We start from the raw sequence: 144,179 nt of genomic DNA, 5'->3' as shown, positions 1-144,179 counted from the left end.
TCTATGGGACCAACAGGGTACTTGTAAAGAGAAATGGATTCAAGTGGATAAAAGGCAATGGGGATAGCCAGGAACCCTCTAGATCATGATGGAGTGAATGAAACAATCACTTAAAACCTTGGGGACACTGAATAACACTTGACAGAGCAAAAGAACTTCTGAATGCTGGAGTTTTTAATCTTTATTTTCTCTGTTCATGACCTTGAGTTTTTTGCTTTTGTTCGTCTTTGTTGAACTATAAAGAATGTTTTATATTGAGGGGAAAAAAACCAACAAAAAGCTGTTTTCAGCTACACATGCTGTTTTTCACCACCAGGAAAAAAGCAATCAAAAAATAACTCAAATTCATCTATTGCCTAATGCATCAAGCCACTGATGGTAATAGAGATCCTGCAAGGGATATGACATATGACACACTATGCTGTTCACAGTTTGGTTTTAACCTGTAAACTGAAAACTCTGAAATGGTAATGATTTGCCAAATGATATATCAAATAAACTGCTTCATTCTAAGAGAAAGAACCATAGAGAATGATAAAGCCATAGGTTCAGGTGATAGGGTAGACTTTCAAATTGCAAATTAACAACTTCTACCTCTAAAGCAAACAAACAAATAAGCATAGCCAACAGACAGACACAGGCAGGAAATAAGAGGAGCTAAAGCAAGAGAGTGTCTTAAGACTCCATGGAAATTTCATGCATTTGTCCTGCTATACCATGATTCCAGCCTTCTTTAGGAGTTTTTTCACCAACAAAGATTTTCATAGAATCATAGAATCATAGAATGGATTGGGTGGGAAGGGACCTTATGATCATCTAGTTCCAACCCCCCTGTCATGGGCAGGGATACCTTCCACCAGGTCAGGTTTCTCAAAGCCCCATCCAACCTGGCCTTGAACACTTCCAGGGTGGGGGCATCCACAACTTCTCTGGGCAGCATGTTCCAGTGCCTCACCACCCTCACAGTGAAGAACTTCTTCCTTACATCTAATCTAAATCTACCCTCTTTCAGTTTAAAGCCATTAGCCCTTGTCCTGTCACTGCATGCCCTTGTAAAATGTCCCTCTCCATCTTTCTTGCAGGTCCCCTTTAGGTACTGGAAGGCTACTATAAGGTCTCCCCAGAGCCTTCTCTTCTCCAGGCTGAACAACCCCAACTCTCTCAGCCTGTCTTCATAGGGGAGGTGCCCCAGCTCTCTGATCATCTTCGTGGCCCTCCTTTTGTTCAATGAAGATATACTGTCTAAAATACTAACGAAATATGAGCAAACACAGTGGGAGAAAGAATTACCTCCAAAATACTCCATTTTTTACAGAAATCAATCACAAAGTTTTAGTTGGAATCCTGACAGTACCAAAAAACTTACGCTAAAACTTCAGAGCAGCTAGAAAGAAACCAAAATAACAATCAGTGTACCAGAAAAAATAATTGTATGAAATTTCAGAAGTTAATATTGTTCAGCCAAGAATTATTGTAGTAAGTAAAAATATAAATGGCAGAGTGCAACAGAGTATTAAATGACCTTGAGAAGGTAGAAGGCAAGTATCTACCTATCTTCTTTTTCTCGTTTTCCCCATCTGCAGATCTGTAACTGCAGAATATCTTTAGTGCCCTCATAGCAGGCCAGAAGGAGAAAACCATGTCTGAGAAAGTGTCAGAGCCAGCAGAACCTGACACACACATCTGCACCATGAGAAAGTAGTGAGTGCTAGTAGAGGGAGACTCCTGTGGGGACAGAGGGGACCCATCTGCCAACCTGACTTACTGTCCTGGCTGGTTTGCTGCTTGCTAGGGGCTCAGATCTGGGATGTCCCCTGTCCAGGGATTGTGGTGAAGCTGACCAGTTTGTAGTTTCCTGGATTCTTCTTTTTGCCTTCCTGAAGATAGCAGTGTCATTTGCTTTCTTCCGGTATTCATGAACCTCTCCACAGTCACCATGACCTTTCAAAGATAATTGAGAGTGGTCTTGCAACAACATTGGCCAGCTCCCTTGGCACTCATGGGTGCATCTCATCAAGTTGCCATGGTTTTGTGTACATCAAATAATTAACTTAAATATTCCCTCCAAGTAAGTCTTCCTTGCTGCAGACTTTCACACAGGTCTCAGGAGCCTGTGATTCCTGAAAGCAAATCCTATCAGTAAAGACAGAGATGAAGAAGGCATTGAGTACCCTGGCTTTTTCCATGTCTGTTGTCATCAGCTCCTGTGCCTCATTCAGCAGTGGGCCCGCATGTTCCCCAGGCTTACTTTTGCTACTGATATATGTATAGAAGCCCTTCTTGCTGCCCTTCACAGGGGGGCTGCCCACCTCACCATATTCAACACCAAGTGGGCTTTGGGTTTCCTAACTACTTTCTGATCACTTGCACATTGCCTCTAAATTCCTCCTGGTCCACCTGTTCCTGCTTCCACCTCTTGAATGATCTTTTTAGTATCTGAGTTTAATCAGGAACTTCTTATTCATCCATGCTGGTGTCCTGCCACCTCTGCTTGATTTGCTGGTCATTGGGATGGACCATTCTTGAGCTTGGAGGAGATGATCCTTGGAAATCAACAAGCTCTCCCGGACCCCGCTTCTCCCCTGAACTGTCTTCTATGGGATTCCTGCAAGCAGACTCCTAAACAAACCAGATTCTGCTCTTTTCAAGTCCAGGATTGTGGTCCTTCTTTTTGCTTTGTTCCACACTCTCAGGACCCTGAATTCCACCATCTCATGATGACTACAGCCAAGGGTGACCCCAATCTTCACTTCCCTGACCAGTTCTTCCTTGTTTGAAAGTATGAGGTCCAACAGCACAAGTCCCTTCATTCGTTCCTCAAACATCTGTATCAGGAAGCTGTCATCACATTTCTTCACCACGAGGGCAGTGAGGAACAAGCTGCCTAGAGAGGTTGTGCGGTCTCTCTCCATCACTGGAGGTTTTCAAGATCCAGCTGGATAAAACCACTTGGTCTGACCTCAGAGTTCATCTTTCTTTGAGTAGAAAGTTGGACTAGAGACATTTTGAGGTCCTGAATTATTCTATAATCTTATTATACAAGAATGAAGGAACTTTCCATAAAATTAAAAAAATGAAAAATTCAAAACTGATAGAAGGAAATGTTATAGGTTAGTTATAAAATATAGTAAGAGAAAAATTTTAACAGAGAACATTTCTGAATCCACAGTTCTATTGTAACTATATGGATGCTTCGATAGATATCAGAATAGCTAGCATAGAATTTAGCTACAGTACAGGAGAAAATTGAAAAGACTAAACTGACTTATTTTTAGTTGTTAAGACAATCTCTAACTGTTTTTCACAGTTCTGTGTGAAGCACAGACTGTTCTATAGATCCTCACACATACCTATATGCCTCCCTTGAAATGAGGTTGCATTAAAAGTTATATATTGGTTTAGATTAATTACTGGTAAATTCCGATGTTATTTAGTCACTGTAGAGTTTAGACACCAAAGATTTGTGAAGAAAAAGTGATTCAAAGGTTACCCAGTTGAAGCTACTGTAAAAGTGAAATGTGAGACTTCAGAATGTGAAAAAGATAAAATGGTTTGCCAGAGCAAATTGGATGACAGAATCAGTTTCACCATGTTGTATCAGGTTCTTGTATTGGGCATCTGCAAAAGATGTTGCAAGAATTTCTAGAATGATCATGTATGTGACAGCTTACCTGTTCCCCAGCTGTTGACTGTGGACATATGCCCTAGAAAATAGGGCTTGCATACCATCAAAAACATTTTTTCAATTAGTTCAAATTGCCATTTAAGTTTCAACAATTGCATTTGTATTTTTGTGCTAAATGCTTGGACATTCACAGGTGATGATACATAATCCTAGGCTTTATATGTTCTGTCGCAGCAGTTACTGTGACAAAACACCACTCCTAACCGAGCACATTTCTATTACTAATTCCAACAGGTAAGGGTAGTTAGTGGTCAGAAGTTTTCTATGAAACTTTTTTAGGTATAATCCTCATAGTTACATTTCCTACAACTTGAAAATGGCTGGCTAAAGTATTAAGGGAGAAAGAAATGGTTAGTTTTCCCACTGTAAGTTTTCCATTGCAGATTCAGAGGTCTGTGCAACAATCCATGTGGAAACCTTTATCATACTCAGAAATAATCTGAAAAAGATATTAAACAGTGATGTGATAAAAGTTTCTGCTGACAAAATTTATTCATGCCAGTAAAAATTAAATCTGTCTCTGAAGAGATGCAGGATATACCAAGTGATTAGGCATAATGGCAAATGGCATCCAACATCTACAAATGCAAGGTCATGCAAATGGGAAAAAAGATAACACAAAGTTTACATATGGGTTAATGGTCTCTAAATTAACTTTTACAACAGAAAGAGGTGTCAAACTCACAATAGATAGTTCTCTGAAAATACCTCTCAGTGTCAAAATGTAAGCAAACTTTAGCAACCATGTCTGGAAGACCGAGTAACATGTTTATCTCCATGTTACATAATTCTACCTTTGATAACCAAAAGGGTGTTTTAACAAGAGATTATTTATACAATGTCAGTAAAGAAATGCATTGCTGAGAAATTCTGTGTTCCTAGTGTTAGACGCATCAAATCTGTCTTTAAAAACCTTGGATTCTTCCAAAATACATCCGGAACTCAGGGTTTTAATAGAACTCCAGAATATTTTGTGCTTTTTCATGCATTCTGAGGCTATTTCTTTCATTCAAGGATTTTACTGTCTTGGCTGTTCCCAGTGCTTCGCCCAGTATGAAACTGTTTTGAAACAGTATTTTCCCCAGGGAAAAATGCATATCACCAACCTTTAGCTGTATCTCTTATACTCAGTGGGCCGGTCTCCCAGGGATGTGCAGCCCAGAGGTGATTTGTATGTTTGTATGGGTTCTTTGCTGCAGGGGTGTATATTGCACAGAAATCCAGGAGGATTTGTTACCTCTGCAGTAGTTCAGTGTGCCCTTTTTAATTTTTTTCAGGCTTATTCTACCATTGCTTTTCCTTGAGCAAACTCAGGGACTTCATTTTAAGGGTGAGCAGGACATATGAATTTGATAGCAATGGTAAAAAGTACTAAATTAATTAAAATTCAAAGGTCAATGTGCATTTTTGTCTTTAATGAGTCAATGAATTTGCTTCAACCATTTTTACTTAATTATTCTCTGCTGCTCTGAACTAGCAAATAATACTCCCTCTCTTTTGCGACTAATGGGTAAAGAAAGGGGATAGAGAAAATAAAGGCAACTTTCTGATCACTTCGATGGTTACTTCATTGCAGTATGAAGGAAGATTTTACTATATAGCTACCTGAGAACTGTACTTTATTTTTCATCAAATCTTACGGCTTATTCAGGACCTGGACTTGTTGCAGTATGGCACAAATCATCTCATGCGGTTTTATATGTCAAACACAGCAAGACCTAATCAAAGAGAATGAGTTTGACACCTGAAGAGGAACTGTTAAAGTGTGATAAGAACTCTAACAGGCAGTGGGATGAGATTCCTAGTACAGCCCACTTATTGGATAAGCTGACATCTTCCTATGGCCAAGAATTGCCCCTCAATGAAAGAGTTCATCATGAATCATCTCTAACCAGAGCACAGAAATTATTTCAAAGAGGCAAAGATGGAATTTGGACTTCCTTCCACATGAAAAAGTGATAAAATGGCTCTGACAGCAACTGCTATCTAAATCATTCCATAATCTTGAAATGTTTAAAGTGCAATCCTTTTGAAAAGCTTCGTATGGTGAATGTGGTGGGAAGAAAGGGACAAAGATCTGGCAGAGGATGCTAAGAGTTGTGCAAGGGACTATGTACACCCTTGAAAGCGCCAGCCTGAAACCCCTCGTGCTGAGAAGCAGTCGCTGATCTAGTCCTTGCTGCCTGGATTTTTGCCTAGCTGGATGGCTCCTTTCCTCTTATCTGTATTATCTCCTCACACATTCAGCAGTCCAGGGAGCACTGAGAGCACAGCTAGATTGGAAATACCCCACAGGTAGGAAAGAAGGAGGGAGGAGAGAATTCTAAGGCTCAACACAATAAAGGAAAAGGATTTAGGGGAAAAGAAACAAGTAAAACATATACATGATAGGGAGAAATTCAAAGAAAAAAATTACATACACAGGGACTATAGAGCAGGAAGTAAGATATTCCGAATTTTTTTAATAGAAATATACAGAGAGCTCTTTGTTAAAAATAAAATATTGGAAGGCTGAAGCCCAGAAGGACAATGCAAAATGTGAGATTGTCATGTAATCTGAATCGGTTCTGGTCGTACAAATACAAATGCAATCCATACCTTCATCTCTCAATTTTTAAATAAAATTTTTGCTTACATGCTTGAGTTTTTGTGAGGTTTTTTCTTCCCTGTAGCACTTGTGATGGTGGAGAAGATTTAAAAAGGCAAAATTTGTAGGTCTTCTGTACCATGTATACAGAATGAGGAAGAGAACTGCTGTGAAAGGAAAAGCCTCTCTGTATATTAGGCCCATACTAATTGCCTTGCACTGCATCCTCACACTGTTTGCTGCTTCTCCTTCTGAAAATCCACATCCTGTCTGTCAGTCTTTTCAGCTTTGCTCTTTATCCTGCAAAAGAGGACAGGCAATTTTTTTCTTCTTCTTTTTACCACCTGTGTGTCAATCATCAATCTAGAACAGATACTTTTCCTGTTCTCAGTCCTTGTTCCTGACACTCAAGCTACTCTACCTGCTGTAAAAAGGAATTGCAAAGACAGACCAGTCTAGTTTCTGCAGGCTCATGATCCATGTGTCCTCAGTTCCTTTATAAGAGGAGGATGTGTGCACACTGGCTATAACAAAGCTGTTTGTGTCTGGAGCATCCCAAGTACAGATGGCTTCTGAATAATTAATATTCCAAACTCCAAATCTCAACATGAGTCATTTGAAATTTTCATAGGCTGAAATCTTGGCTAAGTTTTGGTTGAGTTTTACAGCAAGGGCAGAAAATGGTTATTCAAATAATCCTTTAGCACAATTTCACAAATTCTGTTTTCATATATCCAAAGATATCATGAAGCCTCAGGCCATTCTCTCAGTGACATGAAGTCTCAGGCCATTGTTTCTAGTTAATATTTACTTCCTTTCTAGAACGTTCTTGTTTCCAAAACTACCTTATTATTACGCTGGGCACCTCACATTATGTCGTATGGTTGAAGAGTGAAAGCCAGTATACTGCCGTGAGTGAAAGTGTAAATGCATTTATTTTACTGAAATGTCTTGCTGCTGCTTGGCTTCAAAATTATTCAGTACTCCGTGTTATTAGCAGACTCTCAAACCCAGACAGCTTCTATGATAATTTACTGGAACTGAAAACTAATCCTAAGGATGTGTCTACATTAGTTTTATAGTAGTTATGATCAGGGGTTTGCTTTTCAGGCAAATTGTCTAGTCATCAAATTTACCACAGTAAACTCTGTACTCCAAAAAGCACTCCACCATTGCACTCAGTGAGTACTGAGGAACTAAGCATAGCCAACGAATTCTCAAAATATCCTGTAATGTAATTAATATTTTTTTCTGTATTAAAAAGGAGAAGAAATGAGGAGACATCTGGGACAGAATAGGAGAAGTTTGATTCAAAGCTACCAAGAAATTAGTGCTAAAAAGGAGTAAAAATCAAGGTTTTTCTGACCTCAGAGTTATTCTTATACTTTGTTCTTTTTCATACATATATAGGCAACCCAAAATACATTCCAGTTTGTTTTTGTAAGTGAACACGACTGGTAGTGGGATGTGCACAATTAGTTTCTTCATAAATATTGCTATAATGCCAGGGAACTATTTCCATCCTTATAATTAAGTTAAATTACAATTCAATTGATTTGAAAACATTTTCTTAATTCTAAAATGGAGCCCATAAAAAGGAATACTGCTTGACAAAATAAATATGTACATATTACAAGTCAGGAGATATTTCTAAGTAGTAGAACATGGCCTGATAAAAGACATCAAAGCTCAGTGAAGACTTGTCACTTAAAAGAATTGCTCCAAACAGAATCAAGAACAGAGAGAGATTCTGAACTTTTCTCAGAGTCTGGATATTATCATGTTCGTAGAATGTAACAGTCACATATCTATAGACTCTGAAAGGATGACATGGTATAACATTAGCAATTCTATGGCAAACATCTGTACTACTTTGTTGTTACTTTTAATTTTCACATTTGGTCATCAAGAACGGCATGGCTAGTGATTCTTTTCTTAGGTATTTGCATACCAACAGCTAGGGAGAAAAGCAAACAGCATCAACCTGGTCAATCTCCAAAAGCCCAGTTTCCCAAGGAATTAAAAAATGTCCAGGCTCTTGCTTCTACACTAGCAAAAAGTACCACAAATTATAAAATATCCTATTGATAGAAAACTTGTGTAACTCTCTTTGGAAAAGCAAAAATTATTTGTACTACTTTTCTTTCAGAAAGCTTTGGGAACTGGTATCATTCCTCCTGTCTCACAGTGGAGAGTCAGAAAAGCCTGGAAGTGGGAAAAGGTCTATCAGCAACAGGAATGCTCCCTACTTCATACAAGGGAACTAGAATGGGCTTTTTAGTCCATCTTCTGAAAAGAGGGGGATGAAGTCGTTGTGAAGCTTAGTCACAAGTCAGGCTTTCAGACTGTCTGCATGGACTTGAGAGTGTAGAAAGGTTGGTTTCAGCCAGAATTCATTGGTTGAAAGACCTCTTTTATAGTTTTCTAGGTAGGTATATTAGCAACATGAGATCAGATTTCCTAAATAAAATGTCTGGATTCTCTTGAAATATTCAGGCAAACCAACATTCCTGTGAAATACTACTGTTTTGCTAGACTAGTATATTTCCAGAAAACAAAAATTTTCTCTTCATTATCTTTCTATCAGATATCTTACCTCTCTTACTGTCTTCCAAGTATCCTGTTTTATTAGTCCAAATAAATTTCACTTAAGCTGGAATTCAGCTGCCTGCATTCCAGCTGCTGCTCTGACAACTGTCCAATCCCCGTATGTGCTGGCATTGCCTAATCCTGCAGGTGCTAAAATCCCTTTGCACTTTGCTGTTTAGCTTGCAAACTTTCTGATTATATGAAAAAGCATGGTTCCAAAAACATGTAGATATGCCCAGTGGTGGGGAGATAGGCATCTATCCTAAGATCCAGTGTATTATTTCTGGCTTTGGTGAAACCACCTACCTTTATCATAGATGAAGTAAAAGTCAGTAAAAGTCAAACCAAAAATCCAAGTTTTCCACTTTCTGTTGAAATATTATAATCATTTAGATTTAAAGAAAAATTATGTACACACACGTACATATACATGTGTGTATACATGTGTGTCTATGTGTATGTATATGCATATGCAGGGCTATTACCCTTGTCCTCAGGAGAAGAACTGGCAGTCTGGATGCCAAGCGAAGGAAGATTTTCATTGCCCAATATTTTTCTACACAGCTAGTGGAAGCAGACCCCTAACTTCTGTGATCTGGATTGCAATGTCAGAAAACATATCTCCCTGGTTTGCTTTTATTTCCTAGTCCTCTGATTTTGACAATGAATATTAATATCTCCTAGAGGTTTTGTTTGTTTGATTGTTTGTTTAATTATATGAACCAATTTATTCTCTTTCCAATAAAAAAACCTGGGATTTTTTGTGGGAAAAGTTTGTTTCAGAGACCAGTCTTTAGAGTCAGTTGGAAAAGATTGCATCAGCCTTGGCTCCCTCTATTCTGCACTGTTGTCCTTCAACATTTTCATAGGGTTTGTACCCCCAAATACCACCTGCAAACACTTCAAGCACTCTCACGAGTCGTGCAGTGTCCCACAACATTGTAATATAACCCGTGTGCTGTAAAACATCAATTTAACATCACATGGCATATTAGTTGAGCCACTTGGAACTTTAAACAAAAACAGAACATAAAACAACATACCTACAGAAATTCCACGTGGGGGCTCAGAGGAAACCTGAACCAAATACTACTCCAGGCTGATGTCACTAGTCCTTTCTATAGAGGATCTATCTGAGTATGTGATATGAACCATACTGTGAGCAAGTACAGGAAGGAGAACGCTTAACAGCACAGACACTGCTAAGGCACCTTAAGCAAATAAACCAAAGGCATTTATCAAATATGGCTAGTCAGCACCCTTTATAATGGAAAGAAATAAGTGACTGAAGAACCCAGAGGTTGTTAATCTCATTCTAAACTAGGTGTCCGAGATGTAAATTGTTTCATGGACCTGCCTATTTCTAGGTTTCTTTTTTCCTCCACTAACAATAGAGGATGAGTAGCCTAACTCAGTCTTTTCTTTAACTATTAAGGATCCTCAGTAACCTGCCTATCAGCCCTGCTACCAATAGAAAGCTTCCCCCATATTCTGGTCTTACGAAATACTCTAAACATATTCTGTAAATTATTAAATGCCACCAGACCAGTCATTAAACAGCAGACAAATACTCAATTTATTTGTCCTCAAGGAGCGATTACTTGTTTCTTCCTTATTAATGGCAAGTTCCACGAAAACTACACAGTTAGTTAGCTGTCACAGGAGATCGTCCTCATCTTTGCTATTATTTTTAATTAATAAGATTATATATATCACTTACCTTGTCTCCCAGTAAGCATTATCTTTCAAGAGTTGTTATTATTGCTATTATTATTACTAACTTGTCGCATATGAAGAAAATAAATAGTCCTACCAAACAACAACAGAAAAAAGAAATGAGGCAAAGTCAGCTTTAGCATCATGCAAGGAAAACAAACCAACTAAAAGCAGAATTCCTTTATCTGTGTTGTCATTAGTTTCTGTTTTGATAGTTACAGACTCCCGTTTTGGAATTTATTTTAGTATAGTCATCAAGATGCAATGAGAGGAACATGGCACAGAGAGTGCCAGTGTCATCACAGCATAGACAGAATGCCTTTGATTTAGTGGTAGTTCAATAACTGAAACCAAACTCATAATTTTTTTAATAACCGGACCCCCAGAAGCCCCTCTGAAAAGACACTAAAGAGACAGAGATATATATTCCTATATAACAGTATATTTCATATCTCAAGTTGAACTGAAATCCCGTTTTTATGTATTGTGCACAAACCAAAGAAAACAGGAGGGTAACAAAAACAAAGACAAAAAAGACCTCACACCAAAGAATTCCTCACAGTGCAGTAACCACTAAAAAAATGATAGATGTGCTTTCTTTCCTGGTAATGAGCCTACTGCAAATATGAAACTAATATGTGAGTATGAGGACAGGTTTTTAGCAAAGAAATAAAGAAAATAATTAACATCTCACCTTGCTTACAAGTTCAAATTTGAACATTTTTGCTGGAAGCTTTTTGTACTGAGGGACAGTTTCCTTTTTCTTTCCCCCCCCCCCCCCGAAGTTTTGGATTTTCAGCTTAAATAAAGATCTACAAGAAGAAAAAATAATCATACTCAGGAAAATGTGTTGTTATTATCATAGCTTATGTCTTCTGTGGTTCTCTTCTTCCAGTATCTCTATTTTCTTATGTTTGCCTACTGTATAAGCCCTTAGATCTCTTCAGATTTGCACAACTATACATAGCATTTACTTTCCCTAAATCATGCATAAAAAAATCAATCACCACATGTTCTGTTTAATTAAAAAAAAAACAGAAAAAGAAGTAACGTCTTCAAAAAAAGATCATTGCAACCTCAGAAGGTTCTCCAGACAGGTGAGGTAAGTCACCTGCTGGACATACAACTCTTCATTGACTATGAACTGACAGCAGGCTTACTAGCTTACTGATGTAAGTACAAGTAGCATATATTTAAGACTAACTTTCAGCCAGCATTCACTGATATAAAGACCTCTCTTTCAGTTCACCATGTAGGTAAATGAGCAGGAAAGCCTACCGCTAGGTGTGAAATACTCTACCCTATAAAGAAAAAAAGGGATGAGCATAGTCATAGGAAACCAAGCAGAAGCATTTGCAAATAATTAGTTCTACCTACCATTTTCAGCAATAGTAAATACAAATATACTGAAAAAATAGAGCAACTTGGTGTCCTTGGAAGACAATTACATCTCAGAAGAGGAGTTATTCTTCAGGCAATCATCATATCAACTCTGGAAAATACTAAGGCATTGAAGACACTTAGATGACAAAAACAAAAAGAAAAGAGGGGAAAAGAAATCAGCTAGAATGCGTGCAGCTTTGAAATCTACATAACTTCATAAAAGTTCTCTTAGTAGTCACAAAATATTGTAAAGGGCCAGTGAGATTGACTCATACAGGACCTTGCACAGATGTCCAATATAGTAGAAACCCATTAATTTTTTAGGATTTCTGTGAAGATATATTGTAATGACCATGGTGCTATCTACTCTTATTAGATCTTTAGTGTAGTTGCATTACTTTGTAGTCAGCTGTACTGATAACTGTTGATTGATGCAACAGGAATAGACAGCTATGTTTACCCTGTTTATCTATAGTCTAACTAGGTAGTTTCCAATTTCTATCTTCCCTGCTACTCTCCCTCTGCCTTGCTGCTCTCAAACACCTCAGGTTCTATCTCTTACTGGCAAGACCTGTAGATATGATTCCCAGCGCAAGCAATAGCATGAAAATTCAGGGAGGTTTGTTTTTTTTTTTTTGGCTTTACATCTGCAATGTGTTTGTATTTACCACTGAAAGGAAACAGTGAGCAAAGTTAATCACTTTCACATGCTTCCACTATATAGAACAAAACCACAAGTTCCTTAATGCTCTAGCAAATCATCCTGCTTTTTATTAGTGTTGGAGAATTTGTTTCTTCTATTTTCTCAATAACACTGTCAGCACATTAGAACAGTTGAAATTGAAGACTGGATACTCTGTCCTAGGGAGCTTGTGCATATGCTACTGTTTCTTTTTCTTTTTGTCTTTTTCTTTTCTTTGTCTTTTTTTGTTTGCTTGTTTTTCTTTTCATTAAGCACTTGATTGCTAAAGACAAATTTGTGACTTACTGCCTTGGAATTCCTCTGAGCAGATGCTTGGCCTTTGTTAGGAGGCATCCATGTGGACTGAAATATATCCATTTAAAAGTTGTGACATTTTTATCCTCAAAAATAATTCTCCACAGTTGGTCAGGCTAATTAAAATACTTATTTAGGCTCCAAAGAAGGAATTGGAAATACTTTCATCCAAGAAACATCCAAATTATTGTTGCAATATTTCTGTTGTAACATTTCAATACTCATGTTATCCATGTAGAAGAACAGGTTATGCAGTTGGGTATTCTCTGAATTTGGCTAATGGATATAAAACTTAATGTTCTGTACTGTATAAATATATATACATATATATAATCATGATATGGAACTAAAAACTCCGTACTTCATTTCTCAAGACACTATAAGACATCAAGCATCATGAGTTCATAAATAGTTGTAGTTCCTCAGTGGAAAAAATAAATGAGGAGAGAAACAAAGTAACACCATATTAAGCAGCATAAGCTTGCCGAGTGCATGATGATCAAGGGCCCCATTGCTTGGACTCTTTAATGAGTTGTGCAAACATTTTGGTTCATTACAGTTTCTGTGGGTTTAAAATGAAGCACATGTTTAAGTACCTTTTTGAATGAATCCCTGATGAAGCCATCTGACTGCAGAAGACACAAAGAATTGGTAGCAGTTTATATTTTCTTACTACTACAGAAATAATATCATAAATATGCTTTGATAAAATTAATATTATATGAGGTGTGCTGTTATTGTTTTGTCTTAGGTTGCTGGTTTTATTTCAGTACCTAATTTTACCTGTTGAGAATTCCTGCAGTGTTTACAATGACAATTGACACACACATCCAGAGAATGTTTCATCCTGCCTCTCCTAGAACTTAGTTCTCATTTTAGGATCTAATACACTGTCATAAGAGATGGGGAAGGGCTGTTTCTGTTCGTTGACTCTGAAGATAATTAGAATTCTGTTCTGCTCTGTTCTGCTCTGTTCTGCTCTGTTCTGTTTTGTTCTAACCAACTGTTTTAATTTAGACCAGCCTCAAGAGAAATCTGTTTGGTCCAATATATTGGCCTGATCTGAAAATCACCCATACAATATAAAGCAAATTTGTCTTTAACTCACTAAACAGGTACAGACTGTGCCTCCTGCAATCTTTCCCCTTTCTTCTCTCAGAAAAAATAACAGAATGCAAAAAAAAGTTTATTATAATAAAATAAAAATAAAAATTAAAATTGAGCACTCCATTTGAAAGTTTGAATAGTATTTATTTCTCTAGTCAACATAGATGTCCAGCTGACACTTTTCATCTGTTGACTTGTGAAATGGGCATTATTGTATCCTATACAAAGTGAGTATATAATGTTCCACAAACGAAAGTGACATTTAACCAAATTCCACACTGCTGTACTATAGGAAATTCAGCACAACTTCCCACAGACTTCAGAGTTTAAATTAATGAATTTGTTGTTGTTCAGGAATCATGAGAGTAAAGTTTTTAAAGACCATTTTGCAAACTTTTTTTTTTCCAAACCACAATTTGATTGTCATTTCAGGTTTGTTTAGTAATTACCTTGTTATGTCAATTTTTAATTAGCCAATCCTGATTACTTAAGATGTTGAACGAAGACAAGGTGGTTCTTCATATTAATTTTCCTTGTCTGGCAAATTTGTAAATTACTTACAACAGCCCATGAATTGGTATGAATTAGTCAACAATAAAGGAAGTTTTGACTTACAAAAACATAACAAAATATAAGAAATTATATTGAAAAAAGTTAAATTGTTATTAATTCATTAACTTGATCAGAACTGTTCATTTATTAAATCACAGGAGTCTAAAATTAAGAGGATCTTCACTGCTTTGACACAGAAGAATTTTGATCTATGTAGACTTTTGAGTAAATTTTTTCTTCTTCATGAAATTCAGTTATGGGGTTGAAAAAAAAAAAACCCAAACAACCCTACCAACTCTTCAACAGCTATTCAAAAGCTGTCTGGACATTGTCCTTGGGCAGCCTGCTATGGTTGACACTGCTAGAGCAGGGGGATTGGACCAGATGACCTCTAAATGTCCCTTCCAACCTCAACCATTCTGTGATTCTGTGAACCTTTCTGGTGATGTATGTACATGTATACATACACACACACAAAGAATATAAAAAAAAAAACCCAGTTACATAATTTTTAAAAATTAATAGATGACATTAATAAATGAAAAACTAGAGAATTAAGTTGGAGAGAACGGTGAAATGGTGGAAGCTCAGAACATCCATATGTGCAAAGTTAAAATATTATTAGATCAGAAAGAAATAGCTATAAAGGTAACAAGCTTACTCTGAAGAACAGCTTTCCACACAAACACTTAGCAATGCTAGGTTAATGCTTCAATAGAAAACAAAGATAAAATTTATGGGTAGTACTCTCTTATACACTTTTAAAACTCAGAAATCCTCTCTTGTGTTCTGTGTAAAGGTTTGATCACAAACGCACAATACGCATCCTGGCATCTTGGGCTGTATATAATGGCACTGGAGCTTGGGTTTTTTTTGGACTCCTGAATTTCTTTGGTAGCGAATGAAGGAATTAGTCAGTCTATATTTCATTATTTTCTATAGATTCCTAAGAACAACATAACAGACATTAGCAGCTGCAGTCTGCCATGATCTTTGTTGAGATTATGTACAAATGATGCTAAGTATTCATGGAGGTGTTTAACTAGTGAGAAAAAGGAGAGGATGACTAGAAAAACTATATAAGATTAACCTCAATCTATCTTCAGCCAACATTTGCATGAGGAAGTGGAGGAGAATTGAAAGTGGAAGTGTAAAATACAAGTCCACCACTACTAGAAAATTTTCATATTTTCAAGCTTCCCTCCTCCAAAAGGCCATTTATCCAAAAAAAGTTGCATTAATAGCTGGTGTAGTTTCCTGGCTCTTTTATGCTTTCTAATAGTTTCTCTATAGGCAGAAGTTTTATCATTTTAGATTGTTAAGAAACAATCTGGAAAGGCTGTACTGGAAAGAAGTAAAATGCACTGGGGTATTTTAATGCTGGCTCTCAGTATGGCAATGAGAAGCATAATAGGAAAAATAATAAACAAAGCAAATGTTTGGGGTTTTTTATATCTTCTGTTAAAGTCATGTTTAAAGATCATAATTTTGGGGAAAAAAAGTCTGTGGAGCTATCAGAATAATTTTGGAATCTACACCTTAGTACAACAGATTCAACACAGGGTAATCAAGTATAGAAAAATTATCATTATCTTACACATGTTCATAAACCCCTTATTTCTGTTTGTTCACCATCGAGTGTGATGGTAATGCTTTGCACTTCTTCAGTACCTTTCATCTTTGGATCTCAAAGCACTTTATGAACATTAATGAAAGTTCTCACTACCATAACTCAGTGCTGAAAATCATTTTCCATCAGCTCTGCACATCTGTTAAATATGATCCCTTTCCATCTGGCAAAGCAGAAATGCTTTTAAAGATAGTATAAGTGTACAAGAAAAAAATATAAGTAGTTTCCAATTAATTTTTCTTTCATGGTACCTGCTCAGAGAAAGTACATCCCCAGTTTGTGGTTTCCCAAAACAGATTTTTTGTAATAGTGCATTAGTAATAAGTTAATTATTATTTTAATTTTTTTTAGTGCTGGGATGATACCAGTGAACAATTTCAAAAGATTTAGGTGGTGTTTTTCTCAGGAAAGCGGTGTGCTTAATTCAGAGCTTTAAAGAAGGCATCTCTTTTTGCTTTGGACTCATATAGACCTCAGATCTCTCCTGATTTCAACAGTGTGATGCAATCCTTCTATCAGAGAGAAGATAAAGACACACACACACACACACACACAGATAACCATATGAAAAGAAAATTATTACAGAACCTTTTATAGCCACCCATTTTCAGTAGAGGTCTCACCAGGGATGAAGTATATAAAGAATTAATAGTTCTGGATCTGATGAGATTTGGACCCGTCTTCCATATTTCAATAAAATGACATAACCAGCATTTTCTATAAAATTATCCTTAGGGTTTGGTGTTTGCCTATTTTATTGAGACACATCTTCTCTACTTAAACATTCATTTGAACAGTGACAAGGGATTTCTCACATGCAAGCTGCTCTGATGGCTAATGTATTAGGCTGAATATTAAAGGAAATAAAAAGCACAGTAGTCATGCCTGCAGGAAAAAAAATCATGATTTCTATTATACTTGTCTCAGAAAATATTTTGGCTTATATTTAGAAAGTACAGGCCAAAGTTTGTATTCACTGAAAATGATACAAATATGTTGAGCTCAGTGGGGTGGCACAGTCTTGCTGTGAGCAGAATTAGGTCTTGTGACTACTGTGCCTCATAAAAGATAAAATATACTATTCATAACACAGTGCTGTTGTACTTGGTTAGCAATGTCTAAGTTATAAGAATTAAGATTAGGATTTTTAAAACACCAAAGTCATCAAACTTTCAGGGTAAAATTAGTGGATGCAGGATAACCAATTCCTATATAGGTTTTCATGTTATAATTGTTCGTATGCATTTGCTGGTACCTTCTTTGCTTGTATATTTAATTATCATATTCAGAATAAAAAGGATGTGGGCACACCTATCTGACTTCTGACTTCTATTAGTATCCTTTTTCAGGATGATAGTATTTGAAAACATAGTTAACAGTCTATCAGTAAATATGACTATTTTGATGACTCCTGCTTAACAATGAAACATTGTAATGTTGAAAAGTCAGTTCTGGACACAATGTTAAGGTGACAATGGAAGGGTGATACTAGGTGGCTGAGGGGTATTTTGTTAATATCATCCAAACACCTAAATCAGTACGTAATGCAATGTACAACCCAAAATAGCCAATATTACCCAAGTTGTAAAAATGAGTAGCGGCAGCTTTGAGTTGCATTGGCTGCAAACAGTTAATTTACAAAGATTCATCAAGTGAATTACATACTTGCTTTAATAATTAATAAGTTCTGTCTTATGCTCTCTGTAATGCATTTAATTTCATTAAATGTCCTTGTATAAATTTTAACTTAGAAGATATTGCATATTATTATATCTCCTGCTAAAATAATTATTTCCTCCCTTTCTCTCTTTTTGTTTCCTATTGATTTTATGCTACGTTTAAAACAAATATTTTGCTTTCAACCTCTAAAACAAACTGAGTTGGGACATTTACATTGGTTTTCCATTTGGAAACAATGAAGGCTTGAATAAGACAATTTATACTTAGGAAATTTTGAAATAAATGCCTAGTTACAGGAATTAAACGTGAGCTCATTCAACATTATCCCATACCAATTATGTATAGTTAGCTTCACAGAATCACAGAATCACAAAATCACAGAATGGTTGAGGTTGGAAGGGACCTCAGGTGATCATCTGGTCCAACCCCCCTGCTCAAGAACATTCACCTAGAACAGGCTGCCTAGAACCATGTCCAGACAGCTTTTGAATATCTCCAAGGATGGAAACTCCACAACATCCCTGGGCAACCTGTGCCAGTGCTTGGGCAACCTGTGCCAGTGCTTGGTCACCCTCACAGTGAAAAAGTGTTTCCTGATGTTCAGGCAGAACCTCCTGTGTTTCAGTTTGTGCCCATTGCTTCTTGTTCTGTCACTGGGCACCACTGAAAAGAGCCTGGCTCTGTCCTCTTTGCACACTTCCTTCAGGTATTCACATACATCAATGAGATCCCCCCTGAGTCTTCTCTTTTCTAGGCTGAATAGTCCCAGCTCTTTCAGCATCTCCTCATAGGAGAGATACTCCAGTCCCTTAATCATCTTCATGCACTTTGGATGGAGTCTCTCCAGTACGTCCATCTGTCTCTCTTGTAGTGGGGAGCCCAGAACTGGTCACAGTACTCTAGGTGTGGCCTCATCAGAGCTGAGTAGAGGGAAAGGATCACCCTCCTTGAACTGCTGGCAATACTTTGCCTAATGCAGCCCAGGATACCATTTGTCGTCTTTGCTGCAACGGTACTTTGCTGGCTCCTGTTCAACTTGGTGTCCACCAGAATCCCTAGGTCCTTCTCTGCAAAGCTGCTTTCCAGCTCAGTGGCCCCCAGCTTGTACTGGTTCCTGGCACTGTTCCTTCCCAGGTGCAGGACTTTGCACTTCTGCTTGTTGAACTTCCTTATTGAGATTTCTATCGTCCCATTTCTCCAGCATGTTGAGGTCCCTCTGGATGGCAGCAGGACCCTCTGGTGTATCAGCCACTCCTCCCAGTTTTGCATCACCAGCACACTCGTTGAGTGCACTCTGCCCTATCTGTCCCTTCCTGGGGATCAAGATGAGGTGAAAAGAGAACAAAGGAAAGGAAAGGGAAAGGGAAAGGGAAAGGGAAAGGGAAAGGGAAAAGAAAAAGGGAAAAGAAAAAGGAAAAGCAAAAGCAAAAGAAAAAGAAAAAGAAAAAGAAAAAGAAAAAGCAAAAGAAAAAGAAAAAGAAAAAGAACAAAGAAAAAGAAAAAGAAAAAGAATCTTTTCCACTTTTAAGTAGGATGATTTAAATATGTTTATTTCTGGAGAAGGAAGAGAGAAGCAGAAGAAGAGGAAAAGAACCATTTGAAATTCTGCATATATAACAGATTAAATGAGCCACATCTTACCTGTGTGTAAATGACCAGAACAGCAACCAAGAACCTCTTCTTGAAAGAAAAGGTTTTCTGGGCATGGAGCATAAAAAATTTAAACACTTGCTTGTGGCATTGGCTAGGTTTTCAATTCTTTTGAAATAGTATGAACATTTTCCAGACAGCTGAAATGGGAACTACATCAAGACATAGAAGAAGAGAAGAAAGAGCTCTTACATGGTCAATTCAAGTTATAAAGCAGTAATACTTCCAGAATTTTATGCTCCCAGGAATTATGTTTTGAAGGATCAAACTGTGCTGTTTTGTGTAAATGTTTAAGAATGAGAGATCACCAGTGCTTCTGCACCTGCAGCAGTCCATTATGCTTAAGCACATGACAATTTTCAAAAGGGGATATTCTGATCTGATATTAGGGAAAAAAAATCCATAGTGAGTGTAGTCAAATTTTGAAACAGATTGCCCAGAAAGGTTGTGGAATCTCCACTGTTGGAGATATTTGAAACTCAACTGGACAAAGCCCAGAGCGACCTCACCTAAACTGGTCCTGCTTTGAGCAGCCAGTTTAACCAGATGACCTCCAGTCACTCCCACTATATTATTCCAAGACTCTATGTTTAACTAGCAACTATTTCAGCATCCATGGACTTTTCAGTTCCTAAGTTTAAACATAATCCTTTTAATTCAGTTTCACTATTACACACTAAAATTCTTCGTAAGATGGACCAGTTTTAAAGAGTGTGTATGCTTTAGAATGGCTAAATAATTGCAGTGTGAAATTTATTACAGCATTTTTGGTACTTCCCCTAATTATCACTTCTGGACTGTATTCGTAAAAAATCACTCATATATTATTAACGTAACTCCTCTAATTGCATTCATACATAAGTAATTATAAATTTTAACTTTTATTCATTAAATTGAAAAGGTTGAGAGAATTGCTGACATTCAAAGAAGTTTCACAAGAGTTTTAGCAGCAGGTTAGGCAAAAAAAGTATATAAAAATCTACAAAAATTACTGCTATGTAATTGTTATGGTTATTTCTTGAGATACCTTCAGCATAAAATATGTATAAAGCTTTCTTGTTATATTAAGAAATCTTCTCTTACAAAACTCCCTACTGTATTGCTAGAATAGTTGATATGTTTTCTTTTATGGGCTGACAATTTTCATACTTTTGGTAATATTTTTTCCTACTGATTAATTAAATACAATTTTAGAAATCTTAACCACAAAATAAGAGGCTGAAATTGAAGAGAAAAAAAAAATCATAGTCAAGGACAAAAATGAAGGAAGCATAGGACCACTATAGTTCTCTAGGCTCTTCCATACAGACAAGGAAAATAATCTCAGCTAGATCTGTGACTGAGAAAAATATTTAATACAGAATTAGTTTCCTTGGGTTTAGTTCAAAGGCGTAAACAAAGAAGGCAACTACTTAGTGCAGTAGACTTCTCCCTTTTTTAATGTCAGAGGAGATGGTGATTAGCCTTTCCATCAAGGGCATTTTCCTCTTATTTGACCATCTTTTTTTTGTTGTTGCCACAGACTCAGCTGCATGGTATATAAAATGACATTCCTTGTTGTCCCTTCACCTCTGACAACAGCAACAATAGCTGTCAAGAATCCATCACTTTTGACTGGTTCTACCCTTTCCCTCTTTCCTGTAGCTGGTGTATGCCATGAGACTTCTGTTTCCTCTTCCAGGAACAGGAAGGAGGATTTTTTAAAAAAAAGGGGTGTGAGAACTGGATTACAGAATAGAGCCTTGGAATACAAATTTAGTGAAAAGAAAGGAAAAAGAAAGAACAAGGCCCCCTCCCAGGGGTTGTCTTCCCCATTTCCTCTTGCTCCCCTCATCCCATTGTCCTATTCCAGCTCTCCTCCTGGAAATCTTGAAAGTCTGATTTCAGCTTCCTAAAACATACACTGGCCCGCTGTCCAAGTCCCTTTTCTATGACAGCCTTCCCTTTGCTAACATGCTTAGTGGATGTATTGCTCTAATACTTTGAATTAGAGCCTGTGGAACTTGCTCTGACAGAGCCATCAAACCATATTTTACTCCCTCCAAATATTCTCTTTCTCACTTACTTCTACTATTCATAGACCTAACTCAGCAAAGGATCTCAATTTCAGTGTACACTTTAGCACATGTTTAAATTTAAGAATACTAAATACTTACATAAAAATTACATAACAATTGGTGCTTTAACTAAATACCTGCTAACCTCCTTTGCTGAACATCAGCCTAAGACTGAAGTTTTGTCAGGGAAAAACTCCGCTGAATTTCAGAAGAGTTTCACTGTGTTGTAAATGAAGTTAGTATTTGACTTTGATGAAAGACTGCAAAGATGTCAGAGAAATAAATGAAATGTCTGACTCCAAAAAAGTCAGAGAAATAAATATATAATGGATGAAATTCTGGTTTCATTGAAGTCAAAGACAAAATTCTTATAGAATGCAATAGAGTAAGGGTTTCATGTCACATCTTTAGACTCACTGACCTGGACAGAGCATCAGGCATCTCACTCCTCTGTTCTCCCTTGTGCTGAATAGTACTTTATAAATAGACCCTATGAAGTCAATAGCACCATTTGAAGGATGGCATTAGTCAGCATGAATAAAGGTAATCGAAATGTAGCTATTCTTACTAATGAACATATTTTAACTGCCAGATACAGAGCTAGGGAAATCACAGCAGATAGAGGATATTTTTGCAAGGGGAAGTATTCTTATTTATTTATTTATTTATTGCTGAAAGTAACTGAAAATAAAGACAAATTACTTTTTTTTTTTCACCTTGCAAAACTGGAAATAATAAGATTTTATATTTTGCTCCACTTCATGAAAAACTATAATTATTGTCCCTATAGAAATTGTTACATGCTTGCACGTCTGAGAACCCATCCTCTATTTGTAACATATGCTCTAACAAAGCTTGTTTCAAACAGCACATGACATTTTGATGGATATGTTTTTATACCCATCATCAGATACGGAGGTTCAGTTCTAAGATACAGAGTTCATCAGATACAGAGGTTCATAATCTAAAGAATATTCTGATTATTATTAAACAAACAACTGATGCTATTATATAGGCAGGCCCTATCATATAAGATATTATATATAGAATATATAAATATACTAATATTTCAAGAATGTTAGATACACTTAGAAAATACTTATATATACAATATCTCATAAATCAAAAATAAATGTTCCATGAGGACAAGAGTCCATGTTGACAACTCTGTTTGGAACTACTTCAGCTGTTAGTAGGTGTCATGGAGGCTCACACAATCAAATTAAACAGGTGTTAAACTCAATGAAATTTATTCTTTAATCAAAATCGTTTAGAACTCCGACAACATTAGTAAACCACAGGTTCAATGATGTAAGGGGAAATTAATACTACACAACCGACTTAAGAATTCTTAAGCTTTAGAAATGATAACCCAAAATGCGCATATCACTCACCTGAAAGATGAGGGCTCTCAACCTGCAGGAGTTACCTTAGGTGGCATCCTGACCCAGGGGGAGAGTCCCCAACTGCAGACCCACTGCTCCAAGGAGGACTGACTCAATTTGCCCTCCAGCGGGGCTCTGTTTATACCCTAGTCTAATCTGGTCTGTGGTCAAATAAGGTCATGTTAGTCCTCATTGGCCGAGGGCAATATTCCTTATTCCTTGACCGAAGTGGTACGTAGTGGTTGTAACTCAACTCCACCATGCGGGCGGGGCGGCTCGGCTCAACCCCCAAACTGCAGCTTCTAGGGTTTTTTTCTCTTTTCAATGGCCGAGAAGTTTCGCTCTCTATCAGAGCGAGTGTACCTGCCACAGTAGGTTCCATGGCCTCCATCAACATTTTGTGCAATATTTTGCACATTTCACTATAACTGAACATTTAAGCTATATACACAGTATAGTTGTTGACTTGAAATGTGAACCTGACATCATTGTCTAAAGCATGGAGGCCAGTAACTGGTGGTGTACCCCAGGTGTCAATACCAGCTCCAATCCTGTTCAACATCTTCATGAATGATCTGAATGATAGGGCAGAGTGCCCTCAACGAGTATGCTGGTGATGCAAAACTGGGAGGAGTGGCTGATACACCAGAGGGTCCTGCTGCCATCCAGAGGGACCTCAACATGCTGGAGAAATGGGACGATAGAAATCTCAATAAGGAAGTTCAACAAGCAGAAGTGCAAAGTCCTGCACCTGGGAAGGAACAGTGCCAGGAACCAGTACAAGCTGGGGGCCACTGAGCTGGAAAGCAGCTTTGCAGAGAAGGACCTAGGGATTCTGGTGGACACCAAGTTGAACAGGAGCCAGCAAAGTACCGTTGCAGCAAAGCAGACGAATGGTATCCTGGATTGCAGTAGGAAGAGTGTTGCCAGCAGCATTCAAAAACTGTCTGGACACAGTCCTGGGCAGCTTCTATAGCTGGCCTTGCTTGAGCAGGGAAGTTGGACCAGATGACCTTTTGAGGCCCCTTCCAACCTCAACCATTCTGTGATTCTATGATTCTGTGATTCCATTTCTGGGAATATACAAAATTAATATTTATATATATCATGCATTACATATTATACATTACATATTACATATTGCATTATATACTATATAGTATATAGTATATACTATATTACATTATACATTCTATAATATATATTATGTATATTATTTTAAATACTACTAAAATTATTATATATTATTATTAGATATTTAAATGATAAACTTATATATTAAAAAAAAATAAAATTCAAAGGTTCTTTTGTTGCCTTGACCAAGAAATACAATTAGATCTAGTTTTGGAACTATTCTTCAGTTTCTTAGTAAAGAAATGGAAGGAAAGAAACATCCTTTAATGTCACAAACTTGTTGCAGGAATTAAAATCCACACCAGTTCTTTGCTGGTTTTGTTCCTATTCTGGAAAATCTGTACCATATTTTCTTCAACAAATAAATGCATATATGCCAAATTTGCTTTCTTCTAAATTCACACAGCAACAAACAAACAAGAAATGGTGATTTTGATCTGAGCATTAAAAACAGGAAAAGTTTTAAAGGAAGTGTGAATAGGAGTCAGAGGCATGAAGAAAATAATAGAAACAGAGAAAATACTTTGTTATCTTCTCTAACACTTCGAAAATTGGAAGGGAATTGCAAAGAGTAGGAGGAATATTCCCTTAATAGTACTCCATTAAAGTCTTATGAATGATTTTCTGTCTTGATACACTGATATTCAAGCACTTTAGCTAGTGTTGGGAAAAGTAAGAGAGACGTTTCCTTAATGAGAAAGCTGTATACTGTTATGTAAGAAGGAATATTAACAGAATATGAAAATATCAAGTGATGGGAAAAAATAAAAATAAAAGTTCTTGATAATTTTATTTTTCAGTAGAAACGCCAGTGAACTGTAAACATTGCATAGCAATAAATCTGCTTGAGCTGCATGAGTGCATACAGGTATAACAGAGATGCGATGTCTCATTAGAAACCCCAGCACAAAAATGGTTAGGATTTAACTCATCTCACTGAAACTGTCAACAGTATAGAAATCCCAGGTTTAGATTACTGAGTTATTTATTTATTTATAATTACTAATGAAAATATTTACTTTTATGCGGTTATTCATAGGGCCTATATTTTGGACATATACCTTATGAGATGAGTCACTATCATTTTGATGGTACTTCCTGGAGCTACCTGTCACAAAATCCAGTGCTGGTTGTACTGAGTGTTTGGCAGAGATTGTAGCAGAAAAAATGAAACCGGTTTTCCTTTCCATCTTCACTACTGTTTTCTGCCTCAACCTTTACATGCCTTTGTAGCCCAGCACTTTTGCCTCTCAGCTTCTTGGACCCTGGTGAAGTTGAACTTTCCATAGCCTGAATATGTTTCTGGGGAAGATACAAAGAGTTAAAGACAACACAGTTGATATTATTGTCAAGAACTGATAGGTATTTGCCAGCTTGTTTGGAAAACAAAGCAACGCTCTAAGTCTGTTTCAGATGTTAGAAATGACAGTGGTACCAGCCTGAAAGAGAAATAAATCTCAGAGAACATAATGACCAAGATGCTAGTTATTTGTTGCTTGTTTTTTTTTTCATAAAGAAGCTCTGTATCCACATCTTTTTTGCACTTCCAGAAAAGTTCTGCATTCTGCCCCCAAGGGTATGCCTTGAAATGGTAAAACAATGTGGTTAGAAAAATATCTCTCTGCCTGTCCTTCAAGTGATACGGTCCACAGATCTGTTACAATGAATACTTCAGCTTGCTTGCAGACTTTGGGCAAAACTAGACCTGCCAATCACCTGTCATAAAATACATCCTAAAGCACAGAATAATTCATATCTACTTTCCTAAATTACAAAGACTTTTTTAGTATATGCTGAGAAAAATGCATAGTAACTGCTTCTACTCTAAAGCATGGTAAATTCCACCTAAATATGTTCATAAATCTAAATATTTCAAGAACATTTTCTATCTTTATGTTGCATTAACTATTTATATGGAGAGTATGCCGTATCTGTAGTTATTCTTACTTAAAGAGAAAGAAATGTTTAGGTAAGCACACCTGTATTATCCTATACTTTATGATAAAATCCACAGATGCATTACAGTGCAATTTTTATGACAATGATGTCATATCTTTATGTGGAGTCTTAATCTTTAAATATAGACATCTAAATTACTTAAATAACATAAATCTCTCTTCTACTTTCTCATGAGCACTAATGTACGTGGAAGAAATCCGTTAAAGGACAATAAACAGAATAGGTTAAGATCAGAAGATCAATATACACATACTGCTGAATTAATAGATATTTGCTAGCTCTCAAAAGAGGGCACGTAATTACTCTGCTTTAAAGAATGACTTTAAAGTTCAACTGAAGGAGAAACTGAATGTGCTGACGTAATCAATGCTATAATACTTGTTAAGGACTACTTGTCTAAATTAAAAGTACAATATCAGATCTCACTAAAAAAGGTTCCCAACTCTCAATTTAAATAAATAGACAAAAGTTTCATTTATACTGGTGCATAGAGTGGATAAGATGCCATTCTCCATCCCTAAGACTATCTGGCACAGTATGACTCATGCTCATGAAGCCAAATTTTCTTACCTCACTAAGACGTGTGTGCATAGCACATTCAACCTACCCAGTAGGGATGATCTCTGATCTGCACTAATTTCCAAACTTTTCCTGTGGAATTTTTGGGACATAGCTAGTTGGCCAAGGTCAAACTTATAACAGAGACCAAGCTAAGAATTAAACAGTGTGAATGATCCACACCAGCAATTCATCCTGTTTAGCTTACAGTTAAAGGTATAGATGCACACATACAAATCTATTAGGATGCCTGTCATAGATAAGTATGCAAATGCATGCTGTAGAGATTTCATAAGGTGCAGAATGACTGCCCAAGCACATACTTTTTAAGCTTAGAGGTTTGGAAAGTACATATTCCCAAATGCATGTGTTTGTAAGGATTGTGTATAATTTCCTTTCTTTTCTAAGCTGAAAACATTATATCACAGAGATGATTTTTTTGCTTCGACACTTCTGTGTAATCACAATGATGTCTTTCTGGAGAAACTTGAGTTCATTTCTTTACTCATTTAACAAGGTTCTGCATCAGCCAGTGGGATATGTTCTTCTTATTGAATTATCTTTTGGGATCATCAAAGGCAGGAATTACCTCATACACTCATAAAGGAACAGTATAACCCTACTGTGATGCTTCGACATATAAAGCTGTAGTGTTAAGTTAATAAAGCTTGAAAACAATAGCTTTTAGTGTTAGAAAGACGGACAGTAACAGTCTGACTTTCTATTCCAATCTTTCATATTGTCCAGCTGTTCTGGTACAGTCAGATCCTGCCCTGAAGGATAAACAAATCCTTTATAGACAGTGCTGTGTCTTAATGAAATCAGGAGGTGAGATGTTGTACCTCCCCAACCTGGTTCTAGGCTCATGTCTCTCACACCTGTGCTGGACCTAACTGGGAAGGCTAGGCGGAGGAGGTATCATCTGGAAGTCCCTCTAGTCATTTGAACCTAGAGCAGCAAACTGAGGCTTTTTTAAGAAGTGCATATTAAATATGTCAGAATGGGAACAGAGAATCCTAACAGATAAATTCTGTAAAAGTGAAGAATGTGGTCCAAAAAGGAAAGGAATCTTGATAAAGAAGAAAGCTACAAAGGGCTTCTCAATATAATCATTATTCTACATTCTTTTTAGTCCAAAATCACATAATTCTCAAGTATGAATTCTGTATATTCAAGCCCAACCTATAATATCATCACATAATCAGAAAAAATCCAGAAATTCTGGAATTTACATGTATAGTTAGTTGACATCACCAACTCACCTACAGGAATGAGGGTCTGCCTGCAGGGACTGTCTATCTGAGCCTGTTTTCATTAACCATGATCCCTAGGCAGACTACCTTTGTTGGTACGCCATTCTCTGACCATACAAGTACAGACCTCCTTCGCCACTACTCTTTGGAGATGCAACCATGGATCACCACAGAACAGCCACTCTCCAGCTTCTCCTCTGAACGATTTTCCCACAGCTACTAACCATGATAGTTAGAAGGTCTAATTATACGGCATTTGTAAGTGGTTCCTATTTAGCATTTACAGACACATACAGAATTCAGGGAAGATAAAGTAATTTTTTTTTCCAAAAATGCATGATTTATTTCACCAGGAAGTGCACAGTAGTCAAAAACTGCTTTAAAATAACAGGGAATAGATCTGGGAGACATTGGTAGGGATATACTCTAATGCGCCTCATCTTCTGGAGTTGGTTTACAGCTAGATTTCTACATTAACTGCACTGACTAGTTTATATGTCCTTCCGCGTCCCTCACTTTAGGTGTAGCCGAGAAGACATATATCACACCTGTGCATGAATGTCTTCTCAAATCTGTAGGAAAATCTCATTTAGCCTAATTCTTAATGCACTGTTACAACTCGCTTTCTATAGTCTGTGTCACCCTACAATGACTGATCACAGTCTTTTCTAGCTCTCTTTACTAATGAACTTTCCACACACCTGCATTCCTTAAAGTCATTTTTCATCACTTTTGGCAATACCCATGTTCGCAGGACTAGCTGATGTGATGTTTCCTCGTCATGTTTGTGTCTGGGTGCTGCAGGAATGTTATGTGAGCTCCAGACTCATCCTTCCTGCCTTATTTCTATAGCTAGTTTTAATCTAATAGTACACATTTCTGCACAACAATATCAGAGTAATACTAAGGGACATTACTTAAAAAAATATACAGCAAGTATATTTTCAGTTGTCTACGTGAATTCAAAGTATTTGCTGAAGTTGTACCTTCTTACAGGTTAGGACTTAGAACTATTCCATTCTAGGTCTCTGCAGAATTATTTTTTAGTTCTTATCAGAAAGCAAACCACCTTTTTTAAAAAAAAAATAACATTTTATGGTGTTATGGGAGCACTGACAGAGCCTTAACAATAGCACTGTGACTGTGAACTGTAATTATTGATAATTGCTACTGCTACATGTAAAGTTGTCTGTTCATATGACACAGCAAAATCTACAGAAACAGCTCTGATATGTATGGAGTCATTGAATATTTTTTCCTTTTCTTTGGATCAGTAAGAAAAGTTGTTGAGGTTTTTTTTAAAAGAGATAAGTAAAATTTAACCCTAAGTAATGGTACTTTCTTGCAAGATACCAGTGAGTTCATGTGCAACAGTGTTTTTAAAAGGAGGCTTTTGTATCAAGATTGTCTTTAAAATGTGTCAGAAAGTATGTATCCATTAAAGTTATATAGATATTTCACCTTCTTTCCACAGTGTTTCCTGACAGCTCAGCTCAGCTCTCACAGCTACTTCTGCAGCCAGGCAAGGTTGACTAGGTCTGAAGTCAGTATAAATGAAATAAGGAGCTCCAGCCCACTGCTGAGAAAAACATTGGTCTGATTGGAAGTCTGTACCACCATCCTTCCTTGTAAGGAAGATCAGATAACTAAAGCTGATATAAAAAGCTGGCTAATATCCTCTAGTCACGAATATTAATATTTGCAGAAAAGGGGAGGACAAGGAAAGAAGAACTCTTTGAAGCTCTTCCCTTCCCCCTCCCATTTTTCTTTCTTTTTCCCTTTTCTTTCTTTCTCTTGATCCTCATCCTTTTGCTCCTTTAAAGCCAGAGGAGTACTTCGTATTTCTCTCTCCTCTGTTGCCACCTAGAGGAGAGCAGAGCGAAGAGCTGATGCCAGAATAGACATGAGGATAAACCAGGACAGGGTCCAAAAGGGCTGGAACTGACAGAAGTTGGGTGGGCAAACTCATGTAGGGATGTGGGAGGACATGCCCTGGTGGACACACAGAAGGGAAACAGCCCCCGCAGCAGAGGCTTTGTCTGTATAAATTCTCCTAAAAGTCCAGGCAGGAAGAGCTCAGATATTAATTCTTCACCCATTCATTAATAATGGTATTGTTCCTGAGAAAAGTCTAATCTATATACTTACAAAACAAGGGATTTACATGCATATGTACTATAGTTTTAATCTAAGATATAGACTTACATGCTGATATATCTGAGGAGTTCAAAGAAGCTGTACAACAAAGGCTTCTGCTGCTAGCAGCCTGTATTATAGGTTAATACTGCTAAGCAAAGGGAGTAGATTAATTTATAATGAAAAAGGCTCAAGATAATCCGTAAGCAACTCAAGAATCGTATCAGAAATAAACAATCCTATCCAATTTTTACAGTAACTGGAAATAAATCTTCTCAATTAATCAGTTTCTTACCACAAGACAAGAAAATTTAAAATACCTTAAAAATTTGAAGTATCCACCAAAGAAGGCATTCAACTTCTGTTCAGATTTCAAAGGCAGAAAAATCAATGAATGCAGATACCAACAAGAGTTGGTAGGATGCTTTTACAATACCAAAAACATTAGAAACAAAAAATTAAAGGAATGTTGAACAACTAAGGAAATGCTGTGTTCTACGCAACAGATATAAGAAATATCTCATGCTATCAATGGATGAAACTGAATCATGTGCTTATACATAAATTCAGAAAACTAGTGTGTTGCAATCACTGACTTGAATATTGAAAAATAAGCTTCTGCTTGATTTCACATCTCAACGCTTTCCACTCTTGTAGTGGCAGAGAAAGTCTCAGTGTATCTGCTATTATTGTTGTTGTTGCTGCTGTTGTTATTTTAATTATCATGATCTACTGGAATCAGATTTTAACCTGTAAGCTTTAAACTTCAAATATTCTATAACTTCCACAAATATTTTTTAAAAAAGGTTTTCTACTTTCAAATTTCAATTTATACCCATGACTTAATCTTTCATTGAAAACAAAGTAAAAATTAGACATAAGCCTAAGTAAATTTATTACTCTTTAAAAATTTTGGATATGCCTTTCAGATTAAAAGAGAACATTCATTACTATAGAAACAACATTTTCTGTTTCTTCATAAGAAACATAAAATTGATAATTTGCCATGTAAAGACAAAAAGTATCCTAAGAAAAAATCCATAAGACAAAAGCAAGGAGGTCAGTCAGAAATGTGTCCTTTCTGCATCCAGTCTTCCCTTTTCTTGATGTATTCAAGCAATCCTAAGGGCCTGATCCAAAACTTACTGAAGTCAATAGAAAACCTTCACTGCCTTTGGAACTGGCCTCAAATGTAGAATTTGGATTCTTAAACAAGGTTTTCTAAGCTTCTGTGTATGGAATTAAGAACCTATTTTAAAAAAACCTTTACAAAGTACTCTATATTTAATAAAAGTGTGTTCTGTTTTTTAGGGGTGTCAAACACTTTAAATTCAAATGTCTGACAGGAGCGTTAATGGGTTGAATGCCATCAGTTTTGCAGTTTATGGTAGAGGAACGAGTTTGACTTCTTTTTTTAAACAAATTGATATTTAACCTTTACAGCTATTCAAGGCCTCCTATTGCTGACAGTTGCACTTGTTCCACGTTGCCTGAATTTTAAGCAAGTCAGTAATACTTCAGGTTTTATCGCAGCTATTTACTAGAGTGCAAACAGTGACCTCCACATGACAGCGGCAGAAAGACGCCTTTTTGAGCCATTGATGCTAGATTGCATGCACTAAGCTCAGCTCCTTAGAAGCACTTTGGCAGTGCAATATCTAACTTTTTCTGTGCTTTTTCCTCAGTGGAATTCTCAGACTCAGATCAGAAGCTCAGACTCCCTATGAGATTTGGATGTCTAATAACAAGATTTGTAAATGACTGATCAGCTATGTGTATTACCAAGGACAAATTAAAAAAATAGGTTCAGTTTATGAAACTACGAAGTTGACTGGTGCCTAAACTTATAGCAGTGTTGACCTTGTTCCAATACCTCAGATAACTCTAAGCAAGCTACAATATTTGCACAGCACGATGTAATGCAGACATGCAACCTTGGTCCTTCATTTGTCAAGAACCAGCTTCAGGCTTGTTAGACCTTCCTCAGCTGAAGTTTGTTTCTGGTGTCGTGGTTTAGTCCCAGCCGGCAACAAAGCACCACGCGGCCACTCGCTCACTCCTCCCCCCTGGTGGGATGGGGAGGAGAAAATAGAATAAAAGGCTTATGAGTCGAGACATGGACAGGGAGGGATCACTCACCAATTATGGTCACAGGCAAAACAGACTCCACTTGGGGAAAAAGAAATCAATTTAATTTGTTACCAATCAAATCAGAGTAGGATAATGAGAAATAGAACCATATATTAAAAACACACCTTCTCCCACCCCTCCCTTCTTCCCAGGCTCAGCTTTGCTCCCGATTCTTCTACCTCCTCCCCCACCAGCAGCGCAGGGGGATGGGGAATGGTGGTCGTGGTCAGTTCATCACACATTGTCTCTGCCGCTCCTTCCTCCTCAGGGGGAGGACTTCTCACACTCTTCCCCTGCTCCAGCGTGGGGTCCCTCCCACGGGGGTCAGCCTTCCACAAGCTTCTCCAATGCAAGCCGTTGCCACAGGCTGCAGTCCTCCATGAACTGCTCCAGCATGGGCTTTATCACAGAGTCGTGGCCTTTTCTGGGCCCAGCCACCTGCTCCAGCATGGGGTCCTCCACGGGCTGCAGGGGAATCTCTGCTCTGCCATTAACCTCCATGGGCTGCAGGGGGACAGCCTGCCGTCTCACCACGGGCTGCAGGGGAATCTCTGCTCCAGCGCATCTCCTCCCTCTCCTTCTTCACTGACCTTGGTGTCTGCATGGTTGTTTCTCTCATGTCCTACTCCTCTCTCTGTTGCAGGCTTTCTTTTCAGCAGTCTTTTTGCCCTTCTTAAATATGCTATCACAGAGGCGCTTCCGCCGTCACTGATGGGCTCGGCCTTGGCCAGAGGCGGATCCGACTTGGAGCCGGGGAAGCTTCTAGCAGCTTCTCACAGGAGCCACCCCTGTAGCCCCTTCCCCACTACCAAAACCCCGCCACACAAACCCAACATACTGGAATAACTTCCTAAAAGGTCAAATAGAGTAAATACTGTTTTAGAAAGGAAGCCACTAAATTTATGAAAGGAATTCTATGTAGTTGTGTCTGATAATGAGAATGGACAGTATTCGATTGTCTAAGATCTAGTTTCCTTGAGAACACATCTGCCCTGTGTTAGCGAATGTTCATATCACTTAGGTAGTCCAGATTAAGGCATTACTATATTTTTGAGATGGCTTAAATTGGCCTGTAAATGCCTTAGAATTAGGACCTGCTGACATGATAGAGGAATAAGAAGTTCTTGTGTGTGCTTTGCCTAGGTACACCACTTGAAACTTACCTTCTGACTGGATTGTAGTAGCTAAACAGTAGTACAAGTATATAATTTGTGACATATTGTTTCATAAGAATATATGATGATCTGATTCTACAAGTAAGCTCACTAAAATGAATGCCCAATTTCTGTATCTCAAAGGCAAAAACCTGTTGCAGGGTCCAAGATGGGTTTTTCAGGGGATCAAACACCAAGTCTTCTGTCAAGAGAGACAGGTCTCCAAAGAATTACTCATGGCTTCTACGTGCTGACCAAGGGATTATCCATGGCTAATAGGAAATACATGGTGGAAAAGTATATTTCCAGCTATACTTAAGCCTTAGGAGTCTTTTTTTTGTCAGTTGTGAGTAACTTTGCAAGATGAAGGGAAGGACAGAAATCCTAATTAAATGATTAGCCTTTTTTAAAAGCTTAAGAACTTGCCTCAGACTTCTTTATTAGTGATCTCTAGCCAAGTATGATCTGGTTAGTGGAGTCCTTTCCCAAGGGCAAGGACTTAACTAAACATAGCCCACTTTTTAATCCATCACTACTGCTGCAGAGCTACTCCTCTTTCGAACGGTTTAATAGTTAGAACACTTGCTCAGGAAATAGGAGATGTGTTCAATTTCCTTTTCAGCTTCATGTCCTACTTCACAAGGTCATGATCACTCTGGTGGATTATAGAACAAGAGAGAGTGAAAAGGTAAAAGAGAAAATGGAAAGCCGCTCTTGGGTTGGGTCACTGTGCAGGCAGAAATGCAGGATTTATGAAGACAAGAGAAGATCAAATAAATGGAAGCCTAAACATCTGGTGGTTATTGTTCTGAAACCCTTCAGGTTGAACCTTGGTCTCTCTTCTTCTCTTACTTATGAAGTGAGTGCTTTAATAACCAGGCTAGCGTATAAAAAATATGTGTGACCCTTGTCATGTGTTATCAGGTGTTACTAATGTGAGTAGACTTTTACAACTTGGGATGTAACTAGAATCAAACCTAAATAGCTCTGTGAAGTTTTGGTACATGATGGAAATCACTTCGACTGCTTGCAAGTAAGCCTGCTTAGAACAATAGATCAACCATACAGTAAAGAGACCTTTTTCTGCAAACAGCTGTGTAAATTGACTGTCCCATTAATAAAGCAGCATCTCCACATCAAAGGTGGCCACCAGTTCTTAAGGAAGGATAGGTGGTTGCTAAAATGCATGCACTTTGGGGGTTTGTCCATTGCTTTCAATTCTATATTCAAAGGGCAGCAGCATTTTGAATGCCAATGCAGATTGATGTCATCACTAACAGGATAAGCATTTAGAGTGGCACTCAGTGAATGATTGACATTGGGTATACAGCAAGTTCTTATTCTGTCAGAATTTGGCATGTTTCTAGGTGTCAAAGTTAATCCACTGCCAGCTATTTGACAGGATTGTACTTAGTGCCTGATGCCAGTCTCCAAAATGTTCATGATTAAGGCTGCATACAAATGCTGCTTATTCAATTGAATAAATAACAGTTCCACTCACACAAGAAAAGGTGGACTCTCCATACATATTATTTCCGCACAAAGTAGTAAATCGTGGCATGGGATACCAAGGTGTTTGTGCTGAGTGTGTGATTTGGTAATCACCCTTCCAGGGCTGGCAGTGGTGAGAAATATTCTGCTTATGTGAGGTGTAATGTCAGCAGGAGAGCTCTGGGATCATAATAAGCAGCAGTACCTGCCCTGGCTGTACAAAAGGAAAAGCACATTGACTTAACATTTTGACCAGCACATAGAGGGTTAGGACCCTAGAAGTTCTCTTTGGGATTTGTAATACTTCCAGTAGTTCAACAGCTGAAAGCTTTTCTTCCAACTAGCTCTTAAGCTCACGAAATGTAAGAAGTCTGCTAAAGAGATGTACACAGGAGAGAGGTAGAGATTGCATGCCTTCCCTCCCCAGGGTTCAGGCTGCCTGGATTTATGCATTGTCCTGGACAAACACCTCTTTCATACTTCCATAGTACACCTACAGCTGGCATGACTAAAACAAATCAGTGTAAGAACAGCAGAGCTGTGAGTAAAAAGAAGTATGAAATTACTATCCTCTTCTTCCTTCTCTCTCCTTTATTCTTCAGTCTTATAACCTGCTTTCTGTATAAGCACACACTGCTTTTTTATGGTAACAGAAGTAGAAATTTTTGTTAATGATTCCCAAGATAGTAAAGCAGAGAAGGCAAACTACAACAGACGCAAGGACACCAGCCAAAAAGATGGGAATATAAAAGGACAAGAAAGGAAAAGCTGGGGTATGTAAAATGATCATTAAAGACTAGAAAATGGATAGGATGAGAGGATGAAAGAAAAGGCAGTGATGATACTGATGGAAACTTCTGACAGTACAGATAGAACCTTCTAACTGGACGTTTTGTACTCTACAACCAGATATTTTAAAAATCTCAGACTTTCACCTTCTCCTATCATATGCTTTTCGCATTTCTTTGTTTTTATCATCTCTCACGTAAAAAGTTATAAGCTTTTTGGGACAGAGATTTCTTTTCAGCTGAGGAACTCCAACTACTGACTGGGCCTAGTAAATATTTCCATACATTATAAGAGTGGTTCAGGTATTCTCTATCTATATCATCTGGAGAAATTTATTTTTCTTGGATAAAAACTGTAGATTTCTTGAAAGTTCTTTTCAAATTACCTACAGGAAAAGAGATACAGAGTAACTTATTTTGGGTTCTATAACCTAATTAAAAATATTTCCTTTTTTGAACTGACCTCTACAGGCTGCTACAAGTTCTGTTCTAGCTCATGGGATTAATCCTCATGGTTTTCAATGACATCCATTTTTCCTCCTCAACTTACATCCATTTTCCTCCTAAATTTACCTTTGATCTAACTTATTTTCACCTCTAACTTGTGCCATGCTTTCTGGCAACCATGTAAGAATCGAGTTAATACTGGTGTCAAAATGGGAAATAGAGGTAGCACTAAGAAATGCAGAACTGAAAAAAAAGTAGTTATTTTACCTAAGAATTGTCTGAAAATTATTTCATTAAACTGGATTATTTTTTTTATTTTATTATGCATAAATTTTCAATATTTCAACTCTTCATTCCTCTTCTGTGGTGAAAATAATACTAAAATGTTGTCTATTTTCTTGGCTTTAATACTACCCCATTGGTCTGGTACATGTGATGCCATTTCATATCTGGATATTCTCAGACAGGTTTATTTTCCTATGACATAAATCGAGTTGGCTTTTGGGTGTTTTTTATATTTGTCTAAGCTTACCAGATGACTGCCAGCTATATCAGTTTGGTTGGGACTACACAGTAGCTCAGAACAGGCAGCTTGTAGACCCAGAGGTACCAGGTATGTCCACAGTCAATAAGCATCAGTTTGTTCAATAGGTGCAATACTTACTAAGGTAGAAGTATTTCTTCTTCAGAAAGATCTTTTCACACACAGTCAATCTCCCCATTTGAACAGGTCTGGGAAGTCTGGCCTATCCTGTGCACTCTGGAGAGGTGATATGGGCATATACACTCAAACTCACATAACTTGAAAATACTAGATACATTGAACCTCCACAGTTTAAATGGATTTCAGCACACAGTGATATTTTTCTCTTCAGGAAATCTCAGACAAGTGAATGATAGCCACTGTCACCATCCTGTAAAACAGTAAGTATTTTACCCGATAATAAGTTCCAATATGTTTCCCACATAAAAGAATTTAATTACTCCGTACATTCATAGGTATAAAGTTTGGTTCAAATCATACAACTTGCTTATACGTGGGTTGTTACCCTACACAAAGCAGTCAGTTTACCTTAATCTGCAGGAAAATAAACATTACTTTACTCTCTGGCTTCTTACTTCCTCATAAAGTAATGCAGTCTCATTTGTCACAGGTCATTGCTTGTAGTACTTCCTAATCTTAGCACCAGGAGTGAGGTAAAATGATAAGAGTGAAGATGTAGATCTGTTTACTGATGGTCTCTAGTGGCAGTTACACTTTTACCCTTTAGCAAGCAGCACTTGATCCTCTTAGTTGCTACACACACTCAGTAATTTTTTAGTAGATTTCTGGTCACAAACAGCATAGCAAAGTGTTGGAAAACCATACCCAGAACATGTCCGTTGATTATCATTGTTTGCCTTTTTCCTTTCTCTTGTTTGTTCCTCAGCTGGGTGATTTTTTACTTGTACAATATTTCTTAAAAAAGCAGTTTAATTTCCTGCAGGAAAAGGATGAGTTTTAAGGTCAAGTTAGTCAAATATTGTTTTTACATGTAGCAATGGCCCACATACAGAGCTGAATGAAATTCTTTTTGGTATATGCATTTTCAGTATGCTAGCCCTGTATTATAGTTGCTATAGGCAAAAGGGAGCACACTATATATATGCAGCCAAAAATTTATTGTTAATATCTTACTAATGTTTTAACAGCCTAATAATCAAAATTAACATAGAAAGTTCTCACTAAAATACAGCTAAAATTGTTATACATAAACTTCCAGGTACCTCTGTCTTTTCAACAGTGTTATGTCTACCCTTCTAATGTCCCTCTAGGTGCTAAGATAGATAGACTCAGTCTTCCTGAAGAAGAACAAGTGATGGTTACAATAAGCCATCAGCATCCTGAGGACTTCACTGTAAGGAGTTTAATGTTTCAAAGTGGGGTCTACTGCCTCCTAGTCTTGAGTTGTGTGGGTTTGTTTTTATAATTTCTTACTACTAGTTGATCCCCTCTGGCTGCTCGCAACTGAGTGTGAGGGCAGTCCCACAGCCTCCCCCAGGCTCAGCCTCCCCATGGCCTCTTGTTTCTTAGACAGCAACTAAGAAACTGTGCTTCCAGACCCTTCCCACGGAGGCAGTGGCAGAGCTCAAGCTCAGGCAGGGGAAGCAACAGGCACTTGTCTACGTGGCAGGCATGAAACCAGCTCAGCCCAGCTCCAGCCAAGGTGAGCCCAGGCCAGCCCTGAGACCTGTGCTCTCAGCTCAGGGCAGAGCCTTTCATTAGTTGTTAGGGGCAGCCTAATTTGGTGGGTTTCATGACACTGATGGATTCGTCCTTTCCCCTGCCTGATAGGTGTGACCTGCAGCAGGTCAGTGTGGGGCTGCGCACTTACTGCGAATAGATGTGTGCATACGCATGCACACATGCATAATACACAAGATATACATGGATTGGCTGCACAGATCAACACAGAGTGATGTCTTTACCAGCACCCACATAATCACACAAAGTACTCACATACATACAAAGAAAGCTTTATACATACTAAAAAGTTTTCCATCTCCATCCGATGAAACTCCTAGCCCCCTTTAGGCAATAACTCCCTTTATTTTGCAAGGCATTCTGGAGAGAATTCCTTTGGTTGGCCCGTCTTGGTGTGAAACCTTAAAAGCAGTCAATTCAGTGTGCTTCGTTTTCACTGATAAGATGATAACCAGGGTTTGGTCACCTATTGTTCTACCTCTGATTCTTGGTGCTCATTGTGTTTACTGCAATTATCTTTGAATCAGATAATCTAACACTAGCAATGGCAAAATCGTATTTACTGATCTACTCCAGAGGCAAGAGTCACAAACTGAAATATGGGATGTTTCATTCAGACATAAGAAGAAAAAGAAAAAAAATAGTGTGAGGGTGTTCAAACACTGGCACAGGTTGCCCAGAGAGGTAGTGGAATCTCCAGCCTTGGAGATATTCAAAATCTGATTGGGCACTGCTCTGAGGAACCTGCTGTAGTGGACACCACTGAGCAGAGAGGTTGGACTAGATGAGCTCCAGAGGTCCCTTCTGACCTCAGCCACTGTGTGAAAATGCAGAAGTGCCACAGAGAAGTGAAAACTGAAAATCTCTGTGCCCACCTTTTCACCTGAAGAAAGACATTGATGTCACCATTTCTAATACTTTGAATCTTCTGCTACCAGGAAATTAGTTTTGAAACCTAAATTAAGAATGCCTTGTTTCCTTCGTCATTCTTTCTGCAAGACTGCATTCCTTTGTACTCGCTACAGGTCTGATTCTCTCACAGCTCATGATGAGCACATGACTCTTTTATGACATCACATTTGTATTTTGAATTTTCTTTACTTTCTTATACAGTCGGGGGATCCATTTATTATCTACTGCTTTAGCAGTGGAAGTATGCAGATCTCAGACATTTGACTCTAAGAACTCTTTCTAGCTTGCAGAAACATCCTCCGTATTTAAAGCAAAGAACCACTGTATTCAGCACATTCATTAAATAAAATACAGAAACAATCCCTCTTCTGAGACATTACATGCTTAGCTGGACAACTGAGTGATATTGACAAGAAACATACTCAACAGGTGTGTTAGAAATAGTTCCATAAAGTTGCAAACTCTGTATTTTGTGCTAAACATGCCCAAACTTGCCTAAGGACAGGCTGTTGTAATGATGGGGAGGAACTTTTTCTGCTAGGAAATATGCTTTATAGGTCATGTAAGGTCTTTAATTTAGAAGTCATCAGGATGTCAAGCTGGGGTGATCTGACCTGTCCCACTTCTTAGAACACTCATTTTCTACACACAGGTTTGCTGGAGTGTGGCTTGTTTGAAAGAGAGTGACCAGAGCATGACAGTTCGGGTGCATGCCAGAGTGACCATACCTGAGAAAGTTCTTTTTAGAAACATTTGAGATCCTACTGAAGAAGAGGGTTCTGTTATTTGCAAGTGTGATAACCATTGTTACTTGGAAAAAAACATAAAATAAATAGGCAAATCTGCTTCAAAGGAAATTCTGGTAAATCTTAGATTTTAGGGGAAATTAAATCACTGAAGAAGACACTAAAACTTGCTTTTGTAGAATTCCATACTATTCAAGAGTTTACTCAGCTATGTATATCTTCCTCATGTACATATTAATTGTCTTTGGGCCAACCATTTATGTGAGCAATAAGATTACCATAACTAAATGACTAGAGAGATGTAGGAAGAACCATGTTTTTTGGTGTGTAAAGGTGAATCAGTGACATACCTGATCCTCTAAAGAAGTTCAGATCAAAGTTTTGATCTGAGGTCTGTAGATAATGGAGCTAGAACTAAATAAATGCTGCCAGTTGACTTGAAACCAAGATGATCTGGTTGTTGAATCCACTTGTACTCAAGTATAGATCACTCATTGAGGTCCAAACAGTTTTATGTTGGAACACTTTGATATCTCCCACATATAAATCTACTTTTAAAAAGGTTTATGTTCAGTGGTGACCATGTGTGGAACTTGCTATACCTGGTTTTTATGAACATTAAAATTAAAAAGATTTTTTTGTCTAATACATTTATTCCCCTGTAGGCTCCTTCTTCTTCAGCCTTTGCTATGGACTCAAATCATGTTCTAAGAAAAGGTATAAATGGTACAGATGATGCTTGACACTCTTAGTTTTCTTGATTTTTTTTTAATTTTTCTTACTATCTGTTTTCCAAGTGTTTTTCGACTTTTCACTCCTACGTATACTCCTGCAAGAACAAAAGATTTCTTATAAATAAACATCTTATGAGGTATCTAGCCTTTATCATACAATCAAAAAAATTTCAAAGCACTAATCAATCCTGTATAAATCAGACATGCTATGAGATAAACCCTTAGGGAATTGCTTCCTCATTTTATTTTGGTGTCCTGAAGTCATGTGGTATTAGAATGAAATGCAAAGTCTTTACAATGTAAATCTGTTCTGTAGGGTGTTCACTGGTATCACTCCCACACTATGATAAGAACAGGAGGAAAGGGAAATGAAATAAAGAGGGAGTACACTGCAGTTTGGTTATTCTTGGTAACCTCTTGTCAGAAATAGTAAAATCTAAGTAAAATCAGCCTTTCGCTGTTCAAGCTTTGTTCAGAAGCAAGATAGGCTCCCAAAGAATATGGAAATAGGGGGGTACCATAATAAGGTAAAGATCTGAATATTTCACGAAACCAAGAGCAAAAAACCATCACGGAATTGCTGCGTGTTGCTTTCTTTCAGACACTAAAGGTTCAAGGACTCTGCATAGGAGAAGAGACCTACCCTCCTCATGAATCCTTTTCCATAGGCAATTCAACCTGGCTGGAAGCAAAAGGAAGAAGACTCCATGTTGAAGGCTGCACCTCAAAGGACTCTTGACATCTTCCCATCTCTGAGGTTATGGGTTTCCTGAACTTAATGCAGACTTCTTAATCCCATCTTATGTTTCTCATCCCGTCCTCCAAAAGGAGTAGGTCTAACTTTGCACCTTTTCGGGGGGAAAGAAACAGAAAAAAAGATAACTACTAGGCAGGATTGGACAAGAGGCAGAGAAATAAGGTCCATTGTCAGCACTAACACATTCTCACCACTGGACAGAAGAAAGCATGAAATAGATGGCAATGGCTGAGTGTAGAAGACTATTATCATCAGTGATGTACATGAAAGAAAAGAAAATTAGTCACAGCATCACAGAACAAGTTAGATTGGAAAACACCTCTGGAGGTGACCTGATCCAACTCCCCACTCAGAGCAGGACCAGCTTGAAAATAAAATCCAACTTCAAAGTCAGGTTATTCAGGGCCTTGTTCAGTCAAATTTTGGCTTTCTGGAGTACTGGAGATTCTTCAACCCCTCTTGGAAATTTCTTTCCAGTGTTTGATGACCTCACTGTAAATTTTGTTTTCCTAATGTCTAATTCAAATTTCACTTCCAACAACTGGTGTCTGTTGCCTTTTACCATTTCATTATTCACCTCCAGGAAGAGTCTGGTTTCATCTTCTTTATAATTTTCCATTAGGTAATCAAATACAGCAATAAAAACCATATAGCTTTGCCTTCTCCAGACTGAACAAACTTTCCAAGCTTCTTTTTACATGTGCTCCAGCCCCCTAATTATCTCAGTGACCCTTTGCTGGACTTGCTCCAATATATCAGTTCCCCTTTTGTATTGCGGAGCCTAAAACTATGTACATTCTCCAGATGCAGTCTCTTAAGTACCAAATAGAAATAAATACTTTGAGGGAAATCCTTCAGACTCTTGGCTACACTCTTAGTAATGCAGCCCTGTATGTGGTTAGCTTTCATCACTCCAAGGACATACCACTGACTCAACTTCATGTAACATTTTTTTGAAAATTCACTGTAAGTGTGTTTCAAAAAGAAACTGAATAAAACCCTAAAATTTAAATTCTGTAATATTTCTCCTTGTCTCCCCACTCCAGAAAAGGTTTGCAAAATAAATGCTTGTGAATATTTAGAAACCTCAAACATAATATAGTAAAACAGAGATAAAACACATCTGAATATTTTCATTTGTTTCCAAAGTGACAAATGTTTTAAGAAAGGTTTGTCTACTCCCTTTCAGATTTGTTCAAATTCAAGAAAAAAAATCTTTTATGCAAAAAACCCCACAACCTTCAGATTGAATACTCTCTTTGAGGTATCTCTTCTGAGTGTTAGACAAAATATGTAACATTAAAACACTTGGATAAAGATTAATTCACTTTGTCCTTTAAATAGCATCATGGGATTTTGATTAAGCTACATCTCTAACACCTAACATCCATTTTTTAATCCATTGTTGTAAATTAAACTTTCAATTTAAATTCACTAGAGGAAAAGGTGAGTTAATATAATCAGAACCTTTAAACATCCTTTTTTGCTTATCTTTAGTATTATAGTAATAGGTGTGCAAATTTCTAACTGGCAATTCTTTGATGCTGGCAAGGGGGAGAACTGATTCGGCTTTGTTCTGCTAGGGTTTTTTTATTTTGTTTCTCTGAAAATTTGAAAAGATGCTGATGAGATCTGTAGGCCAAGTTATTTGCATGACTAATAAGTTTAAATTTGACGCCATAGCATTGACAGATGCTCATTTTCAAACGTCTATCATGTATGTAAAGGTAAATGTCAAGCAGTACTTATTAAGAAAAGACCTTACTCCTGAGAATTATTATGAATTTGAGAAGAAGAAAAACAAAATAAAGTATAGCAGACGTGTCAGCAATGAAAAATTACTCTGTTTCTGGAGACACATGTAAGAAAAGGCTCACATTTTGCATTTTATGACTATGTTCTCCAGGAGACATTTACATTTCTTCCAGTTGCTATCAGAATTTATTGACAGTCACATTTGATATATAAAATGGAACTTCATGTAGTTTATAAATAATTAATACATGAATAAAACATCTATAATAAGCATTCATTCCGTTCATATTTTTTATAATCTGACAAGAAAATAGGTGCTCATACTATGCCTTATAATAATGCAACTTTGACATTATTAGTAAACCTATACCTCTTCTGTTTGTAGTATCTTTTTTAACTTCTATTCATAAATAGAATATAAAACAAAATACTGCCTAATTATATGTATTACAGATTAATTTAAATGTTTCAAGATTAGTATTCCACTGTATGAGGTATTGCACAAATCCAGACATCCATTCTCCACCCAGAGTGTTGGTATTTTTCCCCACCTATTTTAATATCTATTTAATGTTTTTGATGAAGTCACATCATGAAATCCAATGTTTATTAAATCCGGTACTGATTTAAGAAGCATTATATGTGTATATAGCTTTGCATAAACCTTTGCAAGAGAGATATATAAAATGAGACTGGACAGAAGTGCAAGCTGGGTGTTGATATATTTGGGAGAGTGTGACCTTAGAGCAGATACGGGAATTCCCCAACTGTTTTATTATGTTCAGTACAGTTCAGATTCCAGTGGTATAACTATGATATTTAGATTACCTAAATCAGATAGACAGGTTATGAATCCCGTAGAATTAGTTGTACCAAAAAGCTCCCTTAGGAGATGTTAAAAGTTACTGCAGTAGGTGCCAACTTTATTTAAACAGATGTCAATATGATTTAAAGCATAAAGACACGGTGAAGAAAATGAGAAAACTCACTTCTGAGATGATAGTACTTGATCACTCTAACTTCAGAAGAATAAAAATAATAAAAGAAGTTATGATACCTTATTAAGAAAGGTGAAAAAAACTCTGAAACTTAGCTAATTTCCAGCTGATTTTTCAGGAGCTTACAATTAAGCAGCTGTGGATGTTAGTCATTATTGTACTTATGGTATCTAAATGAGATTGTTCTTGTAACCAGCTGGATACCACCACCCCTGGACCATGCCTCAGACAGAGATGGGATGAGTCCTGACACTTCATCTAATCTAATCCATTTTACTTTGAATGAAATGGAGAAAATTTATGAAAGTTATTTTGTGAACACTAATTACTGTTTTAGCATTATGGCAATTAGAAAGGAAAAGGATAAACATTAAAAACTAACAACTTGTTCAAAAGATATGTCAAGGAACACACTTTATACCTGGCATATTGCCTGCATCTCAGACAGTCTTTGGAACCAGATGGCATTTGTTCCTCATGGTGTATCATCTCCCCCCAGAGATTAAAACTCCATTGTTCTCTTAATCCCGACACCTTCACCTCGCAATGATAACTGGAATATGAGCAAGACCCAAAGAGGTGGCTGAGGGCTTTGAATCTTTCAGTCAGATAAGGTTTTGATAAACAGCAGGGAGAAGAGGGGAGCTTGTAATCCAGTTTGCCCTTAGTTTATATTGGCTCAGAGACAAGGTGGTTGGAAACAAAATATCAGAGCAATTATATGTTCTTTTGAAAGAGAAATTGAGCTGGATAAAATTACCATAATTATCTTCACTGACTCAACTTATTTTTTTTTCATTACTTTTTTCTGTTTATCATACAAGTTCAAATGTGTCATGTCATTATCATTAACTGAACATTATTGAGGTTAATGATAGAAATTTGTTATTTTCTTTAATCTCACATTGTTTGATCAGTTATTAAAGGTACCTCTCTCTCAAAGTGTTTATAAATGACTTGTAATCAAAAGCCTTATTAAAAAAGGAGAAAGAAACAAAAGGACAATTTTAAAATAGAATTCTCTCCATCAGTTTCTTAATTCAAAACACCAATAGGTGTAAACACACAATACACACATGCACGCTTGCTTAATATTGAATCCAGTCCTATATTTTTGTACAATCTCTTATGCTGCCCTTGCAAAAAAAGACATCACCAAAATGATGCTAACAGAAATCAGACCATTATGCTTTAAAATACACAAGACCTGTTATACCTCATAACTCATAAGAAATTAACTTTATTCTTCGAAATGCGTTATTCCTCCTTTCTTTGCTGCGTATTATCTCACAAGTTTTTGTGTGGAAGAGACAGGTAGAGATAGGGGTGTGAGCATGAAAGGTGAGGAAGGGGGAAATCTACTTAGTCTTATAAATGCCAGTTTTTAACTTTTTTTCTAAATAACAGTAGGGACAACAAAAAAAAAGAAACAACAAACAAGCCCAAACAAACCCCAAACAGGTAATGTCAGCAATTCCCCTTAGTGTTATTATTTTACCATCTTTCTGTGGCAATCACTGTGCTGAAGTGCACTTTTTTTAATTGCTTTTTAAATTTAAAATGAAATCCTGTGAAATTCTATTTGCAGTACATTAGCTGCCGTTTTGAACCTGGGAGATGCATAACTTAATCATTTGCATTTGTGTAAATAAGGTATCCACGTACCTGTGGTTTCCCGGTGGTGAATGTGTTATGTTCCTGCCAGTTTTGAGGTTACATATCCCTTTGTCACTGTGATCTGGCAGTAATGAGAAGTTGTAACTTATAAAGGCAATTAGAAATGACCAAGAGACCTATCCAGTTGCCATGTTGCACTGAATATGTTACTCAACATGAGTAGTTGATCTAACAGGACCACAAGACTGTAATAAACATTTGCAGACACTGTTATTTTTTCTTGCCCCCACAAATCTAATTTGAAAGCTGTTTTATCAGCCTTACAGGCCTAATGATTAGGAGACACTTAGTCCTGGAATTGTGGACTATTGCTAAGGAGGGATTCAGCTGAACAAATATACTGTATGTATATAACCATCCTAACCTTCCATTATGGTTGAAGGAAACAGTCACTCTTAAGTCATGATTCATCTCAAGGATAAAGATAGACGTTCAAAATTTGCTAGGTGAACTAAATACTCAAGTGCTTGCATTTTCCCACAGACTGAAAATTGAATCCAGATGCCTAAACTCAGACACAGGTGTTGGTATGGCAGACATCTCAAGTAGCTTAGCAGGACCTTTACTTCTTGTTATCTTTACAAGACAAACTGTTCTTTCTAACACTGAATATCCTTGGTCTGCCTCTATCCCTAGGGAATCCTGCTGTAAATTAATGGTTTTTAAGATTCTCATCTGTAGAGTAACTCTGATAGGCCACATTCCCTGGTGGTGAAGTATATTCAGTTGTACTGATTTCAGTACTTTGCCACATTTGTCAAAAAATAATTCTGGCCTATGGTCAAAAGAAGCCACATCCATATTCCCTATTTCAGCATATTGGGTGAATAACAACATAGTGTATCTGCACTATCTAACCTGGGGCATCTAGCATCATCACTCTGAACTGCTCCCTGCAACATCCTAGAACTCTTCCTGGGCCAAACATGGAGTCTGGCCTCCTGAACATGGGCACTCTAAGACCTATGTGAGATGTTTAAAGTGAACCTGAAGTAGAAGTGAGTCTCCCCACATATGAAGAATAATTAATTATCTCTTTGGCAATTCATGGAAAATGCATCCTTAGGAATCAGATTCAATTAATTGAGCACAAAAAGCTATATCTTAAAGCAGTTTGAGATTGTTCTATGCAATCTAGTTAAGCATTTTAATTTCTTATATAAGTATTCCAGACATTCACTCATTAGTACACAGTCCCAATCATTTGATACCTGTTTTAGAGATGATGAGGGGGAGTGTTTTACTGATAAAATATTTGGACTTATTTATATCCTTTAATGAAAAATATTACAAAAGGGGCAAATCCAGCCCATTCATTTTCAGGAATGTCCTGGTTTAGGCTGGGATAGAGTTAACTCTCTTCTTAGTAGCTGGTACAGTGCTGGGTTTTGGATTTAGTGTGAGAACAATGTTGATAACACACTGATGGTTTAGTTGTTGCTAAGTAGCGCTTGTCCTAAGTTAAGGATTTTTCAGTTTCCCATGCTCTGCCAGCAAGCAGGTGTGCAAGAAGCTGGGAGGGAGCATGGCCAGGACAGCTGACCTGAACTAGCCAAAGGGGTATTCCATACCATGGAACGTCATGCCCAGGATATAAACTGGAGGGAGGTGGCCAGGAGTGGCGGATCGCTGCTGGGGCATTGGTCAGCAGGTGGTGAGCAATTGCATTGTGCATCACTTGTCTTTTCTTGGGTTTTCTTTATCTTTTTTGTTGTTGTTGCTACATTCCTTTTCATTATTATTATTATTATTATTACTATTGTTAGCATTATATTTTATTTTACTTTAGTTATTAAACTGTTCTTATCTCAACCTATGAGTTTTACTTTTTTTTTCCTGATCCTCCTCCCCATCCCACCGGGAGGGGGGAGAGGTGCGTGGCTGCGTGGTGCTGAGTTGCTGGCTGGGGTTAAACCACGACAAGGAAAAAGGCATTAACCAATGCATAGCCTTGCAGTTTGATAACAGGGAACCTGAGAATCAGCAAGTGCCAGTTGAGTAACGCTGGATATATTTCAATCCTATTTCAAGTGCAACAATTGTTGCCCTACAGTACTCTGGTAACCTCATTATATATTAAGGTTTTGTATATAACATTTACCCTGACTCAGTTTCCTAAGAAAGAAAAGAAAAAAAAAACTGTAATTTTTTTGTTGTTGTTGTTTCAGCTTTTTCTTGGTTTGTTGGGTCTGAACATTTTTACTGGCCATATAGGGCAAATATTCACTCTGAGAGATTTTTTTTTTTCGTCGTCTATTGTGAGGGACTGAAAGAGTTAATGTCTGTCAATGTCTCAAACATTGTAGCAACCAAGGTACGGTCTGCATAACAAAGGGGGCCATTAGCAAGAAGTTGGCTGGCATGGGCACAGGGGGGGTGCCGGAGGGTGTGCAGTCCTGTGTTCTGGCAGAACCAGCCCGGTAACCCACCACATATGGCCAGAGGTCACACAAAGTTTATCTGAGGCGGGGGCTTGTAGCTCCTTGGAAAGTCCCTAAGACCACCACCCCAATAAGCTGCACATGCTCAGTAGATAAAGAACCCTCTGGAACACTACTATATATGTTGAGAACTGTCTAGAATGAACCCATATAAGTCTTTAAGAGGCGTGACTGTGGACGAAGATTTAGACTATAAAGGACACAACTGCAAAAAGCCACGTTGCACGCACCCATCGCCGGAGGATTACCACGCTCGTCGCCGACGCCGCGGGATCCAAGGGTGGTGACTATCTCTCTTGTCTTCCCCCCCTCTTTCTTTTTTTCTCTCTCTTTTCTCTCTTCTTGTGAACGTTTTACTGCAACCCACGCTGCCCACCGTTACGCCTTCCACAGTTTGGATTGTTCAAATAAAGCGTTCAAAGTGATCGTTTGGTGTCGTTTCAGCTTAATTTAGCCCGGGGGGATCCCAGAACCTCTGCGACCCCTCTGGTCTGTCCGGTCTGGGTCGTAACATCTATACACACTAGATTAAGTGGGTCGTACTCAAGTCATATAAACTACTGTCTGAGCTGGTAAATAAGTGGTATCAAAAAGTATAGATATTTCTCTCTCTGAATTAAACTGAAAATAATCTCTGCATGAATACTCTAGGCCAAGTTGTGGTAACTGGATACCAGAGGGCCATTATTTTTGTCTTGGAAGGGCCACTCCTTTCAAAATTGAAATTCTGAAGCCTGGAGGCTGAAATAGCTTCCAGGTACAATGGCTTCTGCTGAAGTCAAAACTGAGGAAAGTACATGATATAAGTGACTCTGGTATTCAGAACAGTCTATACATAACTAAATGATCAAAAATTGATTTTAAATGTGATACCATTTAATGAATTATTCTACTATGAGAAGTTGATGTACCGATATGGTGTAATCCTGGATTTCTACTGAAATACAGTAGCAAGCCAAAGGAGGTGATACCCTACTCAGCACTGGTGAGACACAGCTGGAGTACTGTGTCCAGTGCTGGGCTCCCTGGTATGACAGAGACCAGTAATAGAGAATTCAAAATTTTATATGAAACATTAAACTTATATTCAATGACAAACTAAAATTTTAGATAATCAGTTTTTCAACTTTTCTAAACATAATTGTAACAAATTGTTTAGACATTATCATAAAACACACAATTGTAATTATTTATAGAAATAAGGAGTAGGAGAATTAGGTCAAATCAGTAAATTCATATACAAAAGAAAGTTATTTTAGAAATTAAATATATTTAAGTAACATAAAATTTTAATTTATCAAAAACCTGTTATACATATTGCCAAACAGACATTTTGTTAGCATAGAGCAGGCTGTCATTTGCACAACATAAACAGAAACCTGCACTGGCATTTCACCAAGCTGAACTGAAACATGTTGTGTGATATATGGCATAACTTTCTACAAATGTCATCTAATTTTCTTTTCTGATGCCCTTCTCTAAACATAAGAACACATTTGGGTTGACTTTCTAATTTCTGTTTTTAAGAAACTATAGATACCATCTTTGTAAATCTCATATTTAAGAGAAAATGGGAGTTTCTAATCTGACTACTTGGATGTTTTTGCTTTTTATTAAACTGAATTAGAACTAGGGAGGAAAAAAAAATCAAGAGACTCAAAGGATAGGAGTAAGTTAGGGTAATCATCAACTTTCCAAGGATGGAAGAAAATTAGATTTTTATAATAAAGAACAGGGAAAACTAATCAAAACCTGGAAATATTTTCCAGCATATTTTCCAGCATGGGTTAAAGACTAATCTCTGCATAATACAACCAGTGTATTATGCACACAGTACACCAACTACTGCCTTTGAAAAACATGTATCACATAAGTAGAAAAGAATGAATTTGAAGACTGTCATATTATGTCTGGTGGCCACAACTCTGAAAGCAGAATGAAAAATTTTACATTAGTAGATTATTCTATGACAAGATAGATGAGTTACTTCATATACCTTTCTTCCAAATTTATCTTTAGTACACAACAAGAGAATTTTTGTTTCCAGAAAGTACCATGCAATTGAACAGTAGTTAAATGAATTCATTAATTAGCCAAATGCCCCATCATTGTCTTGGTTAGTTATACTGTAGGGATACCCTCCCACCAACACTCCCCACCCTCTGAAAGCATGAAAAAGGGATAATAGTTCCTCAAAAAAAAAAAAAAAAACAACCCAAAACATTTATATTGCACATATGGTCAAAGCACTGGGCTTTTATCTGGTGAATCTTTAAGCTGAATCCATTTCTGTCTAAATGACATGGCATGTGCTAGTGTTATACAGTCAAATAGAAGAGATATGTAGTAAATTCAGTGTGGATATTTAGTAATTCACTTACAGATACATAGCAATACATAATTATGTACAAAGAGCAAAAATAGTAAAAATCAACAGCAGGAAATTTGTGGATTGTATGGTATTGTCTCTTGGTGTGATGCCCCTTCCCGCCACCCCAGATCACTAACAACTACCAATTTAATGTGTCTATCTGTTTGTCAAGAATAGTCAGTATTTTATATGTATATTCATTTGCATTACCAAAGGTAATCTTCAGCAAACTTCTACTAAAAATCATTTAAATGTTTTTCTAAGATTTTGCAGAATTGCATTACACTGCTTGAGTAAGTCACTTTGCAGCTCATAAGGTGGAACCTGAGTATGAGCAAGTTTGAAAAATCTTAGTGTCTGAAGACAAAAAATGGGTATCAGCAACAGGTAATCCAAACCACTTCAATGTGTGTCTGTAAGATCCAAGAATCCAAGTACCTGGTACGGACAGACATTAGACTGACCCATTTGAGAACATGTGTATTATCGATAGATCTGAAGCAGATTTGCAGTAAGTTGAGTTTTTAACAAGGAAGCAAGATGGAGCTAAAATTAAGAGTCCTGTTCAGGGCCTAACATCACAATATCATAAATTAACCCATAGGAGCATGAGTCCACAGGCTATCACCACGGAACTGAAGGTATACATGACATAGATCAGTTTCCTCATGTATTGACAGATATTGCAAAATTTAAATCGAGCGAGTAGGAAGTTTTGAAGACATCTTTTCTCTTTCTGGAGAGCAAATTCCATATACAACAGCAAATGAAGTGAAGCATCAGAGATACTGAAGATGCTCAGGGCACCCAAAGGATCTCCTGATAATATATTAATTACTAAATCCTCTGTTTACTCTGCAGAGTAAGTGGGAAAAAGTGATTCATTCCTTCTCCCAAGAAATAGTAGTGAATCATTTCTGGTTTATTTATTTTTTAGAAGACATAAAATAGACCCTTAAAGTAAATATCCCAGCAAAACCAGCAGAAAACTCTATTATTATGTTTATATCCCTGAAATATTCTGACCTCCCACTGGTTTCAGTGACTGGCTTTGACTGCGGAAAACTAGCATATGTAATTATGACACAAGTGAAGTCAAAGAAAATACTCCCACTAGTGCCAGTGGGTAAAGATTTCCCATTTAAACCACTCACATTCCTTCAACTTACCCTGTAACTAAAATTTAATATCTGCTTATCATATGCATATCTTTTTTATTTTTAAAAGTGTTTAATGTTTCTTGATTTATATAGTGCCAAAAAGTTGGAGATTTAAATGTTTAAGTAAAATTAATTGTTATTCCTTACTGCTATAGAATATTAATGTTCTGAGATAGTCACTTAGAAAAAAAAATACCTCTTTTGAGCTACTTAGGGCTTCTCCTGCAATGTGTGTTAATATCTTATAGAAATGTTTCTGAAACTGAGTGTTTTCCATACTCAAATACAGCTTCAAAGTCTTGTTATGCTCTAAAATATGGAAATCACAATTTACTTTCAGAGATTCTTTTGATTTCCATTGGTGCAGTGTTGTTGATGTAAACAAGACTGTCCCATTGGACTGGAGACTAGAATTAGGCTCTCTGTAAAGAGACAATGAAGTATAGAGCCATGATTTGTACAAATTAATAGCAGTAGTAATAATAGCACTACTAGTAGTAGTAGCAGTCATAGTAGTTGTAGTAGTAGTCGTGATATTTTCATTCATGATTAAAAAATGAAAAACTCTGGAATAATAAAACAAATACAACTAGTTCCAATGGAAATGACATTAAATTTATAGCATAGAAGGATGAAATAATTCACTTGATAACACATGTTGCCCTCAGTCTTCTGCTCTGGCAATAAAAACAGCTTTGAAATTTTTTCTCTCTGTGGAGCAATATTTTATTTCTACTGTCCCCACAGTCTTTGTGAGAATAGTATAATTCTTAATCTGTAGCCCATAAGTAACAATATTCTGTAGGAGAACATTTGCTAACAATTGTTTATACACTGTAGCATGTTTGAAATGGAAACAATTTAAAACATAGCCTCTCTGAGTAACTACAATTTTTGGTCTCATAAACAACAATGCTAAAATGCTATATACTATTAAAAAGAAGTATGACATTGCTGGATAACTGCTAACATTGTAATAAGAAGGGAGTGGAAAAAAAGGGAAGCATCTTTGGGATGGGGAAACGTATATATTGTTTTCCATCTAGTTTGGCCTTCACACACAGCCAACCATTTTATGTAAAAGTTGCATGTACTGTATGGCAATATATAATGAAAGATCAAAGAATAGACAAACTGATGCATTTTAATCTGCTTTTATGCAGGAAATGTTGTGGAACAGCACCATCTGCAGGTGTGCTATTGTAAATTTAATGTTCTTGGTGTAGTTAGACTTCGTTAATGTCATCTGTTCTTTTTTGGTACAGATTTGGTCTTTGCTTTTGGGGAAAATCCAGCAGGCAGTAAGGTATGGATTATTTTGCAGACAAAATGCTAGTCATAACGGACAGTTAAAAATAATAAGTATAGAACCAAATCTTTTTTTAGCAAACATTTAGTTTGAAAGATTTCTTCTCTCATTTGAGAGTCCTTTTGTTTTTAAGAACAGAACAGACCTACCTGTTTAGTTACATGTTTTGCGTAATTGTGTCTTATATGCAGTTACATAATCTATACTTTTTCTGTGTGTGTTGCAAATACTTATTTTTATATTTGTAAAATATTAGACATGGTTCTGAGACAGAAAAGAAAAAGAGAAGTCAGTATGATGCTGTATAACATGCTCAGGAATTGCATCAAACTGCTTTATAATGTATCAATAAAAAGTATCGTTGCTACTTAAAAGAAAATAATCTTGTGCTACTCCCACCAGAAAGCTGGATATTCTTAAAGACCATATTTTTGCCTCCCTTTCTTCCACCTCCACACCCTCTAACCCATTGTAGGTGTTTGGAGTTGAAATACTGTATACTTTGAAAAATGGCCAGATGATTATGTGGAAAATTTTGGAGAGGAAGGAATTGGATAGTATGCCATCCATTTGTGTTAGGATTTATGTTTATTTACATTTTTAAGGAACTCTGATCAATAATTTGGTCCAAGGGAATATATTTAGCAGTAATAAACCCTGAATACTACTTATATATATTCAAAGGATGTGAATAATTATCTCTTTAATTGTTATAATGCAGAGCTTTCCATGACAATACAAAGCCCTTCAGAAAAAATACAGTGATGTCCCTAGATCCTAGATGGGTGTACTTACACATAGATTTAAAGCTCCAAAACCATCTGAGCTGGTCATGGTGCAATATATACAGAAAGAATAGGGGAAGAAAATGTTACCCATTCATGTGTGTTCTCTTTTGAGCTTAATTCAATGCAGGGCTTAACCAGTCCCTAGCACAATGCAGAGGAAGAAATTAGTTACTCTTAGACACTGAAGTAAAACTTAAGGGCTTTAATCCTTCAGTTCTTTATGCCTTTGTAAACCAAATGCAGAGCAGAGGTAAAGATTATAGCATAGCCCAAGGGATATTCCACACCATGGAACGTCATGCCCAGTATACAAACCGGGGGGGGAGTTGGCTGGGAGGGGTGGATCGCTGCTGGGGCATCGGTCAGCAGGTGGTGAGCAATTGCATTGTGCATCACTGGGGTTTTTTTCTTGGGTTTTATTTTTTTTTCTTTTCTTTTGTTATATTCCTTTTCATTACTATTACTATTACTATTATTATTATTATTATATTTTTAGTAGTAGTATATTTTATTTTACTTTAGTTATTAAACTGCTCTTATCTCAACCCACGAGTTTTACTTTTTTTTGATTCTTCTTCCCATCCCACTGGGAGGAGGGAGGAGTGAGCGAGCGGCTGCGTGGTGCTTAGTTGCTGGCTGGGGTTAAACCATGACACTTAGTTACTCTAGATTGTGTATCATGGTGTTTGGAAACACACGACTGTTTTCCAGCGTATTTGTCTAAGACTTCCAGGAAGAAAAAAACCACTGCCATGAACAGGTGTAGACAGGAAACATGCAGCTGGGCATTTTTCAGGGAAGTTGATTTTTGCTGGAAAATATTGACCCATTAAAATGGAAACCACGGCTATAAATACATAGGGTGGGAGACAGTTCAACTGGGGAAGCTCATTACTGATGTCATCTCTAATACATATCACTGTAGTTCTGAAGCATAAAAAGTCTCTTTCTTTCTCTGTCAGCATTCTATTTCTCCAGGTGTCTCCTCTCCATTTCTTTCTCTTAATCACCTTGTTGGCAGGATTTCCTATCATCTGCCATTCTGTCCACCATACTGCCTGTTTTAATATTTAAAAAAAAACCCTACACCAAACCCCCAAAATGGTTGATTTCAAAAACAGAAGCAGGCAGATAGACAGAAAGGGAAAGAGAATAATACTTGGGTAGTTTGAGCATTCTGTAATTATTTAAAGAGAAATGGTTCCAGAGAGTGAGGGAAAGCGGAAATTCAGGTTCTTTCAGTTCAATAAATTCAAGTCTTTTCCATGATTAATTCAGCCCAGTAACATGAAAATTTTGTCTCTATATCCCGTGTGGACATACAGCTGATCATGTCTTAAGTGTCCATGTGCAATGTGCAACACTTGAAATCAGGAAGAGATTCATGGGAAGGGAAAAACCTCTTCCCTCCCAGCTCTGCTAGGAAACAAAACATTCAATTTTTATTTTCTTATTTTATATTTGTTAAAACTGCCAAAACATGGCCAATATGATCAGGTTAGTGTCAGAGTTTCAAGGTTCAAATAATCTTAAAACTTGAAAGTAGTTTGCATTTTTTGAGCTATTACATTGTAGTAGGTCCTCATTTTTTTTCTGGTATTTTAGCTTTTCTCCTATATGAAGTAATTTGTCCAAAGATATAAATCCGAAGTTGTTACTGTATGGTGCTTTCAAAGGCCCCTGATAGAAACTTAAAAACATTTCTCAGCTGTTTTATAAGTTATGAAGCAATTTGAATAAAACAGTTTATTTCGGAAGTATTCTTGTGCATCATACACTTTCTTTCTTATTTTCAAAATTAGAATAATTAAATTCTTGTGATCTTGAGCTGTATTTAATTAGAAAACAAAGTGAGGTGCTACAAATGTCCCAGGCTTCTAGAGAGAAAAAAAAAAGAGACAAAAAATGTTTCAAGTAATGACAATCAGTGCTTGAGGATTTATTTTCATTCACTGTTTTTGCCAATTTCAAATTGGAAGAATATTAGCACATTTCAATACTTTTCAGTTTTAAATTTCATTCATTTATTTTTATTCCATTTTTATACTTTTAATTTTAAAACTATGCTTTACAAACTGCCTTTTGTGGTTTATTATTTGCTTGGTCACTTGTAACTTCTTTTTAATAGCCACTCAGGTTTCAAAGCAGGAAAAACTGTTACATTAGAACGCATCATACGATATCAGAACACTTACTGTATGCAAGATCCCTTGCATACGTGGCACAGAATTGATAGACTCCATGATAGTCTGGGTGTATTAGACTTCTCTATGCCTTTTGAAGTCAAAGGCAGAGTACAGGTAGCCAAGTGGGCCTGGCATGTCTGTGCTGCACCAGATTAATTTAATATCCAGTGTCATGAGAGTATTTCCACAAATTTCAAATGGAAATGTGGGACCTGAAACTATACATTTTCCAGCGTGTATAATGCGGTCACAATTACTTGGCTTCGCAGACTCTCTGTTGGTGAGGGAAGGAGGATAATGCATTTGTGTCCCTCTCCACTATTTGTCAGAGGCCAGGATAAGCCTTTATGTATGAGTGTTCCACCAGTCCTTAGACCTGGTTCCTGACTCACTGCACACACAGCATAAAATCCCATAGAAAGCAGAAGGTAGAAGGACAAAGCACAGAATTTAAGTCATGAGAGTTAATGGCTGTCAAAGTGCAGGTAAATCATCATTCTTAGTAGGGAGGGAGTATTTGGTTTGTATGTTTGTTTTTAATTAATATATTACAACAGACAGTGGGGAGAACGGGATGGTAGAAGAGATAAGGTAATGCTATCAACAAAGAAATTAAAACCAGGTAATGGAGGAGACATTGAGAAAAGCAGAAGGGTAATGGGGGAAAAAAAGGGACATTTTATGCTTCAGAACTACAGCAGTGTATCAGAGGCTGTATCAGTAATGAGTTTAGAACACCTTGCTGAAGCAACTGAAATTTTGTAGGCTAAAATAAAAATTAGAAATTACTCTTGCAGACATGTTTATCACATCGTGAATCCCTAGCACACAACTTTACGAGGTCTTCCCCTCCATTGACGTCTAATGATATTATTTGTATCAGTCTTCATACAGCATTGCACCAGTGTCTTCACAAATTTGCATGTACACTGCTTGACTAGTTTGACATCTTAACATCATTCTCTGTTTTAGACGACAGTGCTTTGATAATTTTATGGCAATAATTAAATCAAAACAATTTTGCTCTGAGCCTGACAAGAGAAAATGTCAACAGTTTAGTTAAAGTTACTGGAATAAGGGCTAGAGAGGAGTAGTTAATTGTTTGAAGGTTAAAACCAAAAAAGTACATTGGGGAAGGATGGGAAGATGGTGAGGAAAGATAAGAATATCATACACCTATCTTTGTGTATAGATAAACAAATAGAAAATGTCTTCCGCAAAAATACACGTGTATAGATATGCTCACACACATGTATTTATATATGCATATTGGTGGTTGCTTTCATGGCTCACCCTTGGCAAAAGTCCTGTGTAACAACATTCTTCAAGAGAAGAATATGGGTGTAGACCCCGAGTGAATCAAATACACCAGGCTGTCTGGAGGGGCATCTGCCCCAAAACTGGGCACGTTAAAGACGAAGATGACCATCAACAGGATTAAGCACTTACCAAGGGATTACCAAGAGACTCTGAAACAAAGAAAGGGTCACCTTGAGAAGCAATATAGGAAGAAACAAGAAGGTCTGTGAGGGGGGAGAGACCCCGGGGGGGGAAGGGGGCGGGCAGGTGGGCGCCGCGCCGGGGACCCGCACCGGGGTGCGCCCGGCACCGCCGGGGCTGCCGGGGCGCCCCTGGAGCCGGAGCGCCCGCCGCTGCCCGGGGGGGCGAGGGGGCACCCGCGGGCTGGGGAGGGGATGGGGAGAGCGCAGTCCATGCGGCCAGGGAGAGCACGGGTGCGTGTGTGCGATTAGAGGTTTTGGGGACTAGTTATAGAAGGATATTTTAAAAAATTAAAATGTTTATTAACATTTTGTAACTGTCTAGTATTGTAGTTTATCTGTTGACATAGATCCTGACTTTATAGTTCACTGATTGGCCGTTACACAGACGTCATTAAGAAATCAATAAACCCTTTTGATCCTGACTTTGTTTAAACTACATGAAATAGACAATGCAACACCATTTGGACTGAAAGGCATTCAAAAAACAAACCCCAAACCAAACAAACCATCCAATACTCAACTGTAAGTTTCATCTCTGTGGCACTCTTGTTAGGAAAGATATTAAACCTGGAAAATCATTACATACAATAGAAAAGTCAAGTCGACTGTAGTACTATCGCTGTCACAGTGGTGCTTGTGATGGAAGCTCAGGCTTTAATTCTAAGTCACACATTGCTTCCTTTTTTACTACAGCTAATCCTGCATGCAACCTACACGGGCTGTGCACCTGGATGTGCTATGAAGAGGAATGTACTTCCAGGGATACTGACAGAATGATACTTGTGCATGAACATCAAGGGTAAGATTATAAACAGTCTCAGTTTAATGAGTCCTCTTGAGACTTGGACATTGCAGCTCCAGTCTCCCTGACACTTGTCATTTACATAAAGAATCAGTTTTAAAATCCAGGTATGTGCCAAACACTGAAAAATATGCAGTATCCAGAATTTCTTTCTCTGGGAGAATACACTTGAGAGGACACCTCTCAACACATTTACATACAGGGAAAAATTACAACTTTCACAAATAAGTAAACTCTGGATGAAATATGGATAGAACTGCTTTGACATTGGCACTAAGCCATTTTAATTTTCTATAGAGACCTTTATTCATTTGCAGCATCAAATTTATAATTAAACATTATTTTCAATAACTTGCAAGTATGCTTAAATATTTTTATTACCTTTCAGCTGGGAAGCTAATGCTGTAATATATCTGGCTATAAGCAAAACTAGAACAGATGATAATCTTACTTTTTTATAAGGTTCCAAATCCATTTCCAGAGCTCTCAAATAATCATATTTGGAAGCAGGCCAATGCATGAAAATCTAAAAACCAGATTACATACACTGGAAAAGCAAATAAAATTAAGTCCATTTTCATAAATGTTTTGATAATGGTTGATTTTTATAATTGTAACCATTTATACTAAAGTATTTGAAGTTCGAGATTTTATCTACACAGACTTTTTGGCAATTTGTTGTGTGTGAGAAAAATTCTTGCCCTGCCTGGTCCAGACAACTGAAGCACTATAATCCACTGGAAATGCAGTGGATAAACAACACAGATGAACATTCTTAAACCAGAATGTAATTCAGTCCTTATACTGCATCTAGCTACTTGGGAATCCTTCCTCTGACATCAGATAGTTTTCCATCAGGCCTGTAAAATCTGTCTTGTAGTTTTCAGTTCTCCCTGATTTTTGTTGCAAACAGACCTAGATTTCTGAGGGTGCTTTGACATTATGAGCCATGCTATCTCTTCCACTGTATATTTTAGGCCATTTTCTATAGGGTAGCTGAAGAGGCTGTTTCAAGCTTCATTTTCTATTTAAATACGTAAGTGTATGTGAGTGTATGTATATATGTACACCTTTTCTTTTTACAAAATAATGCTTAGATTCCTACTACAAGGTGAAATGTTCCAAATAAATAATAAATTGAAGAATTACAATAGTGACTATTAATTATATCTGGTATTATCTGAAGTAAATTATTACTGAATTCAATTACAGTTAATTATTTTTCCCTACTTAATTACCTAACCATTATTTTTTTATTGAGTGTTTAATACTTACCTCAGCTATCATATTTTTCAGCTGCTTTCTTATAATTTGCTGTGAGGTTTTTTCCTCCGTTTTTTAGACAGACCTAATCTTTGGCCTTACAATACTAAAGGCAACGTGAGCTTTGACACTGACTTCAGTAGATGACTGATGCCCTGAATGCTCTAACAGAAAACAGATCTCATTTGAATCTTGCTGGATTTGATTCTGTATTGTGCTCTGCTAATTTGTGGTTTCTAATTAATTTTCTGAATATTAACATTTCTGAGTATAAAGACAAAAATCAAACTTAAGTTCATTTAATGACAAAGTTACTTGGTTCTCAGGGCTCTGCTTTCAGCCACTGCTTGTGTAAATGCATCATAAAACATATCTCTAGAGTTATGTATTTATATAGAAATATGTATGTGTGTGTATATATACATATATGCACATGGGTGTGTATGTATATGTAAGTGTATATTCATACATTTTCTCTAATATAAAAAAGGGTGAATGTAGTTGGTTAATAGTGTATCCATTTGCTTTGCAATTACCAGCCTGCAATTTTGCAAAACCGGTAAACAATACATAGAAATATTGAAAGTATTTTTTTAAGTGTCTGTTAAAGTCTGTTGTTACCCAAACACTATAGATATAAATATATCCTGTACAGTAATAACAATATTCTTGTATCTTCATTTTATAATGTAGTTGCACTTATAACTGGTTAACTGATTTCGTAAATGAGTTGCAATGATTCTACAATTAAGTTGGGGGTTTTTTTTAGGTTACTGTATTACTGAACTGGAACAAAAAATCTGATAAACATTATTGTGCTTAGATAACAATAAATAAAATTTAAAAGTAATCTCATTAAAAGTGTATTTTTCTATTTCCAAAAGACACAGTGGGAAACAGAAACCTGTTGGAAAAGATGACTACCTGTTGTGGTAATAAGATAGTTACTGGGTTTTTTTGGTTGGGTTGTTTTGGTTTGGGGTTTTTTGTTTCTTTTTTTTTGTGTTCTGTTTTGTTTTCTTTTGTTTTTAATGTCTTGCAGTGGTGAATGTGAACCAGGAAAGCATCCTTCAGTAAATCAGTTTCTTCTGCCTACTTTCCTCTGGACTGGAATGCTCTACTCTCTTTCAAAGGTGCCTCTCTGTTATGTTTCATTAATTGATTTTGCTACAAGAGAGCTCTTCAAACCTCTCTCCAATGGTCTTTGCATTTAGCTCTCTGCCTTTTGTTTCTGTCAGAGCAGTATTGTTGTTTCATAGAAGCATTTCATTTTCTCCTTGTATCTCCTTTTTTTGTCTTGCTCATGTCTTTTATTTTTCCTGAAGTTCCTTTTTAATGCATCCAATATACAAAGGAAATATTTAGTAATACACTTCTGTAGACCAATTAAAATGTTTTTAATAGACTTGGTTTTGCCCAGAAAAAGCCTGATTTCACTCATGAATAGGCTATGAGTAGCTGTCATGTGGCTGGTTGGAGAGAAACAGATAGCAGCTAATCAGAGCGCTGTGAACAAATACTATAAATTGGGAAAACAAGCCTGTTATTTCACCTGGGCTGATAGAATCCTACAGAATGTTGTTTTGTAGTAGTTGGTGTAAGCAGGACCACACTGAGAAGTTCTAAGCAAGTACTGGTACGCTTCTTCCACACTGGTCCTCCGAAGAGAGTGACAAACTTTGGGCTGATATTCTTGCAAAGGTGGGCAAAAAAAAAGCAACTGTGTTTTCCAAAAATTATTTTTGTGTAACCATAGTAACAACATTTTACTACATCTTTAGCACTGGAAATTGTAAATGGAGAGCCACTCAGGGATGGAAGTGAAAAAGCCTCATTGCTGGGAAACCTGCAATCATGCCATTGGAGTACCAGAGGGACTGAAGAGTGACAAAGTGGTGGCTGCTTATAGTGTACCAAATTTTAGTCACTGATGCATTTTACTTCAGATTTACAAGAAACATGAGAGAACATAGCAAGGGGAGAGTGTCAAGAAAAAAGAAAATCTTAACTACTCCCTTATTTTCTTTCCTGCATTTATACAGCCTTCTCCGATTCATGCAATTAGCATATGGGTTATTTTACGGAAGTTTATATACACAGCTGTGCATAACTCACACAAAAGTGTGGCAGATTGTATTTGCTATCAAATCAGCCAGCAATCAACTTTTCAGAGGGATTGCCTAAAAATGTTCAGGCAGAGAGAGTGAATGTGTTAGCATATCACATCCATTGGGAGTACATTTTTTTATATGCCTTGCCTAGAGGGTTATAGGTATATTTTCAAGAAAGTCTTATCTATTTCTCTCAATTCTTTTGAAATTTTTGTATTATACATAAGTGTTTTTTACACAAAAAGAGCCATCAGCAGTAGTGACAATGTGTTCTTAAGAGTATGTTGAAAGAAAAGCAAAATAGAATAAAAATGTGAAGTGCTGCTAGAGTTAAAAACACCTGATTATTCTGTTTAAGGCAACACAAAAAAGTCTTCTAGACATCTACACATGTTTTTTAAGGAACCATCTCTTTAGCAGTATATCTCTTCATAGCGAAACCTTCCTACACTTTGGCTTAATTGGAAAGGCCTACTGATTTGCTTAAAGCTGAGCACAGTAGTCTGATTTCAGTTAGATACTAATAAATATCTTTTTTTATCAAAGCCAGGGACAACTATAACCAATTATTCAACATATACTTTCCATATACATTCCATTTTTCACCATCCAGGTATGGTCAAAATATGCTTAGGGCTTAAGACTTCCTATAAGTGTGGCAAAATACGAGACTCATATATCCCACCTTTGAGACAATATAGTGAAATTTTGCTTAAAGCTATAGGCAAAGAACCAATGTTGATTCAGTCAGATTTATCAGCCCTTCATGCAGACAAATCTGCTGTCAGTCATACAGAACAGCAGGGAATCGTACCGTGTGAGTTGCCTAAATTGGACTTCATTGTTTAATAAACTCATATTGATCCAAACAGCAATTTTTATTTGCTCAATGCTTACAAAGATGCAACTGAATTTTTAAAGAGTTTCACTCCTGAGATGATGTGGAACACGCAGTGCAAGTATTGAGCATCTCCAAGGGTATCTAACTTGTTATCTTTGAGGCTGAGGTGCAACCGAAGGCAGGTCTTGGGGAAGCATATCATGGCACCTTCTTTATTTACTGTTCCTGTAAGAACTTTCGTACAGTTCTTTAAAAGATGTAAAGTGTCTTAAACGAGACACTTAGATTTCCATCTCTATTTCAATTACTTTAGGCCAAGTATTTAACTGCATAATTTGACTTCTGGGAGATGATGTATGGGTTGTGGGTTATCACAGTGTAGTGAGCAGGAAATAGTAAGATATGACTAAAATCATCCTTCTAGAAGACTATGTCATGCATTTGTGAGTTACACCATCAACTGGAAAGTCTGATTAAGATCCCAGTTTGAGGCTGGAAGTTAAGAAGCATAAAGCAGTACATACTAAGTAAATCTTTTATCAGTGCTACCCAAGCTGGGCGCTGGCAGAAAGCTGTACCCTCACTTTGGAATAAGTCTTGCAGTCATCACCTATGCTTTTATTTACACAGCTTCTAGTCCAGTGCTATCACAGAATATTTTTCAAAGACATCCAGGGCTTTACATAATTCTTGTACTTAGTAAGGACAGATATAATGTCTGTCCACACCATTCCCTGCAAATATACCTCAGTCATTAAAATTAAGAATCTTTTTTCTCTACTTCAGAAAAGAAAACTTGACAATAACTTGTGACAGTGTGAGATTCGCTGAATCGGCCAAGTTGAGAGTCTAGAATCCTTACACTATTTTGCTTAATGAATCATCATCTACTGGCTTTAGTTTCCTCTTGTGATTAGTTTTACTGCAGCAGTATTTATACTCTGGCATACAGACTGCCTTAGAGGATTCTTGCCATCTGTTGGCTTATTCACATGTGGAACTCTGCTTTGAATTGTATTTCATAATGTTATAATACCCAAATGTGCAGATTCTAAGCATATCACAAGTTTGGTACATATATGAAAAAAATTGATTTAATTTATATATACACACACATATTTCATTTATCTATGTATATATATTATATATTCTATGTATATATATTACGTTATATATACATAGATAATATTATATATACATATATATAACTATATATGTATATATAACGTAATATATACATATAATATAATATAAAATATATATACATAGATAAATGAAATCGATTTTATCTATATATGTGTTCTATTTATTCAGAGTTCAAATTATTTGTTATCTGTTAAAAATTACTTAATCCTGGGAGTAGTTGCCACTTAGTGAAAGAGATCAGCCTAAGGTTGTCAAGACAATTTCATAGAATCATAAAATCATTTAGGTTGGGAAAGACCTTTAAGATCATCAAGTCCAACCATTAACCTAGCACTGCCAAGTCCACGACTAAACCATGTCCCTAAGCACCAGGTCTACATGTCTTTTAAATACCTCCAGGGATGATGACTCAACCACTTCCCTGGGCAGCCTGTTCCAGCACTTGACAACCTTTTCAGTGAAGAAATATTTTCTAATATCCAATCTAAACCTCCCCTGGCACGACTTGAGTCCGTTTCCTCTCGTCCTATTAATATATCTCTTAATGATACAAAGGGATTTTCATCGTATTGCTGTGGATACTTTTCTTACCTTACCCAAAGGGATATCAGGCTTCATGTTAACATATGAGATATTCCTTTAATTTTATTTACCTGAAAACATAAGAGAACAAGCACATACCAGTTAGTGGTTTCATCTATAACATGTGTAGATGTGTATATTCAATATCAGATCCTTATCTCTGTTCTAGAATTCGAATGTTTTTTCAAAGAAAAGCTACCAAGCTCATAAGGTAGTTATAACTGGATACTTCATAACAAACACTAAATATTAGAACTACATAACAATTTCTCTACGTTGTAACAAAAAAATACATAATTTAGTCACATATTTTGTGTTCCACCTTTCCATCCAATAACTGAAAATAGCAAAACTTAAGCCAGATCTATAAACCAGTAACTCATTTCATTGTTATTTAACCGTGTATATATATGTTTTTATGTATACTTATATAAATAAATAAACTATATATTTATAGATTTATTTAATATATATATAATATATATAACTTCTACTGCAAGGAAATGCTCCTATATTTGATGAAGGAAAACCAAAGATGGCAATGTAAGGAAACTCAATGAGTTTGTAAGTATGATTAACTTCTTGTGCGCTCTCTTAAGAGCACACCAAGTTTTTGTTGTTGTAGGGACCGAGAAATAATATTTTTGCAGGGCCAATTATGACATTTGTTAACTAAAGCAGTATCCCTAGTTTCTCTTTCCAGCATTTTACTTCTGTACAAAGATGTTACAAATACATTTCGCATCTTCCTGATGTAAAAAACATATTAAAAATATTTTCAAGCAAGAATAAAATATCCTTGCTGTTATTGTTAGTTTTAAGTCTAATAAACCTATCCAGACTCTCTGATCCCAAAAATCTTCTGATGTGGACTTCCATTTCTGCTATAGTGGTCTACAAATATAATTTATATAAGAGAATTAGTCATCACTACATAAAAAATTGTACGGTTAATGTATTCCTTAGGAACTTTGGACTACTGTTTTGCAGCACGCTTGTGGTCCATTAAAAATAGTATCATCTGGCAATAGTTGACACATAACAACATGAGGGAACAAATACTATTTGTAGCTGTTTGACATCATAGTAAAGAAAAAAAAGAGAAAAAAATAAAGAGGTAAAAGTGAGGTGAGAAATAGCTGTGCTTCCCAATGAGAAGAAACCTTGTTAAATGAACTTCTGCCTTTATGTACTCAACTGTGGACTCTCAGAAATCCCTTTGATTTAGAATTAAGCAATCTGCAGGGGTTTCCAGTCTTCAAGGCTGCAGCATGTCTGTAAGCACGTGAAAGAGTTTGTTCCTGACATCATTTCTTTCCACTGTAACATTACTGGGTAAGGCTAATGTTTTTGTGGGGATTTTTTCCTGAATATTATGCTCAAAGCATCCTTCATGTCTGTGGACTTTGGTCTGGGACTGAATACAAGTTGTTCTTCGTTTCCTCATTTCAGCTTTGCAACAGAGTTGTTCAATAGATGTGACCTGCCTTTACAGCCCTGACCATGCAGAGTCACAACACAGGATAAGAGATGTGCATCTCTATCCTCCAACAAAATAAAATCCAGACCATAGTTTTTTAGCTAATTTTTTAAATTAATCCCATGTTTTATTCAGGTAAATATCTGAATTTTAAATCAGAATCACTTATGTAACTTTGTACTGAAAAAAAAGTCTCTCTCAGAAGTGTGCAGACATGAGAGTATAAACAAAAAACACCTTCACAAACAGAAAAATTAGACATTCTTGTTGTCCAGGTTCAAACATCCTGTTCATTCTAAAACAGAAACCTTAAATTCAGACTCAGTTCTTCAATATTATGTAGGTAATTAAATTTTATTGATCTATAGGGACATATGAATAGGTATCCAAACAGCCTGAGCATCATAATAACTGATTTTTAGACATTCTGGACTCTTTTAGGCCATTATGCAAGATTAGTCATACAGGGTTTTTGAGGTCTATGCCATAGATTTACAGACACTTGTGTTCTGTGTCTAACCCTAAACCCTGAAATGCTAGGGAATATGTAGCAATCACTCTCTACTGTTCTGAATGACCCAGCTTACATCCAAAAGATAGAGCTGTTGGTACCAGACTCAAATTCATAAGAAATTCTCACAGAATTTCACTCCAATGAGTAAATTCACTAATTTTAGCCCTTCTAACTCAGGAATGTCTGCACAGAACTTTGTTATTCAGTGTAGACATGCCTTCGCTATTAATGTTAGGCATCTAGGTTTCAGTTACGTTATTAGCCTCAGTCTTCTCCACTGATCCCCCACACTGCATGCCTCCTAGCATAGTCCTTTTACTAGGTAATTCCCAAGACAAAACCCAGAGAAGGTCAGGAGTTAGACTGTTTCAGGAGATACTCCTACAGGCTCCAGTTCCTGCCTCCTCTAGCCTAGTCCCATGACAATGCTTCAGCAAATGTTATCTATTTGCTGTATGTAATCTGTTATCTATTATTCTATTATCCCTCATCAGACAATGCCCTCTCACATGTGATGTACACCCTTGACGTCACAATTTGAAAGCCCAGATATGGTAATTATCTCTTTATCTTGCTCATATTATAGAGAGATGTAAATTCTTAAAGAACTTTAGCAAATGGTTAAAAAGCCTAAGGTGGAAAGACACAATCGCAATGAGGCCCAGGAAAGACTGACACAGTAGTTGTACAGTACTACTGCTGACACAGTAGTACCTTGTATGAGGTAGGTAATTAGGTAGCAAACTGGAAAAAAAGGAGGAGCTCCTGATCACAAGAATATTCCTGTATACCTACAGGCAGACATAAGGCTGGCTTGTCCTTGAGTTCAAGTACTATGCTAGCAGGACTGTGCAAAATTAAACAGAACTCTGAAGAGGCTTATGTAAAAGTAAGTTTTTGGAATACATTTATCATAGAATTTGAATATTTGCCACATGCTGACTATTTCTATTAGTTCCACTAAAAAAATATAAACCCTTTTTCTCAAAAAGAAAGGAAAAGGAAGTATCCTCTTCTTAAGTCCCTTAAACTCTGTTACACACAAAAGCCAAATAGCTAGATTGTTCACCTTTGCTGTGAGAGAACTTTCTTTCACTTAGTTTGAAGTAGGTATCCAAATAAAATTCTACCATTATTCCGGCTCACTCTACTACAGAAACTTTCTTGAGGGAAGTCAAATTTGTGAAAAACCTTCAGCATTCATTATGACATAAGAAGACTGAAGATGATTTTGAAGTTTGTCAGCTTCGATACTCCAATCTGAGTTTTATCTATTAGGCTGTATCTCTTCCTTTAGTAAATAATAGCTGCTTTATGATAGTACCTAGCAGTCACTTGAGTACTTCTGACCTTTCTGGTTTTCTCTAACACAGATTTGATGAAGAAGAGCAAACTATCTGCTGTTAGCAGACAAAATTCAGAAGGTCCATATATTTGTTATGCTTTTAACAAGTAATTTAGCTTTAGTTTTCAAAAGTACTAATACTAGTACTTTCTATTTCTAGAGTCAGACACGCTAAGAGAAAACTATCATTCCTCATGAAACAGGGAAGATGTTCCATTGCTCTGTAGGTCTTGTGAAATGCTTGAACATGTTTCAAAATCTCAAAATTGTGATTCCATGAAAAATTAAAGTGCACTGATAAGCAAAATCATTTGGTATGGGAAACAAAGAACCTTTTCCAAGGTAATTAGTTTTGTTTGGGTTTTTTTGGGGGGGGGGCGGAGAGTGAGAATCATTTGCTTTATGTCTGTTAGAATTTATGAAAGAAACTGTGTTGCTAGCCAGGACTTTTTCAAGTCATTCCTCTTTCAACTTAGATAAAATATAGGGAGAAAACAACTGTCTGCTATAGCTGTAAGAGAAATCAGACTCAAAAATTATGATTTAAAAAACATACTTGAAACAGAAATTAAATTGTATTTACAAAAATTCAAGGGGGGAGGGAGCAAAACCAAACCTTTATTATGTGCCAAACAAATACAGCTACAACTGAGCTGAACGTACAACACCTACTGTGAATTATAGAGGACTTTTAGGGATTTAATTATACATATACAATTAAAAAGTTAAAAGAACTGCATAGTGGTCATGAATTGCCCCTTGCAAATAGCTACTAATCAGTTTATGAAGAAATGTAATACTTCTAACTAATGTCTTGCATAGCCAAGAGTAAAGGAAGGATTAATGACATCATTACTTTCAAGTGTGTGTAATTTGATGTAGGTGATATCTAAGCACCAAAGGTGTTTCAGGGTAAAGAATAGCTATGCAACTCACCCTACTGGTCTCTTTTTGTTCACTGTTCTCCTTTTTTCACAATTCTCTCTAATGATTTGGTGCATTTAAATAGCTTTAAATCATTTCTGTAACCAAATTGAATAAAAGAAAATGTAGTATGGCAGCATGTATTGTACTATATGTGCCAAATAATACTTGTTAAAATAATTTTTAGTCTTTTGTGTATTTTTGAGCATCAGCTATGTTCTGTTATTGAATGTAATTCTCCAGGTTTTCCCTTACAAATGAAGAGGAGGGAAAGGTAGCATAATTCAAGGTCTTCTCAGTCATCCTCTGAATCTTATGATCCCCTGCATGCTCCATTCAGTCCTTGTCTCAAGTATTGAGATCTGTGCTGCAGCACTGCTAAATGTCTATAAGACAGTCATATTGGGACAGAGAAGTGGTGGTGTTAACCCAGTGTCCTGTCTCTCACAAGTGGAGGTAGCAAATGCATACAGAACTTTATAAGAAGTAGGTAAGGATAAAGCAATATTTCCCCAGCATGCTATCCCAACCTCTGAAAATTAATAGCTTTGAGACTTCCAGGTTAAGAAATGACATTTTAGTTGATGTCCCTCCTGGCAAATAATGTAGCACCAAAATTCATCCCTAGGCCCTAGCCCTTAGAATAGCTCACTCCCAGGCTATCTTTTTGATTGAAATAACTAGTTCCCTTTCAGACAAATCCAAGTTGATGTTCTGGAGATAGTTCACTCCATAAATTACTCCATAGAGTCTTTATAGACAAAACTGCACCAGTTTTTCCTTGCTCTAGTATGTGATGGTACTGTCCCAGTGCGTGCTATGCCCTCACACAACCCTATTTTTTTTCATGTCACATCCTCGGCCCATACTCCAACATTGCTGTATCATTTCTGGTACTTGAACCCAGGGGGCTGGCAGAGAGTAGAAAAAAAATTGTCTAATTAATAGTTGTCTTGGAGCTTATGGAGTACTGACTGCGTCCTTGAAGAGAACTGGGACCGAGGACATTCAGTATGGATGTATCAGTCCACTTGAGTGATGTCTAGTCCTGAGCCGTGTGAACATGAGTTACTCTACATTACATGTTCTGAGGGCCACAGCTCATTTCCTGGAGAGGGTTCCTTTGCCAATATAGATTTAGCTTCCATGTTTAATAGTCCCTGAAGACTTTTCTTCCACAAATTAGCCTAATGCATCTGCTAAATGCCAGCTGGAGACATAAGAAAAAGAAAGAAAAAAAAGCAAAGTTTATTGAAACTACATGGTAGGATAAGCTAAAAGTATAAGGTAACAAATGAGGAGCAAAGTGTTGAGTTGAGAACCGGATAGAAGTCCACACAAGAGATGCATTACCTTCTGTTAACATGAGAAACTTTTATTATACCCTGCAAATTTTCTACTTACCAAGTTTTTACTAGCTTGCTGGGTTTTCTGATTCAGCTTCATTTACTGTTAGGTTATTTCTTTTTCTTCTCATTTCTCTTTGAGTTGAAGAGGTAGAATTCAGTAACACAACCTGTCCTCAAGCCATCCCCTCTGAATGTCAGGTTGTGGAATACTACATAGTTAGAATGAACAGTTTAAATTCTCTCTTCTATTTAAAAACAAACCCAGTGAAGTTTTTAACTGTAATTATTTTTAATCTTCACTGTAATTTAATATAGATCAACTTTGTATACGTGTAAGATGATTCTTTAACCCAAAAGGAGGATATTATATGAACAGGCATTATTACAACAGGATGTAGCAAAATATTCGGCATAAGCTCAAAGAGCTGCTACAACTGCAAGGAATTTAATTCTGCACCATGTTACAAATTCTTTACCACTGAGTGGGCAGCTGCAAAATCATGGATTTTTTAGCGAAGTCATCAATACTGCCTTTTGAGAAAATTGCATCTTTTCAATCTGTAGGCCTTTACATAATGTCTAAGTGGGCTTTGCAGTAGCTGAGAGATGAGCAGGATTGCTATCACTTTGCTGTTTGCGTTGGATTGCTCAATGCAGACAGTGAATAATGAGTAACTGACAACTCTGCTTCGCCGACTGGCAAATTTCAGCACTGAAATTTCTGTCACTAGGGAGTGCGTTGAGACAGGTCATTTAGGCTGCATAGTAGAACCATAGATTTAAAAGATCAAGAAGAATAGTTAATCTAGCTACTAGTTTTAGAAAGTTTGTACATTCTAAGGAAAATAGAAGATTGCAACATACATAATCTTCCATGATATTTATGAAAAAGAAAAAATATAACAGCAGCTTTCAAGCATATTACACTTCTTAGAATGTGTATGCATTCCTATTCTTTCTTTATCTTTAAACAAAATTCAATATGTACTTTATGTTTTATTCTTTCATGCTTAATTTTGCCGTGATGAGAAACAACTTTGCTTTTCAAATAGATGAGAATACGGATTTTCCCTCTAAGGGCAAAAAAAAGTGTTTTGAGATCACCACATTGCCTGTGAGAGCTTTTAGCATTCCATGAGAAATGAGTTGCAGCAGAAACTGTGACTGTTAAGTTTATTAAGTCAGAAAAATATAAGACTGTCCGTATCATGATACTTAGTAAATAGTCTTGAGCAAACACAAGCAAAAGTCGAAGATCATTTGTAATGGTATTTAGGGAAGGATTTAAGAAGAATCTTAAGATTCATAAGAACTGGATACTATCAAAATTAGCAGACCCTCCAAACACTCCTATGGAGAGCAAAGTGCGGAGAAAATGCTGTCTAGATGAGAATGGTGATATGTCAGAGGTCCTAATTAGTGTGTTGTGTGAACTGCTGATGAAGGAAAAAGAGAAGCTATTGTAGTTAGCATATTTTGAAAATAAGGGAACTGCTAAATTCAGGGTGATAGAAAAGATACTCTGGGAACAGAATTGTACCTACGTGTGTGTCCTGTACGCAGACATATGAGGTGCTGAAACAGACTGGTGAAACATTGATGGCTACTTCTTATAGAGGTCTTATAGAGGTGAAATGTTGACAAATGAATGGACCTGTTTTTTTAATACAATTCCCAGTCTATTATGTTACTAGCATAAGACACCTGAAACGTTTGTAAGTGCTCAGTCAGGACTTTTGTTTTTTATAGTCCATTTTGATGACAGGCAAAATCTGCAAAAATCAGATCCAAACCTGATTCTGTCTTCCTCCAGAATTTGTGATTATCTGAATGTAAGATTATGATTTCAGCCATTTGCCTCCTTTGAGCACTGTATGGGTTTAAAATATTTTGGCCAAAGTGCATCTACTTGCCAAATTGGCACATCTCAGTAAGACTAATATCGTTAATGCCCCTCTGGTTTCAAACTCATGAAACAATCAATCAGCTTCTGTTGGCTTTAGCATACATTCTGGTCTTACTCATATTTAAAAAAGAGCAAATTCATTATCTGGAGTTTTATTCTCCTGATACTTAGATATATTTTTAATTTCCAGCTCTGCGTGAATAGGTAATGGACTCATACTATCACAGAATTATAAAATACTTCAGATTGGAAGGGACCTCCAGAGATAACCAATCCAGCCTCCTGTTCAAAGCTATGAGACTAGACTAGTTTGTTCATGCCTTTGTCTAGTCAGGCTTTGAAAATAACCTCACTGGGCAACTTGTTCTAATGATTGATTGTCCTAACAGTGAAAAAGATTTTCTCTTCTGTTATGCCACTAGACTGTCACTGACTTTCTTACTAGTGTGCTCTCCTGGAAATTGAGGTGCAAGTGGTTTTAATTCTTGTTCAATACAGCTGAAGAAAATAGATGTTGTATAAAGTGTTAAATGGAAATCTGATTTCTTGTTTTAAATCTTTTATGTCTTTCAACAGGTTGTTTCATAAAAGGCAGGTAGATATAAAGTAATAAATCACCAATTGTAAAGATCATCATGTCTTCACTATATACATATACATATGCATATACATATACAATAGGGAAGAACTTAGGTTACAGGCACAAAGAGTTTTACAGAGGTTAGAAAAGTAAGACAGAATTCACCGTTTGGGGTATGTTCATGCATATTGCATTGGTCAACTTTTTATTATAAATGGAGAAATAGCTTTATAACAGCTTCATAAATAAAACTTACAATAATGCTTTTAATGTACCTATTTCCCTAGAGGCCACCTTTTCATTCTGCATAGGATTTTATTTAACTACTGCATCAGTAGGAGTTCTGCTTAAGTGCCAGTTTACTCAGGTTGTCATTATGAAAAGAAACGATAATGTCTAAGTAGAAAGAAAAAACCCATAAATGCTTCACCCAAAAGGCTTTTTTCTTTCTCATTACCACAGTCACCCTTTTTTTTGGTGAAGGATAGCTGCTTTCTGTAAGTAAGTGATGTAAATTACAATATACTTTATGAAAATGGCTTTGCCATTCATAGGCAAACAATGACAAATTGTCTCACATTGGTATTTTCTTGGTATGACCAGGGTATATGCAACCAGTACAATCTTGAGAAAGCAGATTGCAATTCAGTTCCCTGGCCAGAGACTTCACCTGTAACACAAAATGTGTGGGGTGGTTGAGTCGTCATGGTAAGTACAACTTGAACAATATAACCACAAGTATCATTTTGCTTACATCAACACTTCTGAATCAAAAGAAATGTTTTTCAGAAGCAGATATACAAAATATCTCACATCATTAAAATCATTAGTATTTACAGAGGAGGTAAAATTAATCTTGGGCAAGTAAGGCATTGTCGTCTCCACAAACTCCTAACATGGCATAAAAATCATGAAGCTGTAAGATCAAAACCATAAAAGGTATAGATAGATGGAGAGATTTAAGCATTTGTATTGGGTCTAGCTGAGATGGAGTTAATTTTCCTCATAGCAGCCCTCATAGTGCTCTGTATTGGTAGCTAGAACGGTGTTGATAACACACCAGTGTTTTGGCTACTGCTGAGCAGTGCTCCCACAGCATCAAGGCTGTCTCTCCAACATTGCCTCCCCTCCCACCAGTAGGCTGGGGGTGGGCAAGATCTTGGGAGGGGACAGCTGACCCAAACTGACCAAAGGGATATTCCATACCATATGACGTCTGCTCAGTATAAAAGCTAGGGGGAGGAGGAGGAAGTGGGGGCATTCATTTGTTTACGTTTGTCTTCTGGAGCAACCACTACGCGTACTGAAACCCTCCTTCCCGGGAAGTGGCCGAACATTGCCTGCTGATGGGAAGTAGAGAATAAAATCTTTTGTTTTCCTTTGCTGTCGTGCGCGACCTTTGCTTCTGCTTTATTAAACTGCCCTTATCTCGACCTACGAGCCTTTCGTTTTATTTTCTCCCTGTCCAGTTGAGGAGGGGGAGTGATAGAGTGGCTTTGGTGGGCACCTGGCATCCGGCCAGGGTCAACCCACTACAGTCCTTTTTGCCGCCCAACGTGGGGCATGAGGAATTCGAGACAAGGATAGTAATTGGGAGAGGTAACGGGCAAAACATGGACTGAATAATGTTAGAGAGCGGAATGATCGTGGGGAATTTTGATTGTTGTAATTGTGGTGAAGGGATGAGGGGTGGATTGTGCGTAAATTGTCCACTTTCGTTCGGTGTTGTGATGATGTTATTTTGATTTTGGTGTGGGGAATTCTTTTTTGTTGATGTGAGTGAAGTTTGTGAAGAACGTGAAGATTGTGTGATGAATGTGGATTTTAGTGATAATTCTTAAATATGTGATTCACAGAGGCGAGGTGTGGAATGTATTGGGTTTGCATGGCAAGGTTTTGGTGGCGGGGGAGGCTACAGGGGTGGCTTCTGTGAGAAGCTGCTAGAAGCTTCCCCTATGTCTGATAAAGTTACTGCCAGCTGGCTCCAAGTCGGACCCGCCGCTGGCCAAGGCCGAGCCAATCAGCAACAGTGGTAGCGCCTCTGGGATAACAGATTTAAGAAAAGGAAAAGAAGTTACAGGGCAGTTGCAGTTGCAGCCAGAGAGAGAGGAGTGAGAAGATGTGAGAGAAACAACTCCGCAGACACCAAGGTCAGTGAAGAAGGAGGGGGAGGAGGTGCTCCAGGCGCCAGAGCAGAGAGATTCCCCTGCAGCCTGTGGTGAAGACCATGGTGAGGCAGGCTGTCCCCCTGCAGCCCATGGAGGTCCTCAGTGGAGCAGATACCCATCTGCAGCCCATGGAGGACCCCACGCCAGAGGAGGTGGATGCCCGAAGGATGCTGTGACCCCGTGGGAAGCCTGCGCTGGAGCAGGCTCCTGGCAGGACCTGTGGACCCGTGGCCCCATGGAGAGAGGAGCCCATGCTGAAGCAGGTTTGCTGGCACTGCAGGGGACCCACGCTGGAGCAGTCTGTTCCTAAAGGACTGCACCCCGTGGATGGGACCCATGCTGGAGCAGTTCGTGAAGAACTGCAGCCCATGGGAAGGACTCACGTTGGAGAAGTTCGTGAAGGACTGTCTCCCATGGGAGGGACCCCACGCTGGAGCAGGGGAAGAGTGTGAGGAGTCCTCCCCCTGAGGAGGAAGGAGCAGCAGAAACAACGTGTGATGAACTGAGCCAAACCCCCATCCCCCATCCCCCTGCGCCGCTCGGAGGGGAGGAGGTAGAGAAAATCAGGAGTAAAGTTAAGCCCGGGAAGAAGGGAGGGGTGGGGGGAAGGTGTTTTAAGATTTGGTTTTATTTCTCATTATCCTGCTCTAATTTGACTAGCAATAAATTAAACTAATTTTTCCCCAAGTCGAGTCTGTTTTGCCCGTGACGGTAATTGGTGAGTGATCTCCCTGTCCTTATCTCGACCCACGAGCCTTTCGTTTTATTTTTTTCTCCCCTGTCCAGTTGAGGAGGGGAGTGATAGAGCGGCTTTGGTGGGCATCTAGCCAGGGTCAACCCACCACAGTCCCTTTTGGCGCCCAACGTTTTGTTAAGAAACCCACAATACCTCTGCTGTCTGAAGTCAGAAGAGGATATTGAAATAGTGTCACAGGGGAATTCAAGGTGAGGTATTCATGAGAACAGAACCATACTATTAAGTGACATAAAATCTAGGACTAATTTATTAAGCAGGATGGAGGGTGGATACTGATTTCTATTCTAAGATTTCATTTCTGTCAACACAGGCGAACAGGACATCCACTCCGACTGCTCAAGATGCCCAAGTCCTGCTGGCAGCCTGGCTTTTACTCCTCAGCCTCCATCTTCTGCACAGTGGTGGATGCCCCTAGATGTGTTCTTCTTTTGCCATGCCCAAGGGGATGGTTTTTTTAGTTATATATTGCTTCGTAGTTCAGATGGTGGTTATAAGCCACAAATGGCTTTACTAATCAGATCTCTTCATGTTTCTCCATATCTAAAAGCAATAAGTGATCATCATTTTGGTCATTATCTCCTTCTGGCATCTTGTTCTAAATATATTACAAGGATATAAAGTTGTTAACACGTCATCTGAGCTTCTTTGTTTTTTTCCCCCACATATTTAAACCATTAGGGAGGGCAGATGCATTTCAGAGCTTTCAGGCAGCGGTGGCCACCTCAAGACCATTATCTGAACTTCAGTTGTTACCACAGGACATGTCATAAACTTCTGATGAGTAAGAACTAGGGAGATGTAGTCAAAATATCATTTTTGTCTGAGCAGCATTTTCAAACAGGCTTCATCCCATAACAAATATTTCCATTAAATACTTACCATATGCAGCTGGTTTTTACACATATGCAAACTCCCAACTAAACGCAAACTAAAAGCTATTCAAAATGTTTAAAAAATGCAGTATAAATTTAACATTTTAACAAAACCTAAAATATTGAATATAATTAAAAATACAGTTTATGATTTTTAACCACTTATCCAATTCAAAGCAAGCAACCAAACAAGAAACATATTGTCCTATTAAAGCTTTTAAAAAACCTCAGAGCTGTCAAATGAATAACATTTCTATTTCAATCACAAACTTTTTATGTACAAAAAAATTAATTATTTGCCAATGACTTTGATTAAAATGAGTTGCATTTTACACTGATGTCAGTGAGCTGCATGACTCTCTTGAGAAATCTTACAGCTTCACATCTTTGAGTTGTGTCAGTAACAGATCTGAAAATGTTGCACATTAGGTATAACCTGTTTGATTGCATTAACTAGTTTCTGACAAATTCCTTCAAAAACATTTCTGAAATTTCACAGAATCTGAAAAAGACTGTATGGAAATGAAACAAGTTTTAACTATGAAGGTCAAAAGAGAATTAAACAAGAGACATAACAAACTCTGAAACATTTATATTTTAATTACTTTCCTCAAGAATCAAGACTTTATGGGCAGATAAATCTCTGGTGTCTGTAATGATCTGGAACAGAGGGCGGTAGTCAGCAGAAAATTCACTTTGTGGCAGGAGTTACAGGTAAGAACAGTTGTACCAATTTAAGTACCACAGTGGCATAACATGAATTTTGTTCTATTTAACATGCCCTTCTGTATCATCTTCTCCCAATATGCACATCCACATGGTTATCTTACATTATTGGTATATTTTTCAAGTTCTAATACATATGTACATACTTCAGACTTTGAGATGAATAATAAAACTTTATCCATCAAGAAACATTTTAAAAACACTGACTTTTTTTTTTTTTCTTCCTACTGAACTTCTAATGAAGTTACTGGGCAGGAATGTAGCTCATTGTGCTGGTTTTGGCTGGGGTAGAGTTAGTTTTCTTAGTAGCTTGTATGGGGCTGTGTTTTGGATTAGTGCTGGAAACAGTATTGATAATACAGAGATGTTTTCATTATTGCTGAGCAGTGCTTACACAGAGTCAAGGCCTTTTGTGCTTCTCACAGCACCCCACCAGCGAGTAGGCTGGGGGTGCACAAGAAGTTGGGAGGGGACACAGCTGGGACAGCTGACCCCAACTGACCAAAGGGATATTCCATACCATATGATGTCATGCTCAGCATATAAAGCTGGGAGAAGAAGAAGGAAGGGGGGGACATTTGGAGTGATGGTGTTTTGTCTTCCCAAGTAACCGTGACATGTGATGGAGCCTTGCTTTCCTGGAGATGGCTAAAAACCTGCCTACCGATGCAAAGCAGTGAATGAATTCCTTGTTTTGCTTTGCTTGCATGCACGGCTTTTGCTTTACCTATTAAAATGTTTTTCTCTCAACCCACAAGTCTTCTCACTTTTACCCTCCGATTCTCTCCCCCATCCCACCGGGGGGACAGTGAGTGAGCAGCTGTGTGGTGCTTAGGTGCCAGCTGGGGTTAAACCACAACACTCATCCTTGGTGATAAGAGGTGGAAAGATTTATGAAAAATTTAATTAACACCACCATTAATCATTTTACATGCGCTTTGGATAACAAACCATTTTATGGGGTCATATTTCCATCTAAAAGAAAAAAAAAAGAAAATCAACTTTCAGGGGTTCAGTTCATCCCTTTTAAAATATGAATTATTTACTTCAGAACTGAATGTGTGAGGTTTTTGATAGTCTTTCCTATTAGCCATTGTATGATCTCTCAGCCTCTATCAGCTAAAGGTTTAAATTTGAACTTATGAAGACTTTATTTGTTTTACACAAATACACTTCCAACATAGTGTTTAAGTTTTTTGAGACTGAATAAGTAGCTCAAGGATGACTAAATCTATCCAAATCCCAGGTTATAATCCAGTTTGCCTCATTGTTTAGTTACCTCCATTGATTGACTTCCTCACTACATAGCCTAAGAGTTGCATAGGTCAAGTATACCGAGAAATGCCCATTCTAGTCTCTGCGTAGAGCTCCACAGTGATCTAGGTCTAGGCATATAACCTCTGAATTTTGTCTAAATTTTGCTTTCTCAGCAAAGCCTCACAAAACTCTATGTGCCCAGAAAAATGATTAGCCTATTCAGAGGAAAACCCAGCTTCTGCATTGCAGTCCAGTGGTCATAGCATCAGCAAACAAAACTGCATATCACAAAGAATTCCATAACCCTTGGGACAGAAGTTCTGCATGTGATCATTTTTTGTTGAATCCATTGCTAAATACACTATAAAGAATCCAACAGTTAAGATTTTGATGAGTCTGTACCATTTCCAGCCCTACCAGTCCAAGAAATGTTTTTAAAGGTATTCATCTTTATTTTGGAAGAAAAAGGTGATCTTTCTCTACCATCTTCCTGGTTGTATAAATGCAGAAGACGCTTGTCATCTGTGGTAGTGGCATTACAAGAAAGGCTGTATGTACTCTCCTGCAGCTTATTCACTTTACCTCTCCACTAAGACACATCCCTATTTAAACCACATTGTCTGGCATGGTACCTTACACTGTATAACTGAGTCTATACTGACCTGTATCACAGGAAGATGCAAATAGAATCCGACCTATTTGTATACAGTGTTATTTAGTTTGAGGACCAGCTTAACATAGCTACTGTTTTGTAGCAATAATTACAGGAACATGGATATACACATGTTCGTGTTCCTTGTTCTTCGTGATTAATGCAGAATCACCTCTGGAAACAGACATACTGCTGACTGCCACAGCTGAGAACACGTGCATATCCCTAATTAGCACAAAACCATTGTGTTATAATGAAGTGGTGGGTAACAAAAGTGTGTGCTGCTGTTTCTATTAGTCCTACAGCTGTAGTTATTCAGCAGGGTAAATTGATGTACAGGCATTACACAAGTTTTGGAAAAAAAAAAAAACAAAACCATAAAGAAGAAAATCTGTGCCACTGAACTTCCAGATAGCAATATGGCATCAAAATGAGACAGAATTCACTATACCTTCTTCTCTCCCTATTTCTATGCCATCCAGGTGAGTATTCTCCCTCCAAATTATCAGCTTCCTAAGTGGCAGAGGTAAGTTTTACTTGTGTACTCACTTCTTTCCTAATTAAAATATAATAGTTCCAGGTTTTTTTAATTCATTAACTGCACTGTGTGTAAACCGAGCATAAATGTTTGCAACTTAATAGGAATACAATTAGTTAATTTCCCAGTACAGAACATAGAAATAAGAACATAAGCACACTAAAATTATTTAATACTGTCCTGGTTTTGGCTGGGATAGAGTTAATTTTCTTCTTAGTAGCTGGTACAGTGCTGGGGTTTGGATTTAGTGTGAGAATACTGCTGATAACATGCTGATGTTTTAGTTGTTGCTCAGTAGCGCTTATCTTAAGTCAAGGTTTTTTCAGTTTCCCATGCTCTGCCAGCAAGCAGGTGTGCAAGAAGCTGGGAGGGAGCAGAGCCGGGGCAGCTGACCTGAACTAGCCAAAGGGGTATTCCATACCATGGAACGTCATGCCCAGTATATAAACAGGGGGGAGTTGACCGGGAGGGGCAGATCACTGCTCTGGCATCGGTCAGCGGGTGGTGAGCAATTGCATTGTGCATCACTTGTCTTTTCTTGGGTGTTATTTCTTTTTTTTTGTTATATTCCTCTTCATTACAATTATTATTATATTAGTAGTAGTAGTAGTAGTAGTAAGTAGTGTATTTTATTTTACTTTAGTTATTAAACTGTTCTTATCTCAACCCAGGAGTTTTACTTTCTTTTCCTCCTCCCCACCCCACTGGGAGGGGGGTGGGGGGAAGTGGCTGCGTGGTGTTTAGTTGCTGGCTGGGGTTAAACCACGACAAATACACAGCTAAAAATAAATACTTCCCACTTTTTTTTTCACAATTAACCATTTTGCAAAAGGAGCAAGCAGCTAAAAGATTATCCTCTTAAATGCATTAAAGTAGACATTTGACTTCTACATTGTAGTTTTCTTTCCTTCTTGATTTTAATCCTAACCTCTGCATGACACGTTTATGCTAACCACCTTTAAGTCAAAGAGGACAATACAAATCAGGCAAATGTAGATCTCTCTGTGAAATATTTGGTAGCTGAATTTGGCACAAAAATTGAGAACTGTCAATTGACAAGAAACTGGATTGACCCATTTTGGCCTACGCAAAGAACTACAATGTTAAGATCTCATCTAAGTTGTTAAAATCCTAATTAAAAGTCACATTTGTCATTTTAACATGTATTACTTAATACACTTTATCGACAATAGAAATATGTCTATTTTTCTTTGAGATAGTACCTAAAGAAATATCAGGAGATCCAGATACAGGAATAAAATTGCTAAGGGAAAAAAACAGTGGAAGTTTTTTTGATCTTCTACTCTAAGAATTTCCTTTCCAAAGAATTAGCACAGGAGATATCTTTTTATATGTATCCAGACTCTTGGGTCATACACGGTTAAGGGTAACACTCCATAAAATTGGACTCTCTACTGTCATAAGAGAGTAATAAGATCAAATATGATAAAAAACAGGGGGGACTTAGGAGCTCTCAGCCCTCTCTTGTCTCTGCCCAGAGCACTGGAACATATGTAGCATTTGCAAGATTTCACTAGTCTTTGACTGAAAACTTTTGTTATACCATTGCTTTTTAGATTAAAGACACTATTTTTATTTTTTTTTTCATCTGTCAAATATCTATGCATCCCATATTGCTTGTAAATGGTGCTACATAGTATCCTGGAGAGAAGCCACTTTTGGCTTCTTCCCATTTCCTCTTATTCCTCCGATTCACTGAATCCATAAGGAAAACAGGGAAGAAGAGAAAGGTCAATGCTCTTAACACTGCAAACAAATCAAAATAAGTAGACAGATTGAGGTCTTTAAAACAGATAATTTTCAAAACTTTGTCTGACATCTGTCTTGTGGACTTTGATCAGGAATAAAAAGTTAAAAGTTCTTTTGCTCTTATTGATCCAGACAATGAAATTTCATCAAATTGACAGAAGCAGTTGCTATGTCCATCAGCCTGAATAACACTGGGCTGAGTGTTCCTGAGAAGGAACTTCTGTATTATTTTTTATTAAAAAAATAATTTAAAAAGCACTTTGTGAATAAATTGTAATCAGAACTTAAAAATTTAAGTTCTTAAAATTTTGTGCCAGACTTAAGAGTTATACTCTTTAAGGCGTTTTCAGAATCAAGTTTCTGATGAAAGTATTCTTCATAGAGTAATTATAGATTAACTCATTTGTATCCTACTAAAATATTTTTGCCACTCCTAGTTAAAGCCCTTGGGCTCTGCCCCAAGCTGAGAGCTGAGGTCTCAGGGCTGGCCTGGGCTCACCTTGGCTGGAGCTGGGCTGAGCTGGTTTCAGCACCTGCCTCAGGCCAAGTGCCTGTTGCTTCCCCTGCCTCAGCTTGAGCTCTGCCAATGTTGTCCATGGGGTGTGCAAGAGCATCACAGTCCTTCCAGGGTTTAATTTGGGACCCTAATGACTTTTCATAAACTGCCCTTCCCGATGCATGCAGTTCTTCTTGATGAAGCTGTAACTGCTGACAATAAGACCCACAGAGATATTGGAGAGTACAACAAAAAAGAAAAGGGGTATATATTAATAAATTTTCTTGTATAACAACTTTAATTGTGTTATTAAAGAGACTTTACTGTATTATTTTGGGCTGTAAGATAATGTAACTTGTAACTGAACTAATAATATGTTCGTTGCATTTCGATTACACTGCTAATTTTTTATTTAGACTAACAATAAATTCTTGGCTCTATTTATATAGTGTGTTCCCTTTATCCCACAACAAGAATCTAACACTTTAAACCACTTGAAAGTGTTTCTTGTTATGAACATTTTGTCTTCCTTTTTATTTAGTACTATCCTAATCCTTGGGTCATTGCAAACTTTATGAGTCATGATTATTATGAGTCTAGTTCATCATTAAAATGTTAAGCAAAAAAAAAAAAAGAGTTATGTGCAATTCACTATTTGATGAATTCATTGCGACATATCAGTTTGGTAGTTTTTAGTTAATTTATACTATGTCATGTTGATTTTGTGTTGTTCTAACTTCTTAATGAAAAATGCTTTCCCAATTCTAACAATGTCATTTCTCGTACATTTATCTTCCAAACTTGCAATGTAATTACCCAAACCTATTTTAGCTTTAATTTCACTGTTTTTGCTTGCAGAAAATGTACATGAATAATGATTACTCAAACCTGAGCTATCATTATTTTTTTCTTCTGTGATTAATTTAAAAGAAGATCAAATAACAAATTCTCTCCTCATGTTGAATACAACTAGTTGTGAGTTAATAAATTGCCATTTAAGATTTTGAGCATAACAAGCAACTGGCAGAAGGAGCTTTCAGTTTTTAACAACCATTCAGTCATCAAAGATACCACAGCTTTGCTTTGCCCTGTACATACACAGGAAGTCATAAATACCTATGTAACTGCACCTCCAATCTCGTATGAGATTTCTTTCTCTGAAGAATTACTACTGATCCATCTTCTGCTTTATCTGTTAGAACATTTAGCCCTAAATACTCAGTAGTTGTTACCTGGAAACAGATGATGCCATTTTTATAGAGTTTTATAGTTCCTCCCCTTTTTCCTCTCACATGGTGTTAATATTCCTGCCAGACGAATCATCCCGTTAGATATCAGTAAACTGTATTTCTAAATTAATAATTCCAACTCCTCCTGTTTATCACTGGGACTGCTAGTTTTAGCTAAAAACAGTTTGGAGTACAGGGAGTCTCTGCCTTGGGCTGATGGACATGGCGGCTGCTTTCCTGTATCCACCCAGCCGCTCACTCGCTCCCCTCTCCCAGCAGGACATGAGGAGAAACTAACATGACAAAACTAATGGGTCAAACTAAAGACAGGGAAATTGCTTACTAAATACAGCTCTTCACAGACAACTTTTTAAAGTTATTTCCTATTTGTCCTGGATTATTAGCTGCATTTTTGGAACTGTTACATTTCCTGCAAACACCATTGTCAGAACTTACAGTGACCTTAATTTATAGTGAGTTGGAGTTATGCTTATCTTTTTTTTTCAGTTACTCAGAGTCCATTTATCATTGCCTGTCTCCAGTTAGGTAGAACACAACATTGTACTTCTGATTTTGATTTCTTACAAAATTTTCAGGTACTGCTTTGATTGTTTGCTCTTGGTACGTGGTTCCTTTCTTCTTGGAATCAGAGCTAGCAGCATTTACTGAAGCCTGGTTATCCAGGCCTCCTTTTCATCTAAAATGTTCTACAGTGTCTAGATATATTCTTTCTACCTGAAAAATCTTTCCTATGAGTAAAGACATGCATATGCTTCATAAGAAAAAGTATGTTATAGCTTGAAGCAAGAAAAAATAATTTTAGACCAAAAAAATTGGATGAGACCTTGGTGATAACCTGGTTCAAATCCCTGCTCAAAATAAGGCCAGCTTAGAACTCAGATCTGACTCTAGTTAGATCAAGTTGCTGAAGGCTTTGTGCAGTTGAGTTCTGAATATCTCCAAGGATGGAGATTTCACAACCTCTCTGGGCAAGCCTAAACCACCTTTCAAGCTTTTCTCTATATCTCATTAGGATTTCCCTTCTGCAGTTCGTATGAGTTGCCTCTTGTCCTTTTGCTTTTCACCTCTAGGAAGAGTCTATTTTCTTTTTAATAGTCCAGCAGATCACTGAATACAGCAATTAAAGCTCTCCCTTAGCCCTCTCTTCTTAAACCTGAGCAAATCCAGTTCTCAGTTTCTCTCAGTGCATTGTGCTCCAGACCTCTTCCCATCCTGGGGACCCTCTGGCCTTACTTCTGTTTTGCAACAATTTTCTTGTACAAGAGAGCCCAAAACTGGTTGAACAACACATCTTTTATTAGCTACAATTATTGTTCCATTGCTAATTGTCACTATACTGCATATAAAGTTGTTCCAAAGAAACAAACTTCTCATATTCTCTCTTTTTAATTTTTCTCAGAATTCCCATATCTACCTTTGCTGTTGACATTCTCAAGCTGCTAACTTAAATATACTGTGTCTGTTTGCTCATGTTCACCACCTACTTATTAATAAGGAAAAATTAACCACTGTGCTCTGGAACAATTTACTCCGTCTTTCATGGCTTTTGCATCCATAACACCAACATACTTGTCTCACCTGCCTGAGAAGAGACTATTCCAACATTAAAATCTCCATTGGATACCAAATAATTAGAAAATCAATAAGAATAAAACCATCATGGCCTTCTTTTCTAGGCTAAAAATCCTCACTTATGCCCTTAAAACCTCTCATTTTTTGCTTATACATTCACTGACAATATTTTTAATTTCTCTTTGTATGTGTATGACTGTTCATGTATTTCAGATCTTCTATCGCAGATCCTCTGAATACTCTCACTGACAGTAGTTGTACTCATGTGGCTTTTCCATGGATTTTTTTTTCACCAGAGGTCTGGGGAGTTTTCTTTTGTTTGTTTGTTTCTTTCTTTGTTTGAAATGAAAGCTGTGAGTGATGGAACATAAAGTAGTGGCCACAGAAAAAAGCACTCTAGTTTGATAAGCTGCCACAAGACAATCTATTTCAAACTTTGTGTGGGTCAATCAATATCCCCAGCCTAAAATGGTTGCAAACACATTTATATTTCAATTGCTTTGTTTAAAAATGTTAGGAACATAAAATATTGTAAAAGTATGAAGAACAAAGTTGATAGATGAATCTATGATTTATTAACAAGTATAGCCTCAGCCAGTGTTGTAACTGGCTGAGTCCTAATATTACATGGTAGGTGTAAACTTCTTGTAAACTACTTACAAGGCTGATAGACAAAATGAAATTTAATGGTTCCTACCTCTCATGGCCCCATAAACAAAATCAACTTTAATTTGTTACTGAGCAGTCCATGAACATGGGCACAATGGAGTAATTCATCATTTTCATGAAAAATGTTGATTTAACTTTTAAAACATGGTCATGTTCATAATTATTGTTTTATTTTATGTTATTTGGCTGAGGAGAAAATAAAAATTTGTGTAGAATATCTGTGTACGTCTCAAGGGATATTAATGGTCCATGAAGTCTAGTGAGCTAGGTGAGAGGTTTTTTTCCAATCAGCTTCAAGAAAGTTCCTATTTTCCCCTAGAACACAAACTTTACAGTATTCACTTCAGTTTTACTTTATGCTGTATATTTTCTTCATGCACATGTTGAGTATGCATTGCACAACTCATTTCTTCAGCATCAAGAGTGACTCAAGACTTTTTGCTGTTACTTAGAAAGAGCTTTGTAACACATTTAGAAGCCTGCAACGAGATGCATTGCTTGAAATGCAGTTAGACTTATTTTCAGAAATGCAGTTGATACACCCAGCATAAATGGAAATAAAGCATGTGCTGTCCAGTTATACACCTACCACTGTGCATGCAGAGTCACCTGTCGCTGAAAATGAGACCTAACGTCACGCTGTAAACAAATGAGACACATGTTGCATTCATATAATGAGCTATACCTTTCTAATTGTTACAATACCTCTTCCCTCCAATGTGTTCCAAATAACTTTTATTTTTGAACTTCAGAAAAGTTCTTTTCTTTGTTCAAACAGTAATCTATGTACCAAAAAGGCTAAAACTGTTATTTTAATGATGCAGACTACACTGATGTTTTATTAGTATGTACATTACTCTCCTCCTCTCTCCTATACCTGCACAAGTTCTTTTAATTTCTGAGAGCTGTTAACTGTGAACCTAATAGGTTCTGAAACTCACCAGCATGAATGAAGGAAATTCCAATGCATCTTTTCTGTGGGCAATGGAAAGAGAAATGTTACTTAATTACTTTCTACTTTTACTTGTGTATCAAAGTCAGGATTAACTCTTAGATGGGGAGGAACAGACACCTTTTCCTTACCTAGGCTGCCAATGTCTCCTACACTTATACATCAGTCATATATAGTTCTTCAATATTCAAGAAACTGCAGACACAGGATGACTGCTAACCCAAAACTGCGCTAAGCAAAGAGCAATTTCCTCTGGAAGATCAGAAGGTTTTTGGTTTGGTTTGATTTGATTTTTCATATAGCCTGGTAAACTGTAAGACTGAGTCACCTTGCTCCACAGACTTTTTAGTCATTGTCTATTAAAGGTCCTTTTGCATAGAGATACACCTTAAAATCTGAGATTTGTTTATGAATGAAAAAATGCTGTTGGGAGAATAAAGATGATTTTTTATTTCAGATCTTTCATTAGCATCAAATTATTTTGGCTTTTCAGGTGTCCTGAAAAAGTTTTATTTTAAAACTGTTTCATGAACCATTATATGCATTTTCTTATTAGCTCATGTTGTGGTTTAATGACAGCTGGCAACTAAGCACTACACAGCTGCTCGCTCTCTCCCCCCCAGTGAAAGTGAGAAAACTCATGGGTTGAGATAAAGACAGTTTAATAGGTAAAGCAAAAGCCGTGCACGCAAGCAAAGCAAAATAATGAATTCATTCACTGCTTCCCATCGGCAGGCAGGTTTTTAGCCATCTCCAGGAAAGCAGGGCTCCATCATGCGTAATGGTTACTTGGGAAGACAAAACACCATCACTCCGAACATCCTCCCCTTCCTTCTTCTTCCCCCAGCTTTATATGCTGAGCATGACATCATACGGTATGGAATATCCCTTTGGTCAGTTGGGGTCAGCTGTCCCAGCTGTGTCCCCTCCCAACTTCTTGTGCACCCCCAGCCTCCTCACTGGTGGGGTGCTGTGAGGAGCAGAAAAGGCCTTGACTCTGTGTAAGCGCTGCCCAGCAATAACAAAAACATCCCTGTATTATCAATACTGTTTCCAGCACAAATCCAAAACACAGCCCCATACTAGCTACTATGAAGAAAGTTAACTCTACCCCAGCCAAAACCAACACATTCTCCACCCCTTATTCCATATCATTTACGTCATGCTCAGGTCTCACACTATTCAATACATTCTCGTTACCCACCACCACCCTTTCCATCCCTTGATACAACACACAGATATCATTCCCTTAGTCTATGGTCCACCCCTGTGAAATGTCCACAAAACATCCATGAATGTCCACAAATGTCCACAAAATGTCCATTGAGTTCATTTAGTCCATGGCTTTGGGCTCCATCTGTTATGGTGATCACTTAGGACAGGAGAGGTGGTGTGTTGCATGGAGTTACTGGGCACCAAAGCCAGCTCAGGTCAGGGCACTGCTGCACTTGCACTGCTTCTTGTAAGCCTTGTCCGCCATTGGTTCAGGTGGTTCCTGCTACAGTAATTAATTCCTATAACATGCAACTGAAATCCAGAGTTACAACGATTTAAAAGTGTTTCCATTACAATCTCCACCCCTGGTCCCTTTGGACCAGACCATTGGGTTTAACATTGCAATGAACTCTTCCCCTTGCCCCTGCTCTGGCTTGGATTTATCCACAGACTGCAGTCCCTTAGGCGTGTACCTGCTCCAAGTGGAACCTTATCTATGAGCCACAGTCTTTTCAGGGGTATACCTGCTGTGGCATAGGCTTATCCACAGCCACAGTCGCTTTGAGGTGCACCTGTTCCAGCATGGCCTTATCCATGGGCCACATTGCCTTCAGAGATATACCTGCTCCAGCGTGGCCTTACCCACAGCCACAGTCACTTCAGAAGTAAACCTGCTCCAACATGGCCTTACCCATGGCTGCAGTCCCTCCAGGGGTGTACCTGCTCTGTCATGGGCTTATCCACTGTTTCCAGCACAAATCCAGAACATAGCCCCATACTAGCTACTATGAAGAAAAATAACTCTACCCCAGCCGAAATCAACAAGCTTACCATCCTTATCATGACGGTAGGTAGTTCAGGCTGTACATTTCTGTACCTCAAAATTCAGTGCATATTTTCTTCTGCCCAAGCTCTACCTGTTGTATTTTTGCTTAGGGAAAAAAAGGAGCATCTTACATGTAAAATCCAGTTTCCAGAGAGCAGGACAGGGAACAGGGAAAATATGCTATAACCATTGAAAATAATGAATAAAAATAATCTTGTTCTTTCTGTTAGCTGACAAATTTCAACTTCAGTAATGGAAATAAAAATTGGTGATCCAAATGATTATTTTCCTTCCACCCTGGGAAAAAAAAATAAATTATTTGTACAAATTTTTATCAAAACTCAATTCAAATATTGTTTGTTTCATATTGAAAGGGAATTCCATGCTTCTCCTAGCTTTAGCCTGCATTGTACACCGGCTTCTTTAATTTTGTCAGTTCAGAAGAATCTTAAAGTATGTTGCAGTTACAACAGAAAAGCAGGAACATAAGTCCACAAACTTTAGTTCCGTGATGAAATACAGCACACATTCTTTAATGTTGACTTCATCCAAAATGAAAGAGTTCAACTTGTTTTGTTGTATATCTGAAGCAATTTAGTTAAATTTTTATATTTCCATGGGATATTTTGATTTTACAGAAACACCTTCTCCATTTGAGAAAACAAATCAAAACAGAAAATTATTTAGAAAACTATTGTTCACATCTGATGGGCAATCAGTTTCACAAATGTCTTCCAACAGAATGGAGCACTAAGTGAAAAATGAAATTTGTTTATTAGCTCCTTATGCTATTCCCATTTTAAAATTCAAGAAGGATACAGAGAACTACAGGTGGTCAGGCTTGCATCAGTCTCTAGTAAGATCATGGAGCAAGTTCTCCTAGAAGCTGTTTTCAAGAACAGGAAAGTCAAGGTGACTGGGAAGAGCCAGAAGGAATTTACTAAGAACAAATTCTCCTTGACCACTTAATCAGTTTCTATCATGAAAAGACTGGCTCTGTGGATGAGATTAGATGTCTACCTTGACTTTAGCAACATTTCTTTTAAATGATCTCCAATAGCAACCTGGAAGTCAAAGTGGTGAGACATGAATAAGCTGTGGATTACAAGGTGGGTAAAAAATGGTTTATCCATCAGGCTTAAAAGGCTAGTGGACAACACTTTGAAATCTAACCAGTATCTAGTCACACTTGACATTCCACAGGTATTGACTTAAGATCTTCGTCATAACAGGAAAAGAGTTAACCCTTATCACTATTGTGGACAACATCATAATGGAGAGCGGTTATTAGCAGGAGGGAGGATTTCCATTCAGAGGGACTCCAAAAAGCTGAAGGAATGAGCCCTTGGAAACTGAGGAAGTTTAACAGAGACAAATGCGAAGACCTGCACCCAGGATGGAAGAGCCCTACACAGCAGTATGGACTGGGAACTGACTGGCTGTTTCACAGCCTTGCAGGGAAGGATGGGGGGGTAGGGGGCGGGGGACTTGAATATGCATTAGCAGAGTACCCTTAGGCAAGTGAAAACTCACAATTACTAGGCTGAATTAGCAAAAGTGTAGCTGTAGATCAAGGGAAGTAACCAATTCCCTCTACTTGGTGTTCATGAGGGCATATTGGTAATACTGTGTTAAATTTGGCTCCCTGTATTAAAGATATGTCAATAATCTGGATAAAATCTAGCAAAAGACCACTAAGATGCTTAGAGAATTGGCACAGACAACAAAGGAGGGGCTGAAGGTTTGTGTACCCTGAAGAAGAGAATACTTAAGGGGGAGGACCTAACTGCTGTCTTACATTACCAAAAAGGAAGGTATAGGGAAAAAGGGAACAAACCATTTCACAGAGATGCACAAGGAAAGAACAAGAGGCAGTGGTCACGAGCTGGGGAAATAAAAAAAATCCAGCTGAATTCTTTGCAATGAGATAGTTTAAACCCTGTTTCCCAGATAGGCTCTAGAATCTTCATCCTTAAGTGTATTCTGAACTGCACTTCACAGAGTCCTAGGAGTTATCCCTTCTCTGTACAGGAGGTTGTTGACCTTCACAGGAGCTTTCCAACTAACAGGTTAGGTTGGTCATCTATAAGTAGCACAGGTAGAGGTGAGGAAGAAGACTAGGTACTGAAGAAGAGGAGAGAAAGCACAACAAAGTATGGCAAACAGATCATCTGTGTATTTAGTTGCAGAAGAAAGTGGAAAGAACCAGTTATACAAGTACCACTCTAGAGCTGTGAGAATGTATGGCCTGGGTGAATTTCACCTTGCCTGTTGTGAAGTGTCTGGAATGTGATTTACGTATGAGTTACTTGTCTTGGCTAGCATTGTGATCAATGGAGATTTAGTCAATATAGCCAGGGGAATTATAGAAAGTGATTCCTCAGGAAATGGAGAACCTGTGTAGGTTGTGACATTTTATAGTTTCTGTGTAATAATTATGTAATTGATCTCTCTTGCCTCTTCCACATTTTACTCTGATCATGCTGTGCTTTTTACCAGTTATAGTGAAACTGTTTCTGTGAGTGCTAAAAGGAAAGAAATTTATTCTCCATAAGGACAGAAATACATTTTTATAATAAATATATTCTTAGAAAGGATTTCTGCTGACACTGCTTTCTCAGTGACATAGTAAATCAGGAATATTATTTCTCTGACTTATATAGTGAGGATAGCAAATGTCTGTAGTTTAGATACAAGAGAGGCAGTCATCTTGCCTAGCTTTAGGTGTCTGCAATGCTGACACTTCTCACTTCCAGAGACCAGATAGATAGCTCTCAAGACCCAGTTGGCTAGTCTCCATAGACTATCATGGCACATGCTGATACGCAGAAAGTTGTCATTTCGTGCACGCTCAAATTTCTGTGTTTCAGCTCAATTTCATAGCTATTGAACAGCAAGAGACTTATCAAATGGAAGCTTTTCTTGTGGAGAACTGAGAAGGCTGACTCAGCATTCCTGGAAAATCTTGCACCCCTACGTCTAAGAGTATGAAGAAGTTATGAAATTACAAGACTGAAGCTACAGATTCTAAGAAACAGGACTAGTTACTTGATCAAGGATGTGAAACACTGTCATCTGTAACAGATTATGTCACACATATAGCTCAGTATCTGAGTTTTAATTAAAATGCAGACACTACTTAAACACAGGTGTTTTGTGATCAATGCACATAATATTTCAAAAATAATCCTCTGCTCCCAACAGCAACAGGAACTCTGGCAAATCTCACAGTCATGACTGTCTCATTGTCTTGATGTAGGAATTACTGAATTAAACTGTATGACCTGCCTTACACAGGAAATCTATCTACCTGATTTTATGGCTGTATTTTTCAAACAAAAAGGTCAACATATCAAGTGAATTATCTGCTGTAACATTTTCTCCCTCTGCCAGTTAAGGTTCTCTGCACATATTTACCTACAGTTGGTTGAGGTGGTTATTACCCTAGGCTCAGCCAACAAAGTTAAACTGATTTCTTAGAACTGCTGTCTTGGCAGAGACGTGCTATATGAAATGTCCGTAACTCAGTTCGTATCAACCAAAATGGGTTAGGAGTGATCTTGCAACCAGCAGAGGTAAGAGGACTGATAACCTCAGTCAGGAGGAACTGAATGGTCATGAGCAGCTGAAGTCAAAATAGTAGCAGTAGTGTGCTCCTCTGACTGTGGAAAAGGACATGTGAAAATGGAATAACACAAATACACATATTCAGCTGCTAATAAAATTTACTTAGGAAAAATTGTGTGAAAAGGGATACTGAGGTACAACTTCAAAGTTTGTTCTCTGCCACTTTAATCTCCAAATTCAAGTTTGAGTCATACAGAATTATAAAGTTTTCTGAGGATGTCCTGAGCTGGCTTTCTTGCAGCTTTGTACCAAGGCTGTGACATAATCCGTCTTTCTACAGCAGAAGATCTGATGTGCAAGATTCTTCTCATGTTACATTCATAATAGACCTGTTATTGTTTGAAGTGAGAGTTAGGGTCAATGTAATCTTGCTTCACTTACATAACAGCAAAACTTAAGTTAGCTTTAAGGTTACTGTTATATGCAAACTGCTTTTAACAATAAACTGAATTATACAATACTGATGGGGACAGAAGGGGAAAGTAATTTCCTCTTAAACTCCTGTTCATTTCCTGTGCATGTAACAACACAAAATTAAAACATGATAGTGTGTACTGTAGAAATAAAGGAAGACATCTGCAGATTTGAGGCTCTGATTGATTACATTGGAGTCTGATTAGCTATTCATAGGGTAAACTAGGTATGCTTTTTTTCAGTTTTTAGCACATCAGTAATTGTAGAGTCAATATACTCACTGAAAGTTGAAAGATGAAAGTTGCAACAGCAGAAGTTTGCCTGCTTTATTATTTTACACAATTGGTGCTAAATTTAACTTTCAGTTGTTCATTTTTGAGCTCTGGATCATGAGGTTTTAAATGAAAATTATAAGGACTGTAATTAAGCACTGGTAGAAGCAAATAAAATAAAAAACATGAACAGTTTCCCCTACTAAAGACACACTTGGGAATATTATAGAGACAGCTGGACAATTTATCTGTCTCTTTGACGTGCTGATGATAAAAGCAATAATATACAATACAAAGTCAATTACTTGCTTATACAATTCTGAATGTGCCAAAACCATCATCAGAATCACAATTAGCTAGTTAGCACCTTCCCTCACACCCAATGCTATTGTATTTGTCTTTGAGTGGTCACTGAACAAATGCACCCTTTTGCATCTGTTCCTAATTTAACTGTTCTGATCTGAAAACCCTAGCTCAACAGGGAAACTATGTCTAGATCCAACGGTTATATTTAGGAGAATAGAGTGAGAATTAGAATTTTAGATGTCTAACTGAAAATTCACAGTTCTGCTAACTTCAGTGTATCGCTCCTTAATTGTGGAAGTGTCAGACTGGATTCCCAAGGCATTACAACTTTTTAAGCATAATATTCCAGTTCTTGAAATTTATTCTTTGATTTGTCAGAATTGCCTCATTTTTTATTGCAGAAGGTATTTGCCTACCTTATACTTTTGCCCAGTAAGAATCCAGATCACTTTACCCCAGGATTCAGTTCCCCAATGGATTAAGCACAGTTAAGCCAGTGCCGCTGGACTCCTGCCTGTGCTTGAGCTCTGCCAGTGCCTCTGTGGGAAGGGTCTGGCAAACTCAGGGAGTTGCTACCCAACGAACAAGAGCCCCTGGGGGGGCTGAGCCTGGGGAGGCTGTGGGGACATGCTCACGCTCAGCTGGGAGCAGCCAGAAAGCAGCAGCCCAAGGCAAGGAAATGTTTAGAAACAAGCCAAAGCAATCCCCAGGACTGAGGATGAAAGGACTCTGATCACTGGTGCTGAACTCCTCCCTAAGATGATGGAAACCCACTGGGACACCTCACCATCTTCCTGTTTGAGAAAAACTAGGCCTTCCACATTAGGAATGCTGAAAGTGTGAACACAATGCTGGGGAAAAGGCATGGATATCAATATGTTTTCTTGAATAACAATTATTAATGAGGCTTTTTTTGCTAATATTTGGATTATGAGAGTTAACAATATTGTAACTTAACTAATAATTGTTGCATTCTGATAAGGTTGTTAAAGATTTTAATTAAGTTAATGACAAATTCTTGGCTCCATACCTATGGCATGTTCCCTTTACCCCTTAACAAGACTCTGAGTATAATACTGGGAATCACATTGTCCCACTGTTCAACATTCAGACTGTTCAAGTGATGTGCATGCATATCTTCTCCTGTTGTAAGGAGGTAGTGGTTACAGAGAACATGTTCAGTAAATGAGAAGACATTTCTTTCTTTTTTGAAAGAGAACCAGATTTCTGTCTTCTACTTTCCAGGAGAGGCACTATGAAGCTGTTTGATTTTGTTTTCTGGAAGTAAAGTGATCATCTTCCTTCTACGTACTGGGTTGCAGAGGCAAGCACAGACTCATCTGTACTATCTGATTGCAAAGAATTTTGAATCTGTCTTGCCCAGTGATTCTCCTTCAGGAAAACTGAAGAGATCCCATATCCCACCTAGTTTTTAGGCCACTTCTGCCATTTTCTCAGTCATCTCTTCTACTTTAAACATCCTGTCATCTCCTGCAGAATGCAACATGCCCTAAAAGCAACTGGCAAGAAGCAAAACAAACCTCACATTATTTCAGTTTGAACTGAAAATCTACACACACAGAGACAAGTCAACTTAGGACCACAGGACTGTCACACTGATCAGGAGGAAACCTGGTTCAAGTTCTGTATGGGGTAGGTATGACCAGTCCTCTCCAGGGATTTCTAGCCCTATCACATTCTTAGCTTGGCTGTCAGGGTCTGTTCCTACCCAAGGATGCTTTTACACACAAGCTCTGCAGAATACTGTACAGATGGTCTTGGGCCTCAAAGAGAGTCAAGGTTATCTGCTGAGTTCAGGTGCAAGCCAAGTATCCTTCTGAACAAGGGCAAGAACTTCCTGGGAACAAGGTGAATATATAGAGAGGAGCCTCATTAGGGTTTTTTTATATTGAAATCTTGTAATCCTGGTTTTAATTTCTTTGTCTCTTAAAATGTAACTAAAAAAATATTTGAAACAGATCAAAATTCACATATTTTCCATTTGCACAAAATTTCAAGTGCAAAATTCACGTTTTCCATTCAATTTATAAGGCAAAATTACTTATGGAGTTTAGCAACAAATATATCTGCACTACAAGATTTAGAGTGACAGTATATGTTGTCTTTTAACACCATGATTTCGGGTGCTAAATAGAAAATAAAAGAGAAATTAATTTATTTAACCTGGCCTTATGACAATAAGGAACAAGTAGAATGCTTGGAAGCTGACAAAAAAAAGTTGTATTAAAGAAAAAGGAGAAAAATGTTTAAAGGTTAATATGCTTATTACTATTCTCTGTATTAGAAATAAAAAATACAAATAAGAAGAGCAGCAAGAATAGATGCAGTATAACCTGGGGAGTGTAAGTATTTTTACAGCACACAGAGGAGCATGAACTCCGCTCAAGGGGGACTAGAAATTTCACATAGATAAGCCTGTATTATGGCTGTGATTCATATTGCCTACTTTAGTACATCAAAGCTAAGAGATAAGGAACTCCAAGGGGGAATCTATTGTATCTTAATATAGGATGAACCTTAATTAGTTATCTACCCTACCTCTTGAGACTAGGCATTCAACTCCTGAATGATAAAGGTTAGGTGAGAGAATGTCAACCCTATGTCTGCTCCTTTAAGGAATAACAAAATAGGCACAATAGCTATTACTACTAATAAAGAAGGGATTGTGCTGCTTTTTGCCAGCCCTTATGTGGAAAGGAAGCTTGAACAAGTTTTCATTCATGCAAGAAAGATACTAGCAGTGGATTTCTCCTACATCGTTACAAGATGTCACTATTTTTTTCTGAAAGAAACACTGTTTTTTTTGGAAATGTTGATGAGAAAACTACAAATATTGTATTGGATATTCACTGTCAGGGTACTTTTTAGAAAACTCACAATTACAGCTATCCAATGAAATATTGAAAGTTCTCTTTTAGGGGACTCTTATAAGTTGAAATTATTTGCCAAAGAAGCAATTGTAAGAAAGGTAGAAAATATTACACATCATTTCTTTTGTGATAATATCCAGTGCATTTCATAATGGACCCTCCTGATCCCAGTGTAATATTATTTTCAGCTTAGCATAGTGATCTTTTTACAGAATATTTGGACAGAATAACTAGAATGATTGAAACTCCTTTGTCCTGGAGATCACTAGTATGAAATACAAAGGTAGAGATGAGCAAAAACATTTATTCTGAAAAGCTGACAAAGTCTACAATTTGATATACAGACCCAATTTTCCTTAAATATTCGTTTTTAAATTGCAAGTTGGTAGACTTACAACTAAAATTCTGTGAAAGAAAAATTATATCCTGAAATGTGTTCCATTGTAAACAATATATTTTTTCACAATTCTAACCAAAGTGTCATTCATTTAAGAACACCCTCAGTTTGAGGCAAAGTATTGCAGAAGGAAAGAGTCTCAGAAATATCAGATACGCAGAGATTACATTTGGTGACAGATCAAAGACAAAATTTGTGAATTTTGTGGACAAAAATTAAAACAGATTTGTTTTTATCTTCCCCTCCAAGACAGTGGTGACACAGGAAAACCTTTTTCGTAAACCACTTGGATCTCCACAGTTTCCACAGAAGGTGGGTGAGGCCCATATGAGGAAAGATCTGATTCACTTCAAGCTTTTTGCTACTCACAACTCATAATTGAGGTCAATGAGAAAAAAAAAAATTGTGATCATATGTATATAATAATTACCATAGTGTAATAAATCAAAGCTTTCCCTAATGTCTCAAACAAACACCTAAGGCACACTGTTCCCATGGTACTAACCTTTCCACTATATTCAGCGTCCGCCTCCTGAGACATGTGAATTTTGTGCATATCCTTCACTTTCTTGCACAGATTTTATACTAGAGAAGACAGTAAAATGGCATTGGTTTTACATCACTGTAAGAGTTATAAGTCTAGTCTGTTTACTTCTGTGGAGGAACTTCGAGAATGTATTAGGAAATTTTTAATTGTTAATTTGGGTTAAAAAACTGTAACTTTAAAAGATGTATGAAGTCTCTGATCTTTGTAAAGAATGAATCATTAAAAAAGAGCCAGCGGCAAGTCTGGAGATAATGATTAAAATTACATTTTCGGAGGGGGGGTGGGTCTCAGTGGAGGAAATTACTCCAGACCTTTCTAGGGCATGTTATTTGAATTGGATTCCACAGAGGTAACAATTTGAACTTACAATTCCAGCAGAATTTAGAGTAAACTGTAAGGTTTATTGGTGAATTTTAAAGACAAAGCCAAAAGATTATTAAATTGAGTCTATATCATTTAACTGGTAAGGGGTGAAAAGTACTGGGCGTTGTTTTCATCTTTTCAAAACTAGATGGAAATCTGATGCTATGCAAATGAGAAGGTATGATAAAAGTCAAAACCAGAGTTTGCAAAGTGGAAGAAAAACTTGGAATACAAAACCAGTCAGGCAAACACTGGCCTGTGGAAATTCATCAGTGATTTTCTATCTGCTACTAGAGTGTATGCAGAATTAAGGATTGTTATATAGGTCTAAGAAATATGAAGGGTAATTATTTTAGCTGTGTAACTTAAGTAATTGGGACTTTGTGATTTACAGGCAGCTAGATAACAGGCTATTGAGCAGAAAATCCATGCTGCATCAAAAGGAGCTGTCAAGATATACATCATAGAACCCTGGTATTGTCCAGTAACAACATGTAAAATATAATTTTATTGTATTTATAAATATATATTTTTATTTATATATAACATACACTTTTATATAAATGTAAGAGATAAATATATAGCATGAACTGAACGCATAGGACGTATAACAGTGTTAAAAGACATTTTGAGATTATAGAACATATAATTAACCACTTTAAAAGTATACATAAAAGTAAAACTTGATATAGAACAAACTTGTTAAATATGTACAGAGATGTGGTAGAATACACTGTTTGGATTTGGACAACTGGAATCCACTGTGTACTGCTTGGTCCTCAGTGCTGTTTATTTACATCTACTTGAACAAATTTATCTGCTCCAAGGGAATGATCCTTCAGCTCCAGAGCAAATGCCAAAGAATAGTTTGATGCCTAGAATATTCTGCTGTTTCTGGAGTAGACTGGCTACAGCCATAAAGGCACTATGTCTGTGATGCTCAGATACCATTACAGGTTGGGGTTTTTTTCTGTTCAGGGTGCCTAAAATAATAAGAACTCTGTCACAGACCACCCTTGTTGTGCATTATACTATGATGTGTCTGTTGCCTACCCGAGAACCTGGACTGAGGTTGCTTGGGAGTTTTCCAATGTTCAGCAGCTGCTTGGATGATCTTGAAGAACTGTATAGGGTGGAAATAGTAAAACTAGTATGGTTGCATCCATATTGACCATAGGGAAAGCTTTCTGATGGAATTATTCCCAGAATTACAAAAGCTTTTGTCACAGGAAGAAAAACCTGAGAAAATTAACATACAAAGTATGGGGATGACCAGGGAACTGGGGTCCAGGGCTAAGCTGGGTTCTAGTGACATAAGGACATGAGAGCAGCTAAGGTATCTGACAGTATGCCATTACCCCACTGCAATGACTGACACCCACTCCAGTGCTATTATAAAGTAACTCCTGAATAAAACCTGTAATCACTCCTGTTTTGAAAGTGTGCAAGAGTGAATGAAGCTGGTCCATGGAGGGGATAATTTTATTAGAAATCTTTTTTTTCTGGTAGCCAGCTCTTGCTAGAGGGAGAATAGCTTCACCTTGGAGTGATGTAGACTTCCTAGATGTAGACTTCATATAGATTTCTTAGCAGTATCTCAGAGCCCAAGTCATGTGTTTAGTGCTCTGCGACTTAGATGAAGATGACTTTTCCTGATCTCAAGAACAACTTGGAAAGATGCTCAGGCAATGCTAGAGAGGATTTTATTATACTAATTGCTTTTTTAATTTTGTAAATCTTTTTATAAATAATATTATAAGTTAAGACTTTAAGCCTAACATACTCAAAAAAAAAAATCAAGGGGAAAAGAATCAAGTTAAATAATGGCAGGCAAGAAAATTCAGGGAAAAAAAACCCAAACCAAACCAAAAACAAGCAAAACAAACCCCCTCTTAACTTGAACAGCTCAAAGTGACCACAGAACAAAACCAGACTGGCTTACTTTGTAAGGAATAGAAAATAGGCTACGGTAGATCCAGTCTGCTTATAAGCAAGGTGACATACTAAATACATTCATTTACTATATTTGTAATAATGCAGCTTTTTATTAGCAATAAATGCTAAAATAAGAACTCTGCTTGGAGGGGTGTTCCTTTGACATTGAACTTCTCTGGCACTCTTTGTTCTAAGGCTTCCACATGCAGGTGCAATGAGACTTTCACTTTTTTGCACTTCTATATCTGAAACTTGTTCAAGATTTAGCTTAATAAGCTAGCCAGCTATTGAAGTTTCCTTAAGTCTTAAAACACTCAGGAATTTTAAAATTAAGAATCTTAAGAACTAAGATTTAAATTTCATGCTGCTCCACCTCTTGCCAAGAATGTCACTGTATCTTAGAAAACATACAAAGCTCTGAAATTTTCAATGGTACTTCATTGCTAAGTAATTGCTGTATGTATGATTTTGAAAGGGCATACTCACATTCATATTAACTGCATGATGATTAGCTCTATGTTGATGCCTGACGATGGTTCCTTAGTGCAATACAGTTACGAACCAGTACTATTATGCTTGATCAGTCCTGGGTAGGTGGCTTTGGTGGGTTTTTTTCCCCTTTCTTTTAGCAATGTTCATATGTCTTTGGGGTTGAGGATGGATTATGCTCAACTTTTGGATGAGTTAAGCATTTTGATAGTGTCTACTCTTAGCCTCTAGGCTGGCACCAAGTCAAAGTGGCCTAATTTTCACTACACTGTAGCACGTTAGAGACAGAATTCTTCTGAGTAATCTAAAACCTGTCTCCAATTACAGACGCTAAATGATAAAGGACAAAAACAAACAAATAACATTAGGTTTTCACAGGATACCTCATTTTCCTTCTATGTTCTCAGAATGGAAAACTACTTAAGATCTTTGAAGGATTTCAGTTTTCAGGCTTTTGCCATTCAGCACGTACAGATCCAGTGAGGCACATTGCCTTTTAGTAGTATCTGCCCATCTGAAGATATTTTAACTAGTGTTTAGTAGTTTCTTAATGATAAAATCAATACATTCTAGTACTCAGGTCCATGTGGTCTGACAAGCTGCCAGTTGTCTCATTAATACGGTACATAATACAACCAAAATACAAGTAAAATTCCTCTGGAACATCTTCTCAACTAAGATAGAAAAGAAGCCCTCAGGAAAAGACAACTCATTAATTTAAAGCTTTTTTGCTCTGAAAATATTCCTTGTCAATGATTCATGATATATAAAAGTGTTCCAGATGGAAACAAAATCACTGGACAAATTTAAATATCTTTAGACAGAAATGCCCAGATGATTTATACAAATATTCTCATTTCATATTGTGTTGGGTGCGTGTAGTGGGGGAGGGGCTACAGGGGTGGCTCCTGTGAGAAGCTGCTAGAAGCTTCCCCGGCTCCAAGTCGGACCCGCCGCTGGCCAAGACCGAGCCCATCAGCGATGGTGGTAGCGTCTCTGGGATAGCATATTTAAGAAGAGGAAAGACTGCTGAAAAACCTGCAACAGAGAGAGGAGTGGGATGTGAGAGAAACAGCCATGCAGACACCGAGGTCAGTGAAGAAGGAGAGGGAGCAGGTGTGCCGGAGCAGAGATTCCCCTGCAGCCCGTGGTGAGACGGCAGGCTGTCCCCCTGCAGCCCATGGAGGTTGACGGTGGAGCAGAGATTCCCCTGCAGCCCGTGGAGGACCCCACGCCGGAGCAGGTGGCTGGGCCCGGAGAAGGCCGTGACTCTGTGGGAAAGCCCACACTGGAGCAGTTCATGGAGGACTGCAGTGCGTGGAAAGGACTTGAGTTGGAGAAGCTCATGGAGGGCTGACCCCCGTGGGAGGGACCCCACGCTGGAGCAGGGGAAGAGTGTGAGAAGTCCTTCCCCTGAGGATGAAGGAGCGGCAGAGACAATGTGGGATGAACTGACCGCAACCCCCATTCCCATCCCCCTGCGCTGCTGGTGGGGGAGGAGGTAGAGGAATCGGGAGCAAAGCTGAGCCTGGGAAGAAGGGAGGGGTGGGGGAAGGTGTGTTTTTAAGATATGGTTCTATTTCTCATTATCCTACTCTGATTGGTAACAAATTAAATTGATTTCTTTTTCCCCAAGTGGAGTCTGTTTTGCCTGTGACCATAATTGGTGAGTGATCCCTCCCTGTCGTGTCTCAACTTCAGGAGCCTTTCATTATATTCTCTCCTCCCCATCCTACCAGGGGGGAGGAGTGAGCGAGTGGCTGCATGGTGCTTTGTTGCCCGCTGGGCTCAAACCACGACACGTATATGAGCCAGTTTGAGTGAGAGTGGTTTAAGACCACTCTGATTTCATTTCATTGAAAGGAACTACATTAACTTAATCCATTTTGGGATGGAAAATAATTTTAGAAAACAATAAAATTTACACATTATTGTTTGAATAACAATTACTGACCAATTCAGTATATGAATTAATATGTCCATAATTTCAGTTAATTTTAGAAGTTTTCTTGATGTATGGAGGAGATCCTGAGAAGATACAAAGTGCCATCAAGTTATGCTTATCACTTCGTTCCAGATTTTCACTTTCACTTTCAATGCAGTTCTATTATCCCAGCCATCCAAAGACTGAAGAGGGTTTGTTTGTGGGTTTTTTTTTCAGATCTGTAAATTTTTAGTCTTTAATCAAGACTCCACTAACTTTAAAAGTTATGACTAAGTTTTAATGATTCAGAAACAAATTATCAACTGCCTGGATATATTTTTTTCCTCATGTTTCCCTTATATGGTTTATAATTTCTTTTCATTTGATATATTACGTATGACTTTCACAAAACTCCTTGTCCTGGTTTCGGCTAGGACAGAGTTAATTTTCTTCCTAGTAGCTGGTATAGTGCAGTGGTTTGGATTTAGTAGGAAAATAATGTTGATAACACACTGATGTTTTTAGTTGTTGCTAAGTAGTGTTTATACTAAGTCAAGGATTTTTCAGCTTCTCATGCCCAGCCAGCAAGAAGGCTGGAGGGGCACAAGAAGCTGGGAGGGGACACCGCCAGGACAGCTGACCCAAACTGGCCAAAGAGCTATTCCATACCATATGACATCATGCCCAGTATATAAACTGGGGGGAGCTGGCTGGGAGGGGGGATCGCGGCTCGGGAACTAACTGGGCATCAGTCGGCGAGTGGTGAGCAATTGCATTGTGCCCCACTTGCTTTGTATAGTCTAATTCTTTTAGTATTACTATTGTCATATTGTTATTATCATTATCATTGTTTTTCATTCCTTTCTGTCCTATTAAACTGTCTTTATCTCAACTCACGAGGTTTTTTTTCCTGATTCTCTCCCCCATCCCAGGGGTGGGGGGGCAGAGAGCGAGCGGCTGCGTGGTGCTTAGCTGCCGGCTGGGGTTAAACCACGACACTCCTGAAGTGCAAATCTTTATTTTTATTACAGTATTGAACTCTGTGACCTCCATTTTCGTATTTATTTGGAAAAAAAGAATATGAACAGCATGTTTGCTTGCTCATGTTTCTTAATATTTTCCACAATAAATTAACTGCAGACTGACTAAATCAAGACACTTTAAAAATGCTGAAAGTCAATGGTCAAATCCTAGAAACTAGACCTGTAATTTATACATGTTACTTGTATGGTCTCTGAAGTGGAAACCAGCTTCAGAGTTAGTTTTCCAGTTTCTGTACAGATGTTCAGGAAGGCAGTTGATGAGACAACAGAAAAAAAGAAAAAGAAAAAAAAAATGAAAGTGAGACTGAAGAAAATCTCTGTGCATTGAGCAGAAATTTGTTTATGGTTAATCTACAATATGCACATATGTTTATGGTTAGTCACTGCGCACAGGGCAATGATGAGCCTCCTGGAGCAGCAACCAACGTGACCCAGAGAGTTCCTGACATATTCTTTTTAAAACGTAAATATGACTTACATCTTTCTTCCTGATTTTTGTTCTCACAGCCCTTATGTAATTGTGAGATGCCTGGGATTTGGATGTTTTGTTTCTGTTGTTGTTTTTGTCCAGATAAATGAGGTTGAAACCTACCTCTTTAAAAAACGTGTTCCAACCACCAGAGTTGAGCCTGAAATCAGCATTTTTTTTCATGTCACCAGTGATCAGAAAAACAGGGTCAAAGGGGTGGATTCCATCTCACCTAATTTTAGAAGTTATTTTAGGCATAGACAGCTAGACGTGGCTAGTCATCTAGAATTCCTTTTTAGTAAACGGAGTTACATTGGACACCTGAGGGGTTAGTTTGACATATCTTATATGTTTTCTTTGGGTTCAGATGAATAGTCTTAGAAGCACCTACTTCTTTCCATTGACCACAGATGGTAACTTGGTTGGCACTAGAACTGCAAAACAAATTTCTACCTTCACATATATGAATCCCACCTAGCTGAATATGAAACTGAGTATGTACATAACTTTATAAAGAAATGGAACATACAGTGAATATGCTGGATTCTAGTTGCTGTTCTAGAGATTGCTTTACTCATTAGACATTAAATCGCCATGGAGATAAAGGAAACATAGTCCTTGGAACAGAAAGAAGAAAAGAGGATTCTTGTATTACAGCAGTCTCTAGCTTTCTGTTATTTCTCCCAACAGTTCATACATTTTGTTGTTAAACATTACAGCTTCAAGAAAGTAGGGAAAGATGCCCTGGGGCAGCCTTGTTCAAGCATGGTAAACTTCTTCCTAGGCGATAGGTAGTGTACTTTTAAATTCTTTCATTAGATGGTCTACAATCCAAAACTCTTACCTTAGCTTAAATTGCATAGCAATTTACCCCAAACAAATAATATACAGTAATGTAAGTAAATAACATAACAATAATATAAAGAAGATGTGCCTCCAGTTGTGGCTTTGAATAAAAGGAATCATTAGGTCCTGGGCAAAACTCAAAGATATCCACATATGTAAAGTATAGTCTACATGTACCTAGCAAATTTAGACCTTCAGAGTGCTGAGACACTACTCTGCCTGGTTCCTAGGTCCAACTATAGTGCAAATAGGAGTTATATTTATAGCTGCATAGGACAGGAGACCCCTATGTAAAAGACTCCAAATCTGAATTTTCACATAAAAAATGAAAGTATCTTTCAAGTTCTAAAGTAGTTTAAGTAACTGCTAAATAGCACTTTTGGTTTGATTGTTTCTAGCACCTTTAACTGTAATCAAAGTCCTGTTCTACCCAATTAAACACGGTTTTTTGGACCTGGCTCCAAAATGTTACTTTAACACCATACTAAAAATAGAAAAAATAAATTCTGTAACTTATTTTTATTGAAAATATAAAATCATTTGTTATGACCTGAAACAAGTATGAGCTTTTCAAAATTTGCATTAAGAACATATTCTTTTCATGCTTATTTTAATATTAAATATAAACATTCTTTTCCTATATTTCACAAGTTAAAATGGGCAAAGAAATATGCAATAAACTGACTCCAAATTAATGCTGGCACATCCTTAAAGCAGTTTGCTTTATGCTGGGTTGTACTAGTATTTTAAATTTGTTCAAATGTTGCATTATGTTCATGCTAGGTTTTCAGTGATGAGTAGTATATTTACTGCCTGAACCTATTCAAGTTAATTACCTATTTCACTGATTAAAAGGAAAATTTCTTAGGCCCTTTTCTGTTTTGCTTTTTTCTATGTGAAATTTCAAAGCCTTATTACCTTAACTTTGAAAATCTATTTTGGCTGACTTCTCCATTCTCTTCTTTTTTCCCGTGGGTTTTCAGGTACCTCACTCCTGCACATAGTCATGTTCTCAGCCCCAGAAATTCAATCAGGTAAAATAATAAACACTAATGTTGCCCTGTAAAATCTCTTTTTTTTGTTTTTTCCTACCTACCTCTAGCAGATGTAATGTATTCATCAGTGCCTTTGGGCAATGCAATATTGATTTTTTCAGGTTTTATTTTTTTGTGTGATCCTGTACAGAGTATGAATTCCAAATTCAATTTCTTGTCATAATATTAGTATTTGCTGTTCCAAGGTGCAGAAAACTACATTATAGGCCATCCTAGTAAGCAAATGACTATTACTGCTTTCCAAACCAGATATTTGTTACCACTGAAGGATCACTACTGTCCTTGTGTCAGTTGGTACTGATAACACTGACAACACTTTGTACTTGCCCTTTCAAATAACATTCATAAAATGTAGGGGATTCCAAACTATGATTCATCATTTCAGGGTAATCATCTGAAATCTGGACTTGTAAAATAGCAAAGAAGAAATATTGTGAGACAAGAACTCCAATACCTTGGTCTTTGGAGTCTTTCACAAATGCTTGAAAGAACTAAGTGGTTGGTTTGTTGCCCTTATATACAATAGTATTGTAGCTTCTATGATTCAACTTCTCCAACAGTATCATTCATATAAATGACTGAGGAAAAGCTGGCTTAAGACACTTTTTTAGTATTGTGTTTCTGCTTCTCCAATTCCACCCCTGAATTTTGATTCCTATCAACTGAACCTTTTCTCCACAGGGAGGAAAGCCTTTTCTGATCACATTGAGAAATCTAAGTGGCAGGAACTCCATAAAACACTAATCACTGATAGGATTGTTTGAGGTCTGCAGATCCTGATACCCCTATAACTGTTGCTAAAAAGCTGCTACTATCATATTTTCAGAGGCATTGAAAATTATATTGTGTGTGATGAGGCAGCAGTGCAGTTGGGAAGTTCAAGGGGACAGATGCTGCTTATTGATAAAGAGAAAGGAAAAAATAGAAGGAGAACTTGGTTTATGAAGTTAGAACAGATTTATTATTACACTTAATCTGAGTACAGGACGTCTGTTTGCTTGTAATTGCTGGAATGAAATAGAAACAGCAGAGATGCCCAAAATAACTAAGAATGCTTAACATCTTTCAGGTGAAAAACAATTAACAAGAACTGCTCATTTCTATTTTTGGTGTATTGTGCTGCATATCCTATTTAAAAGCTCATTGAGGAGACTGAAAATTAAAGACCCTTTGGCAGAGCTAGAACTGTGGCTTTACAGGCTGTATGTATTTTGTTCTCCTTGATGGGACAGTATTCCCAGTTATTTCAGCACTATCATAAAAACTTTCTGACCCAAATATCAGAAAGAACAAAGTTGGGGGAAAGATCTTTATCACTCCAAGTCCCTGCAAAACCCAGACCGCACCAGCTGTGGATAGTCCATTTTGCTATGACATAGCTATTCTGAAGAGTCAAAATTCCATTATGAGAAAGACATGACATGTTATACTTCAGGATATCATCAGGCAAGTGGGTACAAGATTTCCACAGAAGGCTTTGGCTTATTCGATGAATTAGGAACATTTAAATCCCCTAGTCAAGTGTTTTATACATGAATCCTATTCATAAACTTTTTTAAACAACCAAAAAGACAATTTTTGCTTATCAATTCTGAATTTCTGTGTAACACAGGACACAAAACACAGGACCACAACATTCACAAGAGAAACTCAGCCTGCGATAACAGGATTTTCTAGCCTGACCACACTGATGACTGGATCTTTTTCTCTGTGGGACCAGTCTATAGTTTATCAGGTTAGAAAAAATACAAATTGTGAGGAATGACTATGGTAATCAACATTTAATTCCAATAAATCTTTTTTACTTGATAATGGGACCTCCAAGAGCAACTTAATCACTCATAAAGCACTTCTGAGTGTTTAGTTTAATTTTGTTAATCAGAGTTTATTATTTTTATTCAACCAAGAAGAACAACTTCAGAATTGTTGCCATTGATATGAATATATAAAAATTGGAGTAGTTAGGAGTGGAAAGATAAACTGATCAGCTCAAGTTTACTCTGAGTTCCAATAGAACTGTTCCCTGTAGCAATTTTTTTAATGTTTTGATGAATCAACACTTTTTTCATTCCTCATATATCCAAAAAGCCATTAAAGCTCCAGTCTATCTGTCAGAAAGATCTCCTTTTTAAACAGTTTATAATTGCCTGTTTTAAAGATGGAATATTTTCTGGTCTTATGCGGGAGCAGATATCTCTGTAGCATAGAGATCAGTCTATCCTTTGGTTCCTCTACCACATTGTCCTGGTTTCGGCTGAGATAGAGTTAATTTTCTTCTTAGTAGCTGGTACAGTGCTGGGGTTTGGATTTAGTGTGAGAATAATGTCGATAACACACTGATGTTGTTGCTAAGTAGTGTTTATCTTAAGGATTTTTTAGTTTCCCATGTTCTGCCAGCAAGCAGGTGCACAAGAAGCTGGGAGGGAGCATAGCTGGGGCAGCTGACCCGAACTAGCCAAAGGGCTATTCCATACCATAGAATGTCATGCCCAGTATATAAACAGGGGGGAGTTGGCTGGGAGGGGTGGATCACTGCTGGGGCATTGGTCAGCAGGTGGCGAGCAATTGCATTGTGCATCACTGTTTTTTTTTCTTTTTTTCCCCTCTTCTTTTTTTTTGTTATATTCCTTTTCATTACTGTTATTATTATTATTATATTTCATTATTACTATTGTTAGTATTATATCTTACTTTAGTTATTAAACTGTTCTTACCTCAACCCACAAGTTTTATCTTCTGTCCTGATTCTCCTCCCCATCCCACTGGGAGCAGGGGTGGGGAGTGAGGGAGCGGCTGCATGGTGCTTAGCTGCTGGCTGAGGTTAAACCATGACACACATCACATTTCTTCTGTGCTTTAGAACACCAGCATCATGACCAAACAAAAGATCTCTTCTAGGTAACCAAAACCTGATACATATATTAACAAATTTCTTCACTGTCTCTGAGCTCTAACACTTTATCCACAGTCTCCTACTGTTCCTCACTTAATGAAGGTTCATAGATGTTTTGGTTTCTCCTTAATTTACAGTTTCATCCCTTCTTCCTCTTCACCTGCCACAGCTGAGATAGGAGTGAGACAACTGTCTTGGTTCGGGAATGGTTTTACATTTTCTGGCTCAATTAATTGGGAGACCAACATGATATGAAGTCAGACATCCTTGCCTATTTCTTTTAGCATGCTGTATTTGTTAGACTCTCTCACACTTCAAGGACAGAGGACAGTTGGATCTGTTACAGTACTGAAGTGTCAATATACCATGTGACAATGCAGACAGAAGCTTCCTTAGCTCATCTCCCCTTTGCAGAGAGAAGGCGTGATTACTTTCTTCACATGCACGCTGGAATGTCTATAATGTCACCAAATAAATTTATGAGTGTGTCAATGACCTCATGTTTGTTTGTCTTTCAATATTTTGTTCTGTGATTCACCAAGGACATAACTCAAGCATTACAAGATGGTGATTATCCAGCTCACTTATCTTTTCTTTTTCTGAAAATCAATAGTTTTTAATTTTATTCCTTTAAAATCAAAAATCTTGATCTCTTAAAATAGGCAGTACTTTAGAACATTTATTACCTAATTCAGTAATTCTGTAAGGGTTTTCTTTATACCAGAGGCCTTCTGTATGTTTTCTGTATCGAGATTTCATAATGAGTCTCATTCCCAGTGGCTGTTACTATTGCTCACTGGTGCAAAATTAGACCGTTCTCTCACCTTCCTTTCTCTTCTCTACTGCTAGACTCTTTCCATTCCAAATACAAGTGTTGATCCTCCAATGAGCCCTGAGCAGCTGGATCCCTACAATTAGATGGAAAACACATAACAGTTATATGAGTTGTCAGAGAGGCAGAAAAGCCAGTGTCTATGCAGCTCATTGCTAGGTCATGGTTATTATAAATCTCAATTGTTGGCTGCTGTTTTCCCATTATCAACATGATCCTTCTTTCTCCATATACCCTCTGATAGCTGTTTCATGCAATGTGATAGATGACTCTTCCTTTCAATTCTCTATTTTTTGAAAAGATGTAGGAAGCACTGAAAGAAAATAATTTCTACCATCTTCATATGTCTCACATATCCATCTCTTCTTATATACTTGCTGCTGCTGCTGCCTTTGTGTTTTCTTTCCACAGCTGACAATGCTTCACTTTAACAGTTGGCAAAAACATTAAATGTGCAGTATACAGACTTGGTGAAGTACAGAAGGTACCTTTCATTGCAAAGCAACGGTATCAGTAAAATGCACTTCTCTTATGCTAGAGTCATAATGAAGAGTGTTACAAAGAGAAAGTTGTTGTATAATTTGGGAGGAAAATGAAACAGTGACAGAATTCGGGATTTTTTATCCTGGAAGAATAATATCTAGAAGAAAACTGGTAGATAGTGTAGTGTATATAACAGAGTAGGAGAGAAACAGATGAGAAAATGTGTATGTTAATAATACCTGGCTAGCTGGCTGATAAAGGATCCAAAGAAATCCAGATGGGATTTTCTGCAGTAGTCAAACAAAGTTCAGTTTCACTGAGAATCTGCATAATTAAGGGGAGGGTGGGGAGAGAGAGAGGGAGGGGGGGTGGAGAGAATAGAAATTAGGAACTGACAGGTGGACTCCTAGGCTAATGTTTTGGCCTCATCTCATAGCAAGCTGTCTAAAAAAATGCAAATCTGTGTTTACATTTTCTTCCCCAAAATTTTAATACTTCTTTTGAATTCATTATTAGTTTTCATTTTCTGTCTTAAACCTTCCTATAGGGTAGTAAGTTTTCAACATTTACATTTAAGTGGAGACCGAAAAAAATATCATGAATGCAAAGAAATAATTTTCTGTGCATTTTCTTCAATAACATTGTGGTTAGAAATGAACTTGAAAAGTAAAGCATGGAACGTGGAGTTTGTGTCACAGATATCACCCGCGCCAGGAGGCTCTGAGGAGATTTTCAATATCAAAAGTCAATCAGGATATAAACTGAATGTCCAGAGTAAATATTTTCTTTGTTTGTTTTTGCTACATGGAGTAAATAATTATTCAAACATCTTTCACTGGATTTGGAGAAAACTGTTAGTTTGTTGTTGACTTGCTGATGATATTTCAGTTTCTTTAAACAATTTTTCTTTAGTTATGATACTGAAAGCAGATGGCATATTATGTAAGCTAACTTAAATCTGAATAGTTTGCATTTATTGTGTTAGGTGACCATTTCTTGACATGACAAACAAAAACAATCATGTTATTGTGAATTCGAATATACATGAACATCTAATATCAGAAGAGAAATTTAAGCAGGAGGGGTGCAGAAAAGACAAATAAAAATTACTACAATAATGACAATTCATATAATCGAAGAATGGAAATTCAAAAACAGAAATCAAAATAGTAATTCTGAAATCCACTGAAAAAATAGCTCATTTCAAGAAATAAAACATTCTGGAGAAAAAGACAGGTAAAAGAATATTCAGTTTTCACACTAATTCTGAAATTAAAAAAAATAACTCACACAGGAAGTTGCTTTCGGTCACTGCAATACTGGAAATTGTTATTACTGAAGTTATAAATGAAAACAAAAGAAATAGCAACAAAACTTTCCTGGATTCGGATCCTTTCTTTTTGCAAAATAAGACAAGACTTAAATTACTTCAAACAGCTTGGACATAGACAAATAAATTACACACTGTATGATCTGTAGAACACTTACTTTCAGGATGGTTTTCTACATACATTTTTGTTGATCAAAAACTGATAACTAATGTTAATCTTTGCATGCCATCTGGTCATGATAAGACAAGTTTTAAATTAAAAATATGACATTACTACTTATCTAAAAAGGAAACAAATCACTGAAGGTTATATTAGGCAAGGGAATAGTTTCAGTTTTCAAGAAAAGAAACTTAGAAACATCTGCCAGGGTTGTTGAAACAGATGAACATGCTTGTTCCATCTGATTGTACAAGTATGATCTTTTAATGGAAAGGTTGTGAAGAAAGACTCAGATGAAATACAGCTTTCCCTGACACATTAACCTCCTTACTGATACTCGTTTTCAATTATACTGTCAAGATGTCTGATAAGGCGATGGTGGTAGTCAGACTGTGGAGAATGGAGGAGGGATAGTGATGGACACAGAACAAAGTAACGTTCAAGTTCCCTTGAAACAAAAGGATCTACCTATGTCTTGATATAATACACATAATTATGTAACTTGCAAAGTGAGTGAGGTTTCGCAGAGGGTTGTTAGTATAATCATACATTTCATTGGTCTGAACAAATCCTAAAAAAAAATAATTGGAAGACTGTTATCATTACAAGTTCTATGAACAAACTAATGAATAGCTTACCTAAACAACAGAGGATTTGTAATACATGTAACTAGAAAATAATGAAAAAGCACATTAAAATAAATGGAAGAAAACATCATCCTGTAACTGGTGGCATCATGTTTTCTAACAGTGTTTTCAGGGAAGATTTGCTTTGGTGTGATAGTTTGGCTTCCTTTGTTGTGAGTGATCTAAGGCTGTATTATTAGTAGTTCTGGTTTTAACCAAGCTTTTATCTAGTCCGTTCATTTTTCTTCTTAAATTTTGTCAATTATTTTTTAATTGAGTTTTGGTTTTGAGCCTTCAATATACTTAATTTATTATTAGATCATGTTGTATTCTATACCAGATTGCTGCCACCTGTGCTGTTTAAATCCACTGTAAGATCATGTAAAATGTCCTTGCATAGTTTCAGGTTTTTAGGATTTGAAATCTGAGAAGACTCACTACTTGTGGAAGGAACTTAATTGTGCTAAGGAAAAAATACAATGATGACATTTTGGAATAGTGTACAAAACAAAGATTTTGTTAAAGATTGTTTTCTAGAGGCACAGTACAACTGAGAAAAACTGAAATAAGAGGATATTGGGTAGAAATGAGTAGAAGCAGACACCTTTTTTGTTGAATCTGCTTTCACTGAAAAATGGTGAGTGAAGCCACACATCAAAAATTAAAAGTCTTAACGTGTTTTCAGAGAGAATAAGCTGGTTTTCATGTCAGTAATTTCAGTAATTTTATTTGTAAATATATTTCTATTTTAGAAAGTTATGAAATATCTTCAAAAAGTCTTCCCTTCTCACAGGCTGTATAATAGTCAGAATTCTTGTACTTAATTGATCTTAGACATTTTAAAACTAATACAAGAAGCAACTGATAGCAAAAACCTCTCAAATGTTCAAGCTTCATTTTACTTAAGGAACAAGTAAAGACAGATAAATTATTATTACAAGGAAAAATTTTTAGTTCCTTAAGATTGTAATTTCTGACAAAGTTTCTCAAAGGTTTGGTTTGGGGGTTTTGGTTTGTTCATTTGTTGTTTTTTTTCCTTGTTGTCTTCTTCTCCAGATATGGGAGATCTTTTGGGCACTAGTCAGAACACCATCAGCCTGGCTACTATGCACATGAAGAGATGCCAAACAGGTAGCTGCTAATAGATTTAGGTCTTGAATGGGCCTAAAGTAGGAGAAGAATCATTCGTCTCAGGCAAGCTTAATCTCTCCTGTGTACCCACTGTTTATGATATAATTAATGGGAAGACATTTGGAAACTGAGTGTGACAGAAGGAAATGAACAGAAGAGAAAAGGTAAGAGAGAGATGTTACACTATCTTTAAGCAGTGCTTGACTGTGTAAGCATTGTGTTTTGTTCATTCCAATGCAAAGTGAATCCATTGCTTTGACACCTATGGTGAAACTTCATTGTATAGCAAAAGGGGAGAACCCCAACAACCAGAGAATTATATCAGCTAAGAAGGAGAAGCTTTCTGGCACTGCTTCCTGAGTAAGACTCATGCCTGAGAGCCTGAGTGGCTCTCTGTCCTTTACAGGATACAGTTGAACGGATTGCATTGAACTATGGACTAGCACTGACCCAGTAGCCTCAGCTGGGAGGCAAAAAGTATGATGTGGTATCTTACGTCATACACCAGTTGCTGCCTCCCAGATTCAACACAGTCTGAGCATTTCCTTAATTTTGACACACTAGGAGGAAGAGAGTTTTATCTTACAGTTAGGTTTATCATCCAAGCTTGTATGACAAATGCCAGAAAAACCCTTTATCCTTACAGTACCCTACAGTACCACTTCATTCCTTTCAAAAAAATACCTTTTTTCTCTAAAACTGTAGCTGCTATTTTGATCTGCCTATTTGGGACTTCTGGAGAAAAGGCATACAGAACTTACGAGCCTGTGACAGACTCCGGTCCTTAGCAAAGTAGCACAAAGTAGGACACTCATTGCTATGCTGCCCACATTCCTTTAAAATTGTTGCTGTTCTTGCCCAGTTCTCTAAGAACTGTAGACTTTTATGAATACACATGGCAAAGAAACAGTGAACTTTGTTTCTTGGTTATTTTATTTTCTCCAGATTCTGACACACATCCATCTGTGTTTCCATGTACAAAATTTGGTCTGACAAAGCTTCTATTTTTTTGCCCCCCTTTTTTTTTAATCTAAGACAATTAAATTTAAGTTGTTTTCAGTTGAATGTTTGTCAGTGTATCAGGTTTCTCTGATGCACGTCAATGAGATAGTTCTTTTAAATTCCAATTATATTTCAGGAAAAATGGGTTAATTTCCTAATCCTTCTCATAATGCCCCACGCTTGGACAAGATGGCATTTCTGTTCCCTTAAGCTTTGTATTAATTTTTTTAAAGTATCTAGGGAAGGCATTTTTTCTGTGTCTGATACTTTTTAATCTATTATGCTATTACACTAAGAAGATTTACTAATTGTAATGCTCCCTAGGCATATCTCCTGTTGCTGTTCTCACCTTCACAGTAGATCTAGAAAGGAACAGATACTAATTGCTATTTTCAAATGTATCACAATAACTTAGGGATCTATAACTCCATTTTCAGTCACTACATAGGAGCCTAAAATTTGTCTTGTTTCAAAATAATTTTGGAAAGATGAGATTTGTGGTGCTTGAAAGAGCACAAAAAAATCTTGACTCATTCATTATTTTGAACATACAGGAAAATGAGTTGCTGATGTGGCTCTACAAGCAGAAATGAAGGAAAAACGAAGGGATATTTGGTGAATGGATGACAAAGCCAAAGCTAAAGAACATTAAAAAATTTTGGCAACTGTCTGAGAATGAACAGCATCTGGTCTTTTTTGACACTAATGAGTGCTTATGTATCTAAAATTTCTGTGGAAAGCTTACGCTTATAACTAGCACCGCCCAGTTCATTTGTTTAGCAAGGTTTTGTCTTGGGGAAAAAAAAATAATTTCTAATGTATTGTGGTATTTGACACTGTTTTAACTATAATGGAACGGGTGATAATAAGGAAATTGATTGATTCAAGTTCATTTACAGATCGGTGAACTTTTCCCAACAGAGCTGTGTGCTTCATGTTCTTATATTCAGCAAAGCATAAACAAAAGACAAAACACATGGGTGGATATTTATAACACCACGCATGGAGTAAAAAGAATTAATTTTAACCCTAGGTATTTTTATCATGAGATCTTGTATCCTGTAATTAGACATATTTATTCTTATGCACAGTTCTGAAGTCTGAATTGGAGTTCTTCAACTGACTTCAAAAAAATCAGTATTTATTGTAAAAGATCAAACTTGGGTTTTATATCTGACTTTCTGATAAGCTCTGAGGTTGCTTTCCTTTTTTGAAGGAAGTTGAAGAAATCAACTGTATTATTCATTAAATAAGAAGATATTCAACTTTAAAAGAATAGCAAATAATCTCTGAGAGCTTTGTTTTTACCCTTCATCTAATTCATTCCTTAAATACGTACGCATGCATGCACACACACACAATTTACAATTAGGTTTTAATTCTGCTCATGGTGGCTGCACAGCAAGACACTACACATTATTTTCATTGCATTTAATACAATAGGATATTGGGTTATGTTTACAATTAGAGATTTTGTTGTATTTGAAAGCATATACAGTGCTCTGGAAAGAAAGGAAGCAAGAGATGGTTAGAAAGGGAAAAATTAAAGATATGACATCAAACTCCCTGAGCCATGACAATTACAAAAACAACACACTCTAATGCTAGTTGTGTGCCGTTGCATACTTTTATTCCATTGTGGAACAAAAACACATGGGAATGTAAGAGGAACCATGAAGAGGAATCAAACCATGATAATGCCATTAAGCACGCTGATTTTCAGAAACAGAATTCCAAGCACACTTCATAATGCAAAAGGGAATCAAGCATTGCATCATACTTCAGGGGTATGAGATGTGATGGACAACCAGGTTAACCAGGATATACACTGACATCATTTCTAAAGCTTAGGACCTTGTGGGATGGTTGACTTACAAATGCCATTGCCTACATCTGTATAAATATGTATCACAGGGAGTGAATCTGCACAGGGCAACAGTTGGTGTTGAGGACCTTTTATCCCCACTGTCTACATTTTCGTTCGTTTGTTTGTTTGTTTTCTTTTCTTTTTTACTTCAAATTATCCCTAGTCTGGTTCCATGATAGCACCAAAAAAAAAAAAAAGTTATTGGTTGGAGAACACCAGGTGCTTTTCCAAACCTTATCTGCTGATTTAGTTTCATCTGAAAGGAACCAGCTTGCATACTCCAAGACTGCTCAGTGATGCAAACAATTTCAATAAGTGGGATCACTCATGTTAAAGGTGCAGCCTTGGTCTGTACAAAAATGCTTTTTTTGCTTTTCCTATGCTGAGGAAACAGTCACAGACTCTCCCCTTTACATTCGATTGTGAGTCATAATTTAACCCAGAATTATAATAATATCAACACCAACGTAGTAAGTGGTATCTCCAAAGAACAGATTCCTTCATTTTAAATCAACATTATTATTTTTCAAGCAGTTCATTTTGTAGGTCAGTTCAGGCAGGTAATCAAGTACTAACTAGAGTGTGCACCATGGCCTGAACCTATAAAGTTCTTCTAGCAATTCCAAAGTTAGACAACCCCAGAATGGCTAAACGGAAATAATTATCTACTTGGGGTTTTTTTAAAAGTAATTACAAAATCAAACCAAAATTCAAAATGTCAAGAGGATGATACAGTGTTTCTCTAATATTCTTTTTTTTATTTATCCATTCTGTATGGGTGTAAGTATGTACCATGTGAACATTAACATATACATCTAGGAATCTACATCTCAGTGTTATCCAGGGTTTAATTTTCAACATAAAGGATAAAAGTTAGGAGTGTTCCTTTTTCTGCCAGTGTTTTATCCATTTGTTGGCACCAGGTTCTCAACAGATGAAGCTAGCCGTAACAACAATCTCTTTCTAATTCTTTAAATCATTTTCTCAATTTGCCATTATAAAGGGAAGCCTCCCACAGTTTACACAACATAAATATGCTTTCCAGGATCTAGGCAAGACTCAGATGATTTGGTGATTATTTTGCTGTTCCTAGAAGTCTAGGAGTAGATAAGGTTTGTTAATTACAGGTGCTCTGCTACCAGTAAACCTTCTGAAGTGCAGTATACCAGGAACTACAGCAATGCAGCTATTATAGAGTTTGTAAGGAAGAAAAGTACTTATTCCTTCAATAGAAATTCCTAGTATTAAAAATAATCCGAAATTTTCTCAATGTATTACTTCTATTGTCTGTTAAATGTTTTGTTTGTGTACCAAAAAAGCTTCAAAGGAAGCACAGAATCACAACTGATTGAAATAATAGTATATCCAGTACTTCTGCTCTATGCTATTCAATAATAAAACTGACATCTTCAGAAATGGGAACCCTCTTCGATGAAGAAACTGAGGATAACTTTACTGGCTCTGATGAGCTGTATAGACACTTTTCTCTCCTGTGAGGTTAAGATTCAACACATAAACTTCACATGTTTTCCTTTCCTCTTGGGTTGTAATAAGACTTACTTTTCAATATTTGTTTTTATTTCAAATGAAATTAATGTAAGTAATTATTTTGCAGGGAGGAAGTTTTCATTGCACTGGTTTTGTGAAAGCAATATATATTCTTGCTCCAGTATCTTGGTATTTTTTTCTTGATTTATAATTCATACAAGTTATCTGCAGAAAGGTAAATTGATTTCTGTTTAGCTGCTACATATTGTCATACAGGAAGATTGCACTTTCCATAACTAGATTAGTAGTGAATGGCAGTGAGACTTTTTATTTTTATATATATATGTGTGTGTGTATATATATTAGCACTTCAGTATAACAGGAATGAAAAAAAAAAGCCTAAGAAGCCAATTCTTTCACTGCTGTCAAGCCAAACAAGCAAATATATTTTAAAATTTACTGCTAGCAATGGCAGAGCGATTGATTCAAACTTTAATTAGTACTTGCTTGAAAAGAAACATTGCTATTGCTCTGTGCAGTTAAACAAACACAGTGCATGTCTGTGCTACAAAAAGTGCAAACATTCTTTCTTTTCCTTTCTATCTTTTTTTCCCTGATATAGAACTGACCTAAGTTAATTCCCAGCAGAAAATGACAGGCACAAAGCCTCAGCTGGCTGTTGTGGTTATTTACTAGGCACTTACCTTATTATGTGTTCTTCCTTAGGGATCAAGTGCAGTGGTTCCTATGGGCAGGTTTGTTTGTCCAAGCTCCAGAACTGTCACACAAGAAATAGTAATTATTAGCAGAGATCACTTAGCCTCGATCCCAGTGCTTTCAAGATTTGTGTCTATTGTTTATTTACACCTGAATAGAGTCCAGGAGTTTTAACAACAGCAGACGCAAAACCAAATAAAGTTTCTTGGCACTTTGGTACCAGAAGTGACATGGATGCCTGCATAAATATCACGTATCTAGCGGCTACACTCAACATATTTAATAATCAGTATGTGTAGAATATTTCTACTATGACCCTGTGTAAAAATTCGTAATGAAAATAAGAATTCACTTAGGAAAAATGGACAATCATATGTTGATAATTTATGTGAAGTCTATAGGACTTTTGTAAAGCACTAAAAATAGTCCATAGCCACTGGATTTCTAAAGCTAATGAAACAATGTGTGGAGTATTATCATTTGTCTACTTATCACTGTCAAATTTTATGTAATTTATTGCAAAGACGGAAAGGAAGGTGAGAGTGGCATGCTTTGGCAGGTAATATTAAAGTGCAGAATTACAATCCATTACGTTCCATTAACAGTGAACAACGTGATTCGTAATACAGTGTTAAGTGCCAATTATTATAAGCACTCTGCTTATTAATTGACATGTGCTAGTAAGCGTTATAGCTTTTAAAAAAAAGATGGAGATTAATTTGGATTGGCATACTGATTCTTTCTGAGGACTGAATATGTGCTATGAAAAACTACTACCTTTAAACAAATTTAGTTCCTTGTGATGTTTATTCAAACTCACAATAAATTGCCGCAGTAAATAGATAGTAATATTTTGCCTTGGGGGCAAAAATGTGCAAATACGGAGATAAAAACATCCTCCAAAATGTGCTGAGTTCCCATGGATAGGTCCCCTTCCTCCATATTGCTGCCCTGAGTAGAATTACTACAATTTTTCTGATCTTTCAGTCATGAGCTCAGGTTCCCCACTTTGGTGAAGCAGTTTCTATCTCACAAAACTTACCAGCCATTTAAGGTCTGAAGGTCAAAGTACCCCTACAGCTTTATCTATACAACTCTAGTCCTCTTTTGAGATAGAAACCTTCTTTGTGCTGTGCCGTTCTGTTTGCCTCTGAACACCCCAAACTTTTTTGAAGATTTATTCTATTACTTGAAATGTTTGAGGACACATTCTCAAGGTTTTCTCTGCCTGAAGTACACTGTTTAAATTAGAGATTCTCCACAAAAAAACCCCAACCAACCAACCAAACAAAAAGAACACATACATGTTAAAGATAATATCACGTTACCTTGCTCCTTCTAATTTTTCACTAGGCCTACAGAGGAAATATGGGCATTCCCTGGAGTGAGTCTACCAGAGATAAAGCTGGCCTGCTTACATGTAAAACATTAAAGTCTGGATTTTTCTACAAAAATCTATTAGATTAAAATAGAAATCAATTTCTCAAAAAAATTCTGCAGATTTTTCATCTGAGTTGTGAAAATGACTGCTGTTCATCCTAGTTGTTAATAATGATATTATGAATACAATGATATTATTAATACAGATGTCAACACATATAGTTTAGAAAATGAGCATATACCAGAATTTACTCAAATGTATCTTATTAACACTAGAAAATACATGCTTATTTATACTGAAAAAGAAGCTTAATTAGTAGCAGAGTCAACAGATAGTCTGTTTACATTACAGTGATTTTGGTTAGTTTTCTGCTGCTTCTTTCCTTCTAACAAATAGCATACATACACTTCAGGAGAAATTTTGAAGCGCTCACTCGTCACGCTTTCCAGGTGCATTTACCATTTTGTATCCACTGGCTTCTGTTCTTCTGTCTATACATTACCCAGAAAAAAGGTCAAACTCTTGATGTAGGGAGCTTGACATTCTGTATTAAGCAGCAAAAAGACGGAAAAAATATGTATGGGACTTTAGAAATTATCATTATTACTAACAATGCTGTAAGTATAGGGCATACTTAATACCATCATTCACTTTGACACAAAATGTTTCTTTTAATGGAAAAGTGCAGATGAAAAGTCCCAGAGAGAGCTCCTTCAGGGGTTTCTGGATGTTTCGTGGAGTCAGGGTCAGGGTTTGCCATGTAACAATTATCTAGCTAGCGGGACAATCTCAGTTTTGCATAAGAACATTGTGACCTCCCTCAGGTGTATTCCTCATCTGTGTGTTAGCTGCAAAGAATGCAGTTATGATTAATTTTACTGTATGGATACTGATTCAGTAACACAGCTTTGATCTATTTATAACAGTTTGCCTAGCCTGTGGCCATGGTAAGTTCTTAAGTCACAAAAATGTAATTAGTCACTGTTCTGCTACATAGCATAAAAATTCAGCCATTGATGCTATTATTTTATTTTAAACTCAATTTAATTTTATTCCATAGTGATCATGGACACAGCTGCACAAAACACAGAGACTAAGACTTCAAGCATATAACCTGCAGCAATACCACTTAGCCCCTGAGGTACTCTTTAAGTAGACGTAAAACAAAGGTGAAAATTCATCAGCTGAGATTAGCTTTCTCTTGTTAACTAACAGCTATTATGCATGGCACTTTAAGATTCATTCTCCAATGTGTTACTCTACATAAAATAAAGGCTCATTGAGTGATTGATGGACAACAAGGCTAACCTCAAGTAGAGCAAAGTTTTCTCTGGAGAAGTTTGAAAGTGTTTAATGCTTTATTTTCATATCAAGAAATTCTAAAATGGGAAAATTGGGGAAGAATGTAAAGAAAGAAAAGAAAAAGAATCAAAATCTGAATTCACAAAATTGTTGGAATTTAATGGAAACTTATGCAAACTTTATGAACTTTAATGGAAAAATATTACAATTTACCAAATGTTCTAAACAGTCAGCCTAGTTAAAAAATTATGGTGAGAAAAACTACTCTAATTTCTTTGAGTAAGGGCTTTTTGCTGATCATGCAGAAATTGTTAGCGTGGTGCATTATTTCTGATATGCTTTCAAATATCTCTCCTCTGGTTTGAGAAGAATACTTTCCTTCTCCATTTCCCTCATGCCTCTCTATGGATAATACTTGAAATAGAGTATACTAATACTAATGACCTGTTGAGGACTGTGATCTTTAAATTAGAAATAGAAAAAAAATGCTAGAAGATGTTTTGTACAATCCGTTTAAAAATCATGTTACGGATTTGAGCAGAAAGAAGTTTATTTTAATTCCCTTTTAGTCAGATGCTAATTTATATTCACATTGTTTTTATATCCCATAGAAATCCATCAGGCGTTTTATTAGAAATGATGCTGCAACCTGAATTGTATTATTAGGTCTTTTTGAAATATCTATGTCTCAGTTGCTAATCAACATTAATTGTTATAACTGCTAACCTGCAAAAACATTTCACATCTTTTTTTTAATAAACAGTGTGTCAATCTAAGAAGTTAATTGTTCCAGTCAACACAGAAACTAAGCATCTCATTGATGGATTTAATCTAAAAAACACATCTGTGATGTAGAGAAGAATTTATAAATAAGGAAAAAAAAAAGCTACAGATCACCACGTCATTTTCCCCAGACCAAAGAGTGAGTTATCTCAGATATATCAGAAATGGATGGAGGTCTGCAAGACAATGGGTTGAATCTTACAGCTTAAACCTTACAGGCTTAGGTCATTTCTAAGAAATAAATGTATAGGAATTTGGGAGGAGAAATTGAAACTGAGGCCATAAAATTAACTCAGAGCACACTAAGAAAAGCAACTGACTTTTCTGCGAGAAATCATTCATGTCTTCCTAATTGCAACATTTTCTACCTGAGCGGCAAAGCATAAAATCTTGCTTCCTACTCATAAGTGTAAATAATGACAAGTAGTTCTTTGGAAAAAAAAAAGTAGGTGCAAGAGTAGAATTTTCTGAAGCCCAAATGCAGTGATGCACAATGCAATTGCTCACCACCCGCTGACTGATGCCAGATCCACGATCTGCCCCTCCCAGCCAACTCCCCCCAGTTTATATACTGGGCTTGACGTTCCATGGTATGGAATACCCCTTTGGCTAGTTCAGGTCAGCTGCCCCGGCTCTGCTCCCTCCCAGCTTCTTGCACACCTGCTTGCTGGCAGAGCATGGGAAACTGAAAAGTCCTTGGCTTAAGATCAGCGCTACTTAGCAACAACTAAAACATCAGAGTGTTATCAACAGTATTCTCACACTAAATCCAAAACCCAGCACTGTCCCAGCTACTAAGAAGAGAGTTAACTCTGTCCGAGACGAAATCAGGACACATATAAATAAACAAATGATAATAGAAAATGTCCTTGAAACACGGTTAAAAAAACCCCAAGCAAAACCAAAACAACAGAGTACTTGATTAGTACTTCTGCTTGCTTTCTTATTTTTGAAAGTGGGAACAGAGTGGTGTATAATTACACTTAGTGTATCTCTGAATACTTCTATGCTGAATATTTCCATTCTGAATCACAGCTTTTTAATTATTATTATTTTTTGTATTTTATTTGTAAAAGTATCTTATAACATAGATGTTACCCTGGAATATCAAATAAGCATCCAGGTAAATTCTTATACCTGAAAGAGAAGAATGTCAAAGAATGTGTCTCCAGGTAGAGAAGGTATAAACTAAGAAAACCAGTTTTCCTTAATGGGCTGATAGTTGATTTGCCACCCAGACAGAGGAGAGGAAGCAGATTCTGGGCGTCGCAGAATATGGCTAACAAATTTTTTGGGACAGGGAGAAATCACAACAGAAGGTTGTGATTTGTGCATGTAGATTTTTTTTTTTTTTACTGAGAGAAGTCTTTGATGTCTTGAACAATCTAAAATAACAAGTTAACGGTTTAGAATCTCTTTTGTGAAATCTGGATGTTGTATATGTAATATTATATATCAATAAACAGACCCTGCTTGAATATCTGCAAAGGAGACACAGAGACTGATTTCTGTGAGGTGAAAACAGTTTGTGTCCAGAAATCATCTCAGAGTGGCTAAAACAAAGGTATTGTTCTACTGAATAGGAGAGAAAGGAGAAAAGTGCATGTGGGAACTAAATTAACCAATTAAACCTAGAAGACGAAAAACACTCAGGAAGAGGGAGGAAAACTTGAGAATTCCTCACCTGGAAATCAAAACTCTAGAAAACAGAATTCATGGACTTTGGAAAACGTGTGGAGGTGGAGATGGATAGATAACTGATCCTTTGTTTTGAATGTGGTCACTCAGGAATCCTATGCATTGTGTAAGCATGTGCACGGTTTTAAAAATCTTAATATTATGAATATGCAACAGGGGAGTTTAAAAAGTATCCCTGAAAAAGCACTGTTTTTAGCATTTGCTTCGAAATTTTTTTGTGGCCTGCCAGATTCCCCAGTACTTCACTACAGTCTGTTTAGAGAGGAGGTAAACAGTCTTTGGCTTCTCATGGATAATACAAGAAAGAGGCTGCAACTAAGAGATTTGGACAGATAATGCTCTAGGAATAATTTCTTTTACATGCTTGCTTTTTTTTATTATTCGCAAATTATTCACAACAGAATTCAATGTTTACCAATGAGTTGCTTAGATGAAGTGAATCAAGAAATTGTTTGTGTGAACAGTTTAATATAGTTCAAGCCACAGATTGATTACGAACACTTTGCTTTGGGTTTTAACTATTCAGTCACTGTTCTTCTTAATGGTCACTTAAATCAGAATATTATTTCCTTTTCCAGACTGAATGTCTCACAAACCAGCAGTGAATTTTCAAGATGTTGCAAAAGCACTTCCTTTACTAAGCGGAGGTGTCATAGCCATGATCATCTAAGAACATTAATAAGCAAAGCAATTTTTCTTTAGAGGCTTGATGGTTTTGATAAGGTACTAGAGATATAACTAATGCTAAGAAAATATACTAATTCTCCCTAGACACTTGTTTGTCTTTGAAAATTCACATAAGCATAAGTGTTCACAAACCTCCTCCTTTGCTGCAGTCAGTCCTGCAGACAGAATGGCAACAGGCATCTTGAGGTATGGGACAAGCCAAGAGACCAGAGATGACGGATGAGTCTGAGTAGCTGAGGTGACAGGGTACATTAGCCTTTTTCAGTTGTGACTGTGAGTCAGCAGAAAACCTTAAACTACCATATGGACATTTAAAACCTGTCATCACAGTAACTGTAGGTAAGCCTGAAGGCTCACAACATCAGGACTCCAGATGAATGCCTGAGGCATAAAGAATTTAAGATAAGAAAACTCTTTAAAGTAAATAAATAAATAAATATAATTTGTGGACAATCTAACACTGAGTCCTGAAGTCTCTCGTATTCTAGGATGAATGATATAATAGTATATATTAAGTTTTTAATTTAATATTTCTGAAAATATTCTGTTGAAAAATACAGCTGGAACCTTAGATTTTTCTTTTAGAACCTGGCTGATGGGACAATTAATTCAAAAACTCTGCACACAAGCTTAGAATCATGCCAAAAGCCATCAATGGATCTACTGCTTTTTCATTATATTTCTTATCATTTAAATGTATGTATGGTCGTAAATGGAAGAGCACAAATTACAACTCCATCCCTAGACAATACCATCTGCTGCTTTCCTGTGGTCCTTTCTGTGTCTAACACTTCTGTGAACATCAGTAATGAAGCACACAACATGGCCAGTAGTTACTCCTGCCTGTGGACAGCTGAGGAAGGGAAGGTATATTTTAGATAGTTAGAGGAGATACCTCTACAGAGACAGGCTGATGGATTTTACTCCTGATCCCATCATCAACTAACAGTTTCATCTGAGACACATCTATTCCTTAGTTTCTTTACTGGTAAATATAAGGATGCTATAACATTTTGGAAAAAAGAGGTATTTAATATGGAAAAGCTTTTGAATATAACAATGTTTCTTTTTCTAAGAACAGAATCTTGAATCAGACCTCAATTCCATATGGCTTAGAAAGGAAATTAAATGTAAAAACTATTACATATCCAAAGAGATTAAAAAGAAAAAGTAAAATCAAGTTGTGACATTTAGTTCCATACTTTCTTGCATAATGCTAGTTATTTGCTAGTGAAGTTGGACAATTTTTCAAGAATTATTTTCATTACATGCAGATTTCTCTTAGGTGTTTTGTATCAGTGTTTTACTTCTTGTGTCTTCTCAGTACAGGTATTTGTGTTCCCAGTGGTAAATTCTTGATTAGTAGGAAATGTAGACCTCAGAAAAATACTAATTCTGATTCATTAATTGTAGTACAGATGGATAGCTGCTTTCATGAAAAGCTACAATGATGTCTTTGTTTTACATAATCTAAAAGCACATATTATCCTAGAGAAATATCTGTGCAATTGTGCAGCCTGAAAAGACAAGAGAATGAATTTCAGCTTTATAAATAAGTTGCAGCCAGTTGATAAGGTGTAAATAGGAATATATTTGTGGAATAGAAAACTTCAAATATGACTCATAATCTTGAAAGAAATCTCATCTCTATAGTTTTTACTATATTTCATAGAGAAATAGGCTCGAATGACATGTGAAAGACTCCTCCATTTCCCTCCCTCGTTGACCTTTAAATCTAATTGTACACAAATTAATATGTATATATTTATATAAACATATTGATATCTCAGTGCACAAACAATTCACTGCAATAACGTCTTTCATACTGAAAGATCCAGTGGACCTTTGCAAAATTACTAGTTTTTCAAAAAGAAAAACCACAAACATGCAAAATGCATTTAAGTAAAATGCCAAATAACAATTTATAAGCAAAGTAAAATTACCCAAAAAGAAACACCGATGTGTTCTACTCTTCAAGAAAAGGACCAGATTCATTGCTACACTACTGCAAATGTTTCCTAAAGGCTAATTTAGAAAGTTTCAAATCCTCAGTCTGTTGATGCTGTTATCAGTCATTTTTGTGTCTCTGTATTGTTTAAGGAAAAACGTGTTCAATTTATAGTTACTAAGGTGTATTTTTTAAATGTTCATCACACCAACAGTGTAGATAGCTAAATATGTTCTGATTCCAACTTTCTCTTTGGTCACTAACAATACGTTGACACTTCTATAGCACAATTCCTCTGTCCTATTTTTAGTGTACATTAGGATGACACAAATTGCATCCTGTAAGTGCTTGTTTTACTCCACTAACCGTAAAGGAGTCTGTTTAGGTCATGTAGATGTCTGCTCTGTAAATATCTGGGGTAAGGTGAGACGAACCAGAGCATTACTGATGGGGCAATGTAATACTCAGTGCCTAAGTACTTTTCTTGATCCAGATCTTAGCCTCTAGTTAGCTGACACTGTCAGCACTGCCCAGCAGTTTGAGACACAAAATTCTGTTGCCTGAAGAACCTCTTTGCATCTTTCTCAATATGATTCCATTAATTTGACAGTTCTGGACTTTTCTGGTTTGGGTAAAATAAGTGTTTAAGTAAATAGGAAATGACTGAAAGCTGAAAGGGAGTAATTTCTTCTTTCTGTAACTGCTGAATCATTTGTCTCTGTCTTTTCATTATTCTTTTGCTGAAATTAAAAGTGGACAACCAAGCAACTTTGCGCAGCTAAAGACAGGTTATTGTTTCTAGCTTCTACTCTTTATTGGAATGCAGTGGTTTAGCACTCTGGAAATCAGGACATAGAAGAGTATATTAAAAGTGTAGAAAACTAGGACAATAATAAAGAATGTTGGCTTTTTGCCAGCTTAGGTCCTTGCACATTTTAGGAAGGTATGGATAATCGCTTGGACTCTGAAGCTTGTTTGTTTATTTCCAGAGCTTTTCCCTAAGGTGTGTGTAATAGATATGGGCAATTTGCTTTCTCCATCTGACCAGAACAACTGTTTGAGTTTTAGTCTTATTTTACAAGCTGACCCATCCACTCAATCTGTGTGATACATTTGTTGAAGGCATGGTTACTGTAAAGACTCAGAAGGAAGAGAACCAACATGGAAGCAATGCAGTTAGTACAGCTGGTTGTTATCATATGTTTTGATCTTTTACAATATGTCCAGTAAGATGGACCAACAGAGCATGATAGAGTTCATTATTGGCTCCTGGTCTGGCAAGGTTCTTATAGTTTCTGAAATGTTTAGGACTGCTTGAGTGTACATGCATTATTTAAATGTATACTATTGCATTCCTATAAATGAATGAAAATAATGAAGGTTTTTTCATGGATATTAATTCTGGATTGATATTGGAAACAGAAATATCTGAAAATGGAGAACAATGGAGAACAATTCATGACACAGAGATGCCATACGTAAGTTATTGTTTGGCTGTCTCCTCATATGCTCTTCTTAAGGAATACCACAGATAGACTGAATTACCCATGATCTGCTGTAGTAGCCTCCCTTGCCAAGTGAGTATCCTAAACTGCTGGTTTGCGTTTTGTTTTTTTGGAGGGGGTGGGGGGCATGCCTAGAATATACAACGCATTCCGTGTTAAAGTCAAAAAATAAGATTCCAGTTATAAAGAATTTACACATGTTAATGCAGAACATGTTTTTCCTTTGGAATTAAAGAAATACTGAAATCTTAATCTCTTGAAAAGCTGGAGTGCAGTTTGAATGTCTTTGAGGAAGGTATGCCTTAGTTAAATGCACATTATTGGGCCTGGAGTGCACAGTGGGTCACATTAGATGATCCAATATCCTTTTCTGTGATAAATGTCTATGAAATTATGAATTAATAATATACCTATAACATCCTAGGCAAAAAACAGAGTACATGAAGATTAAGTCATTAATATAATGCTAACAAAATTCTAAAAGGAAGGACAGTTACTCACAGCCAAGCCTACTGTTACTGAAAATGCCTCCTTAACTGCACGTCAACTGCATTAACTAAAAGATCAACAAGTATGATTTGTGTGGAGCGAAATACCAGGGAAATCTTATCATTATCACTAATCATATAATTATCATATAATTAATTTTCTTCTCCTCAAGACACTTCCAGGTCAGACTTTTCTTTTAAAATAAGATCTGAAGAGATTTCCACTTTCTCAGCAGTAAGTCAGTAGTCAGAAAATTCACCCAGAGGTTCTTCATGCCAAGCAGGAAGGGTGATTTTATAACCTCTATGTTTGGGATGCTAACTTGGTGGAAGATACCTCGGTCCATACTTTCCCAGCCCTTTCTACTTTAATGGGATGGTTCTTGTGGGGATGGATCAGACAGTAATTTCATCACAGATCCTTCAATATATTTAAAATTCTAGTTCTCACTAGATTTGCAAAAGTGTTCGAGGAAAAATCTCTGAGGAATATGACCAAGTTACCTTTTTGGTACAAGACAGTAAAATAGCTATAAAAGTCATGTAGAAAATCAAGAAACTCTATTACAAATGTCTTAGAAACAGTGAGGGAAAGATGAAGGAGCAGAAGAAGAACTGGGAAAAGTAATGATGAAAGTTGGAGAAAATTAAGTTCCCTGTATATGATAATAATAGCATATTGAAAGGATAAAAGAGTTGAAAAGAGAGGAAAGAAATGTAAAAGAAGATGAGGCAGAAAGCATAAACATAGGGAGAAAAGATGCTGACTGATGCTGCTATAGAGTAACATTTATTGCACAGCTATGTCATGTTATAGTTTAGTTATATTTTGTAAGGATGGGCACCAATAAGGTGGTACTCTGTGTGCCTGAGAATAGGATATTATTTCAAGTCCATATTTATTTTCCACTCATTATTCACAATAAATGTGATCTATGGTTACTACACTGATCTTATAATAAACATTGGTGATTTATAGCCAAACAATGCACCAGCTAAGAAGCAGACTCATTAAGATTTCATAGACTTTCACTGTCATTCATGTTTTACAGTCTTTTCTTTTTCTCCTTCTCCCCCCGCCTCAAATTTTTTTTTCAGGGGGATAAGGGGATAGAGGTTTGCTGTTGAAGTGTATGTGCAAAAAAAAATATTCACGGCACAAGAGAACGAGGCCATCTGTTCATTTTCAGCAGGGACACAGTGCAAGCATTTTGATTTAGTTCCACCACTGGACTTAAAATCAAAGAACAGAATATTCTCTTGATGCATGCAGTCATTTCTTGTAAACATGTTTCTAAGTGTTCCAATTATTACTGTCTGGTTTTCCTTGGCGGGATGTCCTAGGCACTAGGGTATAAGCTGCTCTTCATCCCATCTGAATTCTGAATTCAGTCTTCACATATGTTGAGGGGCTTCTTTTTCCCTGAGGCAGAGAATTCAGGTTCTTTTTGAGTCAGATTATATTAATCATCGAACCCCGAAATGCTTCTTGTTCTACATTCATTGCCCCAGCATGGGAGACATTATTAATTGCTTCATAGTTGTTTACAGTTCTCTCAGAGTCAGTATGAATTCTAGTTAGGAGTAGAAATGCTGATTTCTGATGAGCATTAGAAATTCTGGACTCAGTATAAAACAGGACGTTTCATTGATAAATAGGTGCATGGGAAAAATAGAAGAGCATGTGAATACAGTATAATAAAGCATAAGTGTGTGAGTTACCACTTAAAGCAAACTCTATAGTAATGGAGAATACACAGTGTTATGACTAAGACAATGCAAACAAACAAGAAAACAAAACCCAAAATAAGATGCTGAAAACCTGTAAAACTGTCGAAGGATTGTGGGGAAGTGGTTTGGCCAAACAACTCATGCATTTTTTTTCATTTTTATTTTTAAAGAGTCACCAGCTGTCTCTGGAAAAAGCTAGCCAAAATTCATGAGTTTAACAAAATGTATTTATAAGTAATATTTTCATAATATTTTATTTGCAGATGATTGTTTGAAAGACAGTTTTAATAATCTTGTTACAAACTCTCTATCACGCCTAAATATTGTTAGCTCACAGCCTTCTGTCATATGAGCAACAGGAATTTTTTTACAGTTGCAGGAAGTTTTCATCCATTTTGTAAAGTATAATTGAGTTGTTGCCCCAAGACTAGTTTCACACAGCGACCATGAATTCCACAACACGGGCTAGGAGATTTTCTCATCAAAGATCCATTCTCCTAAACTAGTCAGTACATTTTTTTTTTTTTTGAATTCCACATTAATATTTCCCTTGTTCGTAGTGTCCAATCTCTACTTTGCCTGTGTAAGAGGAAATTTAAGAATGCCAAAAAGGCTTGAAATCTATATCAGGGAAGGGAGTTGCTGAGCCTGGATAGGACAATAGGCCTTAATAGATATTGCTATTGTGGGAGAAGGGAACTGCTGATCTGAGAGGCACCTTAGCATGTGGCTAGCCGCCGTAGTTGGGGAAAGGTGACCACTGAAGTCAAGATAAGCCTTGGTGTGGCATTTGCTCATACAAATGTATTTGGTATTGCACAGATAGGGACTAACTGAAATGTTGATTAAACGTAAGTTTTAGATAGAGGAATATCTATGGACTACAACAATTGAACTAATGCACTGCTGAACTAACATAATAAGTAGAACATATGAAAAACAGTGGGATAATGATGTGGTTATGTCAGCTGCGGAAAGAAGGAAAAAGGAACTATCATTTCTGATTAGTTCTGAGGAGCTGACTCCCCAGAGGATCATTCTCAGGACAAGGACATGATGACCAAGGACATAGCAATTAGTTATCTCTAGACTGAGAAACAAACTCAGCAAAATCAACCATCAGTCTGCAAAACTGGGCAAGTGAAGAACAGAATAACATAATCAGTTTTTTGAGGGGATAAAAGGCAACTCAAAAGACTACTAAACTTTTGATGTAAGGAGGACCAACACTGCAGGTATCAGTGGCTGAGAGTCAACTGCTGTGGAGGTAAGCACCTTCTCCAAGTCACCTGGACACTCCAGCAGGATGCTGCTGGTTCCCCTGTACCATGGATGTGAACTCTAAGGACCGAGATAGGAGTCTTGTTAACTTAAGCATGTTGGGAGAACTCAGGGATTTGGGACTGAGGGTGCCTGCCATACTCATAACACTATTCTGCTAGTATTTTAATGATAGCATGATGTTGAGTTTGTAGTAGTTGTCCACTACCATTGACATAATTTAATTAGTTATTTTATAAGATTGCTATGATTATATTTTCTACTGCCATTCTCATAATTATCTTATTGCCATGATTACTAGTTATTATTTGTTGTTTTGTCCCATAGTTGAATGTTGTTGAACTGTAGTTGTACTTATTATTGCTGTGCTTAAGTGCTAGAATTTACATAAGCTTCCAATCAACAAAAGCTATTAAATATTATACATACCTCCTCACATCATTAATCTCTTTCCTTGCTGGATGAAACCTCTGCATGCTGCTGAAGACTATGCTGCTAACAGCTTGCCCATTAAATTCCACTTCCACTCCTCACGGTTTTTCATTCAGCCTGGCTCCCTTGTTGCCTTCTGACCTTCACTTGTGTCTTTCCGTTAGCGCTCAAATGCTTCCTAACAAAAATCTTCATTTCTGGGCTCTACATCGAATCTTGCTGCTTCTTTTCCACCATATTAACCATTTTATTTTGCATAGACTGCCTCAGGTTTGCAACAATGCTATGGTTTCTTACCAGACTGTATCCATGCACATTTGTCTAGCCTTTCCAAACACCTCTAATTTCCCTTCACTTCCAATCACAGATTCCTGAATCACTCTCCCAAAGTTATATACCAGAATCCTGCTGACATTTTTTTTTTCAATAAGTCTCAGTTTACACCATGTTATGTGTTTTCATTGAAACTGAACCTCCTATGCCCCTCCTAATCTCTGTCTAGTCATCTAGCTCCAAAAATATCTTCTATCTTGATTGAATTAAAATAGGATGGTTTGCACCCTCATCTCCCCAATCCACTTTCTCTTGCTGCCTAGGCACAAATATACAGTTGTTGACTGGTTGTTCAAGAGGAACAATCCTTTTGCTATTGCTTACAATTCTTAGACATAGAGCTACCATGATGCATGAATATCTACTGAGATCTGGCCAGAACATGCTTAGTGCAGATGGAGCGTTTAGGGAATGGAGCTGTGAAATTCTGTTTTTCAGTTGAATATGTATGAATTGCAAATTTTTTTAAGATGTGCAATTTGGGTAAACTCTGCATCTTTTCACAAACCTGTCAAAAATCCATTTTTCCTGAAAAAAATCCATGTTTCCTGACAAATTCAATCTCCACAATTCAAAGCATGAGGCACAAAGAGCTTTTAACAATTTTCTAGATTTCTTTAACATGGATAAAAGCTCAGATATTCACTTTCAGCCTCTTTCAGAGAAACGTCTAGCCTATTTGGGCTTGAATTCTTTTTTTTTTTTTTTTTTTTAAGCCAGGCATACATAACATTTAAAACCTGAGTGTTCAGATGATTACAGTTTAGCTAATTTTGATTAAGTAATAAGACAGGTAGAAAAAGGGTGTTATTCTTGGAAACATTAGGAAACCACATAGTAAGTAATGGTATCACCCCTACTTGCATTACTTTAACTGTTGTTAAAATATTTGTGTAGTTTAATAAAATCCCATTTAAATAAGTTGCAGAACATCTTTCTTGTCTCTTGTAACATTTTATGTAGTATTATAGAGGTCTTAGTTTGATCTGAATTTCTAAAGGACATGGCAATATTTCCATATAATATAGTTTGGCCATAAGGACTGGCGAAGACAGGATTTTTAATCAGTGTCAGTTTCTCTGCAGAGAACTGTTCCATTCCTTGTTTAACACCAAACTGATTTGTCTGCACATTGCAAACACAATGATTTGCTTTTCCCAGCAAGCACTGGTATCATGTTTTACCAAGATGACAACTGTGTTTGAGGGACTGAAATTACTTTAGAAATTGATATCAGTTCCCTGACAGCTAATGTTCATTAAGAGATCCCAAGACATTTTTATAAGGATAAGGGTATTAATCCCATTTTGCTGGTGAAAATCCAGTCTGGGTAAGTTGATTCTGTGTGAAACACCCTTATACTTCTCTCTGAAGAGGTTATCAATCATTTCCCTTCTTAACAGTCTTTTTTTTCTTGGGGGAGGGGCATTGTTGTTTGGTTGGTTGGATTTTTTTACAGAAGTTTTGTTATAGAGGATAACTACTATGCTACACCCCAGAGACACGTGCATTGAAGTAGTGAATGATCACTTCACACACCAAAAAGCTCTATTCAAAGAATAAAAAATGAAAAGCAAAGAATATAATGAAAATTGAAGTTGCTTGCATGCAAACTAATGAAATAAAGGGCCTTACAGATACAGTAAACTTCTGTGATGTACACCTATAGAAAGACAAGAAGATTTACTAGAACAAGAACAGAGGTCATCTATGGGATGACATTTTAAGGTAGCTTCTTGGTACTCCTCAGTCAGTTTCCAAAAGTCATTTGCATGATTGAACTAATGCTGGCTAATGTTAAGGGCAATTATTAACTCTTCACCCTTCCATGAAGGAAGTTTGGGTACGAATATTTTTCATTTTACTTTTAGGAAAAAAACATTTTGTGAGAACAAAACAAAACATAATGACCTTTGATGAACATAGTAATATCACCAAAAACAGGCTGTGCATTTTGATGCTAGCATTAATATTTGTCCATTATTTTGTTATCAGGGTCTAAATCATCAAAGAACTTCTAAAACTTACATAGGGGACTGGAGGGAAGAGGAATCATCAGGATGTACTTATGTCTACATATATGTAGATGTATAAATCATGCATGAGTACATGAATCAAGGAAATGTGCTCAAGCAGATGCACAAATACTTTTCACATGGAAATAATAATTCATAGAGATTTATACATCAAAAATTACCACAGTCTCATTTACATCTGACCGAATTTGTAATAGTCTTATACTCTGACAAAGTTTCAAATAAATTCAACTGAAGTTGCATACATTTGAGAGAACTGACTTTGCTATCTGTTTTATAACTTTTAATATTTTTATGCTAAATTGTTTTAAAAGTGCTTGTATTTTAAAATAATTTATATGCCTTTTGGGGGCTGATGATTGTTGTGGTTATTATCTGAATTATTCACTGATAATTCCAAGTGTCTGCTGCTGTGTGCGTACTCACTAATGGAAATTGGTATTTCATCTGTTCAAAGCTATCAAGAATGTAAACTTTAATACTGTTTCTAAGCAATTAGCTGAGAAGCCCTTAGTAGATAACACCTATAAAATATAATCATGATACAGAGAAGTAACCCCCTAAAAATGAATAATTTCTAAGACTTACTGCTGACAGTCATGGTTTAACCCCAGCTGGCAACTAAGCACCACACAGCCACTCACTCACTCCCCCCTGCCCGGCGGGATGGGGGAGAGAATCGGAAGAGTAAAAGAAGTGAGAAAACTCGTGGGTTGAGATAAAGACAGTTTAATAAGTAAAGCAAAAGCCATGCATGCAAGCAAAGCAAAATAAGGAATTCATTCACTGCTTCCTGTCAGCAGGCAGGTGTTCAGCCATCTCCAGGAAAGCAAGGCTCCAGCACATATCACGGTTACTTGGGAAGACAAAACGCCATCACTCCAAACGTCCCCCCCTTTCTTCTTCTTTCCCCAGCTTTATATGCTGAGCATGACGTCATACGGTGTGGAATATCCCTTTGGTCAGTTGGGGTTGGCTGTCCCAGCTGTGTCCCTGCCCAACTTCTTGTGCACCCCCAGCCTACTTGCTGGTGCGGTGCTGTGAGAAGCAGAAAAGGCCTTGATTCTGTGTAAGCACTGCTCAGCAATAACAAAAACATGCCTGTATTATCAACACTGTTTCCAGCACAAATCCAAAACACAGCCCCATATTAGCTGCTATGAAGAAAATTAACTCTACCTCAGCCAAAACCAGCACACTAAGCAGAACCCCAGCTGGTTTAATGTGATGGAAGTACATTGAAATTTCAGCAGCTCCCAGCTAAGTGTCTGAGCTGTAAATGTAAACAGAACCAGGAGCTGAAAATAGTTAGCAGCAGAATAGATGTACTTGCAATTCAAGAACTTACTTCACCAGAAGTGGAAATTTAACTTGAAAGCATCTTAACTTTGGTGAAGGGGAAGGAGTAGAGGAGAATGGTTTTGCTGAGAATTTAGATACTTTGCTCATTTCCTGCATTTTCCCACATATGCTATCTTGCTTTTTGAGTTAGCACACTGAAGGCTCCCAACTGATGTTCACACTTAATGTGTGGAGAATTTCCATTAACTTTCTGACATATAGTTAACATTTTTAGTGACTATGGGCTGTCTGAACACTTGCCAGAAAATTATGAAAATGAAGAAATGGTTTCCCATGTTACCACACAGAAGGTGTTCTTGTCAGTTCTTCCCTCTGACATTTGGTTCTGTCTCATCCGTGATAGAAGAGTTTTTTAGGTCTGCACTTTGCTACCTACTGTATCTCTTTATGTGCGTTTTCTAGACAAACTGTACTATTAACAGAGAAGGAACAGTCACTGCCAAACAATCTTCTAGTTACAGACAAAAATTATGTCGAACATCATGGCAGGGATATCAGTCTCTATTTTATTTGTGTGACCAATCAACAAATCCCTACAATGGAAGAAGGCTCAGAGAAGATAGGTGTGGTGGGTTAAGCTTGGCTGGCTGCCAGATGCCCATCAAGCTGCTCCCTCACTCCCCCTCCTCAACAGGACAGGGGGAGAAAACATGATGGAAAAGCTCATGGGTCGAGATGAAAACAGGGAGATCACTCAGCAATTACCATCATGGACAAAGAAGACTCAAGTTGGAGAAAGAGCAATTAAATTTTTTGCCAACAAAAATACAGTAAGATGGTAAGAAACAAAGACAAAACTGAAAATACCTTCCCTCCACCCCTCCATCTTCCCAGGATCAATTTCATTCCTTTGTTCCTAACTCTTCTACCTCCTCCCCCTGAGTGGCATAGAGGGATGGGGAACGGGGATTACAGTCAGTTCATAACACTTTCCCTCTGCTGCTCCATCTTCCTTACACTTTTCCCCCGCTTCAGTGTGGGGTCCCTCATGAGGGATACAGTCCTTCATGAACTGTTCCAATGTGGGTCCTTCCCATGGGCTGCAGTTCTTGAAGAACTGCTCCAGCATGGGTCCTCTCCATGGAGTACAGTCCATCAGGAACATACTGCTCCAGCATGGGTCCCCCATGGGCTGCAGCTCCTGCCAGGAGCCTGCTCCTGCATGGGCTCTCCACAGTTTGCAGCTTCCTTCAGGGCATCTCTACCTGCTGTGGCTTGAGGTCCTCCACGGGCTGCAGGGTGGATATCTGCTCCGACAAAGTCCTCCATGGGCTGCAGGGAGGACAACATGTGTCACCATGGTCTTCTCCACAGGCTACAGGGGAATATGCTCTGGCACCTGGAGCACCTGCCCCAGCTCCTTCTTCACTGACCTTCGTGTCTGCAGGGTTGTTTCACATTTTTTCTCACTCCTTACTCTCTCAACTGCTATACAGCACTTTTCACCCTTTCTTAAATATGTTATCACAGAGGCAGCACCAGCTTGCCTGACGGGCTCAGCTGTGTCTTGTGGTGGGTCCATTGGAGCCATCTGGAACCAGCTATGTCCAGCGTGGGGCAGCCCCAGTCTCTCCTCACAGCCCCCCGCTACTAAAACGTGGACACCTAAACCCAATGCTGTAGGAAGGATAATGTGCCCATGAATTTCTGAAAAGAATATAGTGACCACAGCTCTTACAAAGGAAGCACAACATAAAGGGGACCAGAGAGTAACCTTTGCTTTAGATAAATGGCTGTATCAGTTGACTGTGTCAAGCAGTTATGTAAATGGCCTTCCCTAAAACAGTCAATAGAAAGTATTATCTTCCCCAGTCAGCCAGACCTGCATGGGAAAGTGCATATGTGGCTCTCATAAAAATTGAAAAACCAACAAAATGAAGTTTGAAGAGAGCAACGGGTTTTAGCTGGCTTTAACTCACATATTCCTTCCTGGAGACTGAGGACACCCAGCACCATGATGGTGAGCTTACAGAGACCAGTAGTAGGAATCATGTCTGTATTGTGATCCAACTGTACATTGCAATTGTTATATTGTGTTTGTGTTGTGATTTCATTATATTGCTGTATCATTCTGCAAAATCAAAGTCCCATGTAACGTCAAATATTTACAAATAAGTAAATTTGATATTAAACATTAAACCCTCCTTGTGTGGAATATCTAAAAGAACCTGGCCAGAGAGTACTGGATTCTGACAATTTACAATAATCTATAAATATAAAAATGGGAGTCAATCTGGAAAAGAAAAAAAACCTAAAGCTAAAACATTGTCTCTAACAATGACAACAGAAAAAAAAAAACCAAACCCAGTTATTGTATTTGGAGTGATTGGAAAGTGGAAAAATGGAGAAAAATAGAGTAGTTATAACTCTATAACCACTCTGGTTTGTCCATTATACTAAAAGCATTATATAACTCTTTGAAGTTTGAATTTTAACTCAGTTTAGGGGGGTGAATAATTCCATTTATGTCCAGATACAATTTGATCAGCCTTACAGAGTCTTACTAGTATGGTGATCCATGTCTTCCAGTCGTTGGACTGCATTATTCACATCTGCGTATGACATGCCTAGTTTTTCAGGAAACCAGTGAGCAGAAAATATTTACTAATTTCATATCTTGTAGTTTATTTCTTATAGCTACCAGTGGTAGATTTTATGAAATATTCCTTCTAATTTTTTTAAATACTTGTGTTTGTCTGAAAATGTTTAGGTTACTGTTAATAATATTTAACATTTTGCTTTCCACTGTGTTTTTTGTAAGTCAGACTTGCAGGCTGGACTTGCAATCCCTTACTTGAAAAAGCAAGATGGCGTTGCTTGAAAACTTTATTTTGAAAGAACATCTTGTTCATCATTTAGTGTCTAGCTTTGTTAAGGTATGTCATATCAGATTAAAAGCAAGCACCAAAAAATGAATAGTGAAATCTCCACTCTGCCAAACAGCCAATATACAATGTCAGTCACTACCAAAACAACCTGTGAGTCTTGGACACTTCTCTCCTAATCATAGAACAATTTGGTCTGGAGTCTTATGAGAACGAGCATCTCCTTCATCCAAGTTGAGTATCAAATCCATAGATACTTTATGGGCTGTAAACAGCTGATGGATTAACTCCCTTGCACTTGAAATATCCTACAGAAAGGCTCCTCTGCTTCTCATGGAGCTTTCACAGATACCCTCTTTGCTTTTTAGTAATTCAAGGGAAAGTCTCTCTCACTGTACCACTGTGATAAGATACAGTGTGTTGAAGGGAGGTCTAATTAGATTTGACATTTTAATTGAAGAATGATAAATGCCCTTCACCAAATTTTGTAGAAACTATTCACAGGTGACTGCTTACATAATAGATTTTATCCACGGCAGCCTCAAGGTATGCTTTGAAACTCTTTTTGGCTACAACTAAGAGAATGCAAAATACCTTTTTCTTCATTTTGCCATATCTCACTCTGTTGTGAAAGTTATATATTCTTTGGCACTATCTTAATTATTGATCAGACAGATGTTCATAATGCAAAAGCTATTTATTGGTATGTCTGTAAAAGTTTATAAACTTCATTTTTGGAAAATAAATCCAAGTAGTATATGAATTAATAGGAATATGATAGAAGAAATAATGGGGAAAAAAAAGTATTTTCAATTGAAGGCAAATATCCACTGCATATTCTTGCTACATCTATGTTATAAATACCTCTGTGTCAGTTTTGCTAAAAATAAGGAGGCAGAGCACTTCTCTTCCTGATCAAAATGCCTTTGAGTCATTAAGACCTATGTTCCCTAAACCTCTATGTACTCTCTGCACATAGTGATAAAATTTCTACAGGCCAGCAGATCAGTTCCTGAGTGGCTTTGCTATATATTCTCCTACATGTCACAATTAGCATTTTCCAACTACACTTCTAATTAGCATATTCTGAGTTGGGTGGAACCAGTAGGTATCTTAGGCTTGCCTCAATCTTCCATATTTTTAAGTGTGTCTCTTAGGCTGAACATGAAAGTTCAAAAATTAGTGAGTATCACTAATGGGTTAGTGGGTTAAATGAATTAATTACCAGAATGTCTGTGCTATTAACCTAAGGAAGGGCTAAGTATATCTATATAGAGCTAGTCATGGACAATTAGGGATATCTGTAGTTTCTAATTTAATTCAGCTTGTGTTAGGTTCTCAACTTGAATCTCCTTTTATGAAATCCATCACAATAGAAATAAATAGATTCTATTTGTTAAACATTAGAAGCACAACTGCATTGTAAAAGAAATCTATACGCAACAAAATATCTTCCAGTTCTGTTAAATGGTTAAATAGCCAAATAACTGACCAAAAAAAATTATTTTATTGAGATTGACAATGGCAATTATCTTGTTTATCAGCAAAGTGAGGTGTGAGACACATATTTGGAGGATAAGAAGGGCTTTGTATGAGCAATCACAAGCATACCAATAGCTTTCTGAAATGTAGAATATTTGGGCACAGCACAAAGTGACAGATAAAATGTTTGAGGTAAATCACTTTGCTACAACTGACATCCCGCTTAAATTATATATAAATTATGGCAATGATAAAACTAGCTGACAAAGCCAGAAACAAACAAAATGCTCCTCAAGTGAAATTATCATATCTTTAACAGCTATATCAAATGTGACTTAAAATTATAGCAAAAAGGTTTAGTCATCAGTTTTTGTATATCCTTTCTTCTTTCATCCTTGCTAATGGAAATGCAGTAGCAGAAGCCATGAAAAAACAAGCTAGAAACTTCTAGAGTCCATATTTCTTCCTTAACAGCCCAGAATAGAAAGGCAGTAAAAATTAAGTCCTTAGATTTAGATTCACAAAAGTACTGAGGAATCAAAAAATACAACATAAAGGACCTGTGAACATCAAAGCCCAGGAGTACAAGGGATGAAAACCTGTTCTTTAGTCAGTTAAAAATCTGGTGGTGACTGGCCTTCACCAGTAAAGCTTCCTCTGGGTCACATTGTGTATGGCCTTAGGCTTTAAGTCCTGCCAGAGATTGCTGCCTGCGTTCCTCTAGTTGTTATGTGGAAATCCCAACACACCTGTCTGTGTTTGCATTTCTTTGCAGAACCCAAGCCAATCCATGTTTAAACTACATCAAAACCACACTCAATAGCAGCATATCTGCCATAACTGTTGTCTCAAGAAAAAACATTGTGATAGAAAGTGTTGCTTTCTCACCATGCAACAGCCGACTCCCGTGATATCCCCAAGAAGGGAGAGACCTCAGTTCTATGCTTCCTTCACCTGGGAGGAATCAGAATTTTTCAACTTACTTTGTCTTGCAGTGTCCTTTCATAAAGGAATACTTTCAAGAGATATAGAAGTCTGTAGAGCTCCCATGTATCAGACAATAATAAACATGAAAAGCCTGCATAAAGCGCAGGGCGATAAATATCCTTCTCACTTCGATTTATTTCAATTAGTTCCACAAACAGGATGAAACCCAATCAATCTAATTTAAACACTTAATTCAGGTACGGCCACGTCTAACTATCCATGACTAACTCTTCAGGCTTTTTGGGGGGGATTCAGGTAAGTTAAGGATTTGGATATTTCAGGTGGTTTTCTATCAAACCATATGCCACAATTAAACTTTAGGCAAGAACACATCTTTTACCAGAACAGGCTATTCTAACCATAGATGGGTAACAGGATGGTGGGTAACATAGATGGGTAACAGGAGAGGTACCTTAATGAAATAAGAACACAGCTAACAGAAGCAGCCATTTGTACAGCAGTTTCTGGACTCTGTTTCTTTGAGATCTTCCTGAGCTTCTGGGAACTTTGTCAGGGGTCTGGAAACCCTCTAAAGAACTTGATCTCTGATTAGGGAGAGTCAAGCACTCTTTTAGCTGGTGCTAGGTAGGGAGAGGCCTGTATAAAAGCCAGGCCTAGAGCACAGCCATTCTGTGATTCTGAGATTAAGAGCCAAGTAGGTAAGAGCTGGAAAAAGATAAAATAGCTCTTGGAAAACTTTAAGATGCCTACCTTCCATTCAAAGCTGCCATTTCCATTCCACAGAATGTAAAAGGATGGAAAATCATCCCAGATACACTTAGAGGAGCAGAGATTCAAAGAAAAACTGAAACCAGAAAGGAAAATTCTCCAAGATCAGAATAGCTGAAGAACAGACAAAATAGAGAACAAAAATATATCCTTTTAACATTGTGGTACGAATTCTAAGACAAAGCTGTAATGTTCAGACAATGTAAAAAAACCCTGATTTTCCCATTGCTGTCTACAGTAAGCATTGTCACAGCAGACACATGCAGTTCAACATCTAGAGATGAAGATAAATTTGCTACAGAGATAATTCATTTTTCCTTTAAATAATTTTCAAGGGAGATGTGGAGAGATTAACTTGACTTCAGGCTAGGAGGCTAGCTCCTTTCATTACGGCTTTGCAATTTATTCACTTCATAGTTTCACAAGGGTGATATACATTGTTTTCAAAGACAATATGGTCTGAGATTTTATTTTGCATGTCTCCAAACCTCTCGGGTCTTTCATCTTACAGTATATTATCTGCAGAGCAATAGCAGGAGTAGTAATAATAATAATAACAACAATAATAATAATGACAGTAATAATGTGTGGGAGAATCCATCTGAAACAAGCCAACATAAAGTGGAGTGATGTATTCTTTATATTTTGTTCATTGTAAAGAAAACAAGTAACCATAAAATATGGTATGTTTTCCAAGTCTCTCACAAGAACCTCTTATCATCTTTGTTCATTTTCACATTATCCCACAGTTCCTATTATTATCTAATCCCAGACATATTTCCTGATAAGAATTTTAAAAACATCTGTTTTCTTCAGTGAGTGCTAAGCATCCTGATTATAATGATCCTTAGGCTTCTGAGTCAGACTGAAGCCCCATGGTGATAGAAGATCTACAAAAACAAAGTAGAAGTTTGCACCTGACACCTCCCATATAAGACAATGTATAATTTTAAACCACACTACTTTTCTGTCTCTTTTTTCTTTTTCTTTTTATTCCTGTTTTCTAGATGATCAGTGATACACACTAGTGAAAAACTGAGATTTTAATGTACTTTGGCTTGGTAGAATATTACACATCAATGGATGCATAATGTCTTAAACTTTTTGAAGGACTTTTCAGATCAGACCAATCAGCTGAAAAGCCCTCCTGAATATGTTGCAGAACTGTATCTTAAAGCAAATTGAAGTAATTGCTTGCAAGGCAGCAATAATCATACATTAAAAAGTTTTGCAACTGAACTGATAGAAACAGAATTTGACCCTTTGCTTGGATTTCATGTGATGCACATAGTCAGAATCATGCAGCAGTTGCTTCAACACATCTCTCTCTCTACTTTTCATGAGAAACCTTTATAAGCTTTAGCAGACCTCCTGTGGGGAGTATGACAAATGTGTAGCAGAACAGAAATAAAACTTCAAAGCACCAGCACTGCAGCTGAACCTAGGAATATGTTTTCTAAAATTTCTAACTCATTGTTTAAAATGTATGTGCTCAGAAAATTTGTTTAGCTTCAGAAACTTTTGCTCCTTAAAACATACGTTCTCTAATGGTTTTTAGCCAAGTTTTCAATATCAAAAGTTTCATTATCTATCTGCTGTTCATACTGAATTGCCTTGCCTGTTTTCAGAGGAGTCCCACTAAAGCTATTCCATCTGGTACTACTTCGAGTGTGAAAAAGCTTTCTTCATTTTGTAGGAGTTTTCCCAGCACAATTGCCTAATTACTTAATTAAGTAATTCAGATAGAGATAAAAAATGAAGTCCAACTGCATAATACTCATGAAAGAAGAAAAATCCATTATGCAAGTGTTTTGGTTTGCTCTTCAAAAGCCTTGTGAAGAGGAGTATATGCGTAATTATAAGTTATTTGCTAGTTTTTATTGTATTATTTCTTTAATCCAATGCTGTCCACTTGATCTTAATGAGTAGCTCCAGATATTAGGTACAAATTGTCACATAAATGTTTAGTCTAAAATTATAGAACTTTATTATTTTGACTAATAGCTACTATGGTTAAGTGTTTGAAATGTTGACCCTTGAATAATAACAGCATGCCACTGTAAAAAAATATTTTTTTATCATTCATATCACTGACTCTACTATAAATAGACTGAGTCTGCTTTTCGACACACATCAAAGGTTTGAGTTAAGCTACCTTGTATAAAAAATTGTGATCAATAATAATCCTTTCTTCTTTTTTTTATTATTTCTTGAAAGTTTTTTTTCTGTTAAAAAAGTTCCTGTTCTGTTGTTTGACTCAAATACCATAGCAGTGAGTTTGCAAAACTGATACAGTGCATGCAATAAATCTACTTTACTTTCTGTTGTGAAAATAATACTTGCAAAATTATACTGCAAGGAGATGATATTTCTGATTTCCACAATACATTTATGAACTATTAGAATGCAAAATATACTTGAAAATTAGATAAAAGTGGTTATTAAGATATTTAAAACTTTAGATATGAACTCTAGCCACATTCTTCTCTCCTTTGTGAATTATTTTCTGACAAAACTGCTTTATAAGGTAAATACATAGTTACTTGAAACTTCTTTAGAATTAATTAAATAAACCTAATTCAACACCTAATTAATAAGACATGTATTTTCTTTGTCCGTTCTTAACTGAAGTAACAAACCCAAAATCTGTTTTTATGTACTGTAGTCGAGTATATAAACCACTTAGATGTAGATTGTTCCTTTCTGTGGAAAAATGTGACTGTGAAGTAGTAAAGTACCTTGACAATTTTCTCCAGGCTTGTCTCAGTGTGTTTTTTATCACTGAAGTGTAGGATATTTTCTCTATCATCTCCCTTGTCCTGCATAGGACCTTCCCAAAACTTGTAAATCCCAACAGAATCCAAGGGAATACCAGATACTTGCTTGAAGGTCTTCTGCATCTGCTCTGGCTCTGGTTTCTAAGGCCCTCCAGCCTGAATAGTAGGCCAATAAATTTTAATAGTTTTAACCATAATTGCCATAATCTGAGTTCTAGCAAAAAATAATCAACTATATCTGTTCATGTGATTCCGTCATGGACTTCTGGAGAGACAGAGAAGATAAAGGCAAAGGGAGGTAAAGACCTGCCTTCTGTGTTCCTCAAGTAATATAAACTTATAAGTCAGACATTTTTCTTCTGGCATCAATTCAAGGAATACGTGAATCTAATAACTCCTGTGTATCATTTGTCTTTATATCCTATCTTCAGTACTACTTTCTTATGTTCTACAGTACTTACAAAATTAGATTTAAAAAAAAAAAATTCCTAAAGTTTTGAGAAAATAAATAAACAATCTTCTAAACAGATGTGTCCAGTCATTTGAGATGCCTTAGAATATCAGAAACACCTGTATAGGGCTGGCAAGATACGACCTAAGGCAGACACCTATACTCTCAACCTCAGCTGTAGGTCTAGAGTAACTAGACTAGTTTTTATTTTAGATGAATAATAAATGAGATATAAATCAAAATATGTATTACTAAAATGGTATATATGAACTTGTAGCAAGAAACATTTAAAAATACTTTTTAAACTGGTGAGGCTTCAGCAATTAGCTTGATGGGATAGAAATCCTACAATTCTTTATTGAAATAATATTTCAATTAGTTCTATAATTACGATTTCTTATCAAGATCAGTCTTGACCTCTGTGGAACACAATTTATCAGAATAATGTTTAGATTGTGGTAATTAATGCTTTCAGCCACAAATATAATTTCATATAAAATATGGAATAAAATTGAACTTTCTGCTCTACAGCATCATTACATCCTTGTTGTGGTAAAGTCAGTGCTTTGAATCCATTAACTTTTCATTGTGTGGTGTTATCATCCACTGCTAAAGATTAGCTACTGACACATTTATCAAAGG

This window comes from Gymnogyps californianus, chromosome 1 (assembly GCF_018139145.2).
Source record: "Gymnogyps californianus isolate 813 chromosome 1, ASM1813914v2, whole genome shotgun sequence".
NCBI classification, from domain to species: domain Eukaryota; kingdom Metazoa; phylum Chordata; class Aves; order Accipitriformes; family Cathartidae; genus Gymnogyps; species Gymnogyps californianus.
The sequence above is the reverse complement of the archived record's forward strand: the minus strand, read 5'-3'. Positions refer to the sequence as shown.